This window comes from Chiloscyllium plagiosum, unplaced genomic scaffold, assembly GCF_037043375.1.
Source record: "Chiloscyllium plagiosum isolate Xiang-an unplaced genomic scaffold, Cpla_swu_hap1 HiC_scaffold_37, whole genome shotgun sequence".
NCBI lineage: Eukaryota > Metazoa > Chordata > Chondrichthyes > Orectolobiformes > Hemiscylliidae > Chiloscyllium > Chiloscyllium plagiosum.
In genome coordinates, this window is record NW_028270175.1 from 51,207,912 (window position 1) to 51,352,090 (window position 144,179).

The following is a 144,179-nucleotide window of genomic DNA, read 5'->3' on the forward strand; positions in this document are numbered from 1 at the left end:
CAGGGAGATAATGGACTTGAACGTGTGGTTGGGGAACTGGTGCAGGAAGCAAGGATTGAAGTTCTTCGATCACTGGGGTATATTTTGTGGTAAGCATAAATTCTACAAGAGAGACGGCTTGCACCTTAATAGGTTAGGGACCAGCATTCTGGCAGGCAGGTTTTCTACTGCAACACCGCTACATTTAAACTAAGTAGCGGGGGGAGGGGACAAGCTGGAAATTTAAAAAGGAAATTGAAGGGAAAGTTAGAACAAGATAAGTCAAGAAAGACAACTGTATCAATGAGGCAGAAAACTCGGAAAGGCATCATGCTGTAAGGTTGAGTAACATAACGGTTGATGGGAAGGGTGAGAGCAGTAACAAATTAAAAATACTATACATGAATGCACAAAGCATGAGACATGAGATGGATGAGCTTGAGGCTCTTTTGGAAATTGGCAGATACGATATTGTGGGGATAACTGAGACGTGGATTCAAGTGGACAGGGCCTGGGAAATATATATTCAAAGATACACGTGCTATCGTAAGGACAGACTGACGGGCAGAGGGGGTGGGGTGGCCATGTTGGTAAGGGACGATATTCAGACCCTTGCGCGGGGGGACCGAGAGTCAGGGGATGTAGAGTCAGTGTGGATAGAGCTTCGAAATACTAAGGGTAAAAAGACCCTCTTGGGAGTCATCCACAGGCCCCCAAACAGTAGTCTGGATGTCGGATGTAAGTTAAATCAGGAGTTGAAATTGGCCTGTCGTAAAGATGTGACTTCAGTTGTTATGGGGGCTTTTAACATGCAAGTAGACAGGGAGAATCAGGATGGTATTGGGCCTCAAGAAAGAGACTTTGTGGAGTGCCTCAGAGATGGATTCTTAGAGCAGCTGGTGCTGGAGCCGACCAGGGAGATGGCAATTCTGGATCTGGTATTATGGAACGAGCCAGAATTGGTCAGAGACCTCGAAGTGAAGGAGCCATTGGGAAGTAGTGACCATAAGACAATAAGCTTCAATCTGCAATTTGAGAGGGAAAGGGTACAGTCGGAAGTGACAGTACTTCTGTTGAATAAAGGGAATTATGGAGCTATGAGGGAGGAGCTGGCCAAAGTTCAATGGTGCAATACCTTGGCAGGGATGACCGTGGAGGAACAATGGCGGATATTTCTGTGTATAATGCAGAAGTTGCAGGATCAGTTTATTCCTAAAAGGAAGAAAGATCCCAGGAGGAGGCATGGGCGGCCGTGGCTGACGAGGGAAGTAAAGAAACATATAAAGTTAAAAGAGAAAAAGTATAACATAGCTAAGATAAGTGGGAAAACTGAGGATTGGGAAGCTTTTAAAGAGCAACAGAGGATTACTAAGAAGGAAATACGCAGAGGAAAAATGAGGTACGAAGATAAACTGACCAAGAATATTAAGGAGGATAGTAAAAGCTTTTTTAGGTATGTGCAAGGCAAAAAAATGGTTAGGACAAAAATTGGGCCCTTGAAGACAGAAACCCGGGAATATATTACGAGGAACAAAAAATGGCAGAGGAATTAAATGGGTACTTCAGATTTGTGGTTCACTGGGGAAGACACAAGCAATCTCCCTGAGGTAACAGTGGCTGAAGAACCTGAACTTAAGGGAATTTATATTTGCCAGGATTTGGGTTGGAGAGACTGTAAGGTCTGAAAGTTGATAAGTCTCCGGGGCCTGATGGTCTGCATTGCAGGGTACTGAAGGAGGTGGCTCGGGAAATCGTGGATGCGTTGGTGATTATTTTCCAGAGTTCAATAGATTCGGGGTCGGTCCCTGAGGATTGGAGGGTGGCTAATGTTATACCACGTTTTAAGAAAGGTGGGCGAGAGAAAGCAGGAAATTATAGACCAGTTAGTCTGACCTCAGTGGTGGGAAAGATGCTGAAGTCGATTGTAAAGGATGAAATTACTGCACATCTAGATAGGAGGAACAGGATAGGACAGAGTCAGCATGGATTTAGGAAGGGGAAATCATGCTTGACTAATCTTCTTGAAAGTTTTGAGCATGGACGAGGGAGATCCAGAAGATGTAGTGTACTGGACTTTCAGAAAGCTTTTGATAAAGTCCCACACATGAGGCTAGTGAGTAAAATTAGGGCGCATGGTATTGAGGGCAAAGTACTAGATTGGATTAAAAATTGGTTGGCTAATAGGAAACAAAGGGTAGTGATAAACGGCTCCATTTCAGAATGGCAGGCAGTGACCAGTGGGGTACCGCAGGGATCCGTGCTGGGACCGCAGCTTTTTACAATATATGTTAATGATATAGAAGATGGTATCAGCAATAAGATTCGCAAATTTGCTGATGATACAAAGCTGGGTGGCAGGTTGAAATGTGATGAGGATGTTAGGAGATTACAGGGTGACCTGGATAAGTTCAGTGAGTGGGCAGAAGCATGGCAGATGCAGTTTAATGTCGAAAGTTGTATGGTTATCCACTTTGGTGGCAAGAACAGGAAGGCAGACTACTACCTCAATGGAATCAATTTATGTAAATGGACAGTACAGAGAGATCTGGGTGTTCTTGTACACCAGTCAATGAAGGCAAGCATGCAGGTACAGCAGGTAGTGAAGAAGGCTAACAGCATGCTGTCCTTTATAACAAGAGGAATTGAGTATAGAAGCAAAGAGGTGCTTCTACAGCTGTACAGGGCCCTGGTGAGACCACACCTGGAGTACTGTGTGCAGTTCTGGTCTCCAAATTTGAGAAAAGACATTCTGGCTATTGAGGGAGTGCAGCGTAGATTCACGAGGTCAATTCCTGGAATGGCAGGATTACCTTACATTGAAAGACTGAAGCGACTGGGCTTGTATACCCTTGAGTTTAGAAGACTGAGAGGGGATCTGATTGAGACGTATAAGATTATGAAAGGATTGGACACTCTGGCAGTAGGAAACATATTTCCACTGATGGGTGAGTGCCGAACCACAGGACACAGCTTGAAAATACGGGGTAGACCATTTAGGACAGAGCTCAGGAGAAACATCTTCACCCAGAGTGGTGGCTGTGTGGAATGCTCTGCCCCAGAGGGCAGTGGAAGCCCACTCTCTGGATTCATTTCAGAAAGTGTTGGATAGAGCTCTCAAACATAGTGGAATCAAGGGTTATGGAGATAAGGCAGGAACAGGATTCCGATTAGGAATGATCGGCCATGATTGTATTGAATGGCGGTGCAGGCTCGAAGGGCTGAATGGCCTCCTCCTGCACCTATTGTCCATTGTCTAACATTGACGGTGACGGGTGTCTTGTAAGAAAGTGGGACTAATGTAGACCATGCTGTGTTGCTGCTGGCATGGAGTTGAAACGTCTGTAATTGTTTCTTACATTGTGGAATGTCAATCATTCAACAGCTAAAGGCAGGATTGTTTGGGTTGTGCTGAGCATATTAACACGGTAGAAATCGTGGAATGTAAATAGCTTCGAAATGTAAGTCAATGGGAAAAGGAACAAAGAAAAAGTGCAGGTTCTTTACAGTCTGAAACCAGAGAATGGAAGTGGAGAACTGGGAAGTGACAGAACTATGGAGAAACTACTTTAGTTCTGTCTTCACAAAAATAAAAATAAATTAAAAACAAAACATAAGGTAATAAATCTTCCCAGCACTATTAAGAAGTCTAAGTCTGGTGAGAAAAAGGAAAGCAATAAATAAAATTAGTAAATTACAGTGTTGGACAAAAGATTAGTATGCAAGGAATGTGCAAAAATAAAATCAACGTAGATTTGTGAATTGGGAATCAGATTTGAGAATCAGACTGGTTTGGAGAACAATAGTGAAGGAATGAGTGCAATACATTTCGCTTCTTAGAAAGTTTTTGATTTAGTCCCAAAACTTGCGTAAAGTCAAACCTTATTGGATTGCGGGTAATATATGGCCTTGGTTTTAAAATGGGCGAGCTGGCAGGAAACATTAAGTATGAATAAAATAATGTTTCTTCACAGTGGAAGGCGCGGGGGATATAAAAGTGTTCGGTGCTTGGCCCCAGATCTTTCCTATATATCAAGCCTGCTTAAGGCTTGTAACGATGTTGATTATCAGTTGGTGAGGTGGATGTTAAAAACCTATAAAGTGATACAGAGAAGTGTAGTGAATGGGCAAACACGTGGCTGATGAAGAGCAATGTGGTTACTTGTGACATTGTGCAATTTGGAGGGAGAAAGTAAAACAGCAGCCTGCTATTTGAAGAGGGATTGGTTGGGAAATGTTGATAATTAAAGGGACTGATGCTGTAGATTTTGTTTCTTACTGTGCAGACCTCCGAGTTCCATGCAGGGCAGTTGCTCAGAATCCAGGCGTCAGTACTGGGAATGGCTTTGGAATTCTGACCAGTGTACACAGCCCTACCAAATCGTGAGCTGTAACATTGACAAGGATCTGGATCTACTTGTACACCAGTCACTGAAAGCGACATTGTCGGAGCAGAAAGCAATTCGAAAGATAAATATTGTGTTGACAATGATTGCAAGGGGATTTGAGACCAGTAGTAAGAGGGGCTTTGTGCAGCTGTGCAAGGCCGCTGTGAGATCCCATCGCGAACATTGTCCAGGACCGTGTGTGTTTTTTTGTCTCCTTACCTAATACAGGATAAACCTGACATTGAGGAAGTACAGCGAAGGATGACCAGACTGATCTCTGGGATGCCAGGCTTGTTGTGGGAACAGAGTTTGGGGCGAGTGCACCTGTGTCCCATGGACTTTAGGAAAATGAGTGGAGATCTTAGTTAAATATATAAAACTCTGACAGGATGACAGGGGAGGGTGGAACCTCCAAAACAAGGGGACACAGTATAAGGTACAAACATGCCACTCTGCACTGAGATGACAATAAATGTTTGCTCTCAGAAACTGATGAAGCTGGGTAATTTATTCCCATGTAAGGCTGTGGAAGATAAGACACTGAATATGAATACTGATTTCCAGACACGAAAGCCGATAGAAGTGACGGAGCACTACGTTGTGAAGATCAAGAGTCAGACATCATGTATTGAATTTGTGAACAAAACGATGGATTGAAGGGACTACTGAGGTTAATAATTAATATTGTTCCAAAAGTCAGTCACAATAATGGATAAGTCCATTATGTGCGAGAAGTACATAATGGAGTTATTCAACCATGAACTAGAATGTGTTCAGGTCAATGTGTGGAATCGGGAACTCATTTCCTGATGTTTCTGTTCAGGCCGTGTGAAACCTCTGTAAATGTTGTCGCCAGCTATCCGTTGGTAGGAAGGAGGTGTCTGCAGGTTCGACAGTTCTGTATTTCCTGTTTCTTTTTCAATATAGAGACACGTGTCGGGTGTTCTGTGCATGTTCATCCTTTCTTTAAGATCTTAGAACAGTTTGATGCAATTGTGTGTCTTGCTTGGCCGTTTCAGAGAACATTGAAAAGTGTCTCAAATGCCTATGTGTTTGGAGTCATCTTCTCTATGCCAGATCAGGAAAGCACGGGAGATTTGTTTCCTGGAAGTAAATTGGAGAAGCAAATTGGTGCTTACAATCAACTTTGGTTTCAAGGTCACAATCATGGAAGCAAGATTTTACAGCTCGATATTCTTTCAGTTGTTCCAAACTTGCATCAGATGGCAAAGATTTAGCTACATCTGAATTAGTAATCCAGTGACATTTCCACAACAGCACCATCTTTTCCAGCGGGGCCGATTGGAAAGCACAATGAGCAGGCTATTTCAGTGCTGCTTGACAGCTCTGTCCAAAATAACTCCAGCCATTTTGATTATTGTGATTGATCTGAGGGCGTGGTAATTTGTAATTATTCTCCTTTTAGGGAACTGGACATCATTGAGTAATATTCTACAGTGTCAGAGAAATGTGAGAGTTGGAGCTCGAATGAAACACTTTGCACAGGTATACGACATGCTGTACAGCACAACTCTTCAGTCCTATTGCAGGAAAGGTGTCAGGGTCCATCGCTTTTGTCACATCTATTGTGGTCAGCTACTTCCTCATGCCACGCGCAGTGAATCGAATAGATTAAAGACTGGCATATCTGATTCTGTGGGCATCGGGAAAAGGGTAAGGTGGATCAACGAACCAACACTTCTGGCTGAACATGGTGTAGAGACTACATCGTTGACATTTACACTGATATGCATGGCTGTTCCAGTATTCATGATGAGTATATTTGTGGCGCCCTCTCCTCCAGTGAGTTGTTTATCCGTCCATAACCTTTTATGACTGATTGTGACAGAACTGCATAACTTGGATCTGATCTATTGGTCATGGGGTAATTTCACCCTCTCTATCAAATGTTAGTCCTGCTGTTTGTAATGTAACCAGCCAAGTGCGGTATCTTTACTGGTTTGCAATCAGGTTTAGGTACACATGTTTCTGACCCTGACATGTTCACCCAGAGTCGTCACTGAACCAAAATTGGTGGTTGGTGATAGCAGACTGAAAGTTACAGACTGTGGTTGAATACAATTCTGCTTCTGCTACCGCTGTAATCTACAGCACCGCATCATGTCAGGATTATTACATTTAAGGAAGTACGGAGAGCTAAAGCATTGAAAGCATTTACAGATTGTTTGACTTGGTGTTTAATTAAGTGCAATGAGGAATTAGTGATGAAAGATGACTCATAGAGTCATAGACTCTTAGAGTCATACAATATGCAAATCGACCCTTTGGGCCAAATCGTCTATGTTCACCAGGTTTCCTAAACAGAACTAGTCCTACATTTCTTCTTTAGGCACATGCCCCCCAAAACCTTTCCTACTCAGGTACCCATCGCATTTTCTTTTAAACGTTGTAATTGTACTCGTCATTGCAACTTTGTTGGACAGCTCATTACATTTACAGACAACCCTCAGTGAGAAACAACTTCCCACTCCATCCCATATAAATCTCTTCCCTCTCACCTTCAACTTGTATTCTCTGATATTGGACATCCCCAACTTGGGACAATGACATTGGCTATTCATGCTGTCCATGCCCCTAATGATATGATAAACGTCTAAAATATTCGACGCAAAAGGAAATCAAAACAACCTAGCCATATATCTCAATACATCTAGTCTCCATCACGTCATTGTCAATATTTTTGTCCGCTGTCTAGTTTATAACACAGTTCCGACAGCAGAGCGACAAGAAACGTAATCAGTAATCAAAACCTGGCCTTATCATTCTCTTGACCTGCCACAACATGATGGATGTATTCCTGTATTCAATACCCTGATTGATGAAGGTAAACTTGCCTAACGCCTTCTACACAACACTGCCTACTTCTGACTCCACTTTCAACGAACTATGTACTTGGACTCCTGCGTCTCCCTGTTCAAAGACATTCTGCACGGCCCCATCTTTAACTGTGTAAATACTGTTCTGTTTTGTCTCACAAAATGCAACACATTGTATTTATCCGCATGAATTCCATCTGCCAGTCCTTGGACCAATGATCCAGTTCATCACAATATTATTTTTCTCTTAGTTAACGTTCTTCTCTGTCCATTGGAAACCAATTTTGGTTTCGTCTACAAACTTACTCGACATGCTTCTTTATTCTCTTCCAAGCCTTTTACGAAAGAAATGAACATTAGCAGCCTGGTTCGGTGGCACACCGCTGGTCACAGGTTACCGGTTGGAACAACAAATCTCTGCAATCACCCGCTATTGTCTCCTATCGTCCAGCCAATATTTCTTATCTAATTGACTATCTCGCCCTGATCTCCTGTGATCTAACCTTGTTAACATGTTACCATGCAGAATTTTGTGAGGCTCACTAAGGTCGACGAAGACGACGTATGCTGCTTTACCTTCATATGTCGTTTTGGTCTTGAATAATTGCAGTCTAGTTTGTGAGACATTTATTTCCACGTACAAAGCCGTGCTGACTGTCCATATTCAATCCTTGCCTTTCCAAATGATATAAATCCTGTCTCTCAGAATCTCCTCCAAACATTTACACATTCTTAACATCAAAATCACCGGACAGTACCTCCCTGACTTGTCCTTGTTGTGTTCCAGTCCTCTAACATTTCACATGTGGCTGTTGATAGTACATATAAAACAATGAAAAAAACTTGCTGATCCTTCAAATAAGAAAGTAAGATAAAAGGTGCTGGGAAAGCTCAACAGGTATGAAAGTATCCGTGCAGTCCAATGACATTTTGTCAGAATCCGAAGGAATGATACACAAATATTTCAGACATGGGCCATAGGGTTTCTTTCCTGTCTTCCCGCAATGATCTGGGCTACCATTAAGCATTTCCTGGGTCGTTATCTAAATTTATGCACTTAATGACCTCCAACACCCCCTCTTCTGTAATGTGGTCTCGTTACAAAACATACGTCCTCATGTGACAATATACCTATTAAACCCAATTCACCTCTTGTGATGTACACATAGATGGCACTTTGATTTTTAAGTAGCCCTATGCTTATGATTGTGTGTGTCTGCGTGTATATGTCTGTTTCAGTGTTTGGGTCTGTGCGCTTTAGTGTATTAAGATTACATTAGATTCCAGACAGTGTGGAAACAGACCACAGCCTTCAGTCCAACAAGTCGACAACGACCCTCCGAAGAGCAACCCACCCAGATCCATTCCCATACATTCACCCTTGGGCTGCTCTTCGAACGGTTGGTGTGGACTTGTTGGGCCGAAGGGCCTGATTCCACGCTGTAAGTAATTATAATCAATTCATCTAATGTGCACATCTTTGCTGCTGTGGGAGGAAACCCTGGCAGTGATCACCACTGAGCCACGTTTCCACTGGCCCGAGAATATCTTGGTCTCCATATTGCTTTGTGTTGAATGGACAGCTCCTCTGGGTTTATTGCATCTGGGCTATTTCTGTGAGGTGGATTGGGAATGTGATAAGGTTAACCATTAAAGCTGATCTGTCAATGCATTTATTTCTCCTTTCTCCATTGGACCCTGCATCTTTCACTCCATTAATGTTGCAGTCGCCCATTCACAGTACAACAATTTCGGGCATAGCCACGATCCTGGCAGCAGCCACAGCCGCTTCATTCAGTAGCCATCATCCATTCCCATCATCTTCAGGTCTCCATGGAGGAAGAAAAGCCAGCCTCTCGAATAAAGGCCGTCCCCTTGTCAGACGGCTCAAAACACATTTCCCCTTCCCAATCCCAACCATCAACCAACAACATGAAAATATCCCGTGTGCACAGAAAGCAACGGGGCAGTGGCATCGTCAGGGAGCAGACCATCAGGGAGATGGAACAACACTTCTGATGATTGAAACGTTCAGAGTAAACTCTCCAGTATACACTGTATCAGAATGGCATTTGTGATGCGAGTCTTTATGAAACGATCACATTGCGTACCCGACAAGCCCCGGAACATTCTATGCCCGACATTCCCTGGGCATTCTATAATCAATATTATCAGTAACATTCTGGATTCGACATTCCCTGGAACATTCAATAACTGACATTCCCCGGAACATTATGTATGCGACATTTTCTGGAGCATTATTTAACTAATATTCACTGGAACATTATGTACCCGTCACTCTCCGGAACATTATATATCCAACATTCTCTGGAACATTCTATAACTACATTCTCTGGAACATTCTGGATAAGACATTTCTCGGAACATTCTATTACTGCCATTTCCCGTACTATTCTAAAACTGTCTTTCTCTGGAACATTCTATAACTGATACACCCTGGAACATTCCACAACTAACATAATCCAGAATATTCCATCCCCGACATTCCACCAAACATTCTGTTAATTACATTCTTTAGAGTATTCTCCAGAACATTCTATCCCTGACAGTATTTGTGAATGGCCGGACGTCAGTGATGGGAAAAAATGAAAGATGCTGAAGGAAGATATCCTGTTCCACGGAGAAGGAGACACTGTGGCGTAGGTCCCTTCGGCAGGTGAAGTGGTGAATATGTTTTCCTGACGTTTACATTTCGTCACAACACAGAATCGATCATAATGTAGGTTGAAAAACAGAAATTTGCTAACTCTGTTGTCTTCAATGAGTTGGCGGAGAATATTTCAGGACATCAACCTTTTCATCCTGCATATGAAGAAGTGTAAACACGTGACCTGTGCCTGTTTTCGAGTAATCCAATGTGTGGGAATGCTCTCGAAACCATTTGTTTTTATGGATATGTCGCTGTGTGTTCGAATTGGAAGGGTACTTGTGTTTTATGACATATTTTTGACAGTATTTCAGAACTTCGTTTTTGTTATTCCAGCTCTAATTATTTGAATACATCTCTGAAGACAGTGACACATTTGAAAATCTCAATGCGTGTTCAATTAAACTGGTCACTTTGCCTCCAGGCTCATGTTTGCTTTCCTTCCTCACAGTTAACATGTTGACGATCTACGTCCTGCTTTATAAAGATTGTGGATTGTCTCCATGTGTCAGACGTGATCAGGGAGCCATGGCAGCGGCGGATCTACTGGTTATTATCCTCGACTTGATATTTAGACACATTCCCATTGTTTATCCGGGACAGTTTTATTTTCTCATTTCCATCCGCGTGTGTAATATCCACGCCAGCTTGCTTTGTGCAGCCACTGTCTGGTTCACTGTCACTTTCACCTTCGATCGGTTTGTGGCCATTTGTTGCCAGATGCTGAAAAGTAAATATTGCAGTGAGAAAACGGCAGCGGTGGTTCTTGGAACCATGACTGTGCTGAGCTGTTTAAAGAACATCGTTTGGTATTTTATGCACACACCAGAGTATGGGCTGCGTAACTCCCCCTGGTTTTGTGTGATAACAGGTATTATTCAAACCGCCCGTTTCTGGGGCACAATTGAGCTCCTTCACCACATCCTAACCCCGGTTATACCATTTCTTCTGATTCTGCTGCTCAATGTTTTCACCGTCAGACACATTTTAGTAACGAGCAGAGCCCGCAGGAGACTCCGGGCTCATACCATTGGGGACGCTCAGTCTGACACAGAAATGAGCATTCGGAAAAAATCCATAATTTTACTGTTTGTGATCTCGGTCAATTTTATCCTGCTTTGGTCAACGCAGGATAATTTTTTTTTTTATGTGGCACCGGATGGCGGTGTTTTTTATGTGGCACCGGATGGCGTGGACTAGGTTTGTGAAGAGGTATCAACAGAGCTTTATGCAGGAGTTAGGCTTCATGCTGCAGCTCCTCAGTTGCTGCACAAACACCATGATTTATGCCGTGACCCAGACTAAGTTCAGACGGCAGCTGAAGAATGTGCTGAAATATCCCTTTATCCAAATTCATCAATCAATTAAATTCACTCATTAATCAATCCATCTGGGGTCTTCTCATTTCAGTCGAAGTTTTCAGCGAAGAAGCAGCGAAGAAGCTCTTACTGTGGTTTGAGACTGAGGGAAGCGTTGGCTTGTCCAAGCTTATCCCACAAGGTGTTAGCGAGACACATTTTAATGTTTATTTCAGCTCGGGTGCCACTGACAAAAGGCAATATCCTACTGGAAGTATCGAACATTTCAATTTTTTTACAATTAAAATGTTTATCAAAAAGTGCTGAGCCACAGAGTGAACAACGTTATTGTTTGTCTTTGTGTTGAAGAAGCTGAGCTGGAGAGTGACACATGTAGGCTCCAATCCTGGTTCACAGGGAAGTGGAGGGGACCGGGGAATAAGCTCACAATTTAAGTAACTCTGTCCTTGCTTTCACCTCACCAACCTAGACGTCTGCGAATTTCATCTCTCTCCATTTGACCCTCACCCTCCATATTTCGCCCCGACTCTCAAACTGCGGCTCTGCCTCTGCAGTCCCAGCTCAGATTTGCACACTCAATTTCACTGTTCCTCCCTTCACAATTCTCCATCACTCTCTTTCCGTACTGAACTCAATACCCACTAAACTCACTCTCTCGAATCCTTCTTTCCTTGAATCCTCTCCCACCTTAATTTGCTGTGGCAACAGAGGAGGCCTTTGGATATTCAGTACGGTGTTCCGGGAAAATATATTGGTTCGGTGCTTCTGGTGATTTCTCGGATAACAGACTAGAGCTTGGGCCAAACGCCGTTGCTCGTGGCAAAAGTGGGTGTGAGAACATGAGTCATTATGATGGGGTAAGTGAGCGAGCGGGAGCATAGGCTGTGGCTGGGGTTAAAGTGTGGAAGATTGACACAAGGCTATTGCACACGGAACAGACTGTGTGTGACACAAAGTCTGTTAAACAGGGAAGAATGTGTGGATGTGGTCAAAGACCATTTCTTGTGAATGAACCGAGCCGGGTGTCACAGGCCCATTCTCAGCATAAGGTGTGCATGGTACAGTGAGCATAACAGTGGTGGTATGTCTGGGGGAGTGAGCGTTACAGACGGGGAGCGTAGGGGGCGAGTGATTGTGACGGTGAGGGAGTACGCCGGATAGTGAACAGGATAGTGGGATAGTGTGGGCTAGTGGCCATGGCAGTGGTGGAGTGTGCGATGGTGCGAGTGTGACAGTGGGGAAGTGTGCGAGAAAGGGAGCGTGATGGCGAGGAAGCGTGTGGGAGAGTGAGCATGACGGTGTGTATGCAGGGGTGTGAGGTGATGGTGAGGTCAGAAGCGGGGAGTGATCATTATATTGGGGGAGTGTCGGAGTGCGTTAGTGGTGGTGTGATCGTGTGCGGGGTATTGAGCGTGACTGAGGGGAAGTGAGCATGATGGTGCGGAGTGTGCGGACATTGAGTGTGATGGCGGGGAGAGACAGTCAGAGTGAATGTAATGGTGGCGAGTGAGGGGGGAGTGAGCTTGACGATGGGGAGTTTCTGGGAGTGAGAGCAACTTTGGGAGCGTGAGCAGGTAAGTGATGGTGACAGGGGTACTGCGTGGGCAAAACTACATTATGGTGGTGGAGTGTGCAGGGGAATACGCATGCCAGTGGGGGAGTATGCAGGGCTGTGAGTGGAGAGTGTGAAAATTGTCCAAATATGTGTGTGACGGAAGGGGTGCGCGTGGCGGGGAGTATTTTTGTTGGTTAGTTGAGCTGGGGAGTGGGCGTGACAGTGGAGGAGTATCACAGAGTGAGTGTGACAATGTTTGGGAGTGCAGGGGACTATGTGTGATTGTGGGTAAGTGTGCGGGGAGTTTGTGTGATGGTGGGAGTGTGAGCGGGTCAGTGATCAATGCAACGTGGGAGTGCGTGTGATACTTAGCATGATGGTGGGGGAGTGTGTGGGGCAGTAAGTGTGACAGTGAGAGAAAGTGCGGGGAAACAAGTGTGGTGTTGGGGGCGTGTGTGGTGGTGTGTGTGTGATAATGCAGACTGTGCGAGAGAGTGAGTGTAACAGAGGGAGAGTGCGTGGAGGAGTTAGTGTGATGGTGATTGAGTGTGCAGGCGTGTGTGCGCGGAGGGACTGACTGTGATGATGGGGGATTGAGTGGGGGAGCGTTGTCAATTATCGGACAGTGTGTAGCAGAGTGAGCGGGATGGTCAGGGAGTGTGGAAGAGTGAGCCTGACGCTGGGGGAGTTCGCAGTGGAGACAGTGTGATGGTGAGCGAATGTGGGAGGAGTGAGCGTAATGGTGCAAGAATATGTGCACGACGGAGTGGCCAGGGGAGGGAGTGTGACGGTGGTCGAGTGAGGGAGGTAAGAGCTCGATGGTGTGAGTGTGTGAGCGTGAAGTTGGAGAGTGTCCTGGACTGAGTGTGATGTACAGCAGGTCAGGCAGCTTGACTCTAATCTTGATTTTAATCTCTGCACCATGACCGCCTTACACTCACTCTGTCACCAACACCCTCACTCTCTCACACTCACTCCATCATGATCATCCTGTCCCGGTTCAGTAAGACAGTGACAAAGTGAAGGTGCAGATGTCAGGATGATGGAGTGAGTGAGAAGTGGTTAGAATGACAGGGATAGAGTCAGTGTGAGGGGGACAGGATGACAGAGTGAGCGTGATGGGGTCTGGAAGACGCTGACAGAGTGAGTGTGAGTGAGATGACAGTGAGAGAGTGAGTGTGAATATGGAAGGGTGATGGTGACGGAGTGAGTATGATGGGGTCAGGGTGGTTGTGATGGAGTGAGTATGAAGGGTGTTCGGTTGACAGTAACAGAGTGAGTGTGAGGGGGTCAGCGAGATGATGATGCAGAGAGTGACGGTGGTTAGAGTGATGGTGAGGGAATGCGAATGTGGGGGGCAGTGTGACGGTGAGAGAGTGAGTTTGAGTCCAAGGTGTTTCTGGGAGCTTCAGGGTAATGGTGAGGCGGTGAAAGTGAGGGTCTCAAGGTGACGGTGAGCGATTGTGTAAGGCGTTTAGGGTAACAATGTTGGAATAATGTGAGGGCGTAAGGGAGACTGTGATGGAGTGAGTATGAGGGAGTCAGGGCTATGGTGATGGAGTGATTGTGAGAGTTCTCAAAGTGAGACTGGCAGAGTTCGTGTGAAGGACCACAGTGAGAGGATCTAAGTGATGGGATGAGTGTGTGGGGGTCAGGGAAACGGCGACAGAATGACAGTGACGATGTTGGTGTGATGGAGTGACTGTTAGGGGGTCAGGGCGACCGTTATGGAGTGAGTGTGAATGTGTCAAGGTGATGCACTGAGCATGAGGGTGCCAGGGTGACAGTGACGGCGTGAGTGTGTGGGTTTCAGGGTGACGGCAATGGAGTCAGTGTAAGGGGCTCAGTGTGGCAGTGAGAGAGTGAGTATGAGGTTTGAAGGTGACGGAGTGTGCGAGATGTCAGCGTGAGGGAGTGAGTTTGAGGGTGTCAGGGTGACGGTGATGGATTGAATGTTAGTGTGTCCGGATGATGCAGTGACTGTGAAGGGACAGGGTGACTGTAAAAGAATGAGTCCGAGGGGATAGGGTAATACTGGAGGAGTTAGTGTGAGTGTGCAAAGGTGATGTTGACGTTGTGACTGTGGTGGGTCATGCTGAACATGATGGAGCACTGGTGAGGTGGGCATGGTGATGCTGACGAATTGAGTGTGAGGGTGGTCAGGACGACAGTGATAGAATGAGTGTGTGTGTGAGGGTAATGGTTAAAGAGTGTTTTGTGAGAAGGTCTGCGTGACACTAACAGAGTCAGTATGGCCACGATGCAATGAGTGTGGGGGGTGAGGGTGGTAGACACGTAGTGAGAGAGGTTTCAGGATGATGATGAAACAGTGAGTGTGAGTGGCTCAGGGTGATAGTGAGGGAAAGAATGTAATGTGGAAAGGGAGTCAATGTGAGTGGTCAGCGGGATGGTTATGGAGACTGTGTGATGGGACAGGGGAACTGTGATGGAATGAGAGTGAGCGGGTCAGCACTATGGTGGTGAAGTGAGTGTGTGGGGGCAGGTTGACAGAGTGAGTGTGAGGTGTTGAGGAAGATGATTACAGAGTGAGTGTGAGGTGGTCAAGATGAAGGTGACTGAGTGTGAGGGTGTCAAGGTGAGCTTGACAGAATGGGTGTGAGGGTGTAAGAGTGATGGTGTGGGAGTGAATGTGAGGGCGTCAGTGTGGCGGTGAAGGAGTAATCGTGAGGGGTTCAGTGTGACAGTAGAGGGATGAATGTGAGGGGGTCAGAGTGTTGGTGACAGTGGGTGTGTGGTTTTCTGTGTTACAGTGATGGAGTTAGTGTGAGAGAGTCAGAGTGATGGACTGATTGTGTGGCTTTTCAGGGTGACATTGCTCGAGCGAGTGTGAGGGGCCAAGGTGATGGAGTCGATGTGATGGTACAATGACGTGGTGATGCAGAGTGTATGAGGGGGTCAGGGTGACAGTGACGGAGTGGGTGTAAGGGAGCCAGCGTGATGTTGATGGAGTGAGTGTGAGGGGATCAGAATGACTGAGATGGAGGAAGTCTGAGGCGCTCAGGGTGGTAGTGAGTGAATGAGTGTAACCTGGACAGGGTAACAGTGTTGGAGTGATTGCGTGGGTTCTCACGGTGACACTGACAGAGTTAGTGTGGGATGTCAGGGTGACAGAGTCAGTGTTCGGGGTCAGCGTGACGGTGATCCAGAGCGTATGATGGCGACAAGATGATGGTGACAGAGTGATCGTGAGGGGTCAGGATGACGGTGATGGAGGGAGTGAGGCACGTAGGGTGACAGAGGGAGTGTGAGGTGGTCAGGATGTTGTTGACAGAGTGAGTAGGGGAGGGTTAGGGAGAGGGAGTGATTATTAGCTGGTCTGGGAGCTGGTGATAGTGTAACAGTGAGGAGTTCGAGGTGACGGTGATGGAGTGAGTGTGAGAGAGTCAGTGTGACGATGACGGAGTGAGTGTGGGGTTGTAAGGGTGACAGTTACAGAGTATGTGTGTGGGGGTTAAGGGTGAGGGTGATGGAGTGAGAGTGGTCAGTGTGATGGTGAGGGAAAGTGAATGATGGGGCAGTGCGACGGAGAGATTGTGAGTTTGAAGGTGTCAGGGTGACTGATAGAATATGAGGGGCATGGCAACAGTGATGGAGGGGAATGTGAGTGTCAGGAGACACTGACAGAGTTACTGTGAGTGGTCAACACGTCGGTGATGGAGTGAGTGTGAGGGTGTCATGGTGATGGAGTGAGTATGAGGGGGTGAGGGTGACAGTAACAGATTAAGTGCGAAGGGGAAGCGTGTTTGTGATGGAATGAGTGTGAGGGGATCAGGTAGGCAGTGGTGGAGTAAGAGTGAGTTGTTGGCTTGATTGTAACGGAGTAAGTGTGAGAGGGTTATGTTGATGGAGTGAATGTGAGTGGGTGAGGGGAAATGTGACAGAGTGAATGTGAGGTTGTCAGGGTGATGCAGTGAAAGTATGACGGTAGGGTGACGGGAGGGGAATGAATGTGAGACATCAGGATAATGGTGGAGGAGTTAGTCAGCGGGGGCTAGGCTGACAGTGACAGAGTGAGTTTGAATGGGTCAGGATGACGGATAGAGTGTGAGCGGCTGAGGGTGTCAGAGACAGATGAGTGTGACAGGGACACTGTTACAGTGATGGAGGGTGTGTGAACAGGTCAGCGTGACAGAGATGGTGTAAGTATGAGGGGTTCATGGAGACGGTGACGGAGTAAGTAGGAGGTTGTCAGGGTGATGGTGATGGAGTAAATGTGAGGGATTCAGGGGACAGAGTGAGTGTGAGCTATTAGAGTGATGATGATGGAGCGAGTGTGAGGAGTACAATGGAAATGGAGTGAGCGATAACCGGTCTGAGCAACAGTGACGGCGTGAAGGTGAGTAGGTCAGGGTGATGGTGAGGTGGTCAGAGGGACTGTGATGGTGTGAGTATGAGGGGGTCAGTCTGATTGTGATAGAGTGAGGGCGAGGTGGTCAGGGTGACAATGATGGAGTGAGTATGAAAGAGTCAGTGTGATGGTGAAGGAGTGACTGTAAAGGTGTCAGTATGATGGTTCACGATGTGATGTAAATCCGTCAGCATGATAGTGATGGAGTGAAAATTAATGTGTCCGTGTAATGGGGAGAGTGTGAGTGTGAGGATGTTCGGGTGACAGTGGAGAAGTGAGTATGAAAGGGTCAAGATGATGGTACGACTGTGAGTATGAGTGGTCAGAGTGACCGTGGAGTGAGAATGAGTGTTGCCAGCGTGAGTGTGAGCGAATGATTGTGAGAGTGTCAGGGTGATGGTGAAAAATGAGTGTGACGGGGTCAGGGTGTCGGAGAGTGAGTGAATGCGACGGCGTCAGAGTGACGGTGACGGAATGAGAATGAGGGAGCAGGATGTTCGTGAGTGAGTAAATGTGAGGGCGTCATGGTGATGGTGAGGGAGTGAGGGTAACGTGGTCATGGTGATCGTAAAGGACTGAGAGTGTGGGTTTCAGGGAGATGGTAACGACGTGAGTTTGAGGGTGTTTGGGTGAAAGTGAGGGAGAGACTATGAGGGATTCAGAGGGAGGGCGGTGGAGTGAGTGTGACGGGTCAGAATGACGGTGAGGGAGTGAGAATGAGGGGGTAGCGTGACGGTGCGAGAGTGAGTGTGAGTGGGTCAGGGTGATGGTGTTGGCGTGAGCGTGACGGGGTCAGGGTAACGGACACGGAATGACAGTGAAGGTGTTAGGAACAGGGTGGCAGAGTGAGTTTCATTTGGTCAGGGTGACCGTGCCAGAATAAGCGTTTGCGGGTCAGGCTGACAATGATGGAGTGAGTGTGAGTGATCAGCGTGACAGTGATGCAGTGAATGTGAGGGTGTCATGTTGATGGAATGAGTGTGATTGGGTCAGGGGATGCTGCGGGGCTGAGTGTGAGAGGGGCAGCATGACAATGACAGTGTGAGTGTGATGGGTTCAGGGGAGCAGTGACGGAATCTGAGTGAGTGTGTTGTGGATAAATCACTCAATGTTCCATGAAAACAAAATCCAGGAGACGCAGGAAATCATTCACAAACCTAAACTTTAATCTTGCAAAATCAAAGCTGTGGGAGCCAGTAAAATGTTTTCCCAGACTCCCCATAATTCTTTCTTCTCCAGTTTATAACTGTGTTTGGTCCCGAGGTTATCAGCTGACATTAGCATCGCCAGACCTGGTGATTTGCTTTGTCTTTCTAAACTAAACAGCGTCTGCCACACTGGTTCCCTCCATTACACTTAACCTATCACATGACAACACACTCATTTTCAGCATTAACGCATCTTCCAGTGATTTAACTTACCTATCACAATGCACAATCATTACCTATTAGTGGAGCCCTGTAACATGAACCCGGGCATATATTGCAGCACTAAGATAACTTCATAACTGCCAGAATAACAGATCTCACACAGAGAAATCATACAAACAGGCAGGACGCACAAAGGCCAATTCGATGGACCAAGCCCCCAAAGTGGTTGATAACATTTTCCAGGATACAATCCTCAAATGATTGTCCGTCCGCACGTGGAGTCACATGCCAAGAACACGTCCCAAAATAACTGGAACTGGAAAAAACTCCCAAAGTCCCTGCACAATCTAAACACGCATGCAACACATGCCAGTAAGGCACTTCCATCAAAACAAGGCTGCAGCAATACAGCAGACGTCAGATCATAGTAGTAGAATGGGAAACCCATAGTAGAAGAGGTGAGTTGGCCAGAGTCCACTGGAACAACACCGAATTGTCACGCATCAAGACGCACTAAAAAAAGACTTAATGAGAGGTATACCAGTGTAAAATACAAAGGCAACAACATGCAACACGATACCCGCAACCATGCCAATCTAAACAACCCAAGCCCCAGATCTAACCAAGACACAATCCAACTCGCCAATAACTCAAAGGCCGGACAGGGTATTCTCCTTTAGCTTCTCCCTTTAACTTCCGCAGCTTACCTCCCGCCTGAGTTAAAGATCCCTCTGGGCTAGTATTATTGGGAATAGTGTTGCAGCAATAATCTCCAAACAGTACGTAGACCCCACCAGTATCAGCCAACAACCCTGTCCAAGACCTACTTAGTCCGCCACACCATCCGACTGTTTGCATCCAATTGTTCACCCAACACAAAGAGGACATCATCAGAGTAATGAATAAATCTCTGCTGATTATTATAGATATACCTCATCCACTCAGCATTCTTGCGAACACGAATGGCAGGGATAAGCAACTCCCAGAACGCGGCAATCGCTTTCCTGGCCTTGAACACAGTGGGAAAACCCCGTGGCTAACCTCTACTAACAATGTTTATTGCCGGATCAGGGACGTTTTGAGTGATGCAAATTCGGTTGTGGTAGGGCATTAAATGAAATCCACTAGGTCCGCCAAACCGATGGACCCCCGATTCAACGCAGGAGCAGAAAGGTTCAGGAGAGTGGAGTGTGCTTCAGTAACCTCCCCAACCCATCCTCAACTACACAATCAGAGGTAAGTTCTCCTTTCACAAACGCAACTCCGACTGCCACAGAGGCACCAGCAATCCGGCAAGCCAACTGCTCATGACCTAATAAAGATGCAGCAGGCCCCAGCACCCCCTTTCAATCATCGTAGCCCCTTCTCAGCCCTCACACACCTCAACCCCGGAGTTCAACTGTGCATGTGGGAACACACTGGTACAGTGACTGAGATGGCAGTCAGCGACGCCCTGGTTAACATAAAGTGACCTGTTCCCCTCGGCTTTTCCAATTTTTTTTCCGGAAAACCGTACAATTACCCGATCTTCAAGTCCAATAGGCCCCTTCCTGTTACCAGGCACTGACTCCCTCAGTATTTCATGGTGTGCACAGACTCATGAAGCATAGGTAGCTGTTGAATGTACTGTTTAAGTTCAAGCTCCTATCGTTCCAAGTTAGGCCCGTCATACGGACTCCTCCACGCAAACACTGGCATGGATCAACCAGGAAGCATTCATGTGGCACGAAGTCACCCAAGCGATTAGTCTGCACACATTGGCCAATTAATGCCAGCAGCAGTGCATCGACCCAGGTATGCTAGGTACTTGCAAAAAGTATGTTTAACTCAACTTCCAAACAGCTCATAATCCGTTCCACCATACCCTGCAACTGAGGATGATGCACACATCCAAATCTCTGCTTAATCCGCAAAGACTGCATCACCATCTTAACCACTTTCTGGACAGATCTCAGACGGTATGTCAAACTTTGGAATAACTTCAATTGTTAAAAACCTTACCACAGTGCTTACCCCTGAATCCTTCAATGCGTTCGCTTTTACTCCTCTAGTAAACCAGTCAATAGCCACCAACATATATCTCTTCTTTCTCACTGTCCATATCATGTCCACCGAGTCGAACACCAAATGTGTCAATGGTCACTCAGTTACAGGATATTTCCTATAGGGGTCGCTAGCCTCTTCTGACATTAGTTTGAGCACAGACATTACGTTGTCATAATATGCCAACAACCAAAGTCTGCTTGTAAGGTGCCCAAAAGTCATCCCTCATTATCGTCCTCAGCACTTCATCTCTTGCACAGTGAGCCAATCCATTTGCCTCTGAGATGACAAAGATCAACAAAGGGACAGGCGTCACCCACAAGGCTTAGTCTGAGCAGTGCATTCATTCCTGGTTACATCTGTTATACGGTTTGTCCCCACAACAGCTGCTCATCTAAAGTCGCCTCATCTTGCATTGCAATGATGTCGGCTTAGGTTGGCTTCGGATCTAAACACACCAGGGGTGCAATGACAGTTAAAGCACTCCTGGAATTCAGTGCAGCCGCTTCATCTGCTGCCTGATGACCCGTGATCAAAAAATCATCACATACGTTGTGTGGAGAAAGTGAGGACTGCAGATGCTGGAGATCAGAGCTAAAAAATGTGTTGCTCGAAAAGCGCAGCAGGTCAGGCAGCATCAAAGGTGCAGGAGAATCGATGTTTCGAGCATAAGCCCTTCTTCAGGAATGAGGAGGGTGTGCCAAGCAGGCTAAGATAAAAGGTGGGGAGGAGGGACTTGGAGGAGGGGCACTGGGAATGTGGTAGGTGGAAGGAGGTTAAGGTGAGGGTGATAGGCCGGAGAGGGGGTGGGGGCGGAGAGGTCGGGAAGAAGATTGCAGGTCAAGAAGGCGGTGGGTCTGAGGGTTGGGACTGAGAAAAGGCGGGGGGAGGGGAAATGAGGAAGCTGGAGAAATCTGCATTCATCCCTTGTGGCTGGAGGATTCCCAGGCGGAGGACGAGGCACTCTTCCTCCAGGCGTCGTGTTACCATGGTCTGGCGAAGGAGGAGGCCAGGGACTTGCATGTCCTTGGCGAAGTGGCGGGGGGGGGGGGTGGTAAAGTGTTCAGCCACGGGGCGGTTGGATTGATTGGTGCGGGTGTCCCAGAGGTGTTCTCTGAATCGTTCCGCAAGTAGGTGGCCTGTCTCCCCAATGTATAGGAAGCCACATCGGGTGCAGCGGATGCAGTAAATGTTGTGAGTGGAGGTGCAGGTGAATTTCTGTTAGATATAGAAGGATCCCTTGGTGCCTCGGAGGGAAATGAGAGGGGAGGTGTGGGCGCAAGTTTTGCATTTCTTGCGGTTGCAGGGGAAGGTGCCGGGAGTGGAGGTTGGTTTTGTGGGGGGTGTGGATCTGACGAGGGAGTCGCGGAGGGAGTGGTCTTTCCGGAATGCTGATGGGGTCGGAGGGAAATAAATCCTTGGTGGTGGGGTCCGTTTGGAGGTGGCGGAAATGACAAAGAATGATCCGATGTATCTGGAGGTTTGTGGGGTGGTAGGTGAGGACCAGGGGTGTCTGTCCTGGTGGCGATTGGAGGGGCAGTTTTCAAGAGTGGAGGAGCGGGAAGTGGAGGAGATGCGGTGGAGAGCATCGTCAACCACGTCTGAGGGGAAATTGCTGTCTTTGAAGAAGGAGGCCATCTGGGTTGTTCAGTATTGGAATTGGTCCTCCTGGGAGCAGATGCGGTGAAGGCAAAGGAATTGGAAATATGGGTTGGCGTTTTTTACAGGGGGCAGGGTGGGAGGAGGTGTAATCTCGGTAGCTGTGGTAGTCAGTCGGTTTATAGTAAACGTCTGTGTTGAGTCCAGGTAAATTTGAGGACGGGGTGGAAGGTGTTAGTAAAGTGCATGAGGTATTCAACCTCCTCGTGGAAGCACGAGGTAGCGCCGATACAGTCATCGATGAGGTTGAACAGTTCATCCACTTTACGAACACCGTCTCAGATTCCTCCTCCCCTTCCCAGACCTATCCATCTCCATCTCGGACTACCGACTCAACACGGACGATTACTCCCATATTCCCAATTCCCTCGCCTTCTCAACATCTGCTCTCCATCTCTATCTTGGACGACCGACTGGTCCTCATCTACCACCCCACCAACCTCCAGATACATCGGATCATCCTTCGTCATTTCCGCCACCTCCTAACGGACCCCACCACCAAGGATATATTTCCCTTCCCACGCCTATCAGCGTTTCGGAAAGACCACTCCCTCCGCGACTACCTCGTCAGATCCACACCAACCCAACCTCCACGACAAGCACCTTCCCCTGCAACCGCAAGAAATGCAAAACTTGCGCCCACACCTCCCCTCTCACTTTTATTCATAGAGGGATCGAGTTCCAGAACTATGAGGTTATGCTGCAGCTGTACAAAACTCTGGTGTGGCCGCACTTGGAGCATTGTGTACAGTTCTGGTCACCGCATTATAAGAAAGATATACAAGCTTTGGAAAGTGTACAGAGGAGATTTACTAGGATGTTGCCTGGTATTGAAGGAAGGATTTATGAGGAAGGCTGAGGGACTGGAGGCTGTTTTCGTTGGAGACAAGAAGGTTGAGAGATGATTACTAGAGACATATAAATAATCAGAGGGTGAGATAGGGCGGACAGCGAGGGCCTTTTTACAAGAGGGGGTATAGCTTTAAATTGAGGGGTAACAGATATACGACAGATTCAGAGGTATTTTCTTTGCTCAGAGAGTAGTAAGGGTATGGAATGCTTTGCCTGCAACGGTTGTAGATTCGCCAACATTAAGTACATTTAAGTCGTCATTGGACACGCATATGGACGTACATGGAATAGTATAGGTTAGATGGGCTTCATATTGGGATGACAGGTCGGTTCAATATCGAGGGCAGAAGGGCCTGTACTGCGCTGTAATGTACTATGTTTGAGAGTCTAGGACCAAAAGACCAGAAGACATAGGAGTGGAATCAATGCCATTCAGCCCACTTTGCCACTTAATCATGGCTGACGGGCGTTTCAATTCCACTTACCCGCAGTCTCGCCTAATTCCTTGCGAGATCAAGAATCTATTAATTACTGCCTTGAAAATACCCAACGTCCTGCGTCCACTGCGCTCCGTGGCATGAATTCCACATGCCCACTACTCTCTGGCTGAAGAAATGCCTCCTCATTCCCATTCTAAATTGACCCGCTCTAATTTGAAGGCTGTGTCCACGGGTCCTAGTCTCCCCGCCTAACGGAAACAACTTCCCAGCGTCCTCACTTTCAAATCCATGCATTATCTTGTAAATTTCTGTTAGATGTCCCTCAACCTTCTAAACTCTAATGAATACAATCCCAGGATCCACAGCCGTTCATCGTGTTTTCGGAGTACTATTCCAGGGATCAAGCTTGTGAATCTCCGCTGGACACGCTTCAGTGCCAGTATGTCTTTCCTGAGTATGGGGTTCACAATTGGATGCACCATTCTAAATAGGGCTTAACTGGAACTTTATAAAGTTTAAAATCACGTCGCTGCTTTTATATTCCAACCCTCTTGTGATAAATCACAACATTATATTTGCTTCCTTAATCACGGATTCAACCTGTGAATCAACCTTTAGAGAATCCTGGACTAGCACTCTCAGATGCCCTTGTACTTTGGCTTTATGAATTTTCTAACGAATTAAAAATATTCCATGCCTGTATTCTTTTTTTCCAAAATGCAAGACCTCGCAGTTGCTCACGTTGAATTTCATCAGCCAATTCATGGGTCACTTTCCTGAACGGTCTAAAACTTTCTGCAAACTCCACACCTCCTCAGAACTACCTGCCTGTGCGCCTAACTTCATATCATCCGCAAACTTCACCAGAATGCCCCCAATCCCTTTATCCTGTTCACTAAAATATAAAGTGAACAGCTGCGCCACCAACACTGAACATGTGGGGCCGCACTTGTCACCAGCTCTCATTCCAAAAAAGAAACTTTCATCGCAAATCTGTGCCGTCTGTCAGACAGCTAATCCCCCATTCATGCCAGTAGGTCAACCTCGAACACTGTGGTACCTCATCTTACTCAGCAGCCTCCCGTGAGGCACCTTATCAAAGGCCTTTTTGAAATCTAGATAGATAACATGCACTGGGTTTCCCTGGTCTAACTTACTTGCTACCTCTTCAAAGAATTCTAACAGGTTTGTCAGGCACGACCTCCCCGTACTAAATCCATGCTGACTTGTTCTATTCCGAACCGGCACTTCCAAGAATTTAGAAATCTCATCCTTAATGATGGATTCTATAAATTTATTGACACCTGATGATAGGCTAATCGGCCGATAATTTTCCATCTATTTACTTAATCCTTTCTTGAACAAGGGGGTTACAAAAGCGATTTTCCAATCATCTGGGCCTTCCCTGACTGTAGTGATTTTTGAAAGATCACAGTCAGCGCCTCTGCTACTTTCTCAGCCAGCTCCCTCAGAACTCTCGAATGCCGCCATCGGGGCTAGGAGATCATTCGCTCTTTGGACCTTTCAGATTTTCCGCCATTTTCTCTATTGTAATAACTACCACACTCAACTCTACCCCCGACTGTCCTTAATTGTTTGGATATTACTCATGTCTTCCACATTGAAGACTGACGCAAAGTACTTATTACGTTCTTCAGCTAATTCCTTTTTTTCCCAGCACTTCCATTCCACCATCAATTTGGAGAGGCCCAATTTCTCCTTTTGCGTCTCGTTTGTTTCTTAAGAATTGAAAAAATGTTTTTACTACCATTTCTAATATTACTGGCTTGCTTATTTGATCTGCTGCTTCCTTATTGTTCTCTTTGTTATCCTCGGTTTGTTTTTGTAGTATTCCCAACCTTCTGATTCCCCAGTGCTCATGGCCATTTTGCAGGCTCTCACTTCTTCTTTGATACATTTCCTGAATAGCGTTGGCTGTTTAATTCCTCTCGAACCATCTTTCTTTTCTTTGGGATGGAACGCTGTACTGTGTCCTCAATTACACCCAGAAACTCATGCCATTGTTGATCTATTCTCTTTCCCGCGAGGGTCTGCTAATAGTCGATTTTCGTCAGTTCCTCTCTCATGCCCTTGTAATTACATTTGTTTAACTGTAACACCATTACATTTGATTTGGCCTTCTCACCTTCAAACAGCAGACTGAACTCTACCACATGATGGACCCTGCCTCCTAAGTGTTCCCCTACCTTACGATTTCCTTTAAAGTCTGGCTTATTACAAAGAATTATGTCCAGAATAGCCTGCTCCCTTCTAGGCTCCATCACAACCTGTACCAAAAAGGCATCCTGTACGCTTTCCATGAATTCCATTTCTTTAGATCCATCCATAACGTTACTCATCCAGTCGACCGACATATTGAAGTCCCCCATGATCACCGTGATCTTGCCTTTCCGATATGCTCGATGTATTTCCTGGTACATTTTGCATCCCTGGTCCTGGGTATTGCTGGGAGATCTGTACGTAACGCCCGCCCCCCCCCCTTTTTTGATTTTGTTGTCCCTCAACACCACCCACACAGACTCTACATCATCTGACCTTATGCTATTCAGTGCAATGCATTTAATCTCATTCTTAACGAAGAAGGCAACTTCGCTCCATCTGCCTGAGTTTTCGATAAGTTGTAAATCCTTGAATGTTTAACTGCCAGTCCTGAACGCACTCAATCATGTCTCTGTGATGCCTATCACATCATAATCATTCACGATGATTTGTGCCATTAATGCATCTGCTTTGTTGCAAATACTATGAACATTTAGATGAAGCACCTTCATGAGAGTTTTTTTATCCTCATGATTTCTCAACTGTCTACTGAATTGCCCCAAGTCATCATTCCTTTTTGCTTCATTCCTAGCCTGCCTTGAAGTTCAACCCTGCACACATGCCAACCTGCTGTTTATCTTTCTACTTCGCTCCATACTCCCTGTAACTTTCCCGTTCCCTTCCCGCTGACTCACAAGTTTGAAGTCCTAGTGAACACCCCGTTTATCCTTTTCGTCAAAACACTGGTTCCAGATCGGTTCAGGTCGACACTGTCCCATCGGTACAGATCCCTCCAGTTCCAAAATTGATGCAATGTCCCATAAAATGGAATCCCTCTTTCCTACACCAAACTCTTAGCCACGTGTTTACTTCCATTATTTACTTATCCCTGTGCCAATTAGCACGTGGTTCGGGCAGTAATCCAGAGTTTATGAGCCTTGAGGACCTGATCTTCAATTTCCTTCCCAATGTTTGACAATCCGCAAAAAGGTCCTCCTTCCTGGCCTTGCCAATTTTGTTAGTGCCAACGTGGACCACAACTGGATCCTAGCCCCTCCCGCTACACTATCTATCCAAGCCGGTCGGAGATATCCAAAACTTTGGCACTCGACAGGCAACATACCACGTGGGACTTCCGAACCAGTTTGCAAAGGATACTAGCTGACCCGCTCATTATAGAAGCCCCTAAAGCAACTACTTGAATTTTTGATCCCCACTCTTGTATGGCCTTCTGCCCAAGGGTGAGTGGTCAGCCGGGTCTTCCTGTCCACAGCCCTTTTCCGCATCTATGCAGGGAGTAAAATCTCATACCTGTTGAAAAAGGTCAGTGCCTGACCGCAGAAACCCATACCTGCCTCAATTGCAGTCACACCCTGCTTTCCCTGATCATAAACTTAGTTTGAGTTACTTATATTCGCGAGTGTGACTGCTTCCTAAAACAAAACGTCCAAGTAAATTTCCCCGCTGTGGCTGTGTTTGAAACACAGATTCGAAAACATCAATTCTGATCAATTATGACCAGAGGATATGATCTCAAGGCAAGGAATCACCTCTGTTGGATTGAGATGAGGAGGAATTCCTTCTCTCAGTTGGTGCTAAATCTGGGGAATTCTTCACTGCAGTGTGCTGGAGAGGCGGCTGTTCAGTGTATCCGAGGCTGAGATAAACAGGTTTTTTTTTTAATTAGTACACGAATCAAGTGTTATATGTTAAGACAGAAAAGTGAAATTAAGGATTTTCAAGTCAGACTTGATGAATTGAATCGTGTACTGCTATTCCTATGTGTTATGACTTTTTTGTGTGTTTCTGCTTTCTTCCTCACTTTTTTTCTATTTCCAACTCATTTCACAGAGTAAAGAAGGGGAAGATTTGCAATGAGAAGACTTGAAAGTAAACATCACTTCATGATCTGACGGAGTTGCCGAGTTTATTGTCGACTGAATATGATTGGATTTTGAACATGGAAGGAAATCGCACCATTAACGGCGGGGTGAAACTACACACTTGTAGTACGCGTGGACAAGGCTTCAGCAGATCATCTGTCCTGTCACAACATGAATGCAGTCGCATTAGGGGGAGGCCGTTCAGCAAGTTGACAAAGAGGACTGTTTAATTGTCCACATTGTGGGGAGTGCTCCGAAGTGTTACAAAGTTGAAAATGTACAGTCAGTAAAATATAGTAAGTTTTTTTTAAAATTTCTGAATTTAAATTACAACAACGGCAGCCAGAGTGCATAACAACGAAGAGACAGGCTGTTTCAACATAGATACATGTGACAATTGGCTGTTAAATAGATACCTGAGTTTTGATTGTTGATAACCAATTAATTTGAGTTCTGCCCAGGATACCAAAATCAAATTCAATTTGAATTTATTCTATTGACAACACTGAAAATATGAGAGAGTACAATTCTGGGAGTCTAAACTATCAAGGCAACTTGAAAATTGGGCTAACTGCCCATCAAAATGGAGAGCAGGTGCAATCCGAAGAAATAAACATTTTATTCTCAAAGACGTCTAGAAGGCACCAACTATCATCAGATACCTTCTCCTGAGAAAGCAGCAAAAGGTAAGCAGTTGACCCAGGTAGAAGACAGTGGAATAATTAGGACAGAAGGAAGACATCATACGAGACTGTATGAGATTTCTGAGATTAAGATGACTTAATGTTTAATAATTGTTTTATTGAAGCAGCATTTCAATAGAGTTTGAGTCAGGTAATAATTAGTTAAGACGAAGGGAGCGAGGATTTGTTAATTCTTTTTGTGTAGATTTCACAGTTTTCGGTAGAATAGTTATATTGTCTTTTAAAATGGGAACAAGGGGTGTTCTTACACTCACTCAAACTTGCAGCAGATTCTGAGGTGAGGCGAACTTTTCTGCGTGTTTTGGTTTTACTTCGCAGATGGGATCGATCTCTGCATCGTAACAGAAAGATCTGTGAGCCTCATGGCACATCAACGTGTTCAAAGAGACAAAGGACAGTTCAGGTGCTCTCACTGTGGGGCTGGCTTCAAATGGTGATTCCAATTCACTGCGATCTCACACTGGGGAGAAGCTGGACACATGCATTGAATGTAAGGAGTGATTCACTTCGGAATCCAACCTTCTTAAATACCAGCAACTGGGGAGAAATTGTACACCTGAACCTGAGTGTGGGGAGGGATTTCCTGTGAAACCCAACCTGCGGAAAAGCCAGCGATCGCAAACGGGAAGAGGCTGAACACCTGAACTGAGTGTGGGAATAGATTCACTGTGAAATCCAAAATGAGAAAACATCAGTGAGCTCATGACCGATAAGGTTTTTTTTTATTGTGAACATATTAAAGCTTCATAGACTCCCTTCATCACTGGCGGAATGTCTGGACAACAATGAGAAAAATCCACTTTGTGTTGAATGTATTGCCATTATTATTTTCGAAATCTCCAACATATGGTTATGTTCCTACAGGTGATCTGTTTCTGACTGCAAGAGCAAGATTTTGCTGTTAATCATGTCCAGGGCACAACTGTGTTCATTGGGAACTTTTTCTTCTGCTCATTATAAATTCAAGGTGTTAATAAAAATCACAATATGCAGTTATATCAGGTTTGCGGTCAACACACAACTTGCTGAGGCTCGCTACAATCCTCAACATCTTAATTTGAAAGATTCCCTTTCTATCCCCTCTATCTTGGGAGATAGTCATGAAGTTTCTTTCACATTCAGATTGAGTCTATCTGAGCAGCTGCCTCGGTACTTCCCTCCTTTCCCTGTATCATTCTCTGAAGTTCCATTTTATCTGAGCCCTGAACTCTTATTTTTCTCCAGTTCCTGTCCTATCTCCAGATCTGCTCACGTCCATCGGAACCATCTTTCCGTCCAAGGACCCTCTTCCACTAATTTCCTTTAGCACATAACCTCCCCCTCTTTGTTTTTGCGTGGCTCTGAGAAGAGCTGGTTTTTTCAGAGTGGATGTAATAGATGTGAGTGCATAACCCACATGGGGCAAGCGGACAGATAACCTGACTTGAAGCTGGTGTACTAGTGATACTAGCAGCACCAGGCGGAAGGTGCTCCGGATCTCCCGGATAGACAGGTTGCAATGAACCAGGTGGGAGTCCTCAGCAGGCATGCGCTCGGAGATATCATCAAAAAACGGGTTGGCGATACTCAAAGCCTTGGGGTGATGCCTGTTAACTGATATTGTTAACATTACATGCTTTTAGCTATTATAATACCTTTCACTTCAAATCCTTCTTCTGAAAACATATCCCTTAAATTTGCTCCAGAAGTTGATAGGGTTGCTAAAAAGGTGCATGTTTTTTTTCTGCTTTCTGCAGCAGGGGATTGAGTTTAAGTTTTGCGAGGTTATGCGGCATCTGTGGAGAGCCCTGGTTTGACCCCATTTGGAACATCCTGTTCAGTTCTGACCACACCACCCCCTTCCGTCGGCACAGTGTCGGAGCAGCAGAGAGGAGCCAAAGATATTTACCAGTATGCTGCCTCGTCTGTAGGCCATGTCTTATGAAGAAAGGCTGAGGGAATTAGGGCTTTTCCCATTGGAGTAAAGAAAGATGAGTGGTGACTTGATCGAGCTAAGGGGTGACAAACTGTTTTCAACTTTGTGTGATCCTCAGTGGCCATATCCATTTCTGGTTTTATGATTGCGAAAGGCATTGATGAAGCAGCTGAAAATGTTTATGCTGAGGAAACTACCCTGATTATCTCCTTTACAGATGTCCAAGGATTCAGATGATGGACTACCACGAACCACAAATATCTTCCTTTGTGCTACGAGTGACTCCATCCGACGTGGAATTGAATGCATTGAATGCCATTATGTCCAATGTTGTTCAGCGCCTTGACGTCATCCACAGCCAAACAGTGCCTTGATATCAGGGTCACTTACTTTTACCTGAGCCTTTAGTGTTCACCATTTTTGTTCATATCAGCAGATGTCGGAGCAGAGAATGTTTACTTCAAACTGTGGTTACAGAATGCCAGGAATTCTCTATTCCAGAGTATGAGTGCAGCGAGATTACTGGAAGTACTTAAAAAGGAGGGAGATGAACTGTGACCTGTCAGAAAGTTGAGGGCGATGAAGAATTTGGCATTAAAGAGAATTGAGACGGAAGGAAAATTAGGCATGATCGTAAAGAAATGCAAGGCAAGCTTGGCGGGGCGAATGACCTGCTCCTGTTTCCTATGTTCTCACAATCAGCTATTGGAAAATTAGAGCGTATTATTTACCTGAAGGCTATGTCACTGAATGTTGTAGGCAGAGTGCACAAAGGATTCTGTGAGACATCTTTGCGTGAGTTATGGGCATTGTATTCACAGTGAATCAGCGTCAACAAAATGACCAACAATCAAAGCACAATTTGCAGCGAGGGGAAAGTCGATAACAGGAGAGATGATGAGCCTCATTCGTATCAGCTTGGATTTTGCAATTACATTTTAAAAACGTCCCCGAACTGTGTGTGACAGTCTTGAAGGTCTGAATGGTCCACCCTGTTTCTATGCATCAGGTTATAGAAGTAAGTAACCTCCAACTGCTCATGTCGAGCAGGTTTAAGGGACTGAGTGGAACGTCGGAACATTGTACTGAGAAACAGAAGTGGGTTTCGATACACTTTGAGCCTTCTCCATCATTCACTAAATTGTGGCTGAGGTGTGTCTGCTCTCAGCCCCACGATCCTAACTATATCCTATGATCCGTGACTCACTTCTCTGTCAAATATTAACTAACTCAGCTTTGAATAAATGCAAAAACGACAGCACAAACATCTGCGAAAGAAGATTCACATTCAAAAGTTTCTTTCAAAATTTCTCCACATTGCTCTTGTAGACGCAGAGAGTGGAACAACACAGTAAAAGCCCTTTTCTCCCACTTGTCCCCGCCGACCAGATATCCTCATCTGAGCTTTTCCTATTTACAAGCATTTGCTTCATTTCCGTATAAGTCCTTCTAGTTTTTGTATTATGCCAAAGTATTTCAAAATATAGTTGTAATCGCCTTCACTACCTCCTCTGATAGTACTTTCCATGCACAAACCACACATGGTGTGAAAAAAGTAGCCCCACGATACCTTCTAAAATTTTCCCCAGTCATGTAAGACGGATGCTTTCTTGTTTTGTACTCCCCTATCGTGGGTAAAAGACCTTGAGTATTCATTCTATCTATGCCACTCATGATTTTATAATCTCAATTGTTTCTCGATCGAAAAAAAAAAGCCTCAACTGATTCAGGCAATATCTGCAGGTAAGATCTCCACTCCTGGAACATTTTTAAAATCATTTCTGCAACCAATCAATTTTAACAACATCCTTCCTTTTCAGATCAAACTAAAGTGTAAAAAGTGACGTCACCAATGTCTTCTACAGGAGCAACATGCCATCCTAACTCCGAGAATCAATGCTCTGACGAATTACGTCACAGGTGCCAAACGTGGTCTTGATCATCCTTTCTCCCTGCGACTGCACTAACAAGAAACTAAGTACCATGTCTCTTCTCTCGGAAGCACACCACAGGACCTTACCACTAATTACATAAGCCCAGTACTGCTTTACCTTACCAAAAGACAAAACGAAGCATTTATGTAAATTATCGTCCAACTGCTACCCCTTGACCATCTGATAATGGTCGAGATGTACTTGGAGATATTCCTCAACATTATTCACTAAACCATCCTTTTGATGTCATCTGCAAACTTACTGGACATACCTATAATAGTCATATCCAATCCTTTTGTCAATGATGAAAGAAAGTTCAGTCAGCATTGATCTCGTTGTCCACTCCACCTCCAATTTTGGTGTCACCTGCATCTTACTAACCGTACCTCCTGTGTTTACATCCAACTCAGTTATATAACTGACGAAGGTAGTGCACACAGCACCGATCCTTTTGGCACACAACTCGTCACAGGCCTCCAGTCTGAAAATCCACTCTCCACCACCAACCTCTGTCTTCTGCATTCGAGCCAGTTATGTGTCCAAATTGTTAGTTGTCACTGTATTTCATGCAATCTAATTATGCTAACCATTGTGCTATGAGGAACCATGTCGAACGCGTTACTGAAGTCCACAAAGATCACGGCTCTTCCCTCATCAATCCTCTTCGTTACATCTTGAAAAAAACTCAGTCAAGTTCGTTAGACATGATTTCCCACGCATACAGACATGCTGACACTCACTAATCAGTCCTTGCGTTTTCAAACACATGTGAGTCCTCTCCCTCAGGATTTCCTCCAAAAGAATTCCTACCAGCGATGTCAGGCTCAAGTTGGTCCCCTTCCATAGAAGGATATTGTGAAACTTGAAGTGGTTAAGAAAAGATTTATAAGGGTTCTGACAGGGTTTGGAAAATTTTAGCAATCGGGTGAGGTTGAATAGGTTGAGGCTCTTTTCCATGGTACGTCGGAGGCTGAGGATTGACCTTATACAAATGTATAATAATATGAGCGGAGGGATAGAAACCAGAGACAAGTTCGTTTTCCATGTGCTGGTGAATTCCAGATCAAGAGGGCATAGGTTCAGTGTGAGAGGATATAGTTATAAACAAGAGCTGAGGGAAAACCGTTTCATACGGAGGGTGGTGCGTGTGTGGTGTGATCTTTCAGTGAAAGTGGTGGAGAGTGGCACAATTACAGCCTTCAAAAGGCATCTGGATCTGTATATGAATATGAAATGTCTAGAGGGATATGGGCGAAGTGTTGGAAAATGGAACGAGATTAGGTTATTACATCTGATCAGGATGGACAAGTTGGACCCAAGGGTCTGTTCCCGTGCTGTTCGTCTCTCTGATTATGACTCTGTGATGCTTGTGGCACACCGTTGGTCACAGATCTCCAGTTTGGAACCAAAGCTGAACCATCACTCTCTATCTCCGACGTTCAGGGCAATTTTGAATCCAATTGACGAGCTACCCCGGCTCCCATGTGACCTAACGTTACTGATCTGTTTCCCACTCGGTCCTTTTCGAACGCCTTGCTGAAATCCATGTAGACAATGTCTGCAGCAATGCCTTAATTAATCTTCTTCGTCACCTCTTCAAAATACACAATTCAGTTAATGAGACATGATTTCCAGAGCACAAACCCATATTGTGTCATCCTAAGCAATCCTTGCTGATATGTAAATCCTATCACTCGAATTCCCCTCCAGCATCCAAGTCAGGACTGACGTCACGTTCATCTGTCCATAGTTCCCTGGATTTTCAAGTTTCTGCTTGTGTTTCTGGTCCCACTCCTTCTCTGGACACCGGAAAGTTTAGGATCAAGCAGGTTACTGGCATCGCTAATGATGTAGGTCCCACAAATTGTCAAGCAAGTTTTAATCTGCTAAAATAACAAGTTTATGACGAAACAAAGTTTTGTTAACTGTAAGGAAATGACAAACCGTGTGAGTATGCAACTAAGCACACGGATGTTTCCCTTTCTAAAAATATTGCGGAACAGACCCACGTGTGCATGTGCACACACACACGCACACAAATACACACAACCATAATAATACACGCACACATATACACACACGCGCACATACACACACGTTTGATGACAAACTGAAAATCAAATCCTCCGTAGTGTTAATTTGAAGGAACTCTGTCCAAATATAAAAGTCACACAACATCAGGTTACAGTCCAGCAGTTCTATTTGGAAGCACGAGTTTTACGAGCGCTGCTCCTTCGTCAGGTGGTGAAGGAGCAGCGCTTCGAAAGCTAGTGCTTCCAAATAACTCTGTTGTGCAATAACTTGCTGTTGTGTTTTTTTTTCATTGTACACCCCGTTTCAACACCTGCACCTCCAAGTAATGTATATTCAAATATTATTGAAGAAAAAAAAAGAAAAAAAAGAGTTTTCCCAAATGTCATTCTGCTTCGGCAGTTAGTATGCTCATACAAGCTGCTGTCAATCGGATCACTTCCGGAACAGTTAGATTTGGCTGAGTTCCCTTTGTTTTTGAAAGTGGGGAGATTCCAATGAATCCTCGTCAGGAATCCTCCATGAGTGGTAAAGCTGAATGTGTTTTTTTTTTAGCCTCAGCACATTACTGCGATGCAGATCACGGAGATAAAGGAAGCAATAGGCTATTGCTGGGAATAAGTTGATTGGGGATAGTAAACACGGTTTTGTGAAGGGTAGATCTTGCCTCACGAACATAACTGAGTTTTTTGAGAAGGTGAGCGAACAGGTGCATGAGTGTAATTCGGTTGATGTGGTGTATATCGTCCGTATTCAAACTAGGAAAAGACAGTGTGGTTGGGGAGAATACTGAGATACAGACTACTAGACTAGATGGGATTGAGGGGCATAAGCAGGAGGTGTTAGCAATTCTGCAAAGTGTAAAAATATGTAAGTTCACACCTCCGGACGGAACTTATTCGAGGATTCTCTAGAAAGTTGAGGATTAGATTAGTGAGGCTCTGGTTTTGATCTTTATGTCGTCATTGTCTACATGAATAGTAGATTAAGACTGGAGGATAGCAAATCCTCCTTGTCTCTCCTCCCCTTCCTGTTCCAGACAACCCTGGAAGTTTGAGACCTGTGAGTCCTACTTCGGTTGTGGGTCAAGTGTTGGGAAGTGTTGTGAGAGATCGGATTTATAATCATCTAAAATCGGAATAAGTTGATTAGGGACAGTCCTCACGGTTTTCTGAAGTGTATGTCGTGTCTCACAAACCTTATTGAGTTATTTGAGAAGGTGGCCAATCAGGCGAATGAGGGCAAAGCGGTTGATGTGGTTGAAATGGATTTAAGTAAGGCGTTTTATAAGGTTCCTCGTGGTGGTCCATAGCACAAAATATGGAGGCATTGCATTGATGGAGATTGAGCAGTCTGGATTAGAAACTGACTCACTGAAATAAAACATCGGTTAGTTATGATGGCAATATTCAAATTGGAGATCAGTTACTACTGGGGTACTGCCAGGATCTGTTTTGTGTCCAATGTCGTTTGTAAAGTTTACAAATGACATGGATGAAGACACAAAAGGATGTTTTAGTAAATGTGTGCAAAACACAAAAGTCGGTCGAGGAGTAGACAGTGATGAAGGATATTTTAAGTTACAGCGAAACATAGATAAGCTGCAGAGCTTGTACTGAGAGTGGCAAATGGAGTTTAATGCGGAAAAATGCGCGGAGATGCACTTTGGAAGGAGTAAACGAAATAGACAGTATTGGTCTAATGGTAAGAGACTTGGTAGATTGGATGAGCAGAGAGATGTCGTTGTCTTGGTACATAAATCATTGCATTTGCGACCCAGGTTGAGAAGGTTGTTAAGAAGGCATACGGTGTGGTATATTTTATTGGTAGAGGGATTGAGTTTCGGAACCATGGGATCATGCTGCACCTGTACAAAATTCTGGTGTGGCCACATTTGGAGTATTGCGTACAGTTATGGTCACAGAATTAGAAGAAGGATTTGGAAGCTTTGGAAAGGGTTCAAATGAGATTTACTCAGATATTGCCTTGTATGGGGGGAAGGTCTTATGAGGAAAGGCTGAGGGAATTGAGACTGTTTTAGTTCCGGTGAAGAAGGTTGAGACTGAACTGAGAAATATAAGATAATCAGAAGTTTATATATATTGGAGATTTAGAATGTTTCTCCTCAGATGGCGATGGCCACCACGAGGGGACATAGCCTTAAATTGTGGTGTGATATTTATACATGTACATACATACAAGCATACACATAAACACAGAGGAGCCTCGACTATCTAAACGAGATGGGCGGGTACAACTTCATTTGGATAATTGGTTATTCGATTAATCGATTCCATGTCTCTCCTCTGGGGATCGGAGTTTTGTGTAAAGTCTGCTCACCGTGCAGCACACAAGGCAACAGCAAACAGGCGTGAACCATGCCCTCCGTCCACCCCAAAAACACCGCTCCTGCTCGCCCACAAATGCCGTCCAACACTGCCCAGCCCTCTCCAAAACTCATCCAACACCATCGATCCGCTCCCCAGTCCACACACAAAATCCCCCCCGCCGGTCCCACAAACGCATCCAAAAACGCCCCCTGCCCGCCTTGAACACCGCTCACTGCCTGCTCCCAAACATCGTCCAACACCCCTACCCGCTCGCGCCAAACGTCGTCCCATCCGCCCTAAAACCTGTCCAACATCACCCTCAGCCCGCCCCAATCCTGCCCTCCACTGCGACTCACCCGCCCCCCAACACTGCACCCCTCCCGTCCCCAAACACATCCAACACCAACCTCCACCCGCACCCAACCCAGCCCAGATCCGCCACAAAAACCCGTCCAACACTGCGCTCTCGCCGCCCCCAAACCCGTCCAATACTTCCACCCGCCCGCCCCAAAATACCGCCGAACAGCACTCACCACACGGCCCCCAAAGCAGTCCAACACCGCTTACTGTCCGCCATACAACACAGTCCACCACCGCCCCCAAACCCGTCCAACATTGAGCCCTATGTGCTCCCAACCGCGTCAAACACAGCCCAACGCCTATCCCCCTAAATCAGTCTAACACCACTCGCCAGCCGCCCCCCAAACCAGTCTAACACCGCTGTCCGGCCGCCCCCCAAACCATTCCAGCAATGTCCCCCACACGTGCCACTCACCATCCAACTCCCGACTGCGCCCACGCCACCGGCCTCCCGGCCCCCGGTGCGCACCAGCCCCTTTCACCCCCTCCCAGTCCTGGGCAGCCAGAGTGGGCACCACAAATGCGACAGCTCCTGCTTTTTCGGGTGTAAGTCTCCAAATGGCGTGCACACGCGTGGACACACACATACACCCACACACACACTCTCTCTCACTCACACACACACAGACAGCCATACACATGCACATTTTTACTGCAACTTTTTGACAAGTTCCATCTCTGCGCTGTGCAGGGCAATGTTGGAAAGAATGTCTGGGCAAGGGTTGGGGTTTCGGGTTCACCCCTTTGTAGAAATCCATGGAAAGTGTGGGGCAATGGAGAGAGGAGGGGAGGTCAGTCATTTGAAGACGGTGCATGAGCTTGATGTCCAGGAGTGTTCTCAGCAGCATTTCAGTGAGCCGAGATCGTCTTTAGTCCGTGTAAATAAAAGACGTGATCAGGGTGGAAACAGCTCTTTGACGGAACGTTTCTTTCGGGAAAGACCTGAGATTTCCTTCGGATAATCCAATATTTGAATAATCGAAGTGTGTGTGTGTGTATATATGCGGGACAGATGTCAGAGGTAGTTTCTTTGCTCGGTGTGTATTCGGGACGTTTAACACACTGCCTGCAACAGCAGTAGACTCGACAACTTCAAGGGCATTTAAAAGCAAGGAGTACTTCGTTTTGGTAAAGTAAACAAGGGCAGTACATATCCAATTAAAATAGAGTCTGTGGTATTGTTGGAGAACAGATGCCTCGTGGTCCAGTCATAAATCTTTGATGCTTGCTTATTTTGGTTGCTACAAAGGCATTCAGCATGCTGCCCCAGACCGATGAGTTCAGGAGTTCGGATGTCATATTGAGGTTGTACAGGAATGTTGATGAGGCTTCTTCTGAAGTCATGTATCCAGTTGTGCTCCCCCTTTTATAGGAAGGATACTATTCGGTTGCAGAGGATTCAGATGAGATTTACTAGGATGTATCCATGAACGGAGGAGTTGATTTATGAAAATGAAATGGTTAGGCAAGCATATTTCATTCGAACTTGGGGTGTGGGCGGGGGCGTGGAGGAGGGGTGACCTTCACGTGGTTTTAAAACTCAGTAGGAGTATGGATCAGTGTCTTTGACCGAGGATGGGTAATTTTAATACTCCGAGGATATTTATCGTGAGAGGGGAAAGGTTTAAAGTGACATGAGTAGCAAATGGTTCACACAGTTTAGTGTCTGAACTTTCAGAGGCAGTGCTGGATGTGTGTATATTTCCTGTGTTTCAAAGACGGTTAGGTAGGTGCGTGAATTTGGAGGGAGAGCAACCAAGCGCAAGCAGCTGGAACTGGTTTAGTGAACGATTATATTAGGCATGGACCAGTTGAACTGAAGAGTCTGCTTCCATGATGTATGACTCTTTGACTCTATATGTGTTTGTGTGTCTGTGTATGCATCAGCATGTCCCTGACTGTGACTGTCTCTATTTCTGTGTGTTTATATATGTCTGTGTGCGTCTCGGTCTGTGTCTATCTCCATGTGCGTGTGATGGTTGTTTCTACATTAGTGTGCTAAGGTATGTTTGTATCTCTGCATCATAATCTGTTTGCAATGTGGTCGAAGCAACGAATTGGGGGTCAAAATCACTCTCCCTTCGTCTGTCTCTCGCTGAACCTCATTTTAAAATATGATGCAGTGGAACGAAGAACCAAGCACAAATACAAGCACAGCAGAGGTACAGATCATACGGCCCTCTAAGCCAGTGCCGAACATCATTCTGTAAGTAAAATTTTTAAAAACTGCTGTTATTTGTTCCGTATCCCGGTATTCCCTCCATATTCACGAAACCTTCCAGATGTTGTATTAGCGTTCATTAGCAGAGGGATTGAATTCAAGAGTCGTGAAGTGATGTTGCAACTGTACAAGACTTTGGTTAGGCCACATTTGGAGTACTGTGTGCAGTTCTGGTCGCCTCACTTTAGGAAAGATGTGGAAGCTTTGGAGAGGGTGCAGAGAAGATTTACCAGCATGTTGCCTGAAATGGAGAATAGGTCGTACGAGAGTGCTAGGCTTTTTCTCGTTGGAACGGCGAAGGATGAGGGGTGACTTGATACAGGTTTATAAGATGATCAGAGGAATAGATAGAGTAGACAGTCAGAAACTTTTTCCCCGGTTACAACAGAGTGTTACAAGGGGACATAAATTTAAGGTGAAGGGTGGAAGGTATAGGGGAGATGTCAGGGATGGGTTCTTTACCCAGAGAGTGGTGGGGGCATGGAATGCGCTGCCTGTGGGAGTGGTAGAGTCAGAATCTTTGGTGACCTTTAAGCGGCAATTGGATAGGTACATGGATGGGTGCTTAAGCTAGGACAAATGTTCGGCACAACATCGTGGGCCGAAGGGCCTGTTCGTTGCTGTATTGTTCTATGTTCTATGTTCTATATTCAATGTTCTATGTCTTAAATATCGCTAAAATGCCTGCTTCCACCATCTCTTCAGGCAGTGTGTTCCAGGCTCCTACCAATCAGCGTGATAAACGACCTTCGAACATTTCTCTGAAACATTGCCCCTCCCACAATGAATCTGTGTCCCCTTGTAATTAAACTTCAAGTCTGCGAAAAAAGCTTGTGACTATCCACTCAATCTATATCACTCATAATTTTGTAGACTTCCTTAAGGTCTTGTCTCAGCTGCCGTCTTTCTCATCAAGTAAGAGAGCACGTCATGTGAATGGGGCTCTCCAAAAGAATTATCGCAGAAGGCACTCTCTATCAACAATTCCTATTCCAGTTATAACAATAAACAGAAAGTCAGAAGACGACTCAGGTAGAAGACTTCGGATTTGGAGGGACAGACGGAAGAAAAAGATTCACAAGACAAGAAGGAAGAGAGCATATGAGACTGTGTGGACTTTGAGAGATCAAGTTGACTTAATGGTGAATAATTGTGTCATCGGAGCGGCTGTTGAATGCAATTGGGGTCAGACTGATTATCTAACAAAAAGAGGCCCGTATTTGTTCATAGGTTTTGTTTATTGCCCCCTGTTAGAGATAGGAAATAAGACTTCTTTCCTGTAAACAGTGGAAATGGGGTGTTTTCGTTCACTCACTCACGCTGTCAGCAGATTATGTGGAAAGGCGAGTTTTTACTGGAATTATAGTTTTAACCCGCAGATAGATGCTCATTATCGCAACGATTCTGTGATGGGTACGATTGCATCCTGTTCTAATACTTATACATTAGTCAGGAATCTAAAAAAACGAGGTAAAACAATGACTGCAGATGCTGGAAACCAGATTCTGGATCAGTGGTGCTGGAAGAGCACAGCAATTCAGGCAGCATCCGAGGACAGGCAAAATCGACGTATCGGGCAAAAGCCCTTCATCCTTTATTCCTGATGAAGGGCTTTTGCCTGAAACGTCGATTTTGCCTGTCCTCAGATGCTGCCTGAATTGCTGTGCTCTTCCAGCACCACTGATCCAGATTACATGGAAAGGCGAGTTTTGACTGGAATTATAGTTTTAACTCGCAGAGAGATGCTCATTATCGCAACGATTCTGTGATGGGTACGATTGCACCCTGTTCTAATACTTAAACATTCGTCAGGTATCTAAAAAATGGCATTACTTTGTGGAGAAAAAGCGTCATGTTTATTTTTCGTGTTTAATTGTGTGCGGTCAAAACATGAGCATTTGTTTTCAGCTCATAGGTTGTCTGAATCACCAAGCAACTAATTTCCGTGAAATGCCGTGCACATGTGAAGCAGCCGTCAGTGTAAGAACCCCTCTGATATTAGGTTTGCAAAAGGATTAGTAATGGTTAAGTTATATGAACTGTATATTGCTAAAACGTCCATGTTAGCCAATGTGAATAGCAGAAAGTGAGGACTGCAGATGCTGGAGATCAGAGCTGAAAATGTGTTGCTGGAAAAACGCAGCAGGTCAGGCAGCATCCAAGGAGCAGGAGAATCGACGTTTCAGGCATGAGCCCTACTTCAGGAATTCTCCTGCTCCTTGGATGCTGGCTGACCTGCTGCGCTTTTCCAGCAACACATTTTCAGCAATGTGAATAGCAAACAGGAGTGGGAAACCACTGTATTCAGCAATGCACTGAATACATCACTAAACAGTATATACCCCGACACAGAAGACACATTTTATTTGAAGCATCTGTTATTGAAACATGTTCTTGAAAGTGGATTGCTAACGGGAATTAAACAGTTCTATTGCCAATGTAAACTTTAGGTAATCTCAGTCAATTCATGTGTCTCTGCGTGTTTCACATTTGATAAAAATTGCAGAGATGTACATTTCTGCTGTTTAGTTATACTGAGTTAAATGCATGTTTTCTTAAGTATTTTTTCTCCTCTTCAGGTGCATCAAAGAAACCTTTACAGGATTTAATGACAGATAAACAAATGGTCAGTGTTGTTATCGTGTTGACCTTCACCTTTGGAAGGAAGGCTGAGCTGTGGGAGTGTTATGTCATTTCCACCTATGCGGAGATGTTCAGGAGCAGAGGGCAGATATGATGATCAGCTCCACCATGGGATGATGGCGGTTAGTACTCTTTCCTGGACCAGAAGGTCGGTTCTGTGTTATTTGGAGAGACTGGAAAGCGTTTCCATGTCTGGGCGAACATAAAAGTTGTCTGAGAAAAGTGCAGTGGCACGTGTACGATGTATGCAGTGAATCGATTGAGAAGTTATCCTTGAGTTCGATTATGTGCTCAATAATCTAAATTTCCCTGTGCAGAATTTTGATCACGTACTTTAATGGGAATCAACTAATTTCGATGCAGATAGCAGAATGATACAGGCTTGGAGTGCCTGTGCAGTCGGGAATTGGATTTCTTTTGAATACTTTCGAATCAGCCTGGTCTGAAATGTTATCACACACCACCGGATCAACTACAATGTGAAGCGAGGCGGCCGCGAATTTGGATCCTACTATTGCATCGCAATATTGTTGCTTCTTAATTTACGTTTGCTTCAAAGTGTGCTTTGGCGGGCATTCTGCTGCATTCTCAAGTACAGTTCCAATCAATACCGGCCTTCTGAAGGTCTGGACAATGACCAATCTGAAATATTAACTCCACCGAATAAGAAGAGCCGGTAGGCTGAGTTAGAGAATGAGGAAAATAAAGGAAAATTCATGCAATTGTGCAAAAATTGACAAGTGGTTCGAAGATTGGACAAAACATTTTTTTTAAAAAAGACGCCTAAACAAAAGAAAGGAACGTGACTATAGAAGTGAAAATAATCAATCACATATAAACAGATAATGAGAGATTCTATTCAAAAAATTATCATTGAAGAAACGGTATAACAATGTGATCTTTGGCCCATCTTGGCGTGAGACTCGAGAGTTAATAATAAAATAGATGGAAAAGGCAGGTGAAGTGAATTGATAGTTTGGATTAGTCTTCCCTGTTAGGGATAGACATTCAATCGAAGAAAAAGCTGTGAAACAGGAAATTCAGCCATTCAGGAATTGACAAAAGTCTGAAACACCAGTTCAAGTCGGGGGTGGGGGTTCGGGAAATGGTTTGTGTGATCTGTGTTGTTTTGTTTTCTATTTTCCAAAACGCATTTCGTCTTGGATGGAACCAATTTATGAGGAGAAAGCAAATGTTCCTTATTCATTTGAAAAGTGAGAGAGGAGTGAGACATCACGGTGCCATTGGCTCTACAGCAGCCGACTGGATTTTCTCACGTGCAATGTATATTTGACCAATCAACTTGAGTTCATTGCGATGGTGACAATTTCGTTGGTCATAGTGACCAAGTGGCTCATGTGGACGTTGATTTCCATAATGCGTTTGATAAGCACATGAATGACATCATAATGTATTGCCAAATTAAACACTGACGTTGTGAATGCTCAGGCACTGCAGTCTATGATAATTGGCTGGGTAAAATGAGCAAATGTCGAGTTTATTTGTGTTTGTCGTTCAATGTTGCAAGATCGAAGTTGTTACAGGAATCGTGTTCTGAACTGTTAATAATTCATACAAAAGAAGTGATGAACAGACCAATAAGTCTTCACTCAGGGCATTCAGAACAGAATTTGGGAAGTTATGTTGCACTTACACAGGACGTTGGTGAGTCCGCATTTCAATGATTGCATTGAGGTTTGGCCACATCATTGTAGAAAAATTGGTATTAAATTGGAAATATTGCACAGGAAAAATTATCATGATGTTGCCTGGACTCAATGGTCTGAGTTACATCTACGGGGTGGAAAAGCGAGGTCTCTTTGTTTCGAGCATAGAAGACTGAAGGCAGACCGTTCTCACGTGTATAAGATCCTGAGAGACATGGATAAGTTGAATGCACTCAGACTTTTTTTTCCTTAAGGTTGGGTAATCGAGGACTAGACTGCATCAGTTTTCGGTCAGAGGAGAAAGAATATAATTCGAGGGGCAACTCATTTTATTAACAGAGTGGTACGCCTATATATTGAGCTGTCACCAAAAAAAGATTGAGGCGGGTATATTAACAACATGTAAATGATATTTGGACAAACATTTGGATAGGAAAGCTTCAAAAGGATATGGGCCGAATGCAGAAAAATGGTTAGAGTGGATTGACATTTTGGTTGGCATGGACCAGTTTGGACCAAAGGGCCTGTCTCCAGCTATGTCGCATAAACCGCGAAAGGTTAACATCGAGGTGCAGCATGTAATTCGGGAATGATGCTAGAATATTAATGCATAGATCGTGTCTGGTTTTATTTTTCGCAAGTTTGGAAATTGTGTTTGAAAGAGATAAACGGCTATCTTAAACCACAGTGCTAGAAATGGTATACTTTGTAAGTAAAAAAAAAAACAGAGCATCCCCTGCGGGAAATGCATGGACAATAGTTCGAGAAAGTAATACTCGAAGTATGAATTGCAGACTATTTGGATGAGTGAGTGTGCATCTCCAGCTTTCAATGTCTGCAAACATGTTAATTGGCATTTGGACTAGTGACCAGTTATAAATTATAGAGATTTTATTTGCCTTCCAAAGCGTTGTATTTGATTCCCGACGGCTCTCATGGGATTTAACTGGAAAGAGGTCACAATGCGACAGACGTATTCAGTTCATCTTTAGCTTGGAAAATACTTTTGTTAATTACTATTGTCAAAAGTCACTGGAAATGGGAAAAATACAAGTTCCAAAATTATTGTAAACTTGCATTTTTCACTGACAGAGGCAGGGACTTTTATGATTGATGCAGCCACCACGTTTCTCCTCCAAAGCAGTGGAAGCATTTCCGAAAAGACGACTGAAACAACATCCTTTTCCAGCAGAAAAACCATAAAGACGACCTCAAAAGTAGAATGGAAGATCAAAAACAACTGAACTGCATTTCCTCTCGCAACATATTTCTCGACTATCTGTTTGGTTCTGGAGAAAATGGGAGCTTCAAAGTGGCTATGGTGCCAATTCATTATCTTAATTGCCGAATATTTTTAGTTGCCTACCTGTAGCTAGTGTTCAATTCATCGGATCGCGACTGTACAGTTACTCTGTCTGTCAAGAATGAACCTCCAAAGTGTATCCCACCCATCTCAATGGCTAAATGCATCTGCACATACCTGGACATTGAGGGGCAATTTAGTTTGACCAATCCACCCAGTCTGCATATTATTTTAATGTGCAAGGGGACCAGACACCCAGCGGACGCCTATGCAAAAACATATAAACGCCAGTGACAGTCTAGCTTAATTGAACATGTGCCCCTGTGGAGCAGTCGAACAGCAGGCATTCTGCCGCCCAGAGCACCCACCCGTAAAATAAATGATTCCCAGTCACAAGAGAAAGCTGGTTGGTAATTTGTAACAACCTGAGTCTGAAAGTCAGGAAATTTCGGGAACTTTTTGTATGCTTTAAAATGTATAAATCATATTATGACTCTGGGATTAGGAGAGCTTGATTTCCAAAGTTGTATCCAATTAGTAGTGACGCATCATGTATTGAAATTATACCAAAATTTACGGTTATAGAGGGCATTACTGAAACTGCATCAGGAATACTGTACTCATACTGTTCAACTTATTCAAGGAACGAGTCGGCATACTGAAGACAGGTCAATATGTTTATTCAGACTAACACCTGAAATGGGACCGGGGGTGTGGGGGAGCGGGCTGTTATCTGTTTCAGAAACGTCTTGCACGGTAACTTTCTACTTGCTGTAGTAAGATGCGACCTGACCAAAAGCTCTATGCCATGAAGGAGTCTTACTTTAAGCATATATTATCCTGAGGGGAGTTTCAAAGAATAAAAGTGTTGAGGACGTTTATACTCACAAAAGCATTTTGAACCGAATGACACATATTTGAAAATTAGGGTGAAATAAGTGAAATGATTACCATTGATAAACGTGAATCTTCGGATTTGTCCTTCTGCAAATATGGTTTCAGCGCATTGTTTAATGTTTAAAATGGAAATATAGATGAGTTCGAGTTAAACAGGTGAGTGAAAGTTTTCATGAGAGTTGGAAATATGGTTTTGAGATACAATCAAATCAGCAATGTACCAATGGAATGTCATGTACGATCGAAATATTATATGACTTATTGTGATTCAAATGTATGTAACTTTCATGGTGGAACAGGAAAAATCTTTCTTCAGACAAAAGTAAAACGTAGCTGATTAAGTTAATTCAATTTTTTTTCCAAACGCTTCTTCTGAAAATTCAATATATATGCAGACACATTGTCCCATTTTAGCTCTAAGTTAAACATAATTTCAATTCAACTGCCTGCATTTATTGTGAAAATGTGTTTCTGTTCTTAAAATTCGCTGTTTATAGGAATTGTAAAGGACAATATACTCGTCGCGATTCCTTGCAGAATGGAATTTCCCAGCTGCTCTCAAGGTGTTTGCATACACTTAACATCCACTTCACTAAACCATGTTTTGTATCAGCTATCAATCCATTCTTCAACGGAAGCCCTCTCTCGCATTCTTTTGATGCAATTGATCAGGGTTAAGCAAGAACAAACTACAACTATTGTATCGCTTATATTAACTCATTATAATGATCAACGAAATAGTAGAAGTAGATCTTTCCATTCTACAGGCTCTCACAACTTTAGCACTGCCTCATTCTATCAAGAATGATCCAGAACAGGAGCGACTTAATTCCTCATGAACTTGGAGCTGCTCCGCAATTGTTCAGTTCGTAAATGCTGCATTTTGGGAATGAAAGTCTTAGCAGGATTTATACACTTAATGGTAAGGACCTCGTGAGTGTTGCTGAACAAAGACACCTTTGAGTGCATATACATAGCCCCTTGAAAGTGGAGTCGCAGGTCGATAGGATAGTGAAGAAGGCGTTTTGTATGCTTTCATTTATTGGTCAGAATACTGAGTACAGGAGTTGGGAGGTCATGTTTCGGCTGTACAGGACATTGTTTAGTCCACTGTTGGAATATTGCGTGCAATTCTGGTCTCCTTCCTATCGGAATGTTGTTGTGAAACTTGGAAAGGTTCAGAAAAGATTTACAAGGATGTTGCCAGTTTCAGGTGATTTGAGCTATAAGGAGAGGTTGAATTAGCTCGTGCTGTTTTTTTTTCCTGGAGCGTCGGAGGCTGAGGGGTGACATTAAAGAGGTTTATAAAATCATGAGGGGCATGTTTAGGATAAATATACAAAGTAGGTTCCCTGGTGTGGAGGAGTCCAGGACTAGAGGGCATACCTTTAGGATGAGTGGAGTAAGATATAAAAGAGACCTAAGGGGCAACGTTTTCACACAGAGGGTGGTACGTATGTGGATGAGCTGCCAGAGGACGTGGTGGAGGCGAGTACAATTGCAATATTTGAAAGGCATCTGTACAGATATATAAGTAGGAAGGATTTGGAGGGAGACTTTAAACCAGTTGCTGGTAGATGGAACTAGATTGCGTTGGGATATCTAGTCGGCATGGACGAGTTGGACCGAAGGGTCTGTTTCTGTGTTGTACATCTCGATGACCCTATGACTCTATGACTCGATGTCAGTGCACCAGATCTGTCTATTTTGAGCAAGCTGCCCTCAGGTTATCAACTTTAACACATTGCTTGGAAGACCATTACATCAGAGACGGATCAGACAGTTTTCACCATCTGCGGCTTCGACAGAAGAAAATTGAAATTGTTTCATTTTATTTTGTTAATTCCGGATTCTTTCTGAATCTTCTCCTGCATCAGAGGTTTTGGAATGTGTAAGTTCTGATCAACCAAAACCATGTAATAGTGGTGAACCATTATCATGTTGAAAGGTTTGCCACACGTTTCTTTTTGTGCTGTTTCACTTACAGTATATTTACTGGCTGTATTGATCCTGTCCCATGAAAAATTTGGCCTTTCAATTGTACCACTCGTTATGTGCTACCTCTAGCAATAGCATTTGTCACCACAGTAGTCATACTGTGGCGGATCACTTATCATTTTTGCCTGTCTTTTTTTTCTCATTACCCCTGTGTGCAGTGTTAACCATACCCTGCGTTGTGCAGCAATGGAATATTCATTCTCGTTCACCGATAATTTTACATTTGATCGATTTGTAGCCATTTGTTGGCAGTGTCAAAGGGGAAAAACACTGCACTAAGAGAACAACAGTTGTGTTTCTAGCAACAACGGGTGTTCTCTCTATTTAAAATAAAATACCTCACTACTTTATACAGAAACCTAGAGAGATATGAATCAACATGGTTCTGTTATGTAAAGCCAAGCAATTATATTGATTCTGTTTGGGTGTTATTTAATTACTTTTAAATGGTTTTAAGTCCATTGCTCCTATTCGGTTTTTTTTTTGCAGAAAACTCTGACCTTGTGACACACGTTAGTGAGGAGCCACATCCGTAAGAGACTGAGATGCCAGAGCATCAAAGATAATTACAACGACACAGAAATGGAGATCTATGATTTTACTCTACAGCATATCCAGCAGCTTCATTCTTTTGTGGATGGTGCATGCATTAATACTTCTTGTATTATTGCATTTCAGGATCAAATACAAGGAATCATAAAAAGGTACAGATTCGTTTTGCAAAGGGTCAGATTCATGCTGCGCAATTTAATTTGCAGTGCAAACACTCGTTTGTATGGAGCAACTCAGTCCAAATTTAGGGAACAGCTAATCAGTGCAATGGAGAATCCCATCGAATCAAGGCTTCGACTGAATAAATAAGCAGGACAACTGTGAGGCTCCAAACGATGTTTTTCCCCAGAGATTTTAGTCCATTAGCATCAAGTACACTGCACATTCCCAATTAACTGTGTGACAAAGAGCTATGCAAAATCATGTTTCTGGTGACCAAAAAATCAACACTCTTACCTCCCTCAAGCCTTTCTATAATTACCTTCAAAATCTTCAGAAACTTTGTAATGTACGAATTATACTTTGTAAATCCGTTCTTTCTATTCAAGCTGTTGGATTCCATGTGATAAACAATTCTATACTGAATGAAAAATTTCCAAATGCTTCTGAAGGTTGTTTATCAATTTAGTCTGTAATTTTTAACTTTACTTTTGCAATCTTCATTGAATAAGGTAGTTGCAACACTATAGCTGAAATATGTGGTGTTGAAAAAGTACAGTCAGTCAGGCTGTATCCGAGGAGCAGAAGAATCGATGTCTCTAGCATCAGCCCTTCATCAGTAATGTGTTATTTCCAGCACCACACTTTTCGACTCTGATCTCCAGCATCTGTGATCTTCACTCTCTCCTGTTCCGCTCATTGGATGCTGCCTGACCAGCTGTGCATTCCCAACACCACACTTTTCGACTCTGATTTCCTGCATCTGCAGTCCTCACTTTCTTCTGGTTGCAACATTATATTCTCTGGCACTGACTCCTCTCCCCCGCATCTCAGAAAATGTAATGATTGTGTCCAATGCTCTTACACCCTTTATTCTCTCAAAATCCTTTAATGCATTTCATCCACAGTCGGTCTCAAATATACAACAAACATATTATCCAACAATCTTCACACCTTCTTAACGCAGAAATTTCTACTGTCACCATGGCCAAGTTATCGTCTCCCTCCTTTGGTAAAAGGTCACCTTCAAACGAATGCAGCACGAAAACCAACGAAACCGTCCATTCATCAAACGGAACTTCTCAAATTAGATAAATACTAATTAAAAAATGCTTAATTCCGACTGTGAGCGAACACTGAAATATCCCTGAAGAATAGCTGGAAGTTCTTTCTGAAATGTAAATCCACCCAAAACATAAAACTCGATGTAAGTTAAACATAACTGCGATTTTAAGTAAAGTCCAAAAAACGAAATCTAGTTCCAATTGTATCCTGTTCCTCAAAATTATATTTGTCTTCATCCAAGTAACAATATTAAATTTGTGCCAAATTTATCGTTAACTTCAAACAGAACTCCATCCCTTTATATTCTGTCACCGCCAACCCTCTGCACTGGTTTATCACTCTCTCAGGGTATTTCTATATATATACTTTGACAGATGAACAAACCATGATGAAGATTATTTGTGTGAAAAGAAAAAGGCGAAAAGGAGTGATAGTGTTCATAGAGAGCATTCTGAATGGAGCACCTTTCCATATTTCTTCATATTTAGAATAGTTGAGGATTATTTTGGAAGTCGCATTCACTTAAAGTCAATTGTGGAGCTTTTCTGGCTCGTGCCTAAGTAAGTTAAGGATTCACTTGGACGTCTGACAGTCTGCTGTTGAAGCAATAGTTTTCCTTGTTATACATACCATATTTGCAATGGGAGACAAATAATTTTAAATTAATCGCTTTCCCTGTGTCTGCTCTGGTCGAGTGATTATATCAGAAGGACTTCCTTCCAAGGCACAACTTAATTGTCCGTTTATATTGCTTTGGATCGGAGTAAACCCAAACTGCAAAAGTACGTTGCAGTCACATTCTTGATCCTAAGCATTGACTGTTTCTTTAAAAAGCAGATCTACGACATTATGTTTCACTTTCCAGGATTAAGGATATTCCAGTTGTTGTGCTGCGTGATTTAATCTTCCCCTGCAATGGTTTGGCATCTCTTCATTCTCGGGCCTTGAATAGAGCAGAACTTGGAAGGACAATCCAGGAGGTTTTCTTGGCAGAGGATGTATGCCTACCAGTCAGAGTGGCCATTATGCTGGACTTGGATCTGGGAAGGGAACCCGAACAGGTGTGCGAAATTTCAATTCTGTAGACAATAGACAATAGACACGAGGTGCAGGAGTCGGCCACTAAGCCATTCGAGCCAGCACCACCATTCATTATGATCATGGCTGATCATCCTCAATCAGTATCCTGTTCGTGCCTTATTCCCATAATCCTTGATTCCACTATCCTTCAGAGCTCTATCCAACTATTTCTTGAAAGCATCCAGAGACTTGGCCTCAACAGCCTTCTGGTGCAGATCATTCCACATACCCACCACTCTCTGTGTGAAGAGGGTTCTCCTCAACTCTGTTCTAAGTGGCCTACCCCTTATTTTTAAACTGTGTCCTATGGTTCTGGGCACACCCATCAGTGGAAACATGCTTCCTGCCTCCAGAATGTCCAATCCTTTAATAATCTTATACCACTCAATCAGATCCCCTCTCAGCCTTCCAAACCCAAGCGTATACAAGCCCAGTCACTCCAATTTTTCAGCGTAAGATAGTCCCGCCATTCCGGAAATTGACCTCGTGAACCTACGCTGCACTCCCTCAATAGCCTGAATACCTTTCCTCAAATTTGGAGACCAAAACTGCGCACAATATTCCAGATTCGGTCTCACCAGGGCCCTGTACAGCCGAACAACGATCTATTTGCATCTGTACTCAATTCCTCTTGTTATGAGCGCTAGCATGCTAATAGCTTTCTTCACTGCCTGCTGTACCATTATGCTTGCTTTCATTGACTGATGTACAAGAACATCTCGATCTTGTTGTACTGCCCCTTTACCTAATTTGACTCCATTTAGGTAGTAATCTGCCTCCCTGTTCTTGCCACCAAACTGGATAACCACACATTTATCCACATTAAACTGCATCTGCCATGCATCCGTCCACTCACCGAGCTTGTCCAGATCACCCCGTATTCTCCTAACATCCACCTCATATCTCACCCTGCCACCCAGCTTTGTGTCATCCGCAAATTTGCCAATATTACTTTTAATACCTTCATCTATATCATTATTGTACATTGTAAAAAGCTGCGGTCCCAGCACTGATCCTTGCAGCACACCACTGGTCACCGCCTGCCATTCCGAAAGGAAGCCATTTATCAGTACTCTTTGTTTCCTGTCAGCCAACCAGTTTTCAATCCATGTCAGCATTTCTCCCCTGATAGCATGTGCCCTAATTTTGCTCACTAACCTCGTATGTGCGATATTATCAAAGGCTTTGCGGAAGTCCAGGCATACTATATCCACTGGATCTCCCTTGTCCATCTTCAGAGACATATCCTCAAATAATTCCAGAAAATTGGTCAAGCATGTCTTCCCCTTCATAAATCCATGCTGACTCTGACCTCTCCTGTTACTGCTATCCAGATGAGCACTGAGGAGAATTTCGAGAGGATTGACCATAATACCGTACGTTACAAGGTATTAGATTAGATTAGATTAGATTAGATTAGATTAGATTAGATTAGATTAGATTAGATTACTTACAGTGTGGAAACAGGCCGTTCGGCCCAACAAGTCCACACCGACCCGCTGAAGCGCAACCCACCCATACCCCTACATTTACCCCTTACCTAACACTACAGGCAATTTAGTATGGCCAATTCACCTGACCTGCACATCTTTGGACTCTTGAAAAGGATGCTTGCAGTCCTTGAGTGAAGATGGAAAATTGAGGGCAGGCAAATAATGTTATGAAAAAAAGGGAGAATTTTAATTCAAGGCGGCTGTTAGAGGGTAAATTCGCATTGGGCATGTGAAGCCTACTCCTGCGTGAACCAAGGTCCTTGAAGCTTGGTTGAGGAGTTGGGAGGTCATATTGTGGGTGTGCAGGACATTAGTTAGATTATTTTTGGAATACTGCATGCAATTCTGTTCTCCTTCCTAAAAAAAGAATGTTGAGAAACATCAAATCGTTTAGAAAAGATTTACAAGGATGTCGCCAGGGTTGGAGTGTTTGAGGTGTATGAGGGGTGAATATGCTGTGGATGTTTTCCCTACACAGCCAGCGGCTGAGGGTGAATTTAAAGAAGTTAATTAAATCACGACGGGAATGCGTAGGGGAAATAGACAAGGTCCTTTCATTTAGCGGGTGTGGGATGGGGCGGGGCGCAGGAGGCAGTCCACAACTAGAGGGCATAGGTTCAGAGTGAACATAAAACATAGAACATAGAACAATACAGCGCATATCAGGCCCTTTGGCCCTCGATGTTGCACCGACCTGTGAACTGTTCTCAGCTCGTCTCCAGCACTATCCCAAAATCATCCATGTAAAGAGAGAGAGGAAAGATATAGAAGTGATATGAGGGGCAAAGATTTCACGCAGAATGTGGTCCGTGTATGGAATGAGCTGCCAGAGAAACTGGTGGAAGCTAGTACAATTACAACTTTTAAACCCATCTGGATGGCTTAATGAAGAGGAAGGGGTTAGAGTGATATGTGCCAAATGCAGGCAAATGGGAGTAGATTAGTGCAGTGTATTTGTTTGGCATGGACGAGTTGGAAAAAAGTGTCTGTTTCCGTGTTGTACATCGCTAAGATTCTTTGACTCTATGACTCTATTCACAAGGAAAACTAAACATATGGAATGTCCAGGAGGATGGGAGTTGTTCCAGCCCTTGAAGTACATACCATGTCCGTGTGTTTGTTGATGGACCTGGACCCAATATACCGGCCACTACAGCGGACAGCTGAAACTGGCAACCGGAAGCGGCAGGGACAGGCTACTATAAATGCCGGAGGAAACACCACAGAAGCGCTTCACAGGAGGCTCCCAAGCACTGAGGATGTCACCTAGACAGGAGACGAAACGTTTGCAACAAAAACTTCCAGCTCGGCGAACAGAACCACAGCAACGAGCACCCGAGCTACAAATCTTCTCACAAACTTTGACTACATCGTGATCTATGTGCGCAGTTCCACGGATCACAAAAGGTGGTAGCACAGGTTGATAAAGGACAATGGCACACTTGCCTTCATTGGAAGGGGCATTGAATAAAAGAATGACCAAGCTATGCTGCAGTTTCATAGAATTTTAGTGAGGCCACTGTTTGAATATTGTGTGCACTTCTGGTCGCCACAGTGTCAGATGGGTATGAATGCTTTGGACAGCATACGAGAAAGATTGACCAGAATGTTGAGATTGCCTGTTATGGTGATTATAACTATGAAGTCGGGTTCGATAGAACCGGTTTGCTTTCACGGATTTCGGGATGTTTTGGAACTACAGAATATGTTTTTACAATATTCTCAGTAGCATGGGTAGAGTGAAAGTTCTGAGGTTTTTACCCATGGTGGAAGGGCAAATTCCAGGGGAGACAGGTTCAAGGATCTTGGGGTGGGGGAGTTTAAAAGTGATGTGCGAAGCATTTTTTTTTTGCTTAAAACGTGGTGAATGTGTGGAATGGGCTTCCAAAAGAAGTATTGGAAGCAGACACAATATAAGTAGTCAAGAAACATGAACGTGGACGAAAACACGAATAATAAGGGAATAGAGGAAAGTGAACACAACTTTAATATGGCAGGACAAAATATGTCAGTACAAACGTGAAGTGCTCAAGGGCCAGTACCCGTGTTATATTAAAATTCATGACAAATATTATCACAAATTATGAACTTTTGCAATGTACGCAGCATTCCATAAACATACCACTGTTAAAGGCAAATAATAAGAAGCAATCTTCCCCTTTTGACATTAAACAGGAAGTCTCTCTGTTGACGTCCTCCTTCTAAGAACAGGGAACTCAAATATTCTGCTCCCAAAGATGGCAAAAATCACCAACTCACTGAAAGCAAATGCGAAATCCCATTGGATCTGTGTGAACCTGACCCCACCTCCAGACTCTTCTATCTTACTTTAAACGTCAACCACAGAGAACTCAAAAATGTTTAACGACTGCCTGTCTGAAGGAAACAAACTCTGTACCATTGAGATAATATCCTGCTGCAACCCAAACAGAACTAAACACATCTCGAGAAGGCACAGTATTGTCAGACAATTGAATGAAGTCAAAAAGAGAGCGTTTACTGATTGGGAATGATTAAGATCACGTTTTGCGAAAAATGAAAAAAAAATATAAATGTACATTGTCTCTCAAGTGTGTGACATTGCTGGAAAAATTTGCAAAATTTGCAACAAAAAGTGTAAATCTTATCCATGGATGTAACGTTGATTCTGTCATGGTCTGCGCTGTACACACAAATTTCTGTCTGTTATTTTGAACCTGGACAGAGCAGTTGTCGGACCCGGCCGTTCTGAACACGGACAGTATGCTTTCCATTCTGAATCTGTAAATGTTGGTGAGGGTCCTTGTGGACATGCGACATTTCCGAATTAGTTGAGGAAGAAGAGGCGATTTTGTGCCTTCTTGACTATCACATCTATGTGGGAAGCCCAAGAAAGGTTGTTGGTTTTCGACACTCCACGGTACTTGACGCGAACCACCCTCTCAACGTCAGTTCCGTTCATGTAGATGGGGGCATATTCTCCCCCATTCTTCCTGAAGTAAGTGATCAGTTGTATTGTTTTGGAGACATTCAGAGAGAGGTTATCACTGCACCACGACGCCAAGCCCTCTGCTTCCTTTCTGTATTCTCACTGATAATTGATTGACATCCTTGGTATCGTCAGAACCTTTTTCGATGGCGTTCGTACCGAATTTGTCTGCACAGGTCGTGGAAGTACAAAGGTTATAGTCGGAGGCAGCGAATGCATCCGTGCGGAGGGGGTCTCCATTCATAGAATGCTTACACTGTGGAAACTGGACCTTCCACCCAAACAATCCACACCGACCCGCTGAAGAGTAAACAACGTCGGCGCATGACGCTACTATTCGATATTCATTCCAGTCTAACGCACATAGAACATTTACATAGAACATAGAACATAGGCTATAGAATTTTAGAACGCAGTACAGGCCCTTCGGCCCTCGATGTTGTGCCGACCAGTCATACCAATCTGAAGCTCATCTAACCTTCCATGTACGACCATATGCTTGGTCAATGACGACTTAAATGGACTTAAAGTTGGCGAATATACTACCGTTGCAGGCAAACCATTCCATTCCCTTACTACTCTCTGAGTAAAGAAACTACCTCTGACATCTGTCCTAAATCTATCACCCCTCAATTTAAAGCTATGCCCCCCTCGTGAACGCCATCGCCATTATTGGAAAAAGTATCTTCCTGTCCACCCTATCTAACCCTCTAATTATCTTATATTTCTCTATTAAGCCACCTCTCAAACATCTTCTCTCTAACGAAAATAGCCTCAAGTCCCTCAGCCTTTCCTCGTAAGACCTTCCCTCCATACCAGGCAACATCCTGGTAAGTCTCCTCTGCACCCTTTCCAAAGCTTCCACATCCTTCTTATAATGCGGCGACCAGAACTGTACACAATACACCAAGTGAGGCAGCACCAGAGTTTTTTACAACTGTAGCATGACCTTATGGTTCCGGAACTCGATCCCCCTATTAATAAAAGCTAAAACGCTGTTTGCGTTCTTAACAACCCTGTCAGCCTGGGTGGCAACTTTCAAGGATCTGTATACCTGGACACCGAGGTCTCTCTGCTCATCTACACAACCAAGAATCTTACCATTAACCCAGTACTTTGCATTCCTGTTGCTTCGACCAAAGTGAATCACCTCACACTTGTCGCATTAAACTCCATTTTCCACCTCTCAGCCCATCTCTGCAGCTTATCTCTGTCTCTCTGTAACCTACAATATCCTACGACACTATCCACAACTCCACCGACCTTGGTGTCGTCTGCAAATTTACTAACTCAGCCTTCTACGTCCTCATCCAGGTCTTTTATAAAAATGATGAACAGCAGTGGACCCAATACCAATCCTTGCGGTACACCACTGGTAACTGGACTCCAGGATGAACATTTCCCATCAACCACCACCCTCTGTCTTCTTTCAGCAATCCAATTAATTACCCAAACTGATCTTTCTATCACAATCCCATTCCTTCGCATTTTGTATAATAGCCTATTGTGGGGAACCTTATCGAACGCCTTGCTAAAATCCTTATACACCACATCAACCAGTTTACTCTCATCTACCTGACTGTTTACCTTCTCAAATCACTCAATAAGGTTTGTGAGGCACGACCTGCCCTTCACAAAACCGTGCTGACTATCCCTAATCAAATTATGCTTTCCTAGACGATTAAAAATCCTATCTCTTGGAACCTTTTCCAACACTTTAACAAAAACTGAAGTAAGGCACGCTGGTCTATATTTACCAAGACTGTCTCTACTCCCATTCTTGAACGTGGGAACCACATTTGCTATTCTTCAGTCTTCTTGCACTATTCCTGTTGACAATGACGAATCAAAGGCTCGGCAATCTCCTCCCTGGCTTCCCAGAGGATCCTAGGTAAATCCCATCCGGCCCAGGAGACTTATCTGTTTTCACACTCTGCAGGATTTCAAATACCTCTTCCTTGTGAACCTCAATCACACCTCGTCTAGTAGCCTGTATCTCAGTCATCTCCTCAACAACATCGTCGTTTAATAGAGTAAATGCTGTCGAAAAATATTAATTTAGTGCTTCCCCTATCTCCTCTGACTCCACACAAACTTCGCACTACTATCCTTAATTGGCCCTAATCTTAATCTTGTCATTCTTTTATTCCTTAAATACCTGCAAAATTCCTCAGCGTTTACCCTGATCCTATCCGCCAACAGCTTCTCATGTCTCCTCCTGGCTTTTCTGACCTCTCTCTTTAGGTCTTTCCTGGCTACCTTGTAACCCACATGCGCCCTAACTGAGCCTTCACATCTCATCCTAACATAAGCCTTCTTCTTCCTCTTGACCAGAGGTTCCACTTTCTTCGTAAACCATGGCTCCCGCGCTCTACAGCTTTTCCTTGAATAAGCTCCACATTCCTTTTGTGCCTGTCCGCTGTAGTTTCCTTCCCCATCCTATGCATCCAAAATCTTGCCTAATTGCATCGTAATTGTGTTTCCCGCAGCTATAACTCTTGCCCAGTGGTATACACCTATCCTTTTCTATCACTAAATAAAACATAACAGAATTGTGATCGCTATCACCAAAGTGCTCACCTACTACCAAGTCTAAGATCTGGCCGGGCTCATTACCCAGCACCAAGTCTGATGTGGCTTCGCCCCTTGAGGCCTGTGGACATATTGTGTCAGGAAGCTCTCCTGCAAACACTGGACAATAACTGACCCATCTATAGTACTAGTACTATAGTGTTCCCGGTCAATATTTGGAAAGTTGAAGTCCCCCCTATGACAACCATCCTGTCTCCCTCACTCTTACCGAGAATCATCTTCGCTATCCTTTCTTCTACATCTCTGGAACTATTCGGAGGCCTATAGAAAACTCCCAACAGTGTGACCTCTCCTTTCCTGTTTCTAACTTCAGCCCATACTACCTCATTTGACGAGTCCCCAAACATCCTTTCTGCAACTGTAATACTGACCTGGACCAATAATGCCACACCTCCCCTTTTTTTACCATCTACTCTGTTCCTACTCTATTATCTAAACCCTCGAACCTGCAACAACCATTCCTGCCCCTGCTCTAACCATGTCTCCGAAATGGCCACAACATGGAAGTCACAGGTACCAACTCATGCTGCAAGTTCACCCACCTTATTCCGGATCCTCCTGGCGTTGAAGTTGACACACATAAATCCAACTTCTTGCTTGCCTGTGCCATCTTGCATCTCTGAAACTTGATTTTGGACTACTCTCAACCTTTTCTATACTCTAACTACAATTTTGGTTCCCATCCCCTGTATATCGCTGAACACAATGGGTAATTCGGAGTGGCCAATTCGCCTAACCTGCATATCTTTGCATTGTGTAAGGATACCGGAACCCGCAGAGGAAGCCTGTGTCGAAGTGCAGAGAGTGTGCAAACTCCTCCCAGGCAGACGCCGGAGGTGGGAATCGAATCCGAAAGCCTGGTGATGTGAGCCACCTTGCCACTCCCAATATTGATGGTTATCGTACAGGAGGTGCAGTTGACTATCTTTACGCATTGCGATATGCTCAACGTGAAGCTGACGATCCAGGTACCTATGGCAGATTCAAGAGTTTGTTCGAGGATTTTGAGATTAGTCTGGAGGAGATTATGTTTTGAAAGCGGACTTAAAGTCGATGATGATGAGTCCTGATGTGCAAATGCTCCAGGGCCAGTTTCAGTGCTAGGGAAACGGTGACTTCTGTGTTCCTGTTACGACGATATGCAAATTGCAGGTGAATGAGGCAAGCTGGATGGCAAGAATTGATTTGGGCCCGAACCAGCCAGTACAAGCAGTTAATGATTATGCAGATCAGAGCCACTGATTGGTAGGCATTACGACGTTTTAGGAAAGTTGGATGATGCTCATGCACTTATTCGCAACTAAAATTCATTTGAATGGCATCCTCAAAATTGCATAACACTTCAGTTTTACTGCATTGTATGGTAACAACTGGAAAGCAAAGATAATAAATTAATTGATGCCCGCAATCTGGATAGGTAAGACCCAAATGAGCGAAATTCGTTCATGAGCTGTACAGAAGTGTCACAAGTTTTGTCTCAGACATTAATCTCTGTCATGGAATGGCGCAGAGTTTTCCAAATGTCTCAACAACATATATTTATGCGGAGCCTGGAACATGATACAAGTGCTGGGTTAACAGAAATAACTGGGTTTTGAAATGGTGCAAAGTGCACAAAGTATATGGAAACAACGCCTCCTGAAATTGTACTATACCTGAAACGTCAGGTGAAATTATAATGTACTTAGTTATAGCAGATTGAATACAGAAAATTGATAATGAGCTTCAGAAGCTGCCATCAAAAGGAAGTGGCTCAAGTGCTCCACAAAAGGATATATTTTATTAAAAGGCTACTTAAAATGGTTTGAGAGAACGTCAAAGGGGATGATAGAGGAATCATTCAGCTTTCAACACCACGCAACAGAAAGCTCTGACTGTAATGATAATTTACCAAAATTTTGCAATGTTCATGACAGGGGAAGATCCGACTTCAAGACGTATTTTCCAGCTTCGAGCACTAACACGAAGGAGCTGCCGAAATCACACCGAGTTTTATGAACAGTATCTACAATAAGCAAAGGATATCCCTGAGAGACATGTTGGCAGTTGCAACAATGATGCAATGAAGGAATAGGACACAAGTGGAGATTCATTGATGATGCGTGATTTTCAGGAATACAACTTGTGGTTTATTGGTTCAAAATATCAAATTGTTGAAAACGAATTAGTTTAGTCCATGTTTGGAAATGCGAGGTTAGAATGGGCTGCTCGAAAATCTGAAGAGACAGTTACATTTTGATGCATCTGGATTAGTACATCTGCTGGAAAGGTTTAGAGCAATCTGGGTCAAACGCAGTAAAAGGGAACTCGTTCAGCTTCAGATATCAGGTTGGGGCTTGGGAGTTGGAGTTAAGGGTCTTTTTATGCCCTACATGAATCTAAAACGCTAAGATTCTATGTCTGAAACCTCCTCGTGAAGAGGGTGGGTGGGCTGCCTTTTCTCTGGGTTTGTAATCCAAAATGTAACGGTCGTGTTCGACCACCTTTGAATTTCACAATGCCAAATGTGGAAATTAGAATTAAATTAATTGACCAAAATAAGCAGTCCAGTGTCAAACATGTAATTTCTGTCCAATCTTGAAAACATCAGTGTCCTAATGTCCTTTAAGTGTGTAGATTTGCCGTCCGTAAGTTTTTCTTATTTGCATGAAACTCCAAACACACATCAATGTTCTTGACCGTTGACTCCCCTCTGAATAATGAGGAACAGTCTACAAGTAATGGCTTTTCCAATGACACCTACACTCCATCAATGATCATTGTATATGTCAACTGATTTATTTCAGTCCTAAATTATTCACACCACCAGCCAGCCAAAATGCAAATGAATTGACATTAAGCTTCAGGGAACGAATGCACTCAATTTGAATGGTTTAATATGTTGTTTCGAGGATAGGTGGACTCGCCTCCATTAAGTGCCCATGGTTCCAATCCTCCTTTAGAAATAGCAGGAAAGACCTGAATAAATAAGAATAAGCTAGCCCTCACACTCCGCTAATTTTCTGTTCCACTGGTAGCTCTTTAAATGAAAACACCAGTTGTCCTGAAGTTAACAGCTGCCAGATCACAACGTGGGTAGAATTCGTGAATGTAATATTTTATTTACTGCGTTAAACATTTATTTAGATAAAGACAATCCAAAGCATGAAACTTCAGGAAAAGGTATGAATAATCATTAATTGAATGTCAGGCGTGGAAATGTCTTCAGCTATGATTCAGACATTATGGAGGAAGACTGTTTGATCTTCTTCCTGAAATGAGCGTTTGAAAGTGTTTATCATGGCCCTCTGGACATTTTAAAGTCAATTAATCTTATCCTTCTTGTACATTCAATCATTTCCTCGAATCTGACTTTAAGCAGGAGGTCCTTTAGTTTATCAAGTCTGTAGCACAATATAATACACTGCTATAAGTCTGAATTCCCAGCATTGAAATATAACAGTGAATGCAATAACACTTCAAGTAATTCCAAGAACTGTTGAAAGTTTCTGAGCATTTCCACCTCAACTATCCTCCAACGGAGTGAATTGCAGAGCCCCACCACACTCTTGGTGAAAGCTCATGTTCCAATTCAGGAAGAAACAAAAAATATCTCTGACTCTAACCAAAATGGCCGTTTCCATTATTACCTGTAAAGGTATAATCGCCTCAGATCTTTCTCAATTGTAGGAATATAAACCTTGGTTTTTGTCATTACAGCCCCTCGTCAATAACCCTTGACGTCCAGCTATCATTCTGATTAATCTCCACTGCACTCAAAAGGACACGGACCCCCACTTCCCCACCCTGTTTTTTTAAATTATAAAGTAGACGTTAGTATTGTGATGATGTCAGATCGCGACACTGAAGAAACCAGCAGCAAGGTAATAATGTGCCTTCTCTAGTCCTGACACTTTTGTATTAGGGAGAAGTCAACCACCATAAAGTCTATTGCCCTCATTATTTTGTAACTTCTATCAGGTCACCTCTCAACCTCCTACGCTCCAGCGAAATGAAGAAGATTACAAAACTATCCAGCCTTTCCATATAATTCAAACCTTCCGACAGGCAACATCTTCATAAATCTCTTTATAACCATCTCCATCTTGATAATAGATATCCTGTAACTGGGCAACCAGCACTGGAACCAGTATTTCAGATGTGGAAATCTCACGAATGTTCTGTAGAAACTTAACATAATGTCGCTTTGCCTGTACTCAAAGGGCTGTGTAATGAAAGCAAACGTGCTAAACGAACTTCTTATATATCCTGTTCATACCTATTGTCTGTGTTTCACATGAATAACAGTTGTTCAAAGAGACAGCTCAACATCACCATTTCAACAGAAAGTAGCGACAGAATGTAAATGCTGTTCAAGCCAATGATGCTTGCAACACTGAAGCCAACATAGAAAAGAAAGGAAAAAAATGTTTTCTGAAACATAAAGAAAGTTAATGCACCATCTGTGGAGAAAACGAATTGTGTGGATTTCTGCTGGAGTGACCCTTTTTGAGAACTAGGACGAGCTAGAAAAACATGATGTTTGTTTTTGTGGGTATGTGTGTCTGCGTGCACGCCCACACCCGCATGTGTGTGTGCATATATGTTATACAGATGGGCACACGCGCGCACACACACACACACACACACAAACAAACAAACAAACACGATACATACATATATATATATATATATATATGCATACACACACACACACACACATATATATATATATATATATAAATATATATAGCATTTCGATGCATGTGTGCAATGAATGAGAATGTGGTTGAATATGGAGTGTAGGGAAATGAAAGACAGTTAGCCAAGCCAAGGGTTATATCATGGTCTGCCAAGATTTAAGAAAAAATCAGACAATGGTTTCGATAATCAAATTCGAGCATGCAACCTCTCAATCTGTCAATGGGCACGCACAATTGCATCTTCCAATGATTCTTGACCGTCCTGGTAAAACAATGTCATTCCCATTGTCCACACTGAGTAAGCATCCTCTGTTTTGTTCGAGATATGAAGGATACATTTCTGATTCAGTGAGAGATTCGAATGGATATTAATGTCTCCCCTTCCCAGAGAGGGGTTGGGACCCCTGAGAATGAAAAATAAAGACAGGAGAGAAGTACTCCGGGCCCACCACTCTTATTGAATATAATGGATTGAGAGTGGGAGCTCAAGGGAGAGAAAGGGACAATATGTGAAATGGAGTGAGACATCGAAAGTGAGAGAGAAAATATAAGAGAGGAAAAAGGGAAAGCTGGTGATGGAAGAATCGGAAGGAGAAAATTTAACAGGAGGAGATTGCGGATTGAGGAAATGAGGCAGGGATAAAAATGGACAGAAAGTGTCATGGAGAGAAAGGAAAGTAGGGAAAGAAAGAAGACAAAATAAGAAGAGAGGTAGTATGAGTAAAATGAAAGAATTCCGAGTGATGTAGATCAGTTTGGAGATTTACTTTCGTTTGAAGAGACGGGTAATGAATTTGGAAGGGTCTGAAATGAAAGAAGAAGAAAGTTGATGGCAAGCACAGGAGAAAATATACAGGAGGTCTCTGAAGAGTGAAAAGAAAGAAGCAGACACAGCAAGAAAGATGAATTTCGCTGAATCCGGATTGGAGTGTGGATAACCAGATGTGAAAGCAAGAGCAGAGTTGAATAAAGCTAACTACTCAGTTCAATCTGTGTCCAGCATGAACAGATTTGGGGCAGAGTATGTTTCGCTCGAATTCAGTTTCCCAAACTAAAAGGCAAAATAATTATTCATCTGTGGTATTTGCCACTTTACAATGAATTCGGTTTTAAATTTGTGTGTGTGTATATATACATTCACATTCAATTTTATACATTGTATGTTTTGTATGCTTTATTAAATTATGCATGCATTACTTAGAATGATCTCATTTAAAAGAAACGCAAGCGTGCCTTTGCATTCTTTAATAATGGCCATCAGTTGCTTACCAAGCGGTCAGGCTGCGTAACAGCTGAATTGCGATTTGAAATGCGATGAGCTTGCATTTATTCATTATTTGGTAAAAATCTTGCACTGATTAATTTGATTGAAGGGATATTTAGCACATTATAAAGCTGCTTTCTGAATGTCTTCTACACCACTGCATAAATTGAGGTTTTTTTGCAGTAACTGAGGATCTGCAACATAACGCTCAATTCCACGAAAATGTGTTGGAGGTAGAGGGACGGAAATCCAATACTGTACACCCGTTTCCATACTGGATACATCGTTGCCGTTGACCAGAGCAAGATGAAATTGACCAAGATGACAAAAAGTAAACTGCTGGACTTTCTTTGGCTCTCCATTTCAGTGATTTGAATTAGTCCGATCACTGCTTCTGTCCCTGAGTCTCCTGCGGGCTCTGCTGGTTAATAACATGTATCTGACAGTGAACGTGTTGGACAAAAGAACCATGAGAACAGTCGGTGTTAAAATCTGGTCGTGGAACTCAATCATGACTGGATTAGAGTGGTCCTGGAAAAGCAGCATCCGGGGAGCAGGAAAATCGATGTTTTGGCCAACAGCCCTTTCCTGATGAAGGGCTTTTGCCCGAAACATCGATATTTATGCTCCCCGGATGCTTGCTCATGAACTGTGCTTTTCCAGCACCACTCTAATCTCGACTCTGATTTCCAGCATCTGCAGTCCTCATTTCTGCCGAGTTGAATTCAATCATGACCCAGTCTTGGCAGTAATAAAGATGGTTTCCAATAAAATAAACCCAATGAATGTTCCTGAGAATATATCGACCTGAGTACATATAATGCTAAAAAAAAATGCTCTTAAACAGCTCAGCGCCGTTAATGCGCCAAGCACCACAGCTGACTTTGCGAACTGAAATACTTACATTTTGGCTACTGGCAACATGTTGCTACAAATCGATCAGTGGTGAACGTGACTGTGAACCAGACAGAACAATCAGTGGTTGCATAAAGCAGAATGGCATGAATATTGCAGACAAGAATACGAAACAGGAAATAAAACTGTTCATTATAAGCAATCAGAATATGCCTCAATACAACATCGAAAATAATGACCACTGGATCCGCCGAGGCCATAGCTCACAGCTAACGACTGGCAAATAGAGACAATCCACAACTTTTACAAACTATGACGAAGATCTTGATAGTGTTAACTGTGAAGAACAAAACAAACAAAATGAAAATAATTAGTTTGGGGGAATAATTACTAATTCGATTGAGGACCTACTAAAATTTCGAAATGCATCAAATAATTGGACCACAGTAACAAATAAAACGATATTTTTCAAACGATACATAACTCAGAAGAAACATAGTCTCCCCATCATACCGACACGCATGCATAAAACCAGACAAATTCTCCAAAATTCAAATGCACTTGATCAGTCGAGAACAGGGGCAGGTCCCAGAAGCGAGGCTGAAGACGTTGTTGTCCTCAACGATTCTCTCCATTACTTGAAGCCAGTCGGAAGGTGCAAAAATCAGACAGTTCTACCAAGCTGTAATCATTCACTCTTTGCTGAATTAACACAAAAATAGCGAACCTATTTTCACCCCTTTACCTTCCCGAAGGGCCTTTGAAACAATGCATCTTTCTCATTGCAATAAAATATATTCTCTTTTGCTCTTTCCTCTATGAATCAAACGACTTTCTGATGATATTCTGGAGAATGATCCATAAGTTGAGTATCAAGATAAAGCCAATCACAGTTAATTCACTACATGCCCCAACAACCGACCACAATTCACACCGCCGGTCCACGCCCCTCATCTCCAATATATTGTACATGAGGAGGAACGGGTCAGTTCATACAAACAGCTAATCGGGATAAGATAAAGCAGTCTGTCATCACCCCTCCAAACTTGCGCCATCTTTCAATGGTGACTTGATTGCACTCCGAGCTCCTTATTCCTCCCCACTCACCTGTAGCCCTTGACTCAGTTATGCTTCATGTGTATAGATGTCCGTGCCTTAGCGATAATCAATGAGCCTGCCTTCACTGTTCTCTGGGCAAGATTGTTCCAAAGACTCACAGCATGAAGGAAAAAGAAAATCTTCTCATCGCAATAATAAATTGTGGGCATCTTTCATAAGAAACAAAGAGTGCATCGTAAGAGTGGTCTCAGTTTTGGGCTTTATTCTGAGGAATCAAGTTTGAGGTAAAGAAGAGTTGCTGCATCTGAACCCAGTAAAACTGCAACTTCATCACGGTGTTTCCATTGGAATCGTCTGACTCCTTAACTAAGATAGGATATAATTATATTGGATGCAGTCCTGAAAAGTTTACCTCCACCAGTCCTTGAAAGAAGGATTTATCCTATGTGGAAATGTCGGGCGGTTTCGGCCAATAACACTTGGTCTTTAGATGAGTGAGAGTTGATGTAACTGAGATATAGCAGATCCTGATCGAACTTGACATGGCGGATACTGAGAGGATGTTTCTTTATGTGTGTTGAGATAAGGAGGATAAGGAAATGTGTTCCACAGACATCAGCGAGGACTCGGTAATTTCAGATATTTGGTTGCTGAGAAATTCAAAGGTTACGGTGGAAAGGTTGGAGGAGATGCATGGTCAACAATCTTTTGCCTCGTGTTATAAAAATGAAGTAATGTGTTGCTAAGGACCATTCTTTAAATGAAAGAGTATTCCCAGAGAAGCTTGAAATCAGTACGTCTGTTTAATCTGCGTGCTGCGCTGTTTGTCAGCCGTCTCTTCTTCAGGGAGCTGTGAAGGTTACTGAAGATTACAGAATTGTGTTTGATAGATCTTCGATGGAGCTTTTAATGTGAACAGGCAGAGCATGGTTTTTAGGTCAACCAGGATGTTTCCAAACTGTTGAATATGCTCTCAGGGCCGAATTGGCAATGGCCGGTCTCACGTCATGAGATATTATCTCACTCGTTTGAGGCTGTCACAGAGGCACATGAAGATATCATCGGAGCAGTCTGGACTATTAGAATGAGAGAGGATGTGATGATACAAACCCTGCAAAGAGTTTCACAAAAAAGGGAAGAGGACATTCAAAATTTCTCAGCTTCTCCACAGGAAGGGGCACGCCTGTTTAACAACCAGAAAAAACACATCGATAAATTGTTAAATTTTGATGGGAAGATATAACTATTAGATGGTTTCCAAGAATGAATCATCAACTATTTGCCTTTGTGTTAATCATTTGCATCAGAGAAATGCATGGACGAGAGCTCAACTCGCTAACATAAGAAGGCAGTCATTAAATAGATTGTCAGTTGGACGACGAGAGTCCAAACTGGGATGCAGAATGGTACGTAAATGAGCAAACATTGACCAAAAATAATATATTGTGAGTTCTGGAAAACTGTCCATTTTGGCAGGAAGTATAAAATAAGTGTAAACTCAATAGTTTGTCGAAAAGTGTTTGTAGAATTCAGTTACACAAAGGGAGTTGTATCCGATATATGGATCACATTAAATTGGAATGCAGATGTCGAAAATGATCAGAACCGTAAACAGGATCATGATGTTTGAAATAAAACATATTGGATTGAAACATAGTGATATTTTTACTGAATTTATACAGGTCAATGGTGAGGCGGCGTGCAGGTATGATTTCCTCATTTACAAAAAATGCAATTACTTTTGAACCTTCTCAAAAATGTTTCTTTTCAGTCTTTCCTGGAATGAAGCGCTTCTGCTTTGACAGATCAGAATTTTAGACCTCAGTTAAGGCATAATCTTCTTGAAACATTTAAGATAATGCGGAACGTTTTAGAGCTGGATTTAGAATAACGTGTTTCATTTTACTACAGACACCACTTGGACATTACCTTTAAAGAAGAAATGCATAAACATAAGTTTCAAACTAAAAGAGGAGATTTTATTGATGGCAAAAGAAATAGCACTGTGAATAACAGCAGTTAGGACCAATCAGCATGAAGGAAAGTGCTGGGATAGAGTGATTTGGGCTGGACGACGTTCACTTTGTCGACTTTTGGGATCAAATAATACTAGGTTAAAAACAAGGGCTGGGTATACTGGCAAGCAGATTCTAGGTAAACAGAGTGGTGCTGGAAATGCACAGTAGTTCAGGCAGCATCCGAGGTGCAGGAAGATCGATGTTTCGGGCAAATGCCCTTCATCAGGAATAGAGGAAGAGTGCCTGCAGGGTGGAGACATAAGTCAAAGGAGGGTGGGGGTGGGGAGAAAGTAGCATAGTGTATTATAGGTGAATGGGAGTTGGAATGGAGGCGAGAGGTCAGGGAGGAGGGTGGTGGAAAGTAGCAAAGAGTACAATGGGTGAATGGGTGTGTGAATGAAGGTGATAGGTTAGAGAGGATGGTGGAGTGGTTAGGTGGGAAGGAAGATAGGCAGGTAGGACAAGTCATGGGGACAGTGCTGAGCTGGAAGTTTGGAGATGGGATGAGGTGGGGAAGGGGAAATTAAGAAACTGGTGAAGTCCACATTGATGCCCTGGGGTTCAAGAGTTCTGAGCTGGAAGATGAGGCGTTCTTCCTGCAGGCGTCTGGTGGTGAGGGAGCCGCGGTGGAGGAGGCCCAGGAGCTCCATGTCCTCTGATTAGTGGAGGGGGAGTTGAAATGTTGGGCCATAGGGCGGTGTGTTTGATTGGTACGGGTGTGCCAGAGTTGTTCCCTACAGCGCTCTGCGAGGAGGCATCCAGTCTTCCCAATGTAGAGGAGACCGCATCGGGAGCAACGGATACAATAAATGACATTGGTGGATGTGCAAGTAAAACTTTAATGTATGTGGAACGCTCCTATGTGGACATGGATGGAGATGAGGGGGAAGTTGTGGGCGCTGGTTTTGCAAGTCGTGCAGTGGCAGGGGAATGTGGCAGGATGAGAGGGTGGGTTGTTGGGTGCGTGAACCTGATCAGGTAGTCACGGAGGCAAACGTCTTTGCGGAAATGTTCCTCATTTCCCCTTCCCCCACCTCACCCCAGCTCCAAACATCCAGCTCAGCACGGTCCCCATAACTTGCCCTACCTGCCTATCTTCCTTCCCACCTATCCACTCCACCATCCTCTCTGACCTATCACCTTCATCCTCACCCCCATTCACCCGTTGTTTTCTTTGCTACCTTCCCCCAAACCCCTCTCTGACCTATCACCTCCACCCCCACCCCCATTCATCTGTTGTACTCTGTGCTACTTTCTCCCCACCCCCACCTACCTCTGATTTATCTCTCCACCGTGAAGGCACTCTGCCTCTATTCCGAATGAAGGGCTTCGATCATTGTCCTGCTCCTCGGATGCTGCCTGTACTACTGAGCTTTTCCAGCATAAATCTAATCTGGAATCTAGGAACAAATAGTAGGATTGTATGTTTCAACTCAGACAGAGAGAGAAAGTACGACCAAGCAGAGAAACAGCTTTTTTTCTTTCTTTGTTACTCCCCACAACAAGCTCGGTGAGCTGAAAATGTGTCATATTTTTGGAACTTCTTTATCAATCCTGTAGATGTTTCAATGAAATCTCCCCACTTAATGCGGCAAAATGGAAGTGAGCCAAATGTAGTTGTACGATAATGCACCTGCAGAAGCAGATATGGGTGGGTTGCGCTTCAGCAGGGCGGTGTGGACTTGTTGAGGCCGAAGGGCCTGTTTCCACTCTGCAAGTAATCTAATCTAAACTAAAAAAAGTTTTTCCAAACTACTTCGTGTCATTAGTTTGTGGAATCTTTATGACGGTGCTTGCACTGACAAGTGTGCGTGTGTGTGTGTTTGTGTGTTTGTGTCTGCGTTTGTGTACCGGTGTGTATGAGGCTGGCTCAGGGTGACTCAATATCTCTGCGTTTGTCTTTATCGATATCTAAGTGCGTTAATATGTTTGTGCGCGTCTGTATAGGTGAATGTGTATCTGTATAAGTGTGGTAATATGTTGTTCGTGTCTGTGTGTATGTGTATGTGTATCTGCGTTTGTATCTGTGTCAGTATGTTTTTGAATAAATGTGTGTGAATGAATGTGACTGCGTCAGAATGGTTATCTGTATCCGGTCAATATGTGGCAATGAATCAGTAATTTATAGAATTGTACACACATTAGCATACTTGCATATTCAAAATTGTTCATCAGATGCATTTCTTAAAGAAGTTGATCTTCAGAATAAACAAGTTATTTACTGCTGACTAAATAAACCGAGCTGACTTGTTCTTCACACTGAACCTGACACGGTTTATCATTAGCCGTAACACCATTCTGTTGTGAAGATGGACCTGAAAGTTTCAATCTGTTTTCTCAGCACAGATGCTGCATGGCTTGTGATTTCCAGTAGGTTCAAGCATATATGTGGCCATGCCACAGAACATTTTGCATTAAAAATGTTTGTGACCAGTGGATGTGTATTGAAAAGGAAAGAGTAATCATTCCAATATTCAGTCAGTCATGTCTGAAGAATATCTTGTAATTATCGTTGGAATGTAAAATGCTATGGCATACAAATTCACGCATTCTATGTCTCTAAATTATTTAGAGGATCAGTTACATTTTTGGTCAATGAGCGAATCATGCATAACATTTATAGACATAACAGTATGGTTGAGATCATAAACGGATCAGCCATTGTCTAGGTTTTGGACGAAATTCATCAAATCTTCAAATATTCTATTCCTGTTCCCAGTCCTAGGTGCCCCTGTTTTAATCAGTCCTTCGAATCTGCTTCACTGGTGCAATGCGAGACAATTTCAACTCTCGAACCTGCCCGTCAAAACAGGGAAAAAAAAATTTAGAGTCTCGAAAGATTGTAATTTACTTTTACCTATAGGCTGAGGAACTGTGAATGGGAAACACGCGTTTCCTGACGAACAGTTCAAACATCCTGCTTTATAGATCTCTCCCCGCCTGCCAATTCCACTTCATTTGTTGGTCATACTGCCAGACCAATGTTTTTCTCGACGGAGCATCTGTAAATTCCCAGGCTTAGTTTAGCATCCGCTTGGATCACCCTGAATACAACGTATTATAGCTAACCTCCAGGAAACCGACCACTGAATGTCAGATAACAGAATAAGAAAGTAATGAAAGGGATCAGGAGTATGCCCTTCAGTCCCTGCTGCACAATTCAACATGATCGACCTTTTCCTGTCAAAGGTATGCCACATGATTTGTATTTCAAACCAGATTTAAATCAATTAATCATCTTTCCCTTCTCTGTGTCTTAACAAACCTTCAGTACAACCTTCATTGCCATCAGATCCAGAAATGTGCAAAAAAATGTTTATGTGTATGCCTTACCAAATGACTTATGCGAATCCAAATTCACTGCTGGACGACTCACTTTTAGTTCTATCGACTTGTCATATCTCCAAATCAATCAACCCATTTGTCAAAAAAAGTTTTTTTCACAAAACGATACTCACTGTGTTTGATTTCTTTGTTTTTAAAAATGTCAAGTTTTTTTTTTGTTCCATAATAATGGGCCTCAGCACTTTCCAAACGTTCAATACAAGGCTAACTGGATCGTGTGCTCCTGATTTCTGTCTCCATAGCTCATGTCATAACAACATCACATTTAGCGATTTTTAAAATTCCTGTAGTACCACGTTGGACTCCACTCAATGGCGGAATATTCCAAAGAATGCCAGAAATATATTTGCAGCAACTTCCTTTAAACTCTGGGAACAGGCCAACATCTCTCAGTAAACAGTCTGTCTGTGCTCCCATTCTGTTGTCGAATATATTCTCTCTGTCAACATATGACAACACCATACTCAAACGCCGTAAGATATCCATGCTGAAATGCAGCAAGTTCTGGACAACGTACAGACTTGGGTTGAAAAGTGGTAAGTAACACTTGTAACCATCATCAGTCAGAAAAGATTTACCCACTCATCATGCTGTGTTGTTACCAAATCTGAATCTCTACTATCAACATCCTGCGGGTTATCATTAAATGTAAACTCAAAAGACAATCCACATAAACATACTGGCTACCTTAACAGATCAGAAGATAAGAATACTGTGGCCAGTATTGCACGTCATACCCTTCCTTCCGCCGAATCCGCAAGAAAAGGTCCATCTGCAACGTACAATCAGGAGTGTGATAAAATATATCTAACTCGGCTGAATGTGTGCATTTCCCAAAACGCTTAAGAAGCTTCAAACCATGCAAGGCAAAGCAGCTGGCTTGATTGACAATGCATCCACAAGCGTTCACTCCCTCCACTACTGATGCACACTATCATCATTGTGCAACAAATATAAGAGGACGCTGTAACATTTCACCAAAGATCCTCAAGCAATACCTTCCAAACTCCCGACTACTTCCACCTAGAAGGGAAATGGCAGCATATTCATGGAAAGACGATAATTTGCAAGACCCCCATCAGGCCTGTTACCATGTTGAATCGGAAGTCTATCTCCCGAACTGCATTGTCGCTGGGTAATCTGTTAAATTCCTGCATTTCCCACACTAATCTCGTTATGGTCAACTCACAGCAGGTAGAATACAGCTCACCACCATCTTATCAAGGGCACCTGGAGATGGGAAATAAATGCTGGTTAGCCAGCGACGCCCACATCCTGCTCTTGAATAAAATCATCTTTCCAAATCTTAAAGTATTGAATACATTTGTGATTTTTGTTTACATATAATTATTGATTTGAATTATCTCCCATTTCCGCTTTATAATTTGCAAATTTCTGGTCGCACTCTCCAGATGCCCTACACAAGCGTTTGCTTCTGATTTTTGTTTGATGTACACGGAGAATCTCTTGTTGTTTTAGTATATAGCTCATAACAATTTGTTTTCTTCAAGAGCGTTTACCAAATTATTGAGTTTACAGCTATTGGTTGCTGGATACTTAAACTAATTACCGTCTTCTGGCCTACCACCAGTTATCAGACGTTTATATTTTTAAAAAATTCGACACTCATGAACACACCCGTTAATTGTGGATGATCTGTCATCTCATTGAACTCTTTTGACTTCTTTTACGCTAAAAGGTATGCAATATGTCTTCACATATATGTTGTTCATCAACTGACTTTCCCTTAATCTGTATTCCCAGTTTACTTTAATCAAGAGGCAATTCAAATGCACATTTCTGTCTGCTTTAGCTAATGTTTCTTGCGAATCATCCAAGCTGAGAGGAACGGTTTGGCAGCTTACCTATTTGGGTGAACGCAGAATTAACTCAAAGTGACAAGCAGACGATCAAATAACAGAAGAAGAACATCTTGCAAAGACGAGAGTCAAAGTGACTCAAATGCCCTATTCAACAGAGAACTCTTTTGCAGACAATGGGAAGTGACTGCAGCGTAAGTTACACTATTTCTTTGTTTCGGAACTTCGTAACTCCAGTACCACTCACACTGCAGAACGCAAATTCTTGTTCAGGGAGAGAAATAAAAAAAAGCTAATTCACTCTAAAATAAACAGGTTTGAATAATTCACGAAAGGAAAATAATCAGAGTGAGTAAGAAAACGATGTGGGAATGTGACTGATTGGTAGAGTGACGTTTTAGATGGGCCCGACAAAGGCAGGGAGTATTAATATGGACGCCTCAGCCCACAAAAGCCAGTGTAGGTCAGTGAGGGCAGAAGTGAAGGGTATGCAGGACGCTGCGTGATTTGGCGTCCAGGCAGCAGAGTTATTGATGAGCTGAAGTTTTTGGAGGGTGCTGGGTGGAATGTACAAGTATTGGAAAAACAGACACTACAGTTTTGTAACCAAGATGCATGAATGTTCCAGTCGCCGTGGAGCTGAGATATCGACAGAGGTTGGAGATGTAATCGAGGTCGAATTACGTGGTTGTGCTACTAGACTTCAAATATGATCAGAAACTCATCTCTGTCTAATATAGAAGACGGAGTGCTGCAGACTCATTGGTCCAGGCTTAGACTTCCACTGGGAGATGGATCGAAAGCACACTCAACACTTGACAAGATTGGAAGCTCTAATGGAGCATGGGTTCCATTAGGAGGGAGAAACAGAAGTTAATAAAAACTGACACATACTATCGTTAGTTAAATCACTTACTTGACGGTTAGGAAAAGGACCATACCATTGTGATAATGATATGACGTTGACCGCAACGATTGTCAAAGTAACCGAACAACAGGAAATTAATACAGTCTGTGCCCATAACTTACTCTGTATGGGCTGTGTTTTGTACATTAGAGTAAATGTGTTATGCTATTGAACTGCAGGACATCAGTGAGACTACATCATGAATCGCCTGTGCAGTTTTGCTCAATAATTCTTAAAATTACATACATGTGCTGAATGCAATCCAGAGGAAATTGACTTAATTCATGCCAGCCACGTGTGACCTATTTTATGAGGAAATTGCACATCGTTTGTATGGGAGTTTAGAAGGGTGGGAGTTGCATTTATTAATGTTTGTAAATTTCTCCACTATCCTAACACTGCGTCCATGAAAGTGAGTTTTCATCTTGTGACAAGTCCCACTAGAGTTTGTTTAATGAAAGGGTCATCCTTTTCTTTTTTTCAGAGATGAAAGGTTTCATTTTCCTTTATTTTCCAGCAGGTTTATGGCAGTTTTGAATCTTTTGCTTCAGTACAGACAATCACAAGCATCACAACGACCAGTAAGTCATTCAGTCTCTGAAGCTTGCACCCGATTTAATAAGATCATAGCTGAACTGACTGCAACTTTCAATTAGCCTTCCTGCCTGTCTCATGACAACGGATCAAATGGTGCCTTAAAAATATGAACGGATATTTGCACCACTATCTTTTCAAGCAGAATTTTCGAAAATACCAGTGCCCTTCAAAAGAAGAAAGTAATCACTGTTTTCACCTGATTTTAAACTACGTAAATGGTAGCATTCCCTTCCGTTTTACCCCGTCAAGATCCCACAGTATCAGAGTAAGACATAAGACATAGCTGCAGAGGTAATGCATCCAGGCGAACAAGTCAATCAATAACATCGTGGCATATATGATAAGCGAATCATAGAATTTAACAGTAAATAATAAAGCCATTCGATCCATCCTGTCTGTATCAGTTCCCTCAAGTGCTACGAGCCTAATCCCGCTCCCCAGCCTTATCTCCACAGCCATCTGTAGAAGCAAAGATTGGACTTCACATTGGGGAACTGAGAGACAATTCCAGCTTCAGTGGTGGTCATATTAATCACTGCATTCTCAAATACATCTCTTTATGTTATCCTCACAGTTCTTCATTCCCTTCGTACTTTCTAAATTTGTCGACCATCACCCTGGTCATTACAGACACAGCTTGGAAAGAAAAATAATTTGATGTTTCTGTCAAAAATAGTGATCTTTTAATCAGAAGATATTTTGTCTGGTCAGAGAATCTCCCGCAAGGGGAAATAATATTTTGATAAATATCCTGTCAAGCCCAAAAACAATGTTATATCTCATTTCCTCGTGAAGGTGTTCTCACAATTTAACAAACACCAATGAATACAGCTCAAACTATTCAAGTTCAATTTCTGAGGAAGCACATCAATTCCTGTGGTAAACAACCTGAACATTTTCTGGCATACCTCCAAATCACGTGGACCTGTTTCTTCCAAAAAGACGGCCATAACTGTTCATGGTGTTGCATTTGTGGTCATATAGAGATTGGTGTATTTCTGATCTGATATTGTGCACATCAGAATTAATGACTAACCGATCATTCACATTTCCAAATTCTGATGGATCTTGGAAGTAAGATTATTTTTTGCAATTCAAACTCAAGGACTCACAAACTACTTGGTGTAGCTGTTTCTGATGGATTTTCTCAATTGAACATCACAGAGCTGTTATATTCTTATTCCAACATACTTTTCCATTAGCCAACTCATTGTCCAATGTCTTCGTGTTGCATCCCATCATCGACTTCATGTAACACCCTCACGACTTGAATTCGTGAATCATTTGTGCTTTACTTGCAAACATGCATTGAGGACAATCGCTTCCCGTCACCCCTGACATTCTATTACAAATAATATCAGCAACAGCGTCGATCGTTCTGACATTTCTACAGTGATAGGACCGCCAATGTAGATGTGCTACCTTGATCACAGCTTTCTGTTCTTTGGTAAGATTATTTTGCGGCTGATTGCTTCAATAAAGTCAACACTGAAATTATTTTACTAATGTGAGAATTCAAACCATACAATTGGCATCATTCCGTACTGCAACTCGGATATCCAGCCAATTGAGCTCATCAAATCCCTGGAACCCTGGATAATAAAGCATGCCCGCTAAATCTATCTTCAATTCTGCTTATCATAACTGAAAAAAACTTCATTATTAGTTGATATATGTGTACAAAAATTGTTTACAATTCTTGCATGAGAACACCCGGATCCTACTGCATTTTATGTATCCATGACCTCTCATCTATTCTATATAATTCCTCAAGAATAAATTCACACTAAATCGCATAATCTTCTACTTCTCGTACCTTGATCAACTCACCTGATATTTGATTGTTTTTATTATAAATTTCTGTGATTGATGGAGATGCATTCGTGATTTCTTTTTATTGTGATGGAGATAGTTACTTGTTGAGGAGGTGAATGAACTATTTTGGAGGTAGAAAACAGTGGCATTTATAACAGGAACAGAGGAGGCATTTCTTGTATGAAACGAGGACTCATTAAGATATGTTGAACTTCAACCTCTTCTTTCAGTTTCCAGTTTAAAGTAAGAAAAACTGTAATATTAACTGTTACATTGTTTCTTCAGTTTTTCTACCTGTTGCATGAAGTAATGTTTCACGTTTTAATTCTATGTCAATGACTGTTTTGTGACTAATTTTCTTTCTACCAATGTACCTTTACCTGAGGCGGTGCTATGTCTTGTAACATTACACCCTCTTTTACTGCACTGCCATACCTCTGTACTTCAGGCACATGACAATTAAATCTAAAGTCTAAATGTCAATGCAAAAGAATGTCAGATTTCAAGGGCCAAATTGCCCAGTGTCTATGCGTATTCTGACACGAGTTCTTTCTAACGACATTTTTTTCCATTGATGCTAACTTCAGGTAGTTCCTCGCGAGTTCCTTTGACTAAGTGTGCTGCAAAATTATCACGAGGCGTCCTGTGACAACGCGGTCTGAACTGACAAACACATCCACCCGAAGGACAAGGGCAGCGGATCATGAACGCAGCAAATACCATTTTCCAGAGGCAACTGGGGACTGAAGATACCTTCTAGCACAGAAAAAGTCTCTCACATTCCAAAACCGAATTGAAAAGAAAGGAAAAAGAATTACTTATTTCACTGACGTTGTTGGAAAGTTTTCTACTGCCCTTGATGAAGATAAAAATAATATTTTCACCTCGCCCAGGTATCATGACAACCAAACTTAAGAAACATTATTGCACAACATGCTGGGAAATTCCTACTTCTGCCTTGGAAGTTGGGGTTCATGGAAATTCAATGGAACAGTGACCTTTGTGTCCATGGGCCCCAACATGCTCACCGCGGAGTGAGACTCAAAGATTGTTGAATGGCGTGGCAGACCATTGGAAGCACCTCTTTTTTCGATGTCAGATGTGATACAGTGGACTCCTGGATAATCGACAATTTCGAAAAATGTCGTTGAAAAACTTAGCGGACATCGGCCCCCACATTTCCTCCTCCTCAATCTTAACACAATGTTTGTCCCAGTAGCATTGTTTGCTGAATTTGTCAGTTAACTTCCAGATCTTCATTGTATTGACGTAACAGCTCTACAAAAATGCAGGAAAGCGTTCACTGGATCTCCACGAAATTTCCAATGAGAAAAGACATAAACTGCTGCACATGCACACAATAGAATATCAGTATTTAGTAGAAACTCCCGGTCTATGTTCCCCCTCTTCTCCTCATAATCTGTTCCAAAGAAACATGACCACTTTCTTCTCTGAAACTGCAAAATGGACAGTTCATTTCTCCAAAAATTTGGTTGGCAGTGTCGCTCACACGATCTTCTGCAAATCAGAAATTCTAATGCCTGCGAAAGTTTGCCTGTGAAGCTGAGCATCAGGTGTAGGGGTGGGAGACACACAGAGAAAAAAAAAACAGGCAATTGAGGCAGCGAATTCAATGCATATGGAAGTTGAAGTTTCTTTGAAATAGTACGGTAACATCAGAGGACAGGTACTTGTGCATCTTTTTAGTTGTCTTTCGGAATGCATTATGGACAACATCAACGAGCCAGCATTTTTTTTCTCTATTCCGAATTCGACCAAATGAGTGGCTTGTTCAGCCAAACCAGAGGACAGTTAAGTGTTATGAATGATATTGGTGTGGTCCTGTGTTCACACATTGGTCAGACTAAGGATGACAGGCCTACTGTAAAGAACATTTAAAAAGCTGCATTTGTGAAGGAAATCCTGCATTGTTTACCCTTAGTAATGGAAACTGCTGATATATATGCATACACATATACACACATACATATTTATGCACATATATAATATATGTAGGTGTGTATATGTGTGTGTATGTGTATATATACATATAATTATATACATATAACTAGATATAACTAGCAATTGGATTGCGAGTTTGAGTCCCTTTCCCTTGAATTAGCCTTGCAAACTGGATTACTAGGAAAGCAACATGAACACAATCTGCTGAAAACATTATCTGGTAGACGAATAAAAGTTGAAGCTTTCAGTCGATTCACTCATAATTGGAAGTGTCATGAGAAGAGAAACGGAACATTCCTGTCTCGGCTCAACGAAGATAGAAAAGAAAATTTAGTCAGCAGCTGGAGTGAGACTGAAGTTGAGCCTTTGTATAATAAAGAGTTGACAGCGAAACGGACCGGGGCAGGTTACGATATGGCAACAATGTTCGAATCAGTTGAAAACTTATCACGTTTGAACAGTCCAGTTACTCTTCAGATAATGGAGTTCCACTTGCTTGAAAAATAAGAGGGATTTCAAATCGAAATGATGGCAATTGTTTCCATCTTTTCAGAGTTTTAATAACTTTGTCATTAATGTAGTTCAACATTTTTATTGAATTAATAGACGAGTCGTTTGTCACGAAGACCAATAATAGCGCGGATGGGATAGTAGCCAGCTTGCATTACGCAATATATAAACCTTATCCACATTGCTAACGATGACCAACCTTGAGAAAACTTGTAAATCCCTCCCCCCCCCCATAAAACATCGGTCCATTGCTTTAAAATTCCAGCCTGTTGCTGTCAGATTCTGAACTTTCCCTCCATCTCTGCGCAGCTGATGATTCCTTATCGTGTCGCATGTGATGTTCACGCTGTAACTTTGGGATTATACATCGATAGGCATCTCTTATTAATTGAAGACGGAATCCCGCTCATGAGAGAATTAGAATCCAAGGAGACTGACATTACTTACCATCACTTTACGAACTCCAGTTTCAGTTGACCCTTTTCATGCAGAACCTCTATTTTGACAATGCAGCTCCTTTAACAAGGAAATGATGTCCTTGGCTTTTTTCACAGAGGTCTTAAAGGCTGAGGTTCCGATACGCACCTTCTCCCCTCTCTTTCTCTCTCCTTTTCTTCTCTCTCTTTGCTCAGGTAAGAACCTTCTTGCTCTCTCTTTCCCCCTGTCTCTTTCATTTTTCTCTATATCTACTCTCTATCTTTCTCTTTGTTCTCACTCTTTATCTTTCTCTCTTCCTTTGTTTATTGGCAGACTCAATCTTCTTCAACGGTATTTTATTTTTTTTCTTACTCGACTGCACTTTTCTGGGTCTCTGACACACATAAGTTAGAATAACTCCATTACATTTTCTGCTTTGCTCTTCTGCTTGTTTTGCAAATCTAACTTAACTGCCTAATCTAAAATGTTGGCCTTTTTCTTTCCTTCTAAACAGTCTTAGAAAACTTGACAAACATGTTTAAATCCCAGATAGTGTACGACAATTTAAAAGCTACTCCTCTTGCTTTTAATTAACTCAATCACAACTCACCGAAATTAAACAAATCGTCTCATTACGTTTTACTGTAAGATGAGGGGTGACCTGATAGAGGTTTACAAAATCATGAGGGGCATGGACAGGAGAAATAGGTCTCTTCCCTGACATGTGGAATCCACAATTTAAGGGCATAGGTTTAGGGTGAGAGGGGAAAGATATAAAAGAGACCACACAGAGCTTGAGGCGTTGATGGAATCAGCTGCCCGAGTAAATGGTGAAGGCGAGTAAAATTCCAAAATTTAAAAGGCGTCAGGATGGGTATATGAATGGGAAGGGTTTGGAGTGATATGTGCCAGGTGCTGACAGGTGGGGCGAGATTGGGTTGTGATATCTAGTCGGCGTGGACGAGTTGGAACGAAGCGTCTGTTTCCATGCTGTACAAGTCTATAACCCTTTGATCAAGGACACTAATCTGCAAGGTTTTAAGTCTATTTGGCTTTTCTCTTTCCCTAAATCCATTCAAATCTATCGCAATCTCAGACTGGATCTGTCAAAATCTGTTCAGACCACGAATCCGAGACCCAAACTGTTCAAATCCCGACGACGATCCCCCAAACTGTTATGACCCGGTGAAAACTCCTCTGCTAATTTAGACCAACAACACAGGAACGATTCAACCCGTGATGCAACCTGTTCAAACTTGAAAAGCAAAGACTTATACCAAAAGTCACTATTTTACTAAAAATGAACAAGTTTATTTTATAAGTTAAACAGGGTGTATGAACTAACAACTTCATTCTGGCCTTCCTGGGTGGCATGGTGGCACAGAGGCAACTGTTCGTGTGGAGTTTGCACATTTTCCCCGTGCCTGCACCTCCACAGACCAAAAATGTGCAGGTTTGGTGAACTGGCCATTCTAAATTGTCTTCACTGTTAGGTGAGGGGGGTAAATGGAGGGGAGTGGGTCTGGCTGAGATGCGCTTCGGCGGGTCGGTGCCGACTTGTTGGGCTGAAGGGCCTGTTTCCACACTGTAAGTAATCTAAAACAAAACTATTTTCCATTTCCCCCTCTACAATAAAAAAAAGCTGATTACAATTTACCAAAAATTAATCACCTTTCAGAACCAGTCAGGTTTGCCATGTTTCCTCTCTCAGTTTTCCTCTGCAGATTCTCAATCTAGGTCGGGTTCCAGGTTTGTCTGTGCAAAATCCTTCTCCAGACATATATTTCTCAGAGAAACCTTATGGGCAGACTGCATCTGATGGTCTTTTGCCAGTTCTCTTTGCTACTTTATCTAACCGTTCAAAATGTCTTATATTTACGCTCCAAATATCGGATCATTACTTTGGTTTTAATATTATCAGACTAACCAATTCAAACTTGATCAAAGTTTGATGTCTTCGGGCATAACTTAAACTGATCAGACGAAATTGAATTTGAGTTTGTCTCTTAGCCAACCAACTACTCTAGCCTTTTCGAACTAATGTTGAATTGTTAACTTTTGCCGGACTTTCTGTGTTTCTCTAAGTCCTTGCTGGCTGTTCAACTCTGTTAAAAGTACAGTTCGCCTCCACCTTCATAACACAAGTCTGAAGTGATATTTGACGTCCTGTAGTTCTGTCTCAGTACACAAAATTCATCTGACGCATTTTGTAAATGCATTGAGGTTATTTCAAAATTCTTTCAGTTTTCTATGGCATTTTAATTAAGTTCCATTCATTTCAGTTTCCTATGACATTTCAATTGAGTTCCATCTGACATCAAATAAAAGCAAGCAATTCTGCGAGCAAGAAATTCGACACACATGCAGGGAGTGTTTGGGAAAATTAGCAACTGTAACTGCATCCATGCTTTAGAACTTGCCTTTTCAATGATCCTGAACCCTTCAAAAGTTCGACAGCCCTAGAACAGGTTGAAAGTATTACTGAAGACTACGGCTTCAGAATCACATTCTGAACCAAATTCAGTATTCATTTATTCAATAACATGGTAAATTAATGTGCTGTGTTCTATCACAGTATTCTGTCCACAGAAAAAAAACATGCTAAATCTGAACTGACTAATCACTGCACAATATATCTTCTATCAGCCATGAAGGAAAATGATGATAAATTTCATTTTAATTGCAAAAAGTCAGATTGAGTGAATATGATGGATTGTACCACATTATGCGAGCAAGGTATTCTCATAATTTTATTGCAGTATTTTTAATACATTCATTTAACATCCAAGGCCTCGAATTTCAATCCGTTTAATGAGGCTTGCATTTTAAACTAAGGTGGGGCGGGGTGTTGTGGTGGTGTTCACATCATCTGAATGGATTGCCAAACCTGATTTTTTTAAATCCTTCCAGATGCCAGCATCATGTCCCACAATGATGCGTCAAGTATTTCTTGCCTCTATCCATTCCACATTCGATTTCAGGGCTGTGTTCTTCACCAAGACTCGCTTTGCTCCACGAAGAAAATGTGTGCCCACTCACCATTTAGCTTTTTGACCCCTTGCCAGGCTGTCTGAGGTGATTAATGATTTCTGATTCGATGAGAAGAGCCATCACGTTCACTAATAATGCATGACATTTAATTGTAAGAGGTGTGAATGCATGGCCCAATTCTCTCTCTGCTGTTTATTTGCAATTCGGACGACCTTCATTTAGATATTTGCAAAGGCACATAATACGCAGCGATTTAGACAACTTGCAATGTATGAATTGAATTTTAGATGATATAATTCCCTGGAAAAAAAATTTCAGCATTATATTTCAGTCGTGTGATTATTGCTGTGCAGTCTGGGATAATGAATTACTTCAATTTAAAGCTATTTCTACTGCTAAACAATGCATATTCTGTCACAACCTTGCCGTTGTGACGCTTTCCGAATTCTGAGGAAGATCTTTAAATGTAACATTCAGCCAACTGAATGTGTAACCGTACTTGCAAACTGAGAACTACCTGCAGCACAACACATTATTGTCTTCATTGTGACCGCACTAGCGAATGCAGGTCTGTGTTGCCCGTTCATTTGAAATTGTCATAGAGGATGGAAAAGAAGTTCGAACTGGGAGTTGATATGGAACCTCTGCTGGTGTTACAGCATGGAGAACTGAAAGCACTGACAAATTCAAAACATGGCTACGTCTGTTACATCGGAGCAGAATTAGGCTATTCATACCATTCAAGTGATGTTAAGGATTTGTAAAAGTACAGAGATCCTGAGGGAATTGTTGGTTTTACAGTGCAGTGAAGCAAGTTGAAATTTCATTTTGTAGGAGCAAGGATGTTGAGCATTCGGGCAACTGTTAGCGACCAGAGTTTAGGACCTGTTTATCTCGGGGCTCATTGTTTGTTCGGTCAAGAAAAGAAGGAGCTCTAGAGTGTCGATATGATTAGATTTTAGGATCGCTTTAAAAGGGTTAATCCACAGTTGGGTAACTGGCGGTTTCACTCAAAGCTATTCGCTGATCCATCCCGGCCCCTGATCAATGAGGAGAAATCTGGGAATATTTACGGCGCTTGGAACTCAGCATATAAGCAGTAAGAGTCTCCTGTCCACTCTTCAGGAGGTGTGGACATTCAGAACGGGACATCCACGAGACTGAGGGAATCATGGGTAAAAGGGACGGCGAAGGGGAGGGTGTCAAGACTGTGTGGTGATGGAACAAGCAGGTCATGCAGCATTCGAGGACAAGGCGAATCGACGTTTCGACAAGAGTCTTTCATCGGGAATGAGGCTGGCAGCCTCGGGGGTGGAGAGATAAATGAGAGGGATTTGCCGCAGGGGAGAAGCTCTCTGAGATTGCAATAAGTGGATGGAAGTGGGGATGAAGGCGATTTGTCGGAGCGGATGGTGGAGTGGATTGGTGGGAAGGAAGATTGACAGGTGGGATATGGGGATGACGGTAAGCTGGAAGGTTGGAACTGGGGTAAGATGTTTGGAGGGGAAATAAGGAAAATAGTGAAATGCACATTGGTGCCCTGGGATTGAAGGGCCCCAAGGTTGAAGATGAGGGATTCTTCCTCCAGGCGAGTGGTGATGGAGTGGCGATGGAGGAGGCGCAGGACCTGCCTGTCCTTGGTAGTGTGGGATGGGGGGATGAAATGTTTGGCCACGGGCCGGTGGGGTTGATTGGTGCGGGTGTTTCAGACATGTCCTCTGAAGCTCTCTGTGAGAAGGCGTCCAGTCTCCCCAATTTGAGGTGACCGTATCAGGAAAAACAGATACTATAAATGGCATGTGTGGAAGTTCAGGTGAAACTATGATGGACCATGTCAAGAGGTTGTGGTCAGGTTTACTCTCATGATTGGGATAAAAGCATCCAATTCCTATTGTTTGCCATTAGTGACGTCACAAACGATTCTACTCAGTTCACTCCCTTTGAGTTAATTTTCGATCATGAAATGAGAGACCCTTTGAAATTAAAGAAAAGATTATAGGGCCAAAGTCAGAGATCTCAGAATTCGATTATGTACCGGACATGATGGAGTGATTAATTCGAGTAGGAGAGCTAGCTATACATCAGTTAAAGAGGGCACAGTGTAGATTGAAGCAGGTGGAATATTAAAACTTCTGAGACTTGGACGTTTCCTAAGTGGATAAATTGGTAGTACTGTTTCCAATTATAGCAGATATTTTTAAAGCCACGTTTCGTGGTCCCTATCAAATTGAAAAAAAAATCGAGTCAGGTGAATTATTTAGTAAAGGTGCTATCAATGAAAAGCGAGTATCAAGTATGTAATGTGAAGACGTTGAAAACATATAGTAGAGAGACAGAACTGGAGAAACGGGGCTAGTCTCTTCCCCCAGAATGAGGCCTCAAATCTAGATGAGATGGATTTTGAGGTACCTCAGATTAGATTGAAAATGAAGAATTCCTTGAGGAATGGGATAGATTACTAAGCTACCTTTCTCAGGAGCATAGAACGGTGTTGAAAGATTTGAAACATAAGAATCGATGTAAAAATCAGATTAGGAGGACTAATGCTATTGTATATGAATTAAATGTAGGGAATACTGTTCCTATTAAACAATACGCCTATCAGCTTTTTTGCTTTCAAAGCCAGACAGGTCGAAATGGAGGTGGAGGCCATGATCGATGAGAACAAAGCGAGTAGAGTTTGCCGATCATCTTAGTTCCAAAACCAATGTGAACCAACGATTTTCTATGGATTGTCAGAAGGTCAACGCCATTACGAAATCGGACTCATATCCAATTCCGAGGTTGGAGGACTTATCAAGAATGTCGGACAAGCCGTTTACTTTACCAAAATTAGACTTAATGCGTGGTTACAGGCATGTACCTTTAATAGAGATGGCAAAATAAATGTCTCCCCTTTTGACGTCAACTTGGCGTCATTAGTTTAAAGTGATGCCCTTTGGAATGAAGAATGCTGCTGCCACATTCCCAAGACTCATGAGCAAAGTTTTGGTTCGGTTAACAAGCTGTGCAGTCTATTTGGACAATGTCGTGATCTTTAATAAGTTCTGGAAAGATCACTTGGTACAGTTGGCAGAGCTGGTTGAATGACTGCGAAAAGCAAAACTGGTGATAAAGTAAATAAAACGGAATTTGTGAAAACGGATGTCATGATCTTGGAACATAAAATCGGTAATGGAAGGATGACCCCCTTCCCTTGGAACACATAACGATATCTGACGATACATTTCCACGACCAAACTCAAAGAAAGAGGTGTTTTGACTTTTAGGACTCAGCGAATTCTGAAGAAAGTTTGTTGCAAACCTGAGCAGTGTAATTGCACCGTTAACAGATTTTCTGAAGAAGATCACAACGTTTCATGGACAGAACCATGCCAGGAGGCATTCAACCATTTGAATCGATATTCACAACAAACAAGTTTCAGCAACACCAAACGTTTCAAAAATATTAAAGTTGCCATCGATGCTATTGATTTTGGAGTTGGAGCTGTACTCCTACAGAGAGATGAAGATGGAATTGAACTGCCAGTTGGTTACTTTTCGAAAACGATAAACATGTAACAGAGGAAATGCGCCACAATCAAAAATGTACCATTGAGTTTGGTACTGACCTTACAACATTCAAATTTGTATTTCATGAACAATGTTTCTGAGACGACTTGTACACGGATCACAATCCGCTTATATTCTTAGAATGTTTTAAATTTGAGAATGTTAGGCTATTTCGTTGGAGTCTTATAATACAGACGTTTAATTAAAAAAAAAAACATACATGTCCAGTCGGAAGAATGTAATCACAGATGCGTTATCGCAGATTTAACTGATAGAGTTTAGATGACAAACACACACAGGTGTGAGGGAAGGAGTTAAGATGAACTGATGCTAAAGTTATTTGTATGTTAGGATAACGTGTTTAAAAAGTAGAGAAAGAAAATGAAGCAACCTTTTCATTATGATGGTTGATTCTTTTGTTAAGTTGGGGAGCTGATATGAAGATGTGGGTGTACCTTAAAAGAGTTAAAAGCACAGAACCTCCGGACACAAGAACAAGTGTGCTCAATAAGGCAACAATGCATGTAACACTTGGTCAAACAAAATGATCAGCTCGTTGCCTGGACCCAAAAAAAGAACAGGTTTGAATTCGGCCAAATATTTTAGATTATATCCCGAAAAATACCAAACTCCAATCCTGTTTGAATTAAGTGTATTGAAAGCCAATGACATAATCTGATGCTTTGCGGATATAAGACCAGGGAAAATTGAACAGTTGAGAAGAGAACAGCCAAGTCCAAGTATGTAACGGATTGCTTGAAAAAATACATATCTTTAAAGTACCGTTTCGATCATTAGCCTTTGACGCAGAAATTCCTAAAAGGGAGAATAGAAGACACAGGAAGATCTAAAGAGAAGAACCTAGAGTCGCCTGCTTTAGTGATAAGAAGTGTTGTTTTATAAATCTTAATTGGGGTTTTTATCGGACTACTTTTACAGAAGGGAAGGGAACAGATAGGTTCGAGAAATAAATTGCAAACAGTGGTAAGTTAATTATTCTCTGTATTTCTTTCAGAAATAATGTTGTTAATTTTATTCAACATCGTTCTCCACTCGAATTTTTACAGCTTACTGCACGGTGTAAATCTTTTCTGTGTTACTGGTTTTAAATTAAGCAAGAGATTGTCCCCCATGTCGTAATACTAAGAACATACTGACACGGGAATAGGCCCTCCATCCCAGCAAGCCTGCACTGGCACATGATGCCTTTCGAAGTTAAAAAGAAAGCTTTTGCATCTACACATCCCATGTCATTCTATTTTCCGCCGACTCATCCCTGTTTTAAGATTCCTCTAAAACGTTACTAAGGTATTTTCTTCTCCACTGTCAGTGCATTTCAGGCACTTTTTCATTTTTCCAGAAAAGAAAAAAAACTGTCATATCTCCGTCAAACTTCCCGCCTTTTACTTAAACATATAACTACGAGTCATTAACATTTCTACCCCAAGTGAAAATAGCCTCTAACTCCCCATCTATCTATGCCTTTAACAATTTTGTAAATGACTATCAGATAGCGCCTCAGCCACTGATGGCCACGTGAAAACCAACCATTTCGTCCAATTTCTCTTCATATTAATATCCTCCAAACCAGATCAAATTATGGTAAAGCGTTTCCACTCGTTCTCCAATACCTCATTCTGCTGGTGTGAAAACCAATACTGGACACAATATTCCAAATATGGCCACAGTAAATTTCTACACCGCCGCAACATGACCCGCCAATATCTGCTCCTACAGATGTACCCAAGTCTTCTTAATGACTGTAATTACCCGTGTTGTCGCTTTCAGGGAATTGTGGAGCTGTGCCCTGATATCCCTTCCGATGTTTATATGACTAATAGTTATTTCCTTCTACTGAAACTTCTCTCCTGCATTAGCCCTTCTAAAATGCATCATCTCGCAACGGTCCAGATTAAATTGCATGTGTATTATATCTCTCTCCAAGTCTTTAGACGACCTAAATAATGCTGTGTCCTCTCGTAATCATACTCACGATCCACAACTCCCTCACTCCAATCACTTATCTCCAGTCACAGAAGCACCATTCCACTCATACTCTGTCTCCTATGATCTCGCAGTTAAGGACCCATCTTACTGACTTACTGCTGATTCCGTTTGACTTCACCTTCGGTGTGAGCCTACCATAAGGAGCTCTATTAAAGGCCTTGCTAGGGTCCATATGTCCTCTATCAAACCCCGTTCCCGTATCAATTCACATTTTTTAATTCTTCTAAAGGTTCAATTGAATTCGTGCGACATGAACGTCCCCACACAAAGCCATTCTTTTCGTGCATAGGCCATTTTTTTTCTAAATGTGAGTCAATTGTATCTCTTATAATGTTCTCCAGTAATTTCCCTACTGCTGACGTCAGGCTCACGAACGGAAATTTCTTCCAATTAACTATAATGCCCTTCTCCACCATGGAAACAAGATTTACTCTTCTCCTATTATGTAGAAACTCTCCTGTGACCGGGAGTGCATAAAAACAAAGTCCACAACGCCCCAACATTTTGTTCCGTCACTTGCATCAATACTCTGGGAATTATCAAATCATAACCAACAGACGTGTCTACCTTTATGCTTGCCAAAACGACCAGTACATTCCCCAATATTCCAAAACTGCAGTGCTCTGGAATATCACCATATCCTTCTCTCGATTTACCATCCACAGTGTCCTTCTCCTTTGTGAATATCAATACAAAGTATTCGTGAAGGACTTCAAACACTTCCTCCATTTCCACACATTAATTCCCTCCCTTGTCCTGGCATGGAATCCTCTTTCCCTGACTACTCCCTTACTCCTGATAAACCAGTTTGGGATTTACCTTAATCCCGTTTCCCAATTACATTCCAGAATATCTTTTAGCTCTCCGAGTTCCGTGTTCACATTTTTGATGTGCTTTAAAAATATTTTTCGAGGCCTTTGAGTGGCTTCGGTTTCCACACTCTTACAAGTTCCTCCTTTTCATTTTGTTAAAGAGCTCATAGTTTCTCATTTCACCAAAGGTTCCCAAATCGTGCCATCCTGACGACTCTGTATCGATGATCAGATCTCATCCTCCTAAATGCAGAAACATTGAGACTGTTTAGTAGAATGTTTCCAGGAAATGTCTGGTGTAATTCAATGTGAGCAAAAGCGAGGTCTTGCACTTTGGAGAAACGAACACGGGCATGGACTATTTCGTAAGTGATGAGAAAATTCTTCAAGCCAACGTACTAAGGGATCTGGGAGTGCTCGTCCAGGATTATCTAAAGGTTCACTTTCAGTTTGAGTCCGTGATTAAAAAAGCAAATGTAACTTTGCTATCTATTTCAAGAGGGTTGAAATGTAAAAGTAGTGATGTGCTACTGAGACTTTATGAAGGTCTGGTTCGGACCATTTAGAATACAGTGTCCAGCTTTGAGCCCCACACCTCAGGAAGGACAAAGTGGCAGTGCAGCGTGTCCAACGGAGATTCACATGGATGTTCCCTGGAATGGTAGACATAACATACGATGTACGGCTGAGGAACCTGGAATGGTATTAATTAAAGTTTAGTAGGTTGAGGGGAGACTGAGTAGAAACTTACAATACATTCCATAGCTTAGAAAGAGCAGACGCTGGGAAATTGTTTCCGTCAGGTGAGGATACTACGACTTGTGGGCACAGCCTTAGAATTAGATGAGGTCAACTTAGAACGGAAATGAGGAGATATGTCTTCAGCTAGAGATGTTGGGCCAGTGCAATTCATTTCCACGGAGTGCAGTGCAAGCTTGGATATTAAATTTCTTCATGCAGAGATTGAAAAATTCCTAATCTCGCAAGGATGTAAGGGGTATAGGCAGAGTGCGGGTACGTGGCATTGAAATGACCATCAGCCATGATTGAATGGCGGAGTGGACTCGATGGCCCGAATGGAGTTACTTCCACTCCCATTTCTTATGGTCTTATCGAAAAGGTTGTGACGGGCTTCTCATACAATTTCCTCCGATTCTTCACTATATCCCACATTGTTGAGGTGTCTTTAAATTTCAATTCAAATTAAGAATCACATGCAAAACTTCTACAGCTAGAGGCCGTTTCTATTGTTTGCCTTTTATGTTTTTTACTTTACTTATTTTCATTTTCTTTATTGAAAATACGTCTGCTAAACATCACTTGCTCTTTCTTGCCAGCATCATTTCATACACTGTTTCCTTTCTAAATTACATTTGGGTCCCTTCCCTCCATATTTCACACTCCTCTGTAGGAAAGAAATCACTCTGCCTGACATTACCGAAGCCTTTGCGAGTCTGTATGTTTGCAGGCTTCCACCAAACTTTGGATTTAGCAGCCTGACACGTGTTGTTTTTGGGAACAAGCTTTCTCAGAACCACTTTTATCTACCTGCTATTGCACTGATTCTAGGAGAAAATGAGGACTGGAGATCAGAGTCAAGAGTGTGATGCTGGAAGAGCACAGCCGATCAGACTGCATCCAAGGAGCAGGAGAATCGACATTTCGGACATGAGGCATTCATCAAGAATGAGGCTGTGAGCGGACGGAGTAGAGAGATAAATAGGTGGGTGGTGGGGGTGTTGGGCCGGGGAGAAGTTACCTGAGAGTGTGATCGGTTGATGCATATGGGGGTGATAGTGATAGGTCAGAGAGGAGGGTGGAGCAGATAGGTGGAAAGGAATCTGGACAGGTAGGACAGGTCATGTGTGAGATGCAATTCCCAATTAAGGCCTCATGCCCGAAAAGTCGAATCTCCTGTTCCTCGGATTCTGCCTGACTGGATGTGCTTTTCCAGCACGACATTCTCGACACTGTTCTGATTCTGATTAATCTATTTGTTATTGTTTCCTATTCACCTGAATGGCATATTCCCAGGTTAATGAAATGAGCATCGATCATGCTAAGAAGCCAACTCTTAGTCTAGCTTTGTCCTTTGGAATACTTACGTCAATATCAAATGAATTATGATCACTATTCTCTCAATCATGACCGTTTCCTTCGGAATGGCAGTGGAAATGAGCGTAGAAGATGCCTAACTAATACCACAGTTCTCACACCTTCTGTTGAATGTCTGTGTTGGAGAGAGTGAGTGATTGAAGCTTGCTGCCAATCAACTGGGTTCCTTGTTCGATGATTGTGACAAGCTGATTAAGTACTGTTACAGCTGCATTCGTTTAGAGAAGTGGATATTAGACCATCATATTCCTGACTTGGGACTCAGAATTAATGGGCAGGCTTTCATAAGATAGGAGAATAGGTACGAGCTGCAGGGTTCCTAGCTTCTGATCTCATGTTCTCATCATAGAAGCTATATGGTCTTGGATTAACGCGAGAATGTTAGTTCCAATTGATTCAGCAGGTGAATGTCATTGGATGCCAAGTGGGAATGGTGGGCACGATTTATGATCGTCATTTTGCAGCACTTGTGTATCATACATGTTACTTGCTATCTTTCAGCCCAAGCTTGGCTGTTAGTCAAGTCTTGCTGCCTTCGCACCTGGATTGATTTTGTCATCTTACGAGTTTGGAATTGTGAAATCATGAGAGAACTTCATCACCTCTGACCTTTTGAAAGTGCCAGCTTTTCGATGAGCGTTTCTCCCTTGTATCTACTGTTTGTGTCCTTGTGGACGCCCGTGGGTTTGTGAGGTTATGTCTATGAAGCTGTGGCTCTGTGATTCTTGTAGATGTTATATACTGCTCCTAATGAGCATCACTGGCGGCGGGGGGTTGATAGTAATCATGCAGACTGGTTTTAAACAATGTTATTCCTAGGACGTATCCATCATCGTCTTTGGGGGCAGGCTTTCGGGTATCAGCAGTAAAAATGCAGAATTCCTGGGGTCTGACCTGGTCTTGAAGGCAGTGTTATTTATATGGAGAGTCCTTGACAATGTCTGGTGAATGATAACAAATTTTATGCACATAAGGACTATGTCGACAACTCAGTGGTGGTTATGCTATTGAAAATCAAAGGATGGTTTGATTACTTATTGCTGTGTTTGTCTATCATTTGTGTGGCATGAATATTATTTGCCGTCTATGAGACGAAACCTGGATATTTTCCAGGTGTTGTTGCCGATTGACGGTTTCAGTGTCTGGGAAGTGGTATGGTCAGTGAATATTTCCATATCTGATCTTATAATGAACAGAGGGCCATTGCAGCAGATGGAAATGTTTGAGTCTCGGATACTCGCCATCTTGAGGAATGGCTGCAGAGTTCTCCTGAAGTTCCAATTACTGATATTGACAACAAATATTGTCTAGCTGCTAATTATTCCAAGCAGGAGTGTATTTTCCCCAGATTCCAGTTTACTATATTTTTTTACTCGCGCTCCTATCGTCACATACTGTTAAATAGCGCCTCAATGTTAAGAGTAATTGCTCTCACTGCCATTTTAGAGGTCCACTCTTTTGAACTGAGCTTGCAATGGAGTCATGAGGAGAGTGAGCCCGACGACAGACTAACTGAATGACATTGAGAGTGTTATTGCTGGTTGATCACATTTTATTGCTGATAACTTCCTTTGTATTTACATCGTAAATCGTACGCCAATTGGTCAGTGACTGGCAACAATGCAACTACCAGCTTTTTGCTGATATGACATAATGGACAATTTATCACGTTGCAGGTAGATGTTAATGACGTTGCTGAGATGGAACAGCTTGGCTGGATGTGTGGCAATCTCTGGAGTTAAAACACAGTATCTAGTGTCTCCAGCCATTTCTTGACATTGTGTGGGATGAATCGAATTGTGTTAACACTGGGGTCTGTGATGCTGGTGACTCCAAAAGGAACCGAAATGGATCATCTGCTCAGCCCTTCTGGCTGATGGTTGTTACAAACGCAACAGCTTTAATTACGTTCCTGACATGCTGCGCTCCCCCATAGCTGGGGATTTCGTTGTTGGAGAGCAGTCTCCTCCTCCAATGGTCTCTTTCATTGTCCACTATTTACGACAATGTGTGACAGTACCACAGAGACGGATCGGAAACATACACTTTGGGATCACTGAACTCTGTCCATCACTTGCTGCTTCTGTTGTTGAACATGTAAGTCGGCATCATTTTGTAGCTGAAGGCGATAAAGGTTGTTCTCAAATATTTCGGTCTTGCTCGTGCTGCTCCCGGCATGTCCTTCTGCACTCTTCACAGAATCAAGCTGAATCACGGGCTTGATTGTTACTGCAGAGATGGTGGTATGCCGGGCCGTGAGGTTGCAGACTGTATGAGTTGTATAGCGCATGGTTCTGCTGTTGCTCGATGGCCTATTATACGTTTGTTGCTGTACCCGTTTAAAGTCTGTCCCATTCAGCTCACAGGTTGCTACACAACATAGTGAAGTGTTACAAAATGTGAAAAAACCCTTCCTCCCTACAAGTTCTGTGCTGTGGCAACTCTTACTGATACATTAAATTCAGAGGTGTCTCTCTGAAGCAGGAGGATCGGTAATGATGTTGTCAACTGTATGTTTCCATTTCATTGATTCCCTCATAACGTGCCGCTGAACAACCCAGCAGCCACAGCATCCAGCATAAATGCTGAACACTACGTTGATTATATACCAAGGAGCTGCCAACCATCTCCCTCGCCCCCTCCCCTCCCCACTCCCGCCTCTGCCTGGTTTGTGCTGTCAGGGCGACAGAACCTACAACAGAAAATGGTGATGTTGACTGGGACATCGTCCTGTCCACAAAATCCGGCTTTACAGACAATGTCTGCCTGTTGCTTGATTAGTCTGTGTGAAATATTTGGTATGTCCCTTTTACATTTTGGACAATGAAGATATAATATCACTTTATTTCTTACTTGTTTTAAAATAAACCGAACATCATTGTTTTTCAGTTGAAAACAATTGAAGTGAGCAATAATTAAATTACCAGAGCACACATCTAACTATTATACAATCGAGTGACTGTATTAAGCAACTGATTCATGTTCAGATCAGTGAACAAACCATCTTGCAGTCAGAAAAGCAGTTGAAAATATCTTTTAAAAAGACTGAATTCAGACGCAGTATTATTGTGCCTCACCACTAATTACTAAACACTGGCCAGTTCCAAAATCTATCCAGAGACCTTTCCAACTGGAGCTGGACAGTTTTCGCACAATCCCTCACAAGAGACCAAGTAGAGACATACCTGAAAAACAGAGAAATGCATGGCCAATGGACTAGCACAGTGCTTGGTGCTGGTCCAAACAAAATTCAACATTTGTAAAAACCACCTGACCACAAGCATGTTTTGAAGTTTACCTCTTCTCTTATGCCACCGAAACTCTAATTGTCTATCTTGGACGCGATCCTAAATGAAATTCCTATAAAGTTGATGGACTCTTGAGGAATATGGCATCTTAAGTGAAGCACAGCTCCACTATGGCAGTATGCAAAGAAAATTGATGACCAGCATGATCCCAGACCAACTTCTATGTGTGATTAGAGATAGAAATTTATTTGCAGGTATTTTCAGCATTGGTCAAACCATTAAAAGCAAAGTCTCTTTCTTGACAGTTCGACATCGTTAGGTAATATTGACTTTTCAACTGTCCGATAAGCACAAAACCCATCAATGTGTTCTGTTCACGTTTATGACAACTATATGATGAAAGCAGTGCACAAATCACAGTAAGGGGCTTTGAAATGATGCCTCTCATTACTACAACCAAGAGCAAATTATTATGAAGTGTAACGATGCAATTGCTTTCCCTTGTACTAACATTGTGAGCTAACATTCACACACAATCATTTTCATGGCAAAAATATCACAGTCTACTGTTCTACAGCTAGATCTGAGTATATTATCAATTGCTTCTGTCCTTCTCATAACGCAGTAATGTGATGTGTCAATGTCGGTGTGTACCTGATGTTAGGTATAAAGGCCATGATTTTGAAAGACTGACAATTTGTTTCAAACAGTAAATCCCTTGAGCTGTTCACAGCAAGCAAGGTACTGACTTGACCAAACAAGCGTGCGCCCACAAAACCAAAAACTCAGTGCCAAACTTTGGGCATTGATTGGAAAATATTTTTCATTCTAATTTATTCATGGGATGTGATTGAGCCAATATTTATTGCCCTTCCCGTATTGCCCTTGAGGAAGGGGTGGTGAGCTGCCACAATGAACCACGCCAATCCATGCGCTGTAGGTATGTTTTCCATACCCTTAGGGAGGGAACTTCAAACAGTGACACTGAAGGAACAGAAATATATGTCCCAATCAGGATGGTGGGTGGCTTGGAACGTGACGGTTCTGGTGTTCGCATATCTGCTGCCCTTGTCCGTCTTGATGGACATTTTTCAGGGGGATTTTGTAAGTGGCTATTCTTCGAAAATTTCTGCAGAGTACTATGTAGATGGAAGGCATTGTTGCTACTGAGTGTCAGTCGATAAGGGGTGAAGCTGCACTCATATTGATACATGGTGTATATTTCATCACACGGATTTTCAACGTGTGTCGGAATGATGGCGGATCGGCTATCAGAAATCTTGACGAAATGTATTTTTACTGGATTCATAGCGTCTGACATACTCTTAAAGCAAATGAATTTATTTCGGTTGACAAGTGTGGTGCCAGAATAGGACAGGAAGTCAGACATCAACTGAGGCACAGAGAGTCAAAACATTTTAGCATAGGACCCTCACTGGAACGGATAATGAATTCATGTGGTCAGTCAAGTTGTAGTTAACAGTAATATCCAGTATATTGGACCTTCGGAATTCTGTTGTGGCGATAGCATTGAATGTTTGAGGGTGATGGGATAATTCTGTGTGGTTAGACGTGATAGTTGTCTGGCATGTGTGTAAGGAAAACGTGACTTGTCGCTTTTAAGGACGTGCCTGCATATTTTGCATATCGGAGTAATCACGTATGATGTTGAATATTATGCAATAATTGTAAAACAACCCCACTTGCGATTTTACGGTGGAGAGATAGTCATTCATGATGCAGCTGAAGATTGTTGGATTGAGAACAGACAGCATTCTTAGAACTCACTGATAATGACACTCCCTCTGAGTTAGAAAGCTTGCTTCGATTTCCACCGCCTCCAGAGCTGTGTAACAACATATCATAACAGATTAATATTAAAATATATTCCGTCAGTAGTCGAGTGAGGACTTCGTTAGCTCAATCAGTTGGATGGCTCGATTGTAATGCAGATTCATGTCAACAGTGTTGGTTCAATTCCTGCACTGACTGTTTGTACTGTCCTGCACATTACTGTTCCACTCAGCCATTCTTTCTGTGTGACACAATGACTGTCCAGTTAAACTACTACCGATTGTCTCTGTCTCACAAGAGCGAACTCACATCATATCTTCAGATTATGGTGCCTTACCATTCCATTACTGATCTACAGGGTTACCCAGAAACACTTCCCCTAGGGAATTGCTGCAGAGCTGAGATAGCTGCTCTCAACCATCTCCCTTTGGACCAGGTATAACTTCAACCAGTACAGAGGTTTCCCTGTTTCTCATTTGCTCCAATTTTGCAATTAATTCTTGATGCCACACTTGATCAAGAGCCGTTCTAATGATGATAAGTGCAGCCACTCTTGCCTCACCTTAGAATTCAGCTGTGTGTTTTCTTGTTGTCCATGTTTAAACGAAGTTTTCAATGAGGCCAGGGGATGAGTGCCCTGGCAGATCCCAAAATGAGCTTCACTGAACAACTTGGTGCTGAGGAAGTGTTGCTTGACACCACTGCTGATGACATTTTTCATCATAATATTGATGATAGATGTGAGACCAATGGGGCAGTCAGTGGGTGATGTTTTGTCTGTGCATGTGCAGGACACATTCGATAGTTTCCCACATTGTCAGTTCGATACCAGTGCTGTATCTCGGAAGGAACAGGTTGAATGTAATGTTCTTAGGGCCCACATTCTTTGCATTATCCAATCCCTCCAGCCTGCTTGGATATGCCACACGAACTGAATCAAATTAGTTGAAGACAGTCGTCTGAAGGAGATTAAAATAGATTATCCCTTCGACACTTCTGTCTGAACCATTTTTGAACGTTTCAGCCTTATTTTACTATTGTTGCGCTGGGCACTTCCACCATATAGATGCCTTTTTTGTTGGAGTTACAGTTGGAATGCCAGGAGTCCTCGTGAGTGTGTTTGTTTAGTCTGTCGCAGGCTGGAAGTATTGTCCTAGTCGAACTGATGTCCCTCATCGTTTATGTGCATAATGCCGATTATAGCTGATCATATATTTTGGTGGCTAGTTTATGCTCATATATCCTGGTGGCTAGTTTAATGCCCGCTTGTCCAATATCATATTTCTTGCAGTCCTTGCAATGCATTTTGCACATGAATTCAATCGACTGGTTGTGGGTACACAGTCCTTTAAAGTCATCAAGAGCTGTTTAAATGTTGTGGCAGGTTTTCGGGCTGCCATGATGCCTTGAGCCAGAGTAACCTGGTCGTCATCTCCGAGATGCCTTTGATGTACGGCAGGGAGACTCGAGACTCTGGGCGTTCTCGATTACCCTGGGCAAAAAAAATGTGTTCACCCTCTTCATGCCTCTCATGACCTCTACACTTCCAAAAGGTACTCCTCTGTCTCCTACACTTTAAAGAAAAATGTTGTGGATAGTCCAAACTCTTCCTATACCTGAAAACATTGAGTCCTGGGTAGATCCTTTTAAATTTCTATTGCACTATTTCCTCGTTTAATAATATCCTTCCCACAGCAAGGTTACCAGAGGTGAACACAATGATCTGACTGCAGCCTCACCGACATCCTGTACAACTGCAACATAACTTCCCAACTTCTGTACTTAAAGTCCTGACTGATGAAGGACAGTATGCCGGAAGCCTTCATTTTACTGTGCACCTGTGACTCCACCTTCAGAGAACCGTGCACTTGAACTCCAAGGTCCTTCTGTTTCAGTGCACGCTTAAGGCTCTGCTATTCACCATGGAAATTCTACCTTTACTTGATTTTGCAAAATGCAAGCCCTCACACGTATCTATTTACCATTTCTCAGCCTACTTCCCCACTTGTCACAATTTCTAATAACCGTTCTCACTGTCCACGATACCGCCCTTTTCCGTGTCATCTACAAACTTCCTCATCGTGCTTGAACGTTCTCAATGAAGTCACTGGGAACAAACAGTAATGGCCTTAGCACGATTCCCTGAGGAACTCAACTAGTCACAAGCACCCAGTCCAACAAGCATCCTTCCATTATTCCCCTCTACGTCCTACCGTCAAGCCAGTTATGTATCCAATTTGTCGCTCTTCCTGGATTCCATGTAATCTATTCTTCCAGAGGAGCCAGCCATATGGAACCTTATCAAAGTCCTTACTGAACTCTACATAGACTATGTATCCCAACCGAGGATCATACCATACTCCCTAAACCTGTAACATTTTCCAGTCCATCCCACATCCCTATCCCTATAATATTCTTCAGTCCATGCCATAATTCCTATTCGTGTAATATTCTCCAGACTCCACAACTGCTGTTAAATCTACCACATTCTCGACACAACTGAATGTTTCCACATCCTGCTCAATTTGGTCACTGTAACGATCCACAGCCTTACAGCTATCCCTACCTCTGAAATCTCATCTAGGCACTCCACTCTGTAACTTGCTCCAAACTATAAAACCCCTCCTCGCGCGATTTCCTGACATTCTCTGACAGCTGTTAACTGTCTTCAACCCTGTAAGAACCTCAACCCCCTGAAGACTTCTGTAACTCTATAATCCCAACTAACCCTCAAACACACACTATCACTGAACCACTTCCGGCACTCACACCGAGGCTTTCGAGGTAATCCTTCTTTCCTGGACTAATCAAAATCTGATAATCGCCGTCGGAATTATACTTAATGAACCAACCTCGACAGCCCTCTGTAGTAAAGCAATCCCCAAAGCTTCAATAACCACTGAGAGAATAAATTCATCCTCTATCTCCTTATTGAGTGTGTGAGATCTTGTTTGAGATTTGATGGTCTCTGGTCACAGGTTCTCACACAAAGTAAAACGAAACGAAGTGGCAAAAATGATTATTCAGTGTAAGACTGTGGAGATTGTCTACATTGACATACTAAATCACTTGACAATGGCAGGTTGGTCTGCAAAATCAAATCACAATCTATGGAATCCAAGGTGGTTGGTAAGTTGGATACAAAATTTTCTTTGTCACAGTAGTCACATGTATGTGGAGGGTTTATTGTTATTTGACGTCTGTGGCCAGAGATGTTGTGCAAGAATCAGTGCTGCAATCTCTGTTTATAATTTATATCAGTGATTAAGAGGAAAATGTCAGCGCTCTGATTATTAATTTTACAGACGATATTTGGAAAGGCATTTAGTTTTAGATTAGATTAGATTACATTACAGTATGGAAACAGGCCCTTCGGCCCAACAAGTCCACACCGACCCGCCGAAGCGCAACCCACCCATACCCCTACATTTACCCCTATACCTAACACTACGGGCAATTTAGCATGGCCAATTCACCTGACCTGCACATCTTTGTGGGAGGAAACCGGAGCACCCGGAGGAAACCCACGCAGACACGGGGAGAACGTGCAAACTCCACACAGTCAGTCGCCTGAGTCGGGAATTGAACCCGGGTCTCTGGCGCTGCGAGGCAGCAGTGCTAACCACTGTGCCACCGTGCCGCCCACAGTTATTGACATATCTGGGAGAATTGTGGATAATGAGGAAGGATGTGAAACATTGTAGCAGTATGTCGATCAGTTGGAACACGGGTTGAAAAATGAGATAAAAATTGCATTTCATCGTGACAAGTATAAGGTGTTGCATTTTGGAAGTCAAATGGTAGAGTAAAATACACTATAAACATTCGGCTGTGAGAAACAGATGGATCTTGTTTGCATTTCCAAACGTTCCCAAAAATAACAACGCAGCATGATGTGATGGTAAAAAAAGTCCATGGCATGCTGGCCTACCTCGATCGCAGCATTAATTGCAGACATTTCCATGTCATGCTGTTACTGAACAAAACTTCAATCGGCTGAATTTGGAATGGTATGTGTAGTTCTATTCGTCACAAGATATGAAGGATGTGGAGGCTTTGAAGAAGGTGCAAAAGAGGTTTACCAGAATGTTGCCTGGATGAGAATGTGACAAGAATAAGTCGAAATTTTGCCTGTATGAAAATGTGTTGACTATGAGGAGAGGTTGGACACAGTTGGATTGTTTTTCGAGAGTGGTGGAATCTCAGAGACGACCTGCTCCAGGTATATGGCATTGAGAGAGGCATGAATAGTCTGGATGGTCGGAATCTCTTTTCTAACTTGGAAATGTCAAATGCTAGAGCGCCTTAGTCTCAGGTGAAACTGACAAATTTTAAATGAGATGGACAAGACAACCTTTTATTTGCAGAGAGGGTGGAAGCTGCCCAGGATCTTGTAGAAGTGTAAAAGTTAGCAAATTGCTTAAGTGGCGTTCAGACAGAAATACGAACAGGCAGAGATTAAAGTGATATGAGCCATGTGCAGGCAGATGGTATTAGATTATAAAAGCATCATGTTCAACACAGCCATGGAGTGCCGAAGGGCCTTTGCTGTGCTGTACTGTTCTATTTTCTAACCACCCAGTCGCTAACGTGGCAAAGGCACTCAGGATCTTGGATGTGAATTGAAATTCTCTTTGATTCTTCTAAATTTCAGTGTGTTCAAGCTCAACTGACTCAACCCATTATGATTAGAATATCCGTCGAGCCCCAAGATCAACCGATGATTCTCTGACTTCCCTGCAAAACCAGAATTTCTTTCCCTAGGACACTAGTACTGTTCATATTATTCTATGCTTCACCTGATTCGTTACTTGTATAATTTTAGCAAGTCCTCCCTATGTTTGCACTCCATTCCCATTTTAATAATTGACAGCATCTTGTTTGCTTTCTCTATTACCTGCTGACCTATAAGCTGCCTTGTACACAAGAATTCTCAAAACTCTTTGTACAGTCTGTCTGAAACCAAACGGTGTTAGCCTGACAGTAAGTTGGGAAAAGCTAGAGTGTAATAGAAAGGATATGACAATAAATCATAACTGCGCACTTAGAAACAATGGTATACAAATGATTTTATAAAGGGTAAATATTTTAAACATGTTTGGATTTTACATTTTGGCGTAGCCATTAATGACAGAATTGATAGAGATAGGGGAGGGGACTCTCGGTTTGGGGACATTTGCAGTTTCAGAGGCGTTTGGACAGTTTCAATAATGGATAAATCTCAGCGAGGGAGAGACTAAGGCCCGTTAAAGTTCAATAAGGCTGTCGATGTGCATCAATTGTTCATGGTGGGGATCTCAAATAAATATGCTGTAGGACGTCGTATTGAGAATGAAAGGAAGCTCAGGTAGTTTGGAGAATAAATTGTGATATCTTGGAAAGTGTTCTCGTTGGAGAACAGGAATCTAGAAATGCTGGAAGTCTAGAAATGCAAAAATGTTTACGAAACCTGGGGACATGAGCAGATGTATAGCAGTTCTTTACGAGCTGCTCAGGTAAAAAATGAGGGCCTCTCGCAGAGATATTTGTATAGACAGGCTCGAAAGACCAATGAGATTGATGAATGTAGTGCATTAGTTGTTAGAGTGGATTCTGAAGGAATAGATTATCATGCATTTGGAAAGGCAAGGAGTAAAGAGCAATAGTCAGCATGGATTTGTGCGTGAAAAGTCGTTTCTGACAAACCTGACTGGTATTGAAGAGGTAGAGAAGTCGTATATCAAGTGAAAGCAGTACACCTTGTCGACATGGTCTTTAGCAAGGCCTTTGAAAAGGTTCTGCTTGGCAGAAGAAAATAGCCTAACAACTACGAGCAGAGGTTGGTCGTCTGGCCCTTCATGCCTGCTCCACCATTCAATAAGGTCATGGCTTATCTTTTCCTGGACTCAGAACAACCAACTAGCGCACACACCTTATCCTTTCATTAATTTTTCTTTTCAAGCATATGTCGACCTTAGCTTTAAAACGTTTACACAAGTAATGTGAACTGCTTCACTGCAGTCGGAATTCCACATATTAAAAGCACTTTTGGTGTACAGTTTCCTTCTCAACTCAGTACAAATGCTGTTCCCTCGAATCTTTTGGCTATGCCCTCTTCTCCTCGCTTCACCAGCCAATGCAAATATCCTCTCTCCTTCTATCATCTGTATTCCCTTCGGAGTTTCATTTTTTTTCTCTGATCTCCCCGATTGTTTTTAATTCCAATGAATAAAGTCCCAGAATACTCTTTGTATCTCCTTATAAGCCAATCCTCTCAACTTCGAAATCAAACTTGTGAACGTCCTGTGCACCCTCCTGTGTCAATACATCCTTCCTCAAGTAAAGATACCAAAGCAACACACGGTAATCCAGGCTTCGGCAGCACCTTGAACAGTTGCGACATCAAACACTCTGCTCTAAAACTCAATCCCTTGAACCAATGAAGGACAACATTTAATTTGCCTTCCTAATTCGTTGTTTCACCTTCAGACCAACCTTATGTGGCTCATGCACAAGTACACCCAGGTCCCTCTGCACAGAAGAGTGCTGCAACATTTTACCATTCTATTCATAATCCTTTCGACTGTTGCTCCTAACAAACTCTGAAGGTGCTGGTGTTCCACTGGTGTGGACAAAGTTAAAATTGACACAAAACCGGGTTATATATCAACAGTTTCGTTTGGAAGCACCAGCCTTCCGAGCTCTCCTTACCTACACTCGTCTCTTTATCGATCACTGGCATGTTATTGGAGTCCTCCACTGTGAAGACCGATCACAAATACCTGTTCAATGCCTCAGTAATTTAATCATGTTCCATAACGAAATGCTTCAGCTGTTTTATTGTGTTCCATAACTAAATGTTCCTCATCATCATCTCAATGCCTAACATATACTTTCGCCACTATTTTGTGTTGTACATAATTATAGAACATTTTGCTGTCTGAAAAAAAACTGTCTTTTTCTTCTGTGGTAGTTTATCTTATGTTTTACCTTACTCTTCTTTGTAGCGCTTTCTGCGGCTTTCGGTTGACCTTCGATTTTTTTCCCAATCTTCTCGATCCCTGTTGTTTTTGGAAACTTTGTATCGCTTCTATTTCAATTATTAGCTTCCCGTTCTTCCTTAGATACTCATTGCATAGTACCCCTTCTTCTTACAGTCGTTCCTTTTCGCTGGAATATGTCTTTTGCTGAGCACCTTGCAAAACATGCTCTGAATGTCCTCCACAGCTAGTCAACATGCCCACATTAAAATATTTGCTTCCAGTCTATTTGCACTATGTTCTCGCTCATTCTATTGCACTGTCCTGTTTTTAAGCACAGGGCCATGTTATTGCATTTTATTTTCACACACTCCACTTGTACTCTAAACTTAAAAAAAACTGTGATCACTCCTTCCAAGAAGATTTCTAACAAACAGACCATTAATTATTCCTGCCTCATTACACAGGACCAGATCTAGGATAATTTGTTCTTTCATTGTTTCCATTCCATACTGTAAAGGCCGACTATCACAGAAACATTGAACCTACTCCTCCTCAAGTCGAATGTGACCGAGCTGGTTCGCCCAGTTTACATATAGATTAATATTCCCATGATAATTGCCGTACTGTTTTGCAGACGTTGATTATTTATTTGTTGATTGCCCGCCCCAGACTGGTTAATAAGTTTAGATCACACAGGTCAAGGGAGTGCTCACCAACTGGATTCAAAATTTGATTGATGGTCGAAGACCGGGCATGTTTATAGTGGGTTCTGGTGAAAGTGCAGGCCTATGAAAAAACAGTGAGCCGTGAGTTTCGGTGCAGGATCCACGGTTGTGCATCGTTTAAATAAACGATTTGTATGAGAGAACATGAGTCATGTATAGCAATTTTACGAGTGACATTGAAATTGGTGGTAAAGTGGACTGTGAAGTGGGTTACCTACGAGTATAACGGGATCAACAATACAGCTGACCTCGTGTTGAGGTAGCGCAGGTGGAGATCTCAACGACTTTGCATTTTGCGAATACAAACCAGGAAGGTTCTTGCCTAATTAATGTTCGTGGTTGGGGTAGTGTTATCAAACGGAGAGATCTCGGGATGCAACGACACATTTCTTTGTAGGTTGTGTTACAGGTAGACAGTCTGGTGTCGCAGGTGTTTTGGACACTTGTCTTCATTGTCAATGCATTGAGAGTAGGAGTTGGGATGTCATGTTGTGACTGTACAAGACATTAGTGAGAGGACCATAAAAAAGTTGTTAATTGTCTGGGAAAACAAAGACTCAGCGGGTTCATTTATGTCCTTTAAAGAAGATCATCTGACATACTTATCTACTGTGGATCACATGTTACCCCAGACCCACAGCAATCTGGCAGGTTCTGAACGACCTCCATGCAATCAGCAGTGGGCAACGTATGCTGGTCCAACCAGTGATATCCTCAGACCATGAATGCATAAATTAAAACGCATACTTCCGTCGCTACCGCTGCAAACTCCTCCAACTGCAGGAATACATACTGCCCCTGTAATATTCTTCAGAACGTTGCCACTCTCTGTAACACTCTCAACAACTCCATGGCCCTGAACCCTCCTTGTACTTATCTTCTCATTACGCTTTGACAATGATTCCCATTCCCACTCTCTCCTACTCTTAGGAGACTCCTTGCAATCCCTTTAACAAATACTTCCATATTTCTGAAATGTTGGATTCTTCAGAACCGTTAGCTTTTTTTTCTTGTCGTCGAAGCATTCTTAATTAAATCTGATCCTTTCCATCCTATGTGAAGCACAGTTGGGAATGTCTTGCTGAATTTTTATCTTTTTATTGAATATTTTACACAGTTCCTTCGAATGTTTTCCACCTCTCACTTCCAGCAGCACACTTCAGCCTGTTTACCCTGTTTACCTTGGCCAGTTCTCCACTCAAACTCATGTAATCGGTTTTGTCTATGATTATCAGCTGTGCCTACTGATCATTTTAAAATCTCACAATCTCTTTGAATTCCAATATATTACAATTTCCCTGAGGATCGCTCAGTGTAATATCTATCTTGCCCTCACTTTCATCTTCTCATCGATCTGGGAGAGCTCTCTTCATAACGATTTGCACTATCTGTTATTCAAATAAATATTGCCAAAAACCATTCTGGAAACTCCTGTTTGAACACCACTCTTGCTAGTGTGACTGTTCCAGACTGTGGAAAGATTGACATCTCCCAAAATTATTACAATGCCTTTGTAACAAATTCTAATAATTCATGTTTCATGCCGTAATGAGTAACTAAATATTGCTCGGCAGCAGAAAGTTCATTCTCATGCTGGTGCTTTTAACAAGTTGAACCTAGAATTCAGGGGCATTCAAGTGAATAATCTGAGGCCAATTGTTTTCTTTGTAATGCCTTTGTCAGGGTTACACATTCTGCTTTCCCATTCACCCTGCGCCTTGGGACGGTTGTATACTGTTCAATACCTATGTTCTACAAGTTGTTCACTTTTCTACCACGTCTGTCCATCTACTTTATTTCAGGTAATTTCTGAAAATAAATATAATTTATGTGTTCTCAGCATTTCCCCTAACTAACCTATTAGGTGATGTACAGTTTTAGTTCAACTCTGTCCATTCCTATTCATTTCTCCTTGTCTTCAGCCATATCACCAATGCTTTTTCCGATACTTCACTTTTCCTCTTTGAATTTAGAAAGCTTCTTTCATCTGAACACTGTCCCTGCGTCTTCTCTGACTGTTTCAATATCTTTTCATCGACAAGATTGGCCAGGGCACCAGTCCCAGCAGGGTTACATTTATTTGGCACGTGGCATGTGGATGTTTCTCGCTGTTCAGTGTTTCTTGCCCGAGCTGGCCTTGAACTGAGTGGCTTGGTAGACCATTTCAGAGATCAGTTGAGAGTCAAACACATTGCTTTTGGTCTGGATGATATAAATGCCAGACAGCTGCTAATAACAGATTTCCTTCCCTGAAAGACATTAATCTATCAAATGGATAGCCCTTGCTGAACTGTCTTGTGAATAACACTAGGCCATTGACTGACCACTAATAGCTCACTCATTCCTAAGTTCTGATACAATTCCACGCACCTTCTTAGTGACCATTGTTTGATACTGATGACTTCCTGAACTCTGGTGCTGTCACTCGGTATCTCTTCATGTAGTATCCCTCACCATGTGTGTCTAATTGCTTCCGCCTTCACCTTTTTCCAGCTACTCCAGATCCTGAGTGAACAGAATTCTCCGCTCCAGAGAGATGAGGTATCACAGGCCAAGGCGGAGACTGGGATTTTCCAGATCTCTGTGGGCCTCACTAACATTCTCCAGGTGTAGCACTCAATGTATCACTAAATTTTCCGATTCTCTCTATTTCTCTGTCTCTAGTAGGTATATAGTAAATGCCCAACGCAATAGACTTCACAAAAGCTGGGAATCTATCCATCACTAGGATTTCCAATCAGTGTCATTTGGTGAGCAAGCACTAGGATGAATTCATTGTCCCAGTTGAAGTGGTGTCATTCTGTGCATGTCCGTAAATATAGTAGTGATAATTGTTTATGTATTTTGGTGGCTATTTGGTGCTCGTGTATCCTGGCGGCTAGTTTCCTGCCTGTGATACTGATGAAGTTTTCAGTCAGAGGGATGAACGACAACTCCAGAGTTGCGGACAAAAGCAACTTCGATTCGAACTAGAATCCAATCCAAAAGAGAATGGACTTATGGAAGAAACACAGCATGTCATCAAACCGAAAGCAGCACCAGTACTAAACAGGAGGGAAGAAGGGGACACGCCCTTAATACCCAGGAAAGGAAAGCCCTGGAAGGATTCAGAAAATGTGAAGGTATTGTCATCCTGCCGACTAAAAAAGGGCACGTGGCCGTCATCCCAAACAGAACACAGTACATTGAAAAGGCAAACTCAATACTCGCAGACAATGACACTTTTCTACATGTGGGAAAGGACCTGATACCACAGCAAGAAAACCAGATCACAGCGCACTGCAGAATCTCCAAAAGCTGGCGAAATGGAAAAGACTAACGGCTCAAGGAATGAAACCATTTGGATACATCACATCCCTTTTTGACGAATTACTGAAGGTACACAAACCGGGTCGGGGGGTGGGGAAGGGCGGGCCTTCAGACCCAAATTGCCACTCAATGGCGCACCAAAATGCAGACGAGCAAAGATACTTCACCAAAAACTCAAAACAGGTATTAGCAGCCTGACGTTATTCCATCCACTCCACCCAACAATTCTTGAACATTACCCATGCACCAAGCTAGGGGAAGGCAAAGTTATGTTTTCCTTCGACGTAACAAAATAAATTAATATCAGCCTGGCCAAAGAAACACAAACTGCGCACTAAGAGACGGAACCAAGGACACACGTAACGAACAGCATCAACTCCATCAGCAAGGACAGCATCTTCAAGGTAGGAGTCCTGTGCCTCACTGCCCATTTTACTTTCAACGACAAGCCATACAAACAAATCAACGGGACACGCATGGGATTACCAATACCAGGATTCTTAGCAGAAGCAGTTATCCGGAAACTCTTACAAACAGCCGTTCACATGTTCCAAACCATTCTTTGCGTCCGGTATTTGAATGACACGTTTTTGCATCCCGAAATGGAACAAATTCGAAGAAACCTGCAATCTCATAAACAACATATTTACTGGTATAATATTCAACCAAGAGGAAGAGAACAAAAACAGACTCCCCTTCCCAGACGAAGTGCTTTAGTCGGAAACATCGATTTTCCTGCTTTTCGGATGCTGCCTGACCTGCTGTGCGTTTCCAGCACCACTCTACTCTTGAATCTAATCTCCAGCATTTGAAGTACCCACTTTCCTCTTCCTAGATGTCACAATGAAAACGTTGACAGTCGGAGTTGAGACGTCATGCTGTGGCTGTAGAGAACATTGCTGAGGACACCATGTTGATCAGTATTGTTGATCAAATCTCCTCTCAGTATCCTCTGTTCCAAACTTTCCTCATAATTGCACTTTCACTTTCACAGAATAACGAATTTCCTCTGTTTTCTCTCTAGTTCAATTCCATCCTTCATTGTGACAGGGTGCCCAGAACTGCACACAATCCGCAAGCTGCGAATGAACTTATTATGTACACAGTTCCAGCATAATCTTCCTGATCTTATGTTCTGCACTTTGGATGATCGAGAAAATGAAGCCATTCTGTCACTTAAAGATATTATTGAAGTGTTCTTTTATCTTCTGGGATCAGCACACACTGTCAATTCTCTCAGTTGCTGTGTATTCCTCTCTATCGTTGCTCCCCCACCAATGCTTTGTCTTGCACTTCTCTTGGTTGTTTGCTTCATTCACCTCGGCCCAGTAGATTCTGTTTTTAAACGATATGCTGTGTGTTCTCTTATCAAACCCAAGTACATCACATCAAGTTGCAAGTTACTGTCTCGAACCGAAGCAGAAAGATTAATTTCGCATGATCCTTCTTAAACAAATCCATGTCTCCTGACTACGACTCCCTGGGCAGAAAGACAGCAAAAAAAAAAAATCAGTAGTGCTCGAAATTCTAAGTATGGTGAGAGAAAAATTGAATTAATTAGGAAATAATTGGTTTCAGAGAAACTATTGGGAATGAAAGCCTCGATAGATGTATGTAGAGAAATTGACTAGTAGGTAAATTATGGAGAAATGATCGAATCAACGCATTGCGTTATCGGAAAAAAGAATCAAGAAACCCAAGCTTAGTGGAGAAAATCAAACCTTATGGAATTGGGGCCAGGTTATTACCATGTTTTAAGAATGGGCGAGCTGACAGAAAGCAACATGTTTTTGCATCCGAAGGCTTAAGTAATATCGCAAGAATCTGTTCTTCGGCCCCAGTTATCTCGATACATATCAAACATTTGGTTAAAGGATTCAAATTTAATGTTTCCAAGCCTGCTGATGTCACGAAACAATGTCTAGTTATGAGTAGATGAGGAGGAGATTAGTAAATCTCTAATTTGATTGAGACAAGTAGAGTGAATCAGGAAATACATGGCAGACAAAGGGCGATTTGGACTTTGCACACTTTGATGATAGATAGAAAACAGCAGCCGATATTTGAAAAAGGATTGTTTGAAAAATATTGATCTATAAAGTGATTTATCCGCTTTTTATTCTTTTCTTCAGCGCAGACCTCTGATGTCAATGCAGTACAGTGTGCTCTCAAGCTGGACATCAATGAGTTTTTCACGCCGAGCAATGTACATAGACCCACGTGGTGGGTAGCTGTGACATTGAAAAGAGATCTGGATATCCTTATCACAAGTCAGTGAAAGCAATATTTCAGGTGAAGAAAGCAATGAGGATGATAAATGATGTGTTGACCTTCATTGTCAACAACCTGCCACTTCCACCTTCGTTTCTTACCTTCGAGCTAATGATATCCAGCTCTCCACGGATTCCAGAGAATCTAACTTTGCTAACAGACTATCATATGAAAAATTGTCGAACACCTTACTGAGCTCCATGTCGCCAACATCCGTGCTGTGCCTTCATCATTCTTCTTCATCCTTTCTTTAAAAAAATCAATAAGTTTAGTGACACACGATTTCCCACGCACAAAGCCCTGTTGACTACCTCTACTCAGTCCTTTGTTTTCCAAATACAAGTATTTCCAGTCCCTCAGAATATCCTCCAAGAGCTTGCCCACACTGACATCCGACTCACCGGTGTGTTATTCCCTGGCGTTTCCTCATCACCTTTCCGAAATAATGGTACGACATTATCCAACCTCCAATCTTCTGGCACCGCATCTTTGGATATCGATGATGCAGATATCTCATTAAGATGCCCAAACAATCACTTCCTTAGCATTCCAAGGAGTTTAGGGTTATAACTGATCAGGTCCTTGGGCTATATCCGCCTTTGTGCATTTTAATACTTCAATTCTTCCTCTTCTCTAGTACAGACACTTCCCAAGATAACGCTATGTATTTCCACAATTTCTCTAGATTCCATAAACTTCTCCACAACAAATATTGATATGAAGTATTCATATAATATCCCACCAAACATCTGTGGTTTCACAGAGAGGTGGCCTTGCAGTTCTCTCCCAAACTGATCTCTTGCCCTGACTGAATTGGTAGAATCCCTCACCTTCTACCCATCCGAAATACGTTACAACTGCCAGCATTGCTCTACTTATGAACAGGAATATACTGCTGTTAGACTCTGTAATCTCGTTTCTGAAGGTATCCCACTATTATGCGAATAATCTCTCCTAAGTAGTTTTTCAAAGTGCTTAGTTAAAACCTTCATTATTTGCCTTACCAAATTCAGAACTTTAATATTTATGTCAGGACAATCCTTCTCCACATGTGTTTTAGAACTAACAGTTACGGCATAACAAGCTCAAGACTTCTTGTAACAGGCACGAAAGGCTGAATGGTCTCCTCCTGTCACTTTCTTACAGAAATATGGTGACAGATTGCGACCCACTGTTCCGGACAAGCCCACCCAATGCTCTAAATGATTTCCAAATGTTACGACACGATTTGAAAACACTTCATTTCACGATAGGTGCAGCATTACATGAAGTCAATAAGCCATAAATATTGTTACCCTGATTTATGATCTCTATTAATTTCCCCATCTGTCACCTTCTGCGACTGGTTTCTTATAAACAGGGTGGAATGTGTACAACGCTGCAGTGGCATGGCACTATTCCCACATACAATGAAGAAGAATTAAAAACATTGAAAGATTTATGGTCCATCCTTCAAAAACCCTATTCCATTCCAACCATACCCCCTGGGTAAATGTTCCCTTTTATTAGGACATGAAAAGTGATGAAAAGAAGGGGTTAACTGAAACTGTTTGTACAGTGACTGTGATTAATGAGATTGTCCATTGGATTCTAATTATCCCAGTGGACGGTTTGAATCATTTTAATGAAAAATGCGCTCCATTCACTGTGTTATATCAAAACATGAGTGGCAGCCACTGAAGCATTAGCAGGAATCAGCAGCTCCAGAGAGAGGGGGAGAACAGATCGGAATCTGACTGCATTGTACTGGAGTGTTCCCACAATGGATCAGAATCTGAGTACATTATACCGGAATGTTCCAACAGTGGACAGGGATTTATCCTGGAATATTTGGGCTCTATCTACATATTACGATTATTTGCCATTGTCAGCGCGGATTGGATATGTACTTTACACTGTTCAATATATTTATCATCCTATCCTGGCTATCGTCGGTGTCCCTGGTAAGTCTTACTTATCAATTATTAATTATATAACATTTTTGAACACAAGACTGTTATTTTCATTTACTCGACACTTCTTGCTACTGCTATTGTACCAGGTGAGAGTCTGAATCCAGATATTCACTCCACAAACCACTACTACCAACATCAGTCAACATGTTGATGCACTCTCTCTCCCTCTTTCCTTCAAGCAGAGTCCCTTGTGTGTCTCTATGTGACCTATTCAGTTTCAGCTGTGAACCAGGATTCATTGTATCACTGTCCTTGATATTTGAATTTTGGGAGTGTGGAGGTTACTCTCTCATGTTCTGGTTACAAACCTCATTTCCTTCCTCTCACTCCATCCGATTGCGAGCCAATATCTGAGCCTGAAAGAAACAAAGTGCAGCTGTGGTGATCGCCTTGGCCATGAACTGATTCCTGTCACCATAACTGACTATTCCGTTTGTCATTCATAACAACTCAAGAATACATTACACTGACTCAGCCCATCTGGAACCTTGACCTACAGTCTTACTGATTTCAATAATTTCCTGCTGACAATTCCAGCATCAAACCTGCAGAAGCAAATTTGGGTTGACACGCCATGACTCGTATCTGAAATCACACCGAAATCTGATCCATCCAGCATTCCTGTGTGCAGTGATGTATATTGCTATTGGGCCTCGTAATGCCATTAGTTTTATATTCGCAAAAACGACATCATATCTGTTCGTCAATATCTCCCTTGCCCATTACCCAAACACCTGCCAGTTGCTCATATTCAAAATGCTTTGCTCCATGAGTGTACTCTGTCCGACAATGACTTTCACAACAACCGTGATGGGCGGCATGATGGCACAGTGGTTAGCACTGCTGCCTCACAGCGCCAGAGACCCAGGTTCAATTCCCGCCTCAGGCGACTGACTGAGTGGATTTTGCACGTTCTCCCCGTGTCTGCGTGGGTTTCCTCCGGGTGCTCCGGTTTCCTCCCACAGTCCAAAGATGTGCAGGTCAGGTGAATTGGCCATGCTAAATTGTCCGTAGTGTTACATTAGGGATAAATGTAGGGGTATGGGTGGGTTGCGCTTCGGCGGGGCAGTGTGGACTTGTTGGGCCGAAGGGCTTGTTTCCACACTGTAAGTAAGCTAATCTAACCACCGCCTCAGATACAGACATGCATGCATGCACACATGAAACACCGTGCCTTGAGCTGGTATGTACAGATACAGACGTAAATTTGCGGGAACCCCAATTACTGTCACTCGCAGTAGGGGTTGCAAATCCTCCCGTGTTTGCAGATATCTCGTCCACGTTTCACAGCAATATACTGACAAGGCTTTGCAATACTCCCAATGTAGGGTTCATAGCTTGGTTTGTTGATAAATGCACTAGCACTGTCTGCACAGCTCTCTGTGCTTGTCTGTTACCTTGTCTCGGTTTCGACTGCCTGGGCTGGTTCTGAGAGGAAGTTTTAGAATGTGATGTAACATGCCATATCAGTTGACCTGGCAATGCCTCTTTTATAAATATTCTCATGCTTTTGAATTAAACCCCTCAAAGCGTAAAACCTCTACCTTTTCCTTCCGCTATATTTCCACAACATGCACTCAGTTAATGAATTATCTGTTTCTATCTATTTGTGAGTCTCTCTGTCCATCTGTATCTCTTCCTGGTCATGGTATCTGTCTTAAATGGATACACACTCTCACTCTCCCCTTTACACACACTCACATTTATGCTCTCTTGCGTACACAAGCACACATATTTTAATATTTGTTGTGAAAGTGCATTTGAAAATTTGTATTTGCAGATAGATTATATTTTGTTCAAAACCATAAAATATATAGACATCAGATAATGTGACATTTTATACACTCCTACTTCGGAAACAAAACGAGTCTGACACTAGGTGAAGACACAGACAGACTCAAAAACAGTCCTCACGCCTAAAATATATTGTATAACCAGACGGGTCCCCTCCTTTACATCGATAATACATTAAGTTATCTCCCGGCAGTGATTTGGCATAAAGTTGAGATTTGCATATTGATGTATCAAGACCAACACTTCCATTTTCACTGAGTAAAGATGTAAGAGCCATCTTAAATGTATTGAATCCATGTGCATAAGTTGTATGACCCTTTGATCTTTTCCTCATAAATTCTCTTTATGTGGTCTTCTTTTTCATGAACACCTGAGGAATGAGCAGCGCTCAAAAAGCCAGTGTTTTCAAAAAACCTCCCTTTGGACTATAACCTAGTTTCATGTGATTTTTTTGGCATTATCCAAGCCAATCCAACACGGGTACATCCATAGCATGGCATTCATTGGTTAGCCAATCATCTCTCCAAGGAAATAGTAATTTTTTACAAAGCCGGTGGGCGCTTGTATTGCATGGTCATTTTTGTGGGGTATCTTAAGCCAATGCCATCTGGATATCCAGTTGATATATATCGATAGGATGCACTTTATCCACTTTGATTGACACATTTATGCAGACACTCCGGCAAACAATTCAAACGAGATTTGTCCTTCTTAAAATAATGTTGACTGTGATGGATTTTACTTGAACTTTGACAATCCCATTTTATTAATCTCTTAACAACAGGTTTCAACAACAGCTTCAGTTCCGATAGTTTGCACACTGCTTTATATTCTCTCATAGAACTGGTTATTCTCAGTTCTTCCCTTTCTATAACCTCTGCGTTCCCAATTCATTTCTTGTGTAACAGACACAAAACGTTCAAAGATCTGCTCCGATCAGAGTGTATTGGCATGACTGGCTGAGTGGATTCATTTGTGACCTGGTTTACTTCATTGGCTGAATGTATTCCGGGTTTTCCGACTTTATAGTCTCGATGCTCTGAATGTCCTGTTCCTGTTCCTGACCAAGCCGCTCAAGATCTGAATGTTTTCCTCATAATGCGATGGAGACGTTTGGGGACTTACAGAATCTTCCTGCGATGGTGCAACATTTCAAGGGGCTCAAGTGACTTCTCAAATCCTTCCACAACAGGCTCGAGATCCTGAACAGTCTCCTCTTACATCGCTGAAATGAGTTTGAGAAAGTGACTGTTTTGCTCCTGTTCCAAGTCAACAGAAATGCGATTGGATTACCTCGTTATGTTTGTGTAAAAACAAACTCAAAAGGCTTCACGTTTTTCTGCTCTTCTTGTGCAACACACTCAATGGGCGAAATAGCCTTGCCTTAAGATAACAATTTCACCTCACTTTGTGGCTTCTTCCAGTTCATGTCTTGCATCATTGAGAAGGCTGAATGGTCTCATTCTTCTATTGTGTAACAGGATACAAGTGCTGCCTGGTCTATTATGGGCCCTATGTTGTAGTGTGGATGGGCTAAATGGCTTCTACCTGAAACGGTGTATGAGGATACAAGAATTGAACAGCATCCTCCCTATCTGTAACAACAGGTTTGATGAAGTTTCTCTTGCGGTTCCTATGTTCCAGGCTCGATATCTGAATTGGACTCCTCAATTTGCTGTGTAATTGCCTTCTATTGGTGAGCTTTAAAACAAAATCTTGTAAATTTTAATAGATATTGCATCAACTTGCCCATCCCTCTCTCATCCGTTAACGTGACGTTGTGGCTTCGTTGGTTAAAGGGCCATCTCGTTGAACACAGATATCCGGGGTTTAAACCTTAGCGATGCCGACACCTCACATGGATCAGTTCTTGCTTAAACTTCTCTCAACACCATCTTGCTGTTCCATCAGGATGTTGATTCCACTTGGTGATGTAGAAGGAAGGCAGATATTGACTGAACGTGATTCCCGTGTTTAAAGGAAACAGTGCTCCCACTCCTGTTACCTGGGTTTGCTCCCAGACAGAGAATTTCGTGTTAAGTGTTAAATGATGGCTCACTGGTTTTATCACTTCTCTGTGCAGCGAAATATGTAGTAATACCCTCAATAGCTGGTTGAAAATCTCTCTCATGGATTCAGTTCAACGTGGTAGCTTGGCTGATTTGGCTAAGGTGCTGGATTTAGGCGTTGGTGTCATAGTAGGTGTGGGTTTGTATCGCATTGCTCCAACTTATTCTGTTAAGTTGCATCTTGTTGCAGGTGAGTTCTGTTCAAGTTGAACGCAACAAAATATGACCTTTTTCGTGCAAATGGATCTATGATGCGTGACAGCACAGAAGCGTCTGTTGTCAGCAGCCACACTGTGTTTCTATGGTGTAGTGGTTGTCAGATTCAATTCATATAGGAAAGTTTTCCTTTCCGATACTGGGCAGAAACAAGGCTTTGCTGATGCTTCATTGTGCAGTAGCGTTCCTTCGTCCACGGAGGGTAGCTCAGTGGTTAGCTCTACTGCTTCGCAATGTCAAAGACCGGAGTTCAATTCCAGTCATAGGTTGCTGTCTGAGTGGATTTTGCAAATTCTCACCTTGCCTGTGTGGGATTCCGCAAATTTTCCACCTTCCCCACACAGTCCCAAGACGACCAGCTCCTAGGGATTGGTCAAACTAAGTTATCTGCAATATCCGGGGACGTGCAGGCTGGGTGCATTAACGATGGAAAATGCAGAGTGACAGAGATTTGGTAGGGTGTGAGTGTGCATGGAATTGCCTGTGGAGGATTAGTGTGAAGTAGGTGTGTCAAATATCCTGCTTCCAAACTGTAATGATTCTATGATGAACACCGTTGTTTCAGAAATACTCTGAGGGAATAATCTCTGAGTTAATTCAAATGTCCTTTCCTCAGTGAGGCAGTTAAATCTGTACAAACTGCTCCAATTGTGACTTCACAACGATCCTGTGCAGCAGCAGCAGTATTTTGCCAGCCTACTGAAAGGTTCCCAGCAGACAGGTTAGAACAATTGCAGCTCTCTGGGGGAACACACAGCGTTGTTGAAAGGTCATTGTCTTTGCCGGCTCCACCAGAATAACAGCAGATCTGGTAAACATTTCACATGGACACTTGAGAAAAGAGATATGATGTTGCAACATGATATCAATGCTGGGGTCAGACTTGCCAATCAGCTTCCCTCTATCTACTGTCAATTACCCAGAGATCACGTCACTCAGACTCCACTGAATCTGATAAGGTGGAGATTAGAAGAAGCAAGAGGAAGCAAACATTGAGGGGAGTTGCATAGTAAAAAATAAGCTGCAGTGCGAAAGTTGGGCATGGTATAAATCAGGAAATTAGATAAACCAGTTTGTGGGTAAAACAGAAATGAAGAAGCAATTCAATTTGCGTCAAACCTGTATTAAACCATGGGAATGCTAATTCAAGGAGAAATGGATATCATGAGCATGAATGAAATAGTTCCCTTTCACAATCTGTTGAGCACAAAATTTCAGATCAGGTTGTTTTGGAATTGCTGTTCTGTCATGAAAAGAGCTAATTGAAAACCTTGCTGTAAAGGAGCTATTGGGAATAAAGAAATTGACATGACGTCTGAACACAAACCAGATTTGTTTTTCAATTGCAAGTGCCTGAGTCACGTAAGCCAAGAAGGAATGAAGAACATGATGGCTTCAATTAATTGGATATGAACTTGTAAAAGGTTTCACAAAGACAGACAATGACTGTTACTTACTGAAACACTCCAGGGTACAAAGTGTGCATCTATCCCTTGAGGGTGCAAATAGCAAAAGAGAAAGGTGATGGAATAATGGTTAACAACAAAAGCTGAAAATGTTATGAGATCAAAAGAAATGGCTCAGAAAATGTCAGACAATTTGAATTCAGTGAAATTTGGGACTAACAATGAAGGATCAAGAAACAGATAAGGAAATCAAAAAATGAAAACAAGGATGCAGAATAACAAGAAACATAAAGACTGACGAAAAGCTTCTATCAATACTTGAGAGGAGAATAAAAGCAACTCTAAATGTGGAGCAGTGAATGTGCGAGCACGATAATATATTATAGTGAACAGAAAAATGACAGAGCAATTAAACAGTTACATTGTGACTGTGTTCATGGAGGAAGGTCTAGAAAATCTCCCAGGAACAACGCATGGCGCAGGAACCTATGTAACTAAAACCCAAGCATTTATATCAGTGACGAGGTAGTAATTGGAAATATAGCTTTATTGAGCATTGATAAATCTGACGGACCAGATACACTAGATACCGAATATCAGAGCAAGCAGAAATCGACATATTGATTGCCTGGGAGATCATGCATTTTTCCACTTTAAAACTGGAAGTATAGAATTGCATTCCAATGGCTTTACAAAAGAAGAAAAGGTTGAGTCGAGAACTACAGACCAGTTGTCTTGTCGTCCACGTGAGGGAATGTGTTGGAATTTACTATAAAAAATGTAATATTGCACACTTAGAAAGTGCTAGAAGAACTGTGTGGCGCGGCAAAAGCACAAGAGGTCATGCAGCATCCAAGTAGCAGGAGAGACGATATTTCGGCCATATTGACTTCATCAGTAATGTTGGTGCAGAGGTGTCAAGAGGCTGAGAGATGAATACGTCGTGGGGTGAAGCTGGGGCAAGGTATCTGGGAAGGTGATGGGTAGATACAGATGAGAATTTACAATGACAGGTCGGAGGGGATTGAGGAGGAGATAGGTGGGAAAGAAGATGGACACGGCGACAGGTAAAGAGAGCCTTTCAGCCTCGTTCCCCCTCCACCCCATATTCCTGATGAAGGGCTTTTGACCGAAACTTATACTCGCCTCCTCCTTGGTAATTGTCTGACCAGCTGTGCTTTTCCAGTGCCACACTTTTCGACTCTGACTCTCAAGTATCTGCAGTCCTCAATTTCACCGAGAAAGTAAAAGCAAACTTAAAGAGAATGACTGCATACTTATGAAAGTGAAGTCATAGTTTATATTATTATTCCTTGAAGATATATGTTGTAGACATCAACAATTAGGAACTGGTGGTTGTGATATAGTTTGATGCTCAGGAGGCATATATTTGGAGAACTCAGACAGTAAGTTGGTAGAAAAATTGCATGGTGGCACAGTGGTTAGCACCGCTGCCTCACAGTGCCAGAGACCTGGGTTCAACTCCCACCTCAGGCGATTGACTGTGTAGAGTTTGCACATTCTCCCCGTGTCTGTGTGGGTTTCCTCCGGGTGCTCCGGTTTCCTCCCACCGCCCAAAAATGTGCAGGTTCGGTGAATTGACCATGCTAAATTGCCCGTAGTGTTAGGTGCAGGTGCAAATGTAGGGCAATGGGTCTGGGTGCGTGTGCTTCGTCGGGTCGGTGTGGACTTGTTGGGCCGAAGGGCCTGTTTCCACACTGTAAGTAGTCTAATCTAAACAATGTGTTTGACCCTGAATTTCCCTCTTGTCAATTAGATATGGGCAGCAAATGATGGTACAACCAACGATATGGTAAACCTCTGAGTAGTAAAAAAACAACATGGACGCCTGTTCTCCAGTCAGATGTTGCATAGTACATCTCCATTTATGACTGTATGTGGCAGCACAGCACAGCTTCGATCTGATCAGATTTTTTTTATGTGGTCATTCCCCAATGCTTATCCATACAATTGACTGAAACTCCCAGCACAACAGATGTTGGTTTTGCATCTAGGAATGTAAGCAATCAGGTGCGTTAGTTGTACAGAACTGTAAATATTTTTAAGTACATATGGTTCTGACACATGCATGGTCACCACACTCATCACTGAAGAATAGATCAGTTGATGTTAATGGTAGGCTAAGGAATTATCCCTGGGGAAAAAGTTACAGTTTGTGATTGAACACAATTCTGCTGCTGCTGCTGATGGCTTCTACAGCAGCACATGAATGCCGAGTTCTGAGCTGCAATACCTGTAATACCATTGTATTGGCTGTCCCGCAGTTTAGACCAAGAGCCCTTCACCCATTAATCCTGAGCTCAGTGACCTACTCTGGACTCTGATGTGGTTATTTTAATATTCTCATTCTGTTAGCATCTCGCCATGGTGTCACGCATCCAGTTTGACTCATTCCTCAAAACCATTTGACATATCATCTGAATCTTTTCCCTTCCAGGAGGCATATCTTCTGTATTTAATGTGAATGTTCAAAGTTTGTGAGAAGATTGATGTCAATGTATTTCCCTCTGTTTCTCTTCTCGTCCGTGGTTAAGAGCTCTGTGCTGTCAGTGATACCAAATTCAGAATCAATGAATTTGTGCACCTTGTGGTATCGCTCACTTTCCATAGTATGACACTCCATGTGCGTCAGGGTGTTTCAGGAGCTCTGACACACGCCTTTGAAACTTGTTCAACAGCAGCAATTGTTGGAGAACCGAAGCAAGTCTGACCGCATCTGTGGAGTAATAGCAGAGTTAGTCATTCAAATCCAGGGAGCATTCCTCTTCGCTTCCAGTTTCTCCAGCTATTTTCATTTTCTTTTCCGATCTCCATAGCTACTTGTTTAATTGAAATTTTGTTCTGTGCCCATTATAGTCTGCAGAAACTCAGCAGGTCTGGCAGCATCTGTAGAGACAGAGAAAAACATTTAATATTTCACATCCAGTGTAATACTTCTTCAGAAATGAAAAAAAGAATTGGAAAATCGGCTTTTTAATGCCTTCACAGAGGTGGCGGGGGAGGGTGGTTTGGATGGCGGGCAACACAGCACAGGGAGGAGCAATTCCACAAAACAGTGGGCTTTCAATTGTGGTGAAAGAGATATAGATGTTAGATTAATGTAAATTAAGGTGTGAATGAATGGGGCAAAGACGTTCTGTCTTTGGAATGAAAGATAAACAAGACTCAGCCACACAATTTATAAGCGAAACGAAGAGGGTGAATGTATGAAAAATGGAGAACAGTCATGATGGGAATAAGACCTTGAAGTTTCGGAATTGAATATTAACTCCGTCAGGCTAGAACGTACCTAAATGTAAAGTGAGGTCTTACTAGAGCTTGGGTTGTGCTTAATTGGAAAACAGGACCGAAATGTCAGCATGAGAGCAAGGTAGATTATTGAAGTGTGAAGCAATGAGAAGGCCAGGTTTATTCTTACAGACAGATGGAATTGCTCCTCAAGCAGTCTTTTTTCTCAGCCTCAGCAAAGTAAAGGAGACTGCATTGTGAGCAACAATTACAGTGGACTGGATTGAAACAAATGAAATACTGCTTCATCTAAAAGGTATGGGCCTTGGACAGGATAATGGGTAACGGTGAAGACGAAAGCGTTGCATCTTCTGCAATTGCATGAAAAGTGCGATGGGGGAGGAGGGAAATGTTTGGGGTGGTGGAAGGTGTCAAAAGTGTGGTGCTGGAAAAGCACAGCCATTCAGGCAGCATCCGAAGAGCACGGAAATCGACGTTTTATCTCTCCACCCCAGAGGCACTCAGCCTCATTCCTGCTGAAGCGCTTTTGCCCGAAACGTCGATTTCCCTGCTCCTCCGATGCTGCCTGACCTGCTGTGCCTTTACAGCGCCACATTCTCGACTCTAATCTCCAAATTCTGCAGTCCTCTCTTTCGCCAGGATGGAGGGTGTCACAGAGGAAATGGTCCCTGTGAATTACCAACAGTGGATGGAACTGGAAGAGGTGTTTGATGGTGCTGTCCTGCTGGTGGAGTGGGAAGTTGTGGAGGACGGTCCTCTGAATGTTGATTCTAGTGCAGTCGAATGTGAGGACGAGGGAATCTCTGTCATTGTTCTGGGCAGGCGGGGAAGGCTGAGGGGTTAGTAGCAGAAGATAGGACGGGAACAGCTGAAGGTCATGTCCACTAGAGTTAGGGGGATTTGTCATTGACAGAAAAGGAAGTCATGTAGGACGCTTGCTCTTGAAATATGGAATCATTTAAACGGAAATGACAGAGGGAACAGAAACTGGGAAATTTTGTCACTTTCAGATGATAAAATGTTCAGCCGCATGCAAATGATTGAAAACAATCAGACATCGAAATTGCAGTTTTCTACCTTATGTTGGATGTGAAAATATATTCAGGAGAATATCAGTGTGTGAAGACAGGTGGACACTTCAGCAAACATTTCATAACGCTCAGCAATAATTGTTTCTGTTTGAAAAGAAAGACTCGATAAGAAGATGAACTACTGATAGTTCACAAAGGCTGTCAAGGATCTCCTCAATCACAATTTGTTGAGAACTCGTGTCGGACGGATTTTCCATGTTTATTGTAGTTCAAGATTAATGTTTGACACTTGGAAGCGAGAAAGTCAGGAATGTATATACAGGAGACCTGGAGTATGTGATTAGGGAATTCGTTAAAAGGGAAAATGTGGAGAATTTAAACCTACGTAACATTGTTGTTCACAGGGGGAATCTCTGTGTATTTCAATTATATAAGCAAGGTGTTAATAGGAGGCAAGTACTCAAATGGTCCCTCACAAAGGAACAATGATTTTGATAAAACAGTGAAACTAAAGATAGACAAGTTGGCAGCAACTGATACACAGTTTTAAAAGAAGTGGTTACAGAGTAACTGACGGCATTGCGTGAAATATTCCATAACTGGCCAGATTACGAGAGTATTCCAACGAAACTGAAGAATCCCCAATGTCGCACATGCCTTCCACAAGAGAGCGAGACAGAAAACAGGGAATCATGTTAGTGCGTATTTTTCTTTTAAGGAATTCCAGGGCATTTTGACAAGCTTTCGGCAGAATCAACATGGTTTTGCGAAAGGGAGATGATGTTTGCCCTGTCGATGTATGCGATATTTTACTCGAAATCCTTGCAGAGATTTCATTAGGGTTTCAAGAGACGATCTTCAGGTACTACAAAATAAAGGGTCCTACACAAGACTGGAGCTCCCAGAATGATGGATAATGTATCTCCTGGATAATCACAAATATCATTGCTATGGCATCAGTGGGTGCTTAGTGCGATAAATATCTAAGTTTGCCTTTGAACAAAATATATGAGGGAAGGCTTGTTGTAGTTATGATGAGAGAAATCTCAAAGTGAAAGTAGATACGCTGAGTGAGTGGGCAAATAATTCACAGATAGAGTTTATTGTAAAAACTAAGCAAGAGGTCATGTACTTTGGCACTGAGAAGTGCAAGTCAAGCTAGTATTTAATGTGGAGGAAATCAAAGGAAATTGCAGCACAAAGGGATTGGGGTGTTACTGTGTATGAAATTGAAAACGTTGTTGATGAGAAAACGTGGACCCTGTTCATTTGGGTGCCGTCAGTGTTTCCTTGTCCAGTTTGACTTTGATGGATGTCAACAGGGCGGTTCAGTCAAAGTAGACCATTTTTCATCCTCATCTATCTTGCTATCTTTAAAAGTCTTCAGGAAGTTTTGGGTGGAGTGGATGGAATGGCAAGTGTCTTCTACTAAGTTTTCTAAACGTTGTTGTAGCTCTTTGGCCAGCCTGTAAGTTGGTGTTCCAGGTAGCGAGACTATGGGTCTCAGAATTCTCCTGGTTTGTGTATTTTGTGCAATCCGTTGTAGCGTGGTGTGTTGGATCCGTCAGGTTTCATTTTTTGGAAGACGGTCTTAATTAGTTCTCCAGATTTCAGAAGGTTTTTGTATAGGGCTGTGATTCGGTTCTCTCGTTGTGGGGTCGTGTCTATCGGCACTTGTTGTTAAGTGTTGGTATCTGAAATAGTGCGTTCGCTTTGTCAATGTAGGATCTTTGATTTAAAATGACTGTCAATCGTCTTTTTTGTGCAGTTGGAATAATAATGATTTTATCTTTATTGTCATTTTTCTAGTGCGCTCCTTTCCTGTGGATTGAGTGTGTTTCCTTCCTTTTCCAGCTTCTGTTGGAGCGACTGTCTATCCGATGGTTTGCTTGGTTTATTGTTTGAGTTGGCTGCCATTCAATGTGGTTTCTAATGTTGTTAATAAATCGCTCTTGTCTGAATCCTAATCCTGTTACTAAGATGTTTTTTTCAATGTGTATTCAGGATTGTTAAGATAAGTGTTTTTAAATCCTTGCATCTGTGCTCTCTGTGTTGTTATTTTGTGTAATTTTGTTTACGTGTTTCTGTAGATCTAGTTTTCCATGTTTTTTGTGTTTGTCGTTGTCTAATGTCGACAGCAGGTTCAACGTTTTCTCTCCATTCACAGCCCGTTACATTAGAGAGTGAAGATTTTTGTCACAAATCTTCCCAGTTGTATTTATGGAGTCTGTTGTGGGCCTTATTAAAAGCATATCCTGAAGCATAAAGTGGTAATTTTACTCTGTCATTCTTTTGGCACGTAGGGTCTTCAATGTGGACTATATTTAATCCTCTTACTCAGATGGATACTAAGATACTATTTAAGACATTTATGTAATACTTGTTTCATTAGGCATTCGTGCAGGAAGTACAGCTGTTCGCGGGTAGCGCTCTGTCGGATGGTATTGATTTCTCTTTAACAAAACCCTTTGACATAACAGCCCTATTCATATCTAACAACATCAACCTGGACTACACTAATAGAAGAACTAAAGACACATACACCAAACTCCAGCAACTTCATCAGCAAGGAAAATATTTTATAGCTACGAGACCTATCCCTTAAAACCCACTTCACCTTCAACAAAAAGAAAACTACAGACAAACCAACTGAGCACCAACGGGACCTCCAATGTTAGGAATTTTAACAGAGGAAATAATGCAGAGACTCGAACAGACAGCTCTGCCGTCAAACCAACCCAAATTTTGGGTCCGCTTTGTGGATGCCACATTTGTCATCACTAAACGAAGCAAATTAGAATAAACCTTCAAGGTGTTCAATAAGAAGCTTACCAGCATAAACTTCACGAAAGAGGAGGAAAACAAAAACAAACTGACCTTCCTAGATGTCACAGTAGAGCGAACAGCCAATGTGGAAGTTCAAACCAGAATCTGCAGGAAAACAACACATACGAAGCAAATAGTGAACTACTGAAGCAAGCATCCCAACATCCACAAACGAAGATGCATTACAATATTATTTCAACGAGCCATCACACACTGCAGCAAAGAAAAACTACAAAGAGCAGAGGTAAATCACCTAGACAGTGTATTCAAAAAATGAGTACCCAATAATCACAAACCGCTGGTTTCTCAGCAACAATCCCAAAAAAAGCAGACCAAACACGTCCAGAAAGTCGAGCCACTCTCCAATACATTCAATACATCTCGGAAATTACTGTCAGACTACTCAGACCTTTTGCATCATAAAACCCTAAAATCCACCAACACACTAACACAGCAGCTAATGAATATGAAACACCCTTTAGAGGCATCGGGCAAATCTTATATCATTTTCAAAATATGCTGCATGAACTGCAACAAATACGACATTGGATAAATACAAAGAGAAATAGCCACCAGAACAGATGAGCTTCAACTCGTTCCAAAAAGATATGGCCCACTCTCACTGACATTCTTAGATCCAGATGAGGAAGGACAATACTTCGACTGGAACAACACATCCATCATCGTGCAAGCCATACAGAGATATGCACGAGAATTCCTGGAAGCATGGCATTCCAACTGGAACTCTATCAACAAACAAGTTCGCCTGGATCCCATTTAGCATTTCCTGAGAGAATGAACAGCACAGCAAATGTAATCAAAAACCAGGATTCCCAGACACATAATTAGAAAACGAGCTATCGCACCAGTGCTTCATCGTGAGGATCGCTAAAGACGATGCATAGTATGGTGATGAAACGTCTGCGAACGACCCTTCCAACTCAGTGAACAAACCTACATTCAGAACAGGGAGATGTAGCCATTTGGCTGCAAAAGCAAATCGTAAGTAGGAGACAGAGTGTGGTGATAGGGGACTACTTTAAAGACTGGAAGTCCGTGAACAGTCGTGTTCCATAAATTTCGATACACTATCCACTTTTTTTGTAATTTATATAACTGATTTGCATGTGAACACATGAGGTATGGTAAGTACGTTTACAGATAACAACAAAATTGGAGGTGTAGTGGGCAGCGAAGACTGTCCCCTCAAAATACAAGGGGATATTAAGCAGATGGGCTAATGGAGTGAGGATTCGGAAATGAAGTTTAACTTGGTTGATTGCGGTCTGGTGCATTTGGGAAAAAAATCAGACCAGAGTTTCTACAATTTATTCTAACTTCCTTGGCGGTTGTTGGTGATCAAAGAGATCTTGAAGTGCAGGTTCATAGTTTTCTGAATGTGGAGTGGCAGAAAGAAAGAGTCGTGAAGAAGGAATTTTGTATTGGTAAGGCTATTGAGTGTAGAAGTTGGGAGGTCATGTTGCGGCTGTGCAGACCATTGGTTAGGCTACTTTTGGAACATTGCGTGTAATTCCGTTCTCCATCCTAACGAACGGATGTTCTGAAACCTGAAACCTGTTCCTCATATCCTACGAGGAGGCAGGCATGGCTGGGGCCCATGCGGGTGCCCATGGCTACTCCTTTGGTTTTTTGGAGGAAGTGGGAGGATTGGAAAGAGAAGTTGTTCAGGGTGAGGACCAGTTCAGTTCGCCCCCACGCCGAACTCCGTCCCCGCCCCCATGCCCAACCCCGCCCCTCTCCCAGCTCCAGCCCGACACCAGGTCCTACCTCCCAGCCCTGCCGTGTGTTCACCATCCCTCCAGAACTACCCCTCTCTGAGGATGAAAGATCAGTCCTCAGCAGAGGCCTCACCTTCATTCCCCTACGCTCTCAGGTTAACGAGTTCAACACGCGGCGTGACATCGAACAATTCTTCCGCCGCCTTCGCCTCCGTGCCTACTTCTTCAAACAAGATTCTCGCCCACCCTCTGACGACACCTTCTCCCGCCTCCAACACACCCCATCCACCTGGACACCCCGTGCTGGCCTCTTACCTGCCCTCGATCTCTTCATAGCCAACTGCCGCCGCGACATTAACCACCTCAACTTCTCCACCCCTCTCACCCACTCCAACCTCTCACCCTCGGAACGTGCAGTCGTCCACTCCCTCCGTTCCAACCCCAACCTCACTATCAAACCAGCAGACAAGGGAGGCACGGTAGTAGTTTGGCGCACCGACCTTTACACCGGTGAGGCTACACGCCAGCTCGTGGACACCTCCTCCTACTGAACCCTTGACCATGACCCCACCTCCCACCACCAAACCATCATCTCCCAGGCCATCCATAACTTCATCACCTCAGGGGATCTCCCATCCACCGCCACCAACCTCATAGTCCCACCACCACGCACCGCCCGTTTCTACCTCCTGCCCAAACTCCACAAACCCGACGGCCCCGGCCTACCCTTTGTCTCAGCCTGCTCCTGCACCACCGAACTCATCTCTGCATACCACGACACGGTCCTGTCCCCCTGAGTCCAAGAACTCCCCACCTACGTTCGGGACACCACCCACGCCCTCATGGATGATTTTCGCTTCCCCGGTCCCCAACGCCTTATCTTCACCATGGACATCCAGTCCCTGCACACCTCCATCCCCCATCACGAAGGACTCAAATCTCTCCGCTTCTTCCTTTCCCCCCGTACCAACCAGTACCCTTCCACTGACACCCTCCTTCGACTGACTGAACTGGTCCTCACCCTAAACAACTTCTCTTTCAAATCCTCCCACTTCCTCCAAACCAAAGCAGTAGCCATGGGCACCCGCATGGACCCCAGCTATGCCTTCCTCTTCGTAGGATATGTGAAACAGTACATCTTCCGCAGCTACACTGGCACCACCTCCGACCTTTTCCTCCGCTACATCGTTGACTGTTTCAGCGCTGCCTCGTGCTCCCACGAGGAGGTTGAACAGTTCATCCACTTTACCAACACCTTCTACCCCGACCTCAAATTCACCTGGATCGTCTCAGACTCCTCCCTCCCCTTCCGAGACCTTTCCATTTCTACCTCGGGCGACCGAATCAACATGGACACTTACTATAAACCGACCGACTCCCACAGCGACCTAGAATACACCTCCTCCCACCCTGCCCCCTGTAAAAACGCCATCCCATATTCCCAATTCCTTCGTCTCCGCCGCATCTGCTCCCAGGAGGAACAGTTCCAATACCATACAACCCAGATGGCCTCCTTCTTCAAAGACTGCAATTTCGCCCAAGACGTAGTCGACGATGCCCTCCACCGAATCTCCTCCACTTCACGCTCCTCCGCCCTTATGCCCCGCCCCCCCAACCGCCATCAGGACAGAACCCCACTGGTCCTCACCTACTATCTCACCAACCTTCATATACAGCGTATCATCCGCCGTCATTTCCGCCATCTATTTCCCTCCCCTCCCTATTATCGTTCCGAAAAGACCATTCCCTCCGTGACTCCCTCGTCAGGTCCACAACCCCCACCAACCCAACCTCCACTCCCAGCACCTTCCCCTGCAACCACAAGAAATGCAAAACTTGCGCCCACACCTCCCCCCTTACTTCCCTCCAAGGCCCCAAGGGATACTTCCATATCCGCTACAAATTCACCTGCACGTCCACACACATCATTTATTGCATCCGTTACACCCGATCTGCCCTGCTCTATATTAGGGAGACAGGCCGCCGACTTGCAGAACGTTTCAGAGAACACTTCTGGGACACCCGGACCAACCAACTGCACCACCCCGTGGCTCAACACTTCAACTCCCCTTCCCACTCCACCAAGGACATGCAGGTCCTTGGACTCCTCCATCGCCAGACCATAGCAACACGACGGTTGGAGGAAGAGCGCCTCATCTTCCGCCTAGGAACCCTCCAACCACAAGGGATGAACTCAGATTTCTCCAGTTTCCTCATTTCCCCTCCCCCACATTGTCTCAGTCAAATCCCTCGAACTCAGCACCGCTTTTCTAATCTGCAATCTTCTTCCTGACCTCTCCGCCCCCACCCCACTCTGGCGTATCACCCTCACCTTGACCTCCTTCCACCTATCGCATTTCCAACGCCCCTCCCCCAAGTCCCTCCTCCCTACCTTTTATCTTAGCCTGCTGGACACACTTTCCTCATTCCTGAAGAAGGGCTTATGCCCGAAACGTCGGCTCTCCTGTTCCTTGGATGCTACCTGACCCGCTGCGCTTTTCCAGCAACACATTTTCAGCAATGACCTTTCAGAGTCTTTTTAATCATGAGAGGCATGAGTAGAATAAATTGTAAAGGTCTTTTCCATATTTGGGGAATTCCAGAACTACAGGACACAGGTTTAGTTTGGTAGGATAAATATATAAAAGGAAACCATGCGGCAACGTTTTCATGCTGATTGTGGTCAGTGTATTGAATGAAAGAGGTGGTGGAAAAAATTCAAATTACAGCATTTAAAAGGCATCTGGAAGGATGTCTGAATGGGAAGAGTGTAGCTGTAAATAGGAATAGATTCGGTTCGGGTATCTGGTCGGCATGGACTAGTGGGACTGAAGGGTCTGTTTAAGTGCGGTAATCTCTGTGATTCTACAAAATCAGTGTTGTCATCAACACAGCTCACCATGCCGTCTATTCCACTTTTTAAAAAAATCAACGCACTGCTATGCCATGCAGAGTTTTGCTCTCTGCATATTTTGACGGGATGTATTGTGCAGTCGCATACCCTGGTCTGCACAGTGCTAAAATCAGAACAGATATTCTTTCATTTTTCTGGTATCGAGGCTATTTGTAAAGTGAATTGCTGTGTGATACAATTATCCATTTATCTGATCATGAAGCACACTTAATTTCTGTTCTCATTCTTGTGATTGGATCTGGCAAATTCTCAACCCAGCTATTCCCCTTCTTGTGCCAAACTCTATTATTGTGAAGCTTGGTTTCGATTAAGTAAGAGTCCAATTATAACGCAAATATATGTCCCTCTCTATCTTAACCTACCTTTTCGTCTTTGTCTCCTTGATCGATCAGCTTCCATCTTTACAAAGCTCACAAAGAATGTAAAAAATGTTCACCTCGCGCTCCTGTTCACTTCACAGTGTGCCCCACGTGGTGCTTCGCGTTGGCCAGGTTTCAGCATTATTGACTCACGTCGTTGACACTTGGCCTGTTCCTGGCCACTGAATGCCTGTGACTGTCCTTCTCAGCTGATCGTGCGCTCAATTACATGGGGCAGCCCCTTGAACATTGTTCAAAAAGCCTGGTCATCTGACTTGTATGAGAGAGCCGTCTGTTGACCATTGACGCTAAGTGGTCACAGTCTTACATGCAGGCTGGCAATACTGCATTGAGATGAGAACAAATGTTGACACTCAGAGACAGATGAACCTGACTAATTTTCGACCACATGAGGATGTGGAAGCCAAAAGACATGATATATATAAGAATTTCTCGATTCTGTAGGTATGGGGGGAGAGCACGAAAATGGTGTGGAGAAACAGAATGGGCCAACATTATGTTGAAAGTTGGAGCAAAACTGATAGACGGAAGGGACCACTGCCGTTAATAATACATATTTTATATTTATAATCATATTGTGAAGTGTGCATGTTGTATGGAAAAATTGCACTGAAGTGATAATCGCCCTATAACTAGGATAGGACATCCCAATGATATGAAAAAGCCTATTTCTTTCTTGATGTTTCTTTGCAGTCAGTGATAAAGCTCTGGAAGTGTTGTCGCAAGCTCTGAGATGTTAGCCATGCGCCTTCTGCAGGACTGACTGTGTTTCCCGTTCCCTTTTCTAATACAAAGGCTGCTGTCGGGTGTTATCTCTGGGATTATACTTGAAGAACTCAGAGAAGTTGACACAATTGACTGTCTTACTTGGTCTTTTCAGAGAGAATTGTAGAGTTTATCACATGTCTGTGTGTCTGGCGACACTTCTAGGCCAGGCCAGGAAATCACGGGAATTTTACTTCCTGCACGTATATTGGTGAAGCAAATCTGGGTGGAGAAAAGCCATTCGCTTCAGGGTGACTATTACGGTGTGTAGATTTTACATTTCAATAGTTTATCAATTGTTTTTTTAACTTCCACCAACTGCCAGAGCATTAGCCTTTTTGGGATTAGTAATCTAGCGAAATTTCCACAACGGCTCCACCTCCACGTAGGGATCTATAAGAAATCACACTGAGGAAGTTATTTCTGTGTTTCCTGACAGTTCTGTCAAAAAAAAAAATCGCACCTATTTGATTATCATGGTGGTCCTGATGGGGATGGAAGTTGTGCAGAATGTAATTAACCTCTTCTTGGGGACTGGGCACAGTTAAGTCATCGTCCAAGTTGCAGTGGGTCGACGTCAGAGTTGGAGTTGGAATGAAACAGCTTCCACAGCGGCACTGTTTGTGATACAGAACAAGTCTTCATTCCTTTGGCAGGAATGGTGGGAGGGCCTTTATTATATCTACTGTGATCATTAACAATTCTCTATTAAAGCCAGTTGGGAGAACTAGATCTCTGAAAGCATTTACAAAGGGTATTTGACTTGGAAATGACTGGAGTGTAACGAAAGTTTTTTTTTTAAGAAATATGAGTTGCAAAGTCATAGACTCTTGAAGTAGTGCAATATATAAACAGACACTTTAACCCAAATCGTTCATGCTCATCAGTTTTCCGAAGCGTAACTAGTCCGATTTAGCTTCATTTGGCACTTAAACCTCTGACACTTCCCCATGTATTTACCCGTCTAACTGTCTTTAAAATGTTGTAATTGTACTCGCCTCTACCACTTTGTTTCGTAGCTCGTTCCAAGTACACACCACCCTCTGTGAAAAACAGCTGCCACTTAGGTCTCGTTTAAATCTCTTCCCTGCCAACGTAATCCTTTGCCTTCCGCTTCTGGAGATCTCTACCCTGGGGTAAAGACCTTTGCTGTTCTTCCTATCTTTGTCTGACATGATTTTATAAACCTCCAGAAGGTTACCCCTCATCCTCCAGTGCAAACGTGAAGTCCGACGCTGCCCATCCTATCATTGTGTCTCAAATATTCCAATCTCTGTCACATCACTTTAAATGTTTTGTATCCTTTCCAGTTTATGACATTCTTCATATAACAGGTCGACAAGAATTGTATTTACCGTTGTGCAGTCATAACGTGACGTTCCGACCACTATTCTCAGTGCTTTGACAGATGGACTGTAAAGTGCCTAATAATTTCATACTTTCCCTGTCAATTTGCGAATCCATTTCAAGGAACCCTGCAACTGCACCTCGGTTCTGTCCGTTTAACAACACTCCCCAAAGCCCGATTGTTTACTGTGTAAATCCTGCCCTGTTTTTTCAAACTAAAATGCAGCAAATGGCATTTAACTGTATGATGCACCATGTGCCATTGCTCGGCCTACTGACCCAGTTGATTAAGATATCATTGTCCGCTTAGATAACACTCCTTACTGTCCAGTATATCGCCAATTTTGAGTCGTCTCAACTCTTATTATGTCTGCTTCCTATATTCTCATCCAAATTATTGATAAAATAACGAACATCAGTGGACCAATCACCGATCCTTGTGATACGCAGCTGCTCACAGGCCTCTAGTTGAAACAACGAACCAATGCCAGCGACCTCTGTCTCCTACTGTCAAGCGAATCGTGTATCTAATTGGCTACTCTCGCTGATTTCCTTTAAAATGTCTACCATGCAGAGCCATGTTGGGCCTCACTGATGTCCACGACGACAACATATGATGCTTTACCTTCATCTATCTGCTTTGTCACCACTTGGAAAAGTTAAGTCAAGTTTATGAGAGACTTTTACCTCACACACCAAGTTATGCTGACTATACCAATTCTGTTCTTTCCTTTCCGAATGCATGTAAGTCCTGTCTCTAAGAATTTCCTACCAACAGTTACCCACGCCTGACATCAGCAGCACCCCTTTCACAACGTTCGCTGTCTTCCATTCTTCCAGCACCGCAACCGTGGTTGTCAATGATACAAGTAACAAAAAGAAAGAACTGCAGACACTGTAAAGCAGAAACAAAAACAAAGGTTGTTGATGTATTTCAGCAGGTCTGGAAGCATCTGTGCAGAGAAATGATAGTTAACGTTTTGGATCCAGTGACCCTTCCCCAGAACTTCGAGGAACGATGGAAATATTTCATTATGGTGTCCAAAATGTCTTCGAGGAGAAAGTGAGGACTGCGGATGCTGGAGATCAGAGCTGGAAATGTGTTGCTGGAAAAGCTTAGCAGGTCAGCAGCATCCAAGCAACAGGAGAATCGACTTTTCGGGCATAAGCCCTTCTTCAGGAATCAAAATGTCCAAAATGTCTCCCTAGCTTCCCACAATGACCTGGGGCAAACCTGTAAACCCCCGGACATTTATCTCCAGTTAACATATTACAGACCTCCAGAATTCCTCTTCCATCATGTGGCCTAATTTAAAAACATCACGACTTGCATTTATTTCCCCGAGTTCCCGAGCTTCCATGTTTTTATTCACAGTATGTACTCATGTAGGATTTCACCATGGAGTGGGCACAGGCTGTACAACAGAGAATCGAGGGACGTCGCGTCATTGTGATCAGTGTGAACCCAGCATGACCAGGCACTTATGAACTCGGGGTCGAAACGTATTTCTTTATTATTACACTTTTAGCGGAATAACAACAGTGTTTTACATTTAACCACTTTTCTACTTTGTGAAACGATGCTGTTCTATGAGGACGGCGCGGTTAGCGTGGTTTATCTTCGCACCTCAGGTTGTGTGGTGTGTTGCAACTTGTAACCTTTGAGTGAGGACATGTGACAATAAATATGAAAAAAAGCAAGTTATACTGCAGTGCTTACGCTCATAGATGACTCTTTGATTTTTATTTTCTTGGTTCCGTACAGTGTGGAAACAGGTCTTTCGGCCTAATAAGTCCACACCCACCCTCCTAAGAATAGCCCACCTAGATCCATTTCCCTCTGACTCATGCACCAAACCGTCTGGGACAATTTAGCATGGCCAATTCACCTGACCTGGACATCTTGGGACTGTGGGAGGAAACTGCAGCATACCGACGCAGACACGGAGAGAGTGTGCAAACTCTACACAGTCACCCGAGGCTTGAATCGAACCCGGGTTCCCGGTGCAGTGCTAACCATTGAGCCACCGTGCCACCCACGGGGAAGAATACAAAAACAAGATTCCTTTTGCCATTAGTATACTGGTAGACTATCTTCCTATACTCATTTAACCAATTCTAATGGAGATGTTATATTCGAGAAACTTCGATTCTCCTGCTCCTCAGATGCTGCCTGATTGTTTGTGATTTTACATCACCATGCCCTTCGACTTGGTCTCCACCATCTCCAGTCCTCACGTCTTCAATCAAAAATAATTCGTCTAGTACTTGCCATGTTATTTCCACGTATCCCTCCATATGATCGTAATAACACTTTCAGGTCATTTCGATTTTCCATTGGAAGGTATCTGAATAATTTATCCCAGTTTTGACAACTTCGTCATTGCCCAATTTAATTTCATGTATGTTCGATTCAGAATCATCTGAACTTGGGTTTCCCTTCTGTGTTGTACTCATTACCATAGTCTCCTTTTGCTTTCCTTCCCTGTCCAAACACCTTTTGAACATATTCACATGACACACTTTGTGAGATTCCTTTCTGTATAGAGTTCACCACACTGAATTATGCTATTGCCTTGATAATTTCCGCTGAACCTTAATTGTAAAGGTTCACTTAACACTGGAAATACTATGAACACCTTATGCCTGGGAGCAAAACGGCACTTTTTATTTCATGTATGCTTTCTGTTCCATTGTATGGTGTGATACATTCAAATGCTGTCTAGCCAACTCCCCACTCTATTTAGTTATGATCAAAAGTTTATGCATACTCCAAATACGTGGTCTGTGAATGCTGACTTAACAATTTATCCTCAAACAATTTTTCTGTTCTTCTCACTTCATGCCCAAGTAATTAAAATGGACTGAAATTTCGTTGATTCATGTGTTGTTTCATTGATCACAAAACACACAAACTGATTTCCTTTTTCCCATCATCTGGATAGATTTTACAATTAGACTTCAACATGGTCTTTACTTTCTGATGCCACATTTCTAGTGGTCTCTGCTCTTCTGCGAATTTTCCACTCTTCACTGGACATTTTAACCTCACTTTGCATAATTAAGCTTTTATTGTCTCACCTTAAATTCTCGTTACACAGAACTTTTTTGGAAGTAAGCCGTCAGAAGTACTTATGTCTTCATCTTTCAACATACAGATTGAGAGCAAACTGTAACCTGTTAAACTACTGCTCCTGGCAAATGCGAATAAACCTTTCCTTTACAGTAAATGGTTTAAGAAGATGTGGTACCTGCTCTTGAACCAACTTTTGACCAGCTTGTACATATTGGTGCAGCTTTCTAACCTTCACTGCGCTTTTTGATGCGGCTCCAACCAAATTCATTGGCTTGTTCTTTCTTTTAATTCCCAATGTTTTTCCTAACCCACCAACACTGTGATTTCACGTGGCCTACCTTTTTGAGGAAAAACGTGTGAGATTTTTTAAACTTCTCTTTCCACTTCAAGTGTTTCCTTTTTACCGTAGAACATAGAAGAACATAGAAGAATACAGCGCAGTACAGGCCCTTTGGCCCTCGATGTTGCGCCGATCCAAGCCCACCTAACCTATACTAACCCACTATCCTCCATATACCTCTCCAATGCCCGCTTAAATGCCCATAAAGAGGGAGAGTCCACCACTGCTGCTGGCAGGGCATTCCATGAACTTACGACTCGCTGAGTGAAGAACCTACCCCTAACTTCAGTCCTATATCTACCCCCCCCCCTTAATTTAAAGCTATGCCCCCTTGTAATACCCGACTCCATACGCGGGAAAAGGTTCACACTGTCAACCCTATCTAACCCCCTAATCATCTTGTGCACCTCAATCAAGTCACCCCTAAACCTTCTTTTCTCTAATGAAAACAGCCCCAAGTGTCTCAGTCTATCCTCATACGATCTTCAAATCGACCCTGTGGTCGATTATCCTTTTGATCTTCACCAAGACTTATTTTTCCCTTTCCGTTTCTGCAATTTCTATCGCTGAGGGAATGAAATTGTCCTTGAAAGGCGATCTTTGACTTTTGAACCAATTCATAAATGTCAGCCATTCCAGCTGCTGATCTTGCCGTTTCATCTCTCCGCACTTCCACGTGAGTCCTCACTGCTTCAGAAAGTGAAGTTTTGATCTCCTTTCTTCGTGCCACTTTGTGAAGTTCAAACCCCCTCTTTCTTCCTTTCTTCTCTCTCTCTCGTCCCCTTCACTTCTCTTTCTCTCTATTCCCTATCTCTATTGATTTTTCTCATCTCTCTGCTTTTTATCATAATTCCATGTCGTTTCCCTCAAACGCAAGGTGCGACATGTTCAACTGAATGTTAGCTGTCTATGAAGGTCTGATGGCGGTTCCAGCAAATTTAAATGCTGATGTATCTTTGTAGTTATATCCACTTTCCTCACGGGGAGAGGCATCTCCAATTCCAACTTGTCCGCTAACTCCAGCCGCTTGGTCTTAATTACCTTCTTTCATAAACCCAAGGTAACTTCTTCCACCTCCGGTAAATTAATGGTGACTGAAAGGGCAAATGTTATACGAAGCACTGTTTAAACGAACCTTATTCACCACCCAGAACAAAATACATCACAAACAACATTGAACATAGATCATAGAACATCACAGTGCAGTACAGGCGCACGATGTTGCGCTCACAGGTGGAATCGATCTGAAGTCAATCTAATATACACTATTTCATGCTCGTCTATTTGTAGATCTATCGAGCTGCGACGCAATTCCTTCTAGTCTAAGAATGCAATCCCAATTCGCAAGTATCAAACAAAACAAAACCTGCAAAGAACCTCTATCTTTCAGGAACAAGGCAAGACCTTCTCAAAACATTTCAAAAAGGTAGCCAAAACAATAAATTGTCAGTTGTTTTAACCAGGTTTAACGTGCATATTCCAGGGGTGATTCAACTGGACAAACCACTTAGTTAAAATAATACGGAACCTGTATACCACATTAACAAATGAAATACAAACAAAATGGAGCAGAATACAAAATAACTTAACTGTTCAAATACACAATAAATTATACCAACTTAATGATGCAATCCATGGCGAATGGTGTGGCTTAATGATGAGTGTTGGGACCGAAATTATTCAGAATTTAAATAAATGATTTCGAAATAGGTACCGTGTGCACAGTGTCAATGTTTGCAGATGGCACTATGATGGACGGCATAGCCAACTATGCAGAGGACTGTGAGAATTTGCAGAGGAACATAGATACATTGAGTGAGTGGGTAGAGGTCTGACAGATGGAATACAACGTTAATAATCCAGTGGTCATACATTTAGGTCGGAGAATCAGTAAAAACAGAATGTTACTTGAATGGGAAATGAAGGTGTAGCATGCTATCATGCAGCTACCTGGGTGCCCTTGACGCCGAGTTGACGCTACTTCAGTCAACGTTTTTAAAGCTAAGGTAAACGTTTTTATGAAAAATAAAATAATTAAGGGGTACGCCGAGAGTGCGACTACGTGGACCTGGGTCCAAGAAAATGACAGCCATTATATTGTTGAATGAAAGAGTAGGCACGAAGGCCTGGGCAGCATACTCCTGCACCGAGTTCTCATGTTCTGTTATGTTCTGATGTTCCCAATCACAATAAATCAAACCAGAATAAGCTGAGCTGGGAGACGTGACCACGCCCCTTTCAAATTGCAAGTTTCTTTTTGAAAAAGCACGAATGACTTGAACCTGAAAGGATATCAATGACCTACAATCAAACTGGCACTAAAAAAACTTGCACACCCAGATTTTTCGGAGTGTGTGTCATTTCCGACACTGAAAAAAAACCAAGAACTCTTTTACCTTGTTAAAAGAGCAGCATCGTCACACCCTTTTTGCTCTCCTGATTTTCCTCTTGAGTGTACTCCTACATTCCGTCTGCTCTTCAAGTGATTCACTTGATCCCACTTGCCGAGACCTAACATGTAATTTCTACATTGTTTTCTTGACGAGAACGGCAATATCCCCCGTCATGTACTGGACCCCACTTCTGCGAGAATTACCCTTCACACTAAAAGGAACAAGTTGTCCCTGAACGCTCGTTGTCTCATCTTAGAAAGAATGTTGCTTATCAGCCACTCATTTACCCGGAAACAGCTTTCCCCAATCACCTTTTGAAAGTTCCTGCTTAATACTGTCATAATTATCCTTGTCCCAAAGTATAACGTTTAGTTGTCCACCTGGCGTATTCGTTTCCAGAAGTGTTCTCAAACTAATAGAATTACGGTCACTGGTACGATAGTTCTCTCACTCTCACAGCTCAGCCATCTGCCCTGTCGTACTCACAAGAGGGAACAACGTAGAGGTCTACTTCAGATGATCCATGGTCATATTTAATTAGATTATTGGCTTGAGTGTGTGAATGTTTGCATGTGACTAAATATTTGTTGTGTTAGCATGCATTTGTTTCTGTGTTTTCCTCTGTCTTTGTGTGTGATTTGTATTGTATTAATTTGCATCTGTATCACTGAGCATTCGGAATTCTGTCGTTTTGGGAATTAATTCATTGAAACGGGAATGAAAATGTCCCTTTTCACTCTTTTCCCCTCTCGGTCTGTCTCACGCACTCCTGTTTATACCAGGCTCTGATGGCCTCTCCATTCCAAGCAGCAGCTTTGTTTGGAAAAGGCATCAAACACAGTGACTGTCTCACATTTGAATTAAATTAGTTTGATTGCCTGTGCAATCTGATGAGTGTAGTGAAACGTTTCTAATGTCAGTTATTGCACCATGTTAGGTCCATGTTCAGGCAGCGCTGAACCTCACTTCTTGGCACTGCTGTCTCATAGCGCTGAGGAACCTGTTTTGATTCCACCCTCGGGCGATTGTACGTGTGGTGTTTGCGCATCCTCCCCATGTCTGTGTGGGTGTTGTCTAGGTGCTCCAGTTTCTCCCGCAATGCAAGATGTGCAGTGCAGCGCAATTCGTCATGCTAAGTTGCTCATACTCTTCAGGAATGTGCAGGGGATGTGCATCAATCCGGGTAAATGTTTTAACTCATTCTCATTATAATTTTGCAGAGCACATCAAAATCCATTAAAAGTAAGAAAAGGTGTAACAAAATCCATCTCAATCCTTTGTATAGTGCTCCACTCAGAAAGGTATGGAAACAGGCTCTAGTGCTGCGGTCTGCACAGCTCGCATTCTGGACAGATATCTCGGCCGGGTTTATAGATCATTGCAAATGGTCTGGTAAACACAGTGTTTGCCTCTGAGCAGTTTGCATAATTGTACAGAATAGCGCTTCTGACGCAGTGCTTCTGACTGAATAGTTATTTTCTTTGGGTTTATGGTGTTTGGGTTGGCCCTGTGCGGCGAATTGAGAATGTGATGAGGCAAAACACTTCTGTGAATACGGAAAAGTCTTTATTTTATTCTTGTGATTGGACCACTTGTCTCCCTCCATTGACGTTTCAGTGTGACCATGCACAGTATATCACGTTGGTGATTACCTACTGTGCCATCGTCTTCGGGTCTCCACGACAAAAGGAAGAATGGCATCTCGGATAACGGCCTTGATAAACGGTCCAATACACTGCCCCTCACATTTCCCCACCACCAACCAACAACATGAAATATCCTGTGTGCATTGACAGCAATTATGCCAGTGGGAACATTAAGGAAAGTGATCATCAGGCAGATGGAACAACACATCTAGTGTCTGAACGCGTCAGAGTTAACCTTCCAGTAAACACTCTGTTCTAAAGTCCCGTAGATATTTTCGTTAGAAAATATTCACCCTTTTATTTTTCCTGAAAAAATCACAGGTTCACAATGAACTACGTTATTTTCCATCTGCAAAATTGCTATTCCTTATCGAATTACTGACTCTCCATGTCCTGTTGACAACTCCGTTTCCTGGTTATCGTAGCGTCTCTGATGTATTTAATTAGAACACATTTCTTCCATTTATCAAAATCATTGGGAAAGTTTGGATGTGGACCCAGCACTGATCACTGCGTCACTGTAGTTGTTGATGTGCGTTAAACTCATAGAGATTAATTTGTCCATTTAATCGTGTCTTGTGATTCTGTAACCAACCCTCCTATGCAGCAGCTTTGAAAGTCTAAATGTTTCTTTACATTCCCTATGTGACAGACATGAGGGATTACATGATCTGCTCGAATTGCTGAGCAACAGCCTCGAATGGCTGAATGGCCTCATTCTGTTGCTGTTTAAAACTCTTGATTCGCTGAATGGTGTGCTTCAGTGTCGGTGTAGTTGTGAGTGGTGCCGAACGTTTTGAAACCAACGTTTTGAAACAGCTCACCTCTGACTTTATGATGGAGACAAGGACATTGATTTTGCAGCTGCTGGTAGCCCACAGTGCCTCCTGAATGCCGGGTTTCCAGTTTCTCGGTCCCTTGGACGTATGTCCAACTTGGCAAGATAACAGAGTAGGCGGTATCTTCAATATGAGGCTGAGAAATTCACAGCGCCAGGTCTATGTGTTGGCTGCTCCTCCAGATGTTGTTTTGGTCACATCCATTTGTGACAAGTAGTTTGGTGAGAATGTATTCCTCTTGTTGGCTCATCCATCAGTTCCCACAGTCTGGCTGCTATGTGTTTAAGTCCTTGCTCTGCTAAATCATTGGTGAGATTTTGGAGACACTCTTGGTGATCAACATTGAAGTCTCAGACCCACAGTACGCTCTGTGTCATTGCCACACTCTGCGTTTCTTCTGATTTATTTTCTTCATCAATAGTGACATATTGATCAACAAAGGCTGGTGTGGACGACAATGGATGTCCATACTCAGGAGATTTCCGAGAACTGCTGCCATGAGATTTCTCGAGTTCTGGAATCAATGTTCAGCAATTCCAAGATATCTGAGACCCTGAATGCAGACCACGGTACACCCAGTGGTGGGTCTGCCCTATCAGTGGCACAGCATCTGCCCAGGGATCGTGATGGAGCTTCGTGAAACACTGCCTATCAGTACTGATTCTGTGAGTCTGAGAATTTCATCCTTTTTTTCCTGATTGGTCATGATGAGGAATAAAGGGAACAATGAAGCAGGGATTATTGGGTTAAAAAACTGAACGAAAGGTCTTCTATCAAAATTTGTGTTGTATCCTCAAAATAGATCAAGGAATTCACTTCATACTTTGAGGGGAAATTCATATGATTTAATGGCATCAGCGAGACCTGATTGCAGGATGACTGTTATTGGAAACTGAAAATAGAAAACATTTCATATTTTGAAGTATTATACAAACAACTTAAAGGAGGTGGGGGAGATCTCGGAATAAGGGATGGCGTCTGCATGATTGTAAAAAAGGATTTTTCATCAAATGATCGAGATATTGCCTTCACCATATTGCTTTTGGAGCAAAGTGCCAGTTGAGGTTTGGGAGAGATTCCCACCGTGAAGGTGAGTGAGTCTCAGTAAACTGAATAGGCAGAAATGCGTTTGTGATGTGGATCTTCATGACACTATTACCTTCTGGACCTGACATTCCCCACGATTCTATAGCTGGCATTCCCCTGAACACTTTGTAACAGACATCCTTTGGAAGATTCTATCACTGACATTGTCCAGAACATTTTATACCCGACGTTCCCCGGAACATTCTACAACTGACATACACCAGAACATTATATTACCGACATTCTCCAGAGCATTCTGCAACCTACATTTTCTGAAACAATGGATAAATGATTTTCCCAGAACATTCTATAACTGACATTCTCTGGAAAACTCTATAACCAACATTTTCCAAAACATCCTGTAACTGACATTCCCAGGAATACTCTTTCACTGACAGTATTTATGAACGTCAGTGATTTGAACAAAAGAAAAGATCCGGAGGGGAGATATCCTTTTGCAATTGAAAGCAGGTCCAGTTCGGGCATTTAAAGAGGTGAATACATTTTCCCTGCGTGTACATATCTACACGACAGAGGATCGATCACAATTTAGTCTAAAAGACAGAAATTTCCAATGTGCGGTTGTCTTTAAGGAACTGGGTGAGAATCCTTCAGACGGCAAAATTTTTCCCCTCCGTATTTAAACTCTCAAGTGATCAGGTATGTGGGAATGTTCGAGAAAGCATCTTTTTTTTAATGAATGTATCTCCGTGTGCTTGGGGAGGGAAGGTTTCTTGCGGTTAATGACACAATTTTGTCATTAATTCAGAACTTCCAATTTGTTATTTCAGGTCCATTTATTTTAATAAATTTCTGAACGCAGTGACATTATCGAAAATGTCACTGGGTCATCAAACAAACGGATAAGTTGTCTCCAGGATGATGCATAATTTGTTTGTTTTCCATCCTCACAGTTAACATCGTGACGATCTATGTCCTCCTTGCGAAAGATTGTGGATTGTCTCCGTGTGTCAACCATTACCTGGGTGCTATGACAGTGGAAGATCTACTGGTCATTATTCTTGACTTATAGAACATAGAACATAGAAAAACACAGCGCAGTACAGGCCCTTTGGCCCTCGATGTTGCGCCGATCCAAGCCCACCAAACCTACACTCGCCCACTATCCTCCATATGTCTATCCAATGCCCGTTTAAATGCCCATAAAGACGGAGAGTCCACCACTGCTACTGGCAGGGCATTCCATGAACTCACGACTCGCTGAGTAAAGAATCTAACCCTAACATCTGTCCTATACCTCCCCCCACCCCCCCCCCACTTAATTTAAAGCTATGCCCCCTCGTAATAGCTGACTCCATATGTGGAAAAAGGTTTTCATGGTCAACCCTAGCTAAACTCCTAATTATCTTGTACGCCTCTATCAAGTCACCCCTAAACCTTCTTTTCTCCAATGAAAACAGCCCCAAGTGCCTCAGCCTTTCCTCATACGATCTTCCTAACATACCAGGCAACATCCTGGTAAACCTCCTCTGCACCCGTTCCAGTGCCTCCACATCCTTCCTATAGTATGGCGACCAAAACTGCACACAATACTCCAGATGCGGCTGCACCAGAGTCTTATACAACTGCAACATGACCTTAGGGCTCCGGAACTCAATTCCTCTACCAATAAAAGCCAGTATGCCATATGCCTTCTTCACCGGACTATTTACCTGGGTGGCAACTTTCAGAGATCTGTGAACATGGACACCAAGATCACTCTGCTCATCCACACTACCAAGTATCCGACCATTAGCCCAGTACCCCGTCTTTTTGTTACTCTTACCAAAGTGAATCACCTCACACTTACCTACATTGAACTCCATTTGCCACCTTTCTGCCCAGCTCTGCAACTTATCTATATCCCGCTGTAACCTGACGCATCCTTCCTCACTGTCAACAACTACACCGACTTTCGTATCATCCGCAAACTTGCTCACCCAACCTTCTAGCCCCTCCTCCAGGTCATTTCCAAAAATGACAAACGGCAATGGTCCCAAAACAGATCCTTGCGGAACACCGCTAGTAACTGCACTCCAAGATGAACCTTTACCATCAGCTATTACACTCTGTCTTCTTCCAGCCAGCCAATTCCTAATCCAAAACTCCAATTCACCCTCAATACCAAGCTTCCGTATTTTTTGCAGTAGACTTCCATGGGGAACCTTATCAAACGACTTACTAAAATCCATATACACCACATCTACTGCTTTACCCTCGTCTTCCTCCTTAGTCACCTTCTCAAAGAATTCAATAAGGTTTGTGAGGCACGACCTGCCCTTCACAAAACCATGCTGACTATCCTTAATCACATAATTCCTATCCAGATGTTCATAAATGCTATCCCTTACAATTCTCTCTAAGACTTTGCCCACAACAGAAGTCAGACACACCTGCCTATGGTTACTAGGGTTATCCCTACTCCCCTTCTTGAACAAGGGAACCACATTTGCTATCCTCCAGTCTGCTGGCACGATTCCTGTAGACAACGAGGACATCAAAGTCAAAGCAAATGGTTCTGAAACCTCCTCCCTTACTTCCCAGAGAATCCTAGAATAAATGCCATCAGGCCCAGGGGACTTATCTATTTTCACCCTTTCCAGAATGTCCAACACCTCTTCCCTACATACCTCAAAACCGTCCATTTTAATTAATTGTGACTCAATATTCACATCGGCAACAATGTCCTGTTCCTGAGTGAATACTGACGAAAAGTATTCATTCAGTGTCTCCCCAATCTCTTCAGCCTCCACACGCAACATCCCACTACTATCCTTGACTGGACCTATTCCTACCTTAGTCATTCTTTTATTCCTGACATGCCTATAGAAAGCCTTAGGGTTTTCCATAATCCTACCAACTCAGGACCTTTCATGTCCCCTCCTTGCTGCTCTTAGCTCTCTCTTCAGGTCCTTCCTGGCTACCTTATAACTCTCAATCGCCCCAATTGAACCTTCACGCCTCATCTTTACATAGGCCGCCCTCTTCCATTTAACAAGGGATTACAATTCCTTATTAAACCACGGCTCCCTCACACGACCCTTTCCTCCCTGCCTGACAGGTACATACTTATCAAGGACACTCAATAGTTGCTCCTTGAACAAGCTCCACGTGTCTATTGTGCCCATGCCTTGAAGCCTACTTTTCCAAGCCACGCATCCTAAGTCGTGCCTCACCGCATCATAATTTCCTTGCCCCCAGCTATAACTCTTGCCCTGCAGTGCACACTTATCCCTCTCCATCACTAGAGTAAAAGTCACCGAATTATGGTCACTGTCCCCAAAGTGCTCACCTACCTCCAATTCTAACACCTGGCCTGGTTCGTTACCCAGAACGAAATCCAGTATGGCCTCACCTCTTGTTGGCCTATCTACATATTGTGTCAGGAAACCCTCCTGCACACATTGGACAAACACCGACCAATCTAATGAACTCGAGCTATAGCTTTCCCAGTCAATATCTGGAAAGTTAAAGTCCCCCATAACAACCACCCTATTACTTCCACTCTTCTGCTGAATCATCCTCGTAATCCTTTCTTTTACATCTCTAGGATTATTAGGAGGCCTGTAGAAAACTCCTAACAGGGTGACCTCACCTTTCCTATTCCTAGCCTCAGCCCAGACTACCTCAGATGGCGAGTCTTCATCCATTGTTCTTTCCACCGCTGTAATACTATCTTTGACAAGCAAAGCCACACCTCCCCCTCTTTTACCCCCACCTCTGACCCTACTAAAACATTTAAACCATGGAACCTGCAACAGCCAATCCTGTCCCTGTTCTACCCATGTCTCCGTAATAGCCACAACATCGAAATCCCAGGTACCAACCCACGCTGCAAGTTCACCTACCTTATTTTGTGTACTTCTTGCATTGAATTATATACACATCAAGCCACTTTCCGTTTACAGGCACCCTCCTATGAGATTGATGCCATGTTCCTAACCTCCCTACACCCCAGGTCCTGTACCCTAAAGCTACAGTCTAGGTTCCCATGCCCCTGAAGAGTTAGTTTAAACCCCCCCCCCCTCCAGGAGCACTAGCAAACCTCCCCCCATGGTTACTGGTGCCCCTCAAGATCAGGTGTAGACCATTCTGTTTATAGAGGTCCCACCTTCCCCAGAAAGAACCCCAGTTATCCAGATACCAGAATCCCTCCCTCCTGCACCATCCCGTTAGCCACGCATTTAACTGTTCTCTCTCCCTATTCCTGGACTCTCTATCACGTGGCACCGGTAACAAACCAGAGACAACAACTCTGTTTGTTCTAACTCTGAGCTTCCAACCTAGCTCCCTGAAAGCCTGCCTAATATCCTCAGCCCTCCTCCGACCTATGTCGTTGGTGCCAATGTGGACCACGACTTCGGACTGCTCCCCCTCCCCCTTAACGACCCGGAAAACACGATCAGAGACGTCACGTACCCGTGCACCTGAGAGGCAACATACCAAACGTGAGTCTCTCTCGCCCCCACAGAACCGCCTATCTGTGCCCCGAACTATCG